Source organism: Stegostoma tigrinum, chromosome 25 (assembly GCF_030684315.1).
Source record: "Stegostoma tigrinum isolate sSteTig4 chromosome 25, sSteTig4.hap1, whole genome shotgun sequence".
In the NCBI taxonomy this organism is placed as follows: Eukaryota; Metazoa; Chordata; class Chondrichthyes; order Orectolobiformes; family Stegostomatidae; genus Stegostoma; species Stegostoma tigrinum.
The window spans coordinates 41036791-41180969 of NC_081378.1; the positions used below are offsets into that span (position 1 = coordinate 41036791).

The 144179-nt window shown below is 39.9% G+C and overlaps 1 protein-coding gene and 1 long non-coding RNA gene across 3 annotated transcripts in view; one reads left to right on the forward strand and one right to left on the reverse strand.

Annotated features, from left to right (window-relative positions):
* Nucleotides 1–410: 410 nt before the first annotated feature.
* On the reverse strand, nt 411–104745 carry vwf (von Willebrand factor). Of its 2 annotated transcripts, none has more exons than XM_059654662.1 (52): nt 104556–104745; nt 104238–104304; nt 103366–103539; nt 103154–103256; nt 101471–101679; nt 97789–97913; nt 96857–97070; nt 96104–96226; nt 95892–96003; nt 92050–92096; nt 90688–90824; nt 90460–90598; nt 87122–87222; nt 86846–87041; nt 77424–77639; nt 75806–76046; nt 72768–72862; nt 70795–70955; nt 70611–70714; nt 64121–64259; nt 61751–61885; nt 61415–61561; nt 59720–59860; nt 59511–59609; nt 56771–56927; nt 54701–54862; nt 52799–52931; nt 50274–51637; nt 49021–49140; nt 47842–47985; nt 46967–47110; nt 45865–46026; nt 45685–45731; nt 42842–43019; nt 40654–40874; nt 40237–40429; nt 37268–37618; nt 33398–33609; nt 31964–32066; nt 29305–29379; nt 28727–28831; nt 26395–26597; nt 25797–25946; nt 23583–23696; nt 19915–20098; nt 17315–17355; nt 15020–15139; nt 12924–13022; nt 11508–11636; nt 9792–9831; nt 8110–8213; nt 411–884 (listed from the first exon to the last, which is right to left on the reverse strand). In XM_059654662.1, exons 2-52 carry the CDS (start codon nt 104293–104295, stop codon nt 699–701), a joined length of 8457 nt encoding a protein of 2818 aa, XP_059510645.1. In that variant the 5' UTR covers nt 104296–104304; nt 104556–104745; the 3' UTR covers nt 411–698. The 2 variants fall into 2 exon arrangements, with proteins under 2 accessions (XP_059510645.1, XP_059510646.1); XM_059654663.1 differs by having other exon boundaries at nt 50862–51637; nt 104556–104743.
* A 36929-nt stretch (nt 104746–141674) lies between these two features.
* Nucleotides 141675–144179, forward strand: part of LOC125463179 (uncharacterized) — a 7072-nt gene continuing 4567 nt past the window's right edge. Inside the window, exons 1-2 of the long non-coding RNA XR_007249773.2 lie at nt 141675–141966; nt 142183–142264. This is a non-coding gene — a long non-coding RNA (uncharacterized LOC125463179). The remainder of the gene's footprint in view (nt 141967–142182; nt 142265–144179) is intronic.

Below are 144179 nucleotides of genomic sequence, written 5' to 3' on the forward strand. Positions count from 1 at the left end.
AATAATTTCTATCAGAACAACCCTGACCTGTTATGTTCAATTCTTTGAAGCATCTTTAAGCTGTATGGCCATGTTCTGGGATAAACCAAAGTCAAAGGAAAATTGAGTTTGGGTTTAGAGACTATTGCAAACCCAGTCAATCTGTCATTATTCAGAGAAACTGATGTTGGCCAATTCACTTACTGTTTCTCTCAGTAATACCTACATTTTAATCTGGAGTTGATTGCTTGACAGTATGCTGGAAGCAGATTCTATCTGAAAAGGAAATAAATGCATGAAGAGAATGGAACCTGCGCCAGTACATGCATGATGGGTCAAACAGATTCTTTCCTTGAAATATGATTCTAAGTTTGATTATGCTACAAAATTATCAGCAGTTTCCTTTACATCCAAATTGAACGATCACAAAGTTTATGGTTCAACTCAACTGATGAAAATTTTTATTTTCCTTTGAATAAATTCAAAACATTACATTTAATATGGTCAGTAAGACAGGTTCATAGTTGTTAATACAGCAATAAATTGAGATTTTGCAATTAATCACATTTACAAGGAGTGGGTTCATGATAAGAAATAACGCTAGGTCAGACATTATTATTTGTGAAATGACTGGTCCATTGAGAAATCAATAATGAACTTGAAGTAATGCCAGTTCTTGATAAAATGGTAAGTCCAGTTACCATCTTTCATATTTTTATTCATTCACATTTATGAGCAACACACGCACATTCTTGCATGTCAATTACTTTGTGTTGTAGCACGGTCCCATTCAGACATCGCAGTGGCACTAGCAGGGGTGTTGATGCTGTTGCTGAGCAGCAAGTACATTCATTCTGCACGCCATCCTTCTGCAAGGAGTAGGCTGATTTGCTTGGACAGCGTCCCTGAAAATTAAAATGAGTTTGTAATTGGATAATGTCAGGGCAAATGCTTTCATGTTGTGAAAACCGCATTCAGTTTCATGACTTGACATGACCTGTACTTGTGATTAAATAGTGTTTTTGTCTTCTTGAGGTGAAAAATTCAACTTATGTGCGTTATTGTAGAGGACATGGAAGATGCAGGTATGGGCAATAGAACTGAGAAACAGGTTGATTCATAGATTCCCTACAGTGTGGAAACAAGTCCATACTGACCCTCTAAAAAGCATACTACCCAGACCCATCCCCCTACCCCTTTACTCTGTAAACCATTTAACCTACTCATCACTGAACACCATGGACAATTTAGCATGGCCAAGCTCTGGACTATGAGAAGAAACCAGAGCACATGGCAGAAACCCACAAAGACATAGGGAGAATGTGCAAACTCCACACAGACAGTGGCCTAAGATGGGAATTGAAACCAGGTCCCTGGTGCTGTGATGCAGCAATACTAACCACTGAGCCACCGTGCTGCTCAGGAAGGGTAAGTCAACACCGCCCGACCTGACCAGCAGGCTTCTCTCTTGTTATGAAGAGATCAGGTGTAGTATAAGCTGAGGATCACCATGCCTCATGTGCTAATGGGAACTGCAGATGCTGGAGAATCTGAGATAACAAAGTGTGGAGCTGGATAAACACAGCAGGCCAAGCAGCATCTTAGGAGCACAAAAGCTGACGTTTCAACCCTAGGCCCTTCATCAGGAAAGTCTAAGCCCAAAACGTCAGCTTTTGCGCTCCCAGGATGCTGCTTGGCCTGCTGTGTTCACCCAGCTCCACATTTCGTTACCATGTCTCATGTGATGGGAGAGAATAACTTCATCCAGTGCAGGAAATGAACCCACACTGTTGGCAGTTCTATGCATTGCAAATCAGCTGTTCAGGCTAACTGATTCAATTCTTCAGGTGAAGTGCCCACTATAACCCATGGAGTATTATTAGGTCAGAACTACATTTAGAACAGATTGTATGAATTCTACCTCAAGAACCTGCCTTAACAACATCTTAAAAATGACTCATATAGATTTCAGCAAAGTACTTAATCTATATTTACAGCAAAATATCTTAATCTAGGTGATCTCAGAAGAAATCAACATGCAATTTCATACAAATTATATTTGTTCAGTTTCCACAAACCAACCACCCTCGTGACATTGCCTAAAGTACTTATGGACAGTGTAGTGCAGTAAGCCTAGTATTTGGGAACTACAACAAAAGGAAACCTAGCCTATTGAATACAAGTTGCAATCTTCTGTGCTGCACTTGAAACCAACTCTCAGGAGTAGAAGAGCAGTTTGAATCTTTGCTTTCTTATCCACATCCTGGGAACAAAATACATCAAAAAGTTATCAAGAATTCAGGTGCAGACATCTGCAGTCCATTTTACCACTGTCATGAATTTTCCTTCATTAAGTGCATCCACGCACAAATTTCCATATTCACTCTCATCACACACAGCTTGGCCTGTCAATGCTGCATCACTAGATTACTGGTATTTTGATTCAACGCATTGCTACAATTGTGAAAGCAGGGAGAAAGATAATATATTGTGTTTTGGATCTGTATGTTTAAATTTAAGATAAACAAAGACTGTCGTGTGCCTTGTTCTGAAATCTGACAGTAAACCTAGATGATTTGCTTGGCTCAGAATGAAGAAAACCTGAATTTGTTTTATCGGAAAGAAGGTGCCCATCATTACACTTGGGACAATAGCAGCAGCCTCGCAGTTCAGAATGGGTAGGCTGTGTCAGAGACCCAGATTGGTGCTGTAGACATCAAGTTATAAACTGCTGAGTTACAAACTATCCACTTATTTCTGCAATGAAAGAAAGGTTGGATCAAAGAGATCTAATTACCATTTCAATCCATATCCAAGTCTAATGTAAATCATGTTGCCCATGGGAAGAGGGTAGAGGAAGCCACCGTTGAAATCAGTCAATAGATCATTTTTTAGACATTCATTGTAGAAAATTTTTAAAACATCAAATTTTGTTCTGTCATTCTTTCAGTAATTAATTGCAAATTCAAACTTGTCAATAATTATTGTTCTCTACAGGGATCACAATAAGATACATTTGTACCAGATCCCTGCAAAGTATAAGCAACTATTTTAAGAAATTTTCTGTGTGCCAAGATGGTCTATCTCCCTTCTAATGTCACCGATAGTTAATTGCTTTTGAAATGGAGTCACTGTTGTAATGTATAGGACATTGCCATCAGATAAAAGACTATATAGTCCCTTTTCATAACTGTGGTTGTGGGGTAAATATGTAGAAAGGGACACAGCAGTGAACTATTCTGTTTTGCATTATGAAAAAAAATGGAAACCCGTATGTCCATCTGTAAAAGTAACAAATGCTCTTACATCTCACCTAAAATGTTGCCCGACAGCTAGTCAGAGCAATTTGCCTCACTGCTTTGGATTTCTGGCATGTGTTTGCCAGTGTGAAGTGAGTAGGAAGGTAAAGTCTTTCAAATAATTTAATCAAGCATTCAATAGATCCAACTTTATCATCTCATTGACCTTGTGCAGCGCCCCCTTGTGGCAAACCGAGTAATGCTGCAAACGTCACACTGGAATTGGATCTTGTCATCTTTACGGACCTGAATAATCATCTAGTGAAATATGCAGCACAGTCACAAGTCTGCTGAGAATAGCATGCTTGAGACTTTTCATTAAACTAAAGTCATAATACAAGGTTAAGCAGTGCTTATGATATGATTTTCAGGGACTTTTAAGAATCCAGGCCTCGATGCTGTGAAATAAGCCTTTCTACTGTGACTTTCACATACACATGTTCTGAATTGTATTAGTGGGACTGAAATAACTGCAGTATCTTTTACCCACCAAAGCTTTAATTCAAGTTAATTTCAGTAACTTGCAGGGAGTGGTGTTCCCATATATCTGCTGCTTTTGTCCTTCTAGCGCAGCTGTTTGGCTGCATGCTAATATTTATGAATTAAAGATCACCCCTGAAGTAAGAAAACAGTTGTGTATATTTAAATTACTGAAAATATTCACATACAGCACTAACATATGTAAATAAATACATTGTTTCCAGGATCTGTTTGAATGGAGCTCTGATACTTGGGTTGCCAAAATTCCAGTGTGACCCAGGAATTATCTGCTTGTATTGTTGTGATCAATCTTAGAGAAGATTCATGGGATCCATATCCCATAATACATGGGGCCCTCGGCAAATTTGCCCCTAAAACACCAAGGGCAATTCCATCACCATTGGAGCAAAGTTGCTTAGTTGCAAAGGGGATAAGGGAATGGGGAGGCTGAAAGGAAGCGTGTAGAGGGAAGTTGCAAGAGAGACAAGCTGAAAGAGGGTGGAGGAAGCTGGGAAAATTGCAAGTCAGAAAGGTAGAAGCCAAAAGGTTGGAGAGAGCGAAGCAGCATTGGCCGTAGACGAGAGGTCTGCTACTAAAGAAGGGGAGACAGGGAGGCTGCAAATTTACCAAACAGTCTTAATGCTATCAATATTGGAATATTCAGTCAGCTAGGACGTGGGAGATCACTGAGCTTACTGAGTTCCTTTAAAATTATTGTGGAATCACACCATGTCTTCAGGAGACACTGTAGGGGGAGAAATTGCAGTGAATGCTTTTATAATGATCACCATGCCAATTGTTAAGTTTTAATCTGAGATTGAGATCTGAGATATTTAAAAATGGGAGTAACAGCCTGGCTGTATTTGTTTTAAATTCATTTATGGAATGTGGGCTTCACTGGCAGGGTCAGCATGTATTGCCCATCCCTAACCAGCCTTGAGAGGGTGGTGATGAGCTGCTTTCTTAAAATACTGCAGCTTACCTGTTGCAGGTGTAACAATCGTGTTATTAGATGTAAATTCCAGGAATTGGACCCAGTGACATTGAAGAAATGGTGATCTACTTCCAAACCAGGATGATAAATGGCTTGGAGGGGAACTTGCAGGGGGTGGTGTTCCCATATATCTGCTGCTTTTGTCCTTCTAGATGGAAGTGGTCATGGGTTTGGAGGGTACTGTCTAAGGAACTTCTGCAGAGCGTCTTGCAGATTGAACACACTGCCGGAACTGCACATTGGTGATGGGGGGAGTGAATTTTTATGGCTTTGGTGCTAATCAAATGGCTTCATTGTCCTGGATGGTGCCTGGCTTCTTGATTGCTGGAGCTGCAATCATCCAGGCATGTGGAGGGTATTCGTTCACAATCGTGGCATATGCCTTATAGATGGGGCATGGGTGCCCTACAGAGAAGAACAGATGATCATTCACTCCGCACTTCTGATTGTTGCCAATGCTTCACCCTACCCTTAACATTGATATGCTGTGCTCCCCATCATTGAGGATGGGAATACTTGTGGAGACTTTCCTCCAATGAGTTTTTTATTTACAACTGAATGAGACAGGGCTGTGGAGGGACGTTGGATGCCTTCAAGGCAGAGATCGACAAATTCTTGATCTCAGAAGGAATCAAGGGCTACGGGGAGAGTGCAGGGAAGTGGTGTTGAAATGCCCATCAGCCATGATTTAAATGGCGGAGTGGACGTGATGGGCCGAATGGCCTTACTTCCACTCCTATGTCTTATGGTCTTATGGTCTTAAATGTCCATTAGTTATGGAATTGCTTAACCTGTCTCTTACTTGCTACTTATGCCATTTGGCAAGCAATTTATATTATGTTGTAGCAGCGCCAGGTTGGCATCTCATTTCTGGGTATGCATGCTGCTGCTCCTGGCATGCCCTCCACTCTCTCCATTGTACTTGGATTGACCCATGACTTGATGGTAATGACAGAGTGGGGGATACAGCAGGCCATGCTAAAGCACAATTCTGCTGCTTCTGATGGCTTATGGCACCTCACGGATACCCAGTCTTGAGCTGCTAGATCAGTTTGGGAACAATCACGTTTAGCATAAGATATTGAGATAACAAAGTGTAGAGCTGGATGAACACAGCAGGCCAAGCAGTATCAGAGGAGCAGGAAAGCTTGATGTTTCGGGCTTAGACCCTTCTGAAGAAGGGTCTAGGCCTGAAATGTCAGCCTTTCTGTTCATCTGATGCTGCTTGGCCTGCTGTGTTCATCCAGCTCTACACTTTGCTTTCTCAGATTCTCCAGCATTTGCAGTTTCTACTATCTCTAGCACAAGGTATTCTCAGTTGTTGTGTTTTTCAGCTACTCTTGATGACAGATATTAAAGTCGCCTGCCTATAGTACATGCTGAGCCCGTAACACCCTCATGACTCCCTCCTGCCTTGTGGCTTTAAGTTTAATGGAAACTGAAAATTATTCAGGAGACTGACAAATTCTTCTAATTGTTTTAACTGTTCTAGTTCTTCTTTATGAATCCAAATTCTGTGCATGTCAACATAAGTGGAAAAGGTATTGTTACTACTTGCAAGAATGTGCAGTGTGTGTGCAGGAATGAATGCTTAAAAGCCAAAAAGTAGTCCCTGAAAATCAAAAAGTAGTTCCTTGAGAAAATATCAAGCAGAGTCTTCGAAAAATGCATTTGGATCCTGCTCCATTATTGAAATTTATTTTTCCCATTCTTTGGAATGCTTTCATTTATTTGTTATTAAATGATTGGAGATGTTGGGAAAGCCATTGGAGTTGGTGAGATATCTGTAGGCAAGAGATCATGTAATAAAACTATAGGGTCTGCTTTCAGATTGCCAATCGCAGTTGATGCACACAATACTGGCTTGCAATTCTCTGACATTATCTTCTATCATGGATTTCTTCTGGGAGCTTGGGACGGATATAATTACTCTGTCATTCTAAAAACTATAATTCAAATGCAGATTCGATCTATAAGGTCCTGATCCCTAGTCCAAACCATAATGGTCAATGCAATGTCTCAACAGGTTAAGCAAAGCACAGCCACAGTGGATTAATGTTATGATAGGTCTTACTGTCTGGGTTGACATTACTGATGCTGATGTGTAAGAATTCCAAATCAGTAATCATGATTGGACAGCCATAATGACAAGTAAGACCTCCTTTGGTCAGGAGTGACATCCTGAATATCAATTCATTTTTTTCATTTGATGATGATTATAAAACCATTTATAATATATAGGTCATCTTCACAGTTGAGACTCTCATATTCAATAAATTTATGCTCAAAATGATAGAGTTCATTGAAGCAAAGACAAACCACATAAAGGATTAACAAAAACAATTGATTGGCTTGGGATGGAATTTGCAAAAGAAGTTGTTCACCTAGTCCTACAATTGTGAGAAAACTGAAAAGACTGGACACTAATGACATAAGAATATAGCACTAGGACTAACGGAACCTGTACGGGAAAATGCACATCTTTCAATTACATGTAATCATGGAAAATGATCAGAAAATGTTCACTCATTAGAAGCTATTTACTGAAGGAGGCATAACTGTTCAATTTATAACCAGAAAAGGTCAGTTATTACTAAAATGCTCGGCTTATTTATGATGTTGAACATACAGTTGTTTTAAATATGCTAAGAAAATTATTGCAGGGAAGCGAAAAATACTTCTGTATGCATGATACCAGATGCATTGTATACACTTTTATGCACTGCAGCTCACATATTGTGCGCACTTTATTTTATGCACGTTGTATGTAATTTGCCATAATACATGCTGCTTGCACTTTCATGCAACACGTAGCTGTGTACAGTGATCTTCTTTGGGGAATGTGATATGGAATAACAGTGTACCACAATTGGAATGATTTAGAAATTTGTAGATACAAAGAGACTGGGCATAAACATGAACATGAATTAATTTAAAAAGTCGAGAAAGTTGATAAGATGGTTGAGAAAGCATATAGATTATCTTTAGGCACAATAGAGCTTTGGAATATAAAAGCTAATGGAATGCGCGATAACTTTATAAAGCATTGGCTAGGCCTGGAATATTGTAGACATTTCAGGATATCTGGAAAGATGTAAAGACACTGGTAAAGGTATGGAGGAGGATTATCAGGTGAGTGAGTAACTTTAGTTACGAGGAAAACTTGGAAAACCAATACTTGGTTAACATAAAAGAAAAGACCTTATAAAAGCAGAATGTGAAGAGTGTCTAACATTAGTTAAGCACCCTCGCCACCCACCCCAGCATCTGATCTTCTACTGGGAAGTGCAAAGATGGAACATAGAAGGAAATAATTAATAAGAACACTCATAAATGATCTTGGATTGTAATTAGTACCTCACAGTAATGCATGTTAACTTCTCCTTCAATTACACAGTCATCAATCCTAATGTGTTTAATTATTCCTGTTATCTTTTTGCACTGCTGTGACTTGTACTTGCCTGAAAGTTAAAAAAAAAGCTCATGTTATAGTATATATTACATAGATAACATCATATAATAGTTTATTTATGTGGTGTGAAATTTGAGGAATCCTGCTATATCAATGGAAAACATCACTTAGCAGTACTGCAGTCTGCCCTTATGGGAAGTAATTGACCATGAATCAAGTATATGTTGCAGGGCCATAATTACACTTCATATCGTCCAATTGGGAGACAGTTGCTGCTGAAGGAAAGACTGGAGTTGCCCATAGGGATTATGCAAATTTCCCAATGCAGCTGACTCCACGAGCACTTCCTAAGAAATTGAAACCTGGATTTTGCAGCGCTGCAAAATAATCCTTGTCTCAAATGGTCCTGAGTTGCTTACTTGAATGGATGGCTGAGAAACATTGGACAAATTAAAAACTGCTCCACCTCTTAGTTAGCTATAAAACTGAGCTGCCTGATCACATCCATGATGCTACCCCATGGGCACTCAAATACACACTCTCAGCCTCCACAAACCCCTCACCGCACCTCCTAACCTGACAAACGACAAAAGGCCTGGAACCTCCTGGATGGCACCCCACCCAGACTCCTGCCACAGACCAGACAACACCCTGACCACCCCCCTCCTCAGCCTATCATGGAACCAAATCACAAGTGCCCACTGCAATAATGACGAGGAAGAATGGAGTACTCTCAAAACGTTGCCCCAGTGAATCACAGAACCAGGCTCTAGAGGTAGAACAACACAAATATTTTAAACTCATCTCAGGCAAGCATGTTTTCATTATGGAAAGGCAACCAATCCACTTGGGATTGAATCAGCTGGTCTATAAGGCTTTTGGCAGCATCAACAAAGCCTCTCAAGCATACTCAGACCAGCTTTTGGTTGATAAGAGTTTGAAAGGGACCTAATCTAAAATGCTTATGTAGAAAACTCGTGTAAGTCAGGAACACTCCTAGACACTTCCACTCAATACTGGAGGGTGGAGGATTTGCCCGCTGTCCATCACAGTGTGCACTGGGCAAAATGCCAGCAGAATTAATTCTGTCCCAAAGCCTCTACCAGTTAACCTGCACATGAAATTACATTGGTAGTCCTCTTGTTATGCCCAATCTCACTCTCTAGTTTGCTGTCCCACACTCTTCAATGAGATAACTTGATAATAAAAGCATTTATTGACCCTGCTTCAACAATAGTTTGGAGAAGATAATTTTATATTCTCTGGCACCGCCTCCATAAATTCTAATCTCCTCTTCAATTTACTTTATGATTATCTTTACTCCCATTGTTCCCAATGTGTGCTTTGAAGCAACATCTATCCAGCACCACTCGCTTTAATAGAGTTCTTCATAATGTTGAAAACAACAATAAGATCATCCTTGTACTCCCTCTATTTCAGGGTGTAAAGCTCTAACTTTATAATTCTCTTGTCATTACATTAATCATTCATTATGTCATATTAACCATTCATTACTTAGTCCACACACAAACTACATTGGCATTTTACTGCTGGCCTGCACTGACTGCTACATATTTTTAACAACTTTAAGTAACAGGGCAGCATGATGCATTGTGCAGTTACTCACAGGAGAAGCAACAGGAACTATCCACACGGACAATTTCACCCTGCATATCAAGAGAAGGGGGAAATAAGTGAATTAAGGTTCATGTTAAGACTTTAAAAGAGTTTTGCTCTTTTACAACTTCCAAAACGTGGTCAGGTTAACTTCATTTTGAGGGTGTTCCCACTGCTGTTCATTTGCAATATATTCAAAAATTCTCTCTGCACACAAAAACAGTAAACTGATATCATTAGGCACTGCACCCTACTTACGCTAATTGTAGATGACTTCTAACTGAAAATTTAAGGCTGAAAGATCCTGACATTAGAATTCACTGCTGGAAGATACTGAGGCTGAAAAACCTTCCGGCCAATATCCCTGTATATAGACTGGCATCGGCCTCTTGCTGATTTCACTGGCATTTATACGGGTCCCTGGAAGATCACCTTCACTGGAGGGAATCATTGGGCAAATAGTGGGTGATGTTGGGTGCCTGACTATCCAATGAGATTGGCAGTCCATGGGGATAATGTTCCTACTTGGACAGGGTGCTTAGCGCAATCATCCTGCAAGTCAAACATCCAAAACCAACGTGCCCCACACCCCCTAACCCTACCCACCCACCCCACAGGCACACACAGACACACAAACACACAGCCATAGTGGGAAAGGGGTGTGTGTGCCTGCATGTGCATGTATAAGTGTTTCTGAAGAAATGTTCCGGGGTCCAGTCTAAACTGCAAGGCTAGAGCCTATAGGTGGCACCAAGGAACAGGCATTTCAGCTAAGTATCCACAACATTGATATTGGAAGGATTCTCAACACCTACCTGCCTGGAAGGAGTGGGAATAAATTCTTTAATCAGCCCTGCAAGCACACTCAATGTAGACCTCAGCTGTTACATTCATCTCCTAAGCTATTTCCTGGTCCTTGTAACTGTTGTATAGAGTAATGGTTCTGAAAGGATTAGTGTTGCAAACTGTCTTAAGTTCCAGCCAATCAGATGATTTCATACAGTCTTCAGTGAAGAGGTAAGCATTAAGCTCCTGATCCCTATGGGGTCAGCATCTCATCCCTGACTCTTAAAGCCTCAGTCTAACAAACTAATGAAACTTGTAACTGTTGCTATCAAGAAATAAGCCACATCTTGTCATGAAGATTTGTTATTCACAATCACTTGTGGTATTTCAACTATGAGCAGTTACTGGCTGGTTCCACAGCATTTACAACAGCGTCAGCCCTCCTGCCAGGTAGTGTGGAGAGGGATGGGATGCTATGAATGTCATTCGTGCTTCCTAAGTCATCAACTGTAAACACTTCAGAGCAGATGCTGCACTCAGACTACCATATCGCCTTGGACACATTTCAGAAGTTTAACAATTTCATTTCAGTCAAAAGGAAGAAAAATATTTGTTTTGCTGGAGAGCCAATTCAATAAATATTGGAGCATTATAGCTAATGCCTGGAAACTTTTCTTCACACAAAGTGCTGACAAAGTAGAATCAACTTTCAGATAGGGTACTTCAGGTTAAATCCTTAGAGTCAAGGAATAAAAAGAGACTGTGGTTTTGTTCCTGGTGACTGATCATGATGGCAAAAGTGACCTTCTTCATTTATGCTTAGCTGGTGATCTTGTGAGCTACTAACAACACCACTGTGAAATAATTTTCAGCCTGAAAGATTGCTGTTCAATTTCACAGAAGTCTATCATTTAAAGTCAACGAGCACATTGACTCTTACCCCTCCAGCTTTACATTCTTCTTTGTCAAATGGAGTACACTGGACTGTTCGCTTCTCTGTGGAAATCTCTCCATTTTCATTTACTTTACATCTGAATGAGTCACAGTCATCTTGAATACTTTCATCTGCCTGTTAAAACAAAACATTCTTTTTACGTACATGCTTATTTCAAACCTACTATTAAAACTGCTAAGACTTCATTTTTGAAATAATCTTATTGAACATAAAACATTGGTTAGGCCACAGCTAGAGTATTGGGGCAGTTCTGGAAGCCACATTATTGAAGGGATGTGATTTCACAGGGGGTGGGAGTTGCAGAGGAGACTCACCAGAGTGTTACTACAGCTGGAGAGTTTTAGTTGTGAAGGGAGATTGGATAAACTCGGTTGCTTTCCTTGGAGCAGAGGAGAATGAGTGGGACATGCTTGAAATGTATAAAATTATGAAGGGGAGTGGACAGCATAGATGGGAAGAAAATGTTTCCTTTTACTGAGGGACCCATGATCAAATGCATAGGTTTAAGGTAAGGGGCAGAAAGGATGAGAGAAAAATATTTCAACAAGAGGGTGGTAGGAATCTGAAACTCATTGTCTGATGTGGTAGAGGCAGGATCCCTCATAACATTTAAGAACTTTTTAGATATACACTTCTGATGCCTAGACATACAAGGCTAGGGGCTAAGTTCTGGAGAATGGGGTTAGAATAATTAGGTGATTGTTTTGACCAGCACATACTTGATGGGCCAAAGGGCCTTTTTGCGCTATAAATCTCTATGAGTCTAATCAGTGAATGTTAATGCATTTTGTCCTCCTGTTTTCAACAACCTAAAGTCATTCTGGCAGAAAGATGGCAGAACAGAAAAAAAAAGGAGAGAAACTGAGGAAGAGTAAAGTGAAATTTTATAATTAGATAGCCTTTCAAGATGTCGCAAAGTGTTGACAAGTAAGTATTTTATGAAATATAGTCATAGTAGTTACTGAGGAAATGTAGCAACCAAAGCACAACACAAACCCACAACGAGCAATGAGATACATGATCAGAAAGTTTAGATTTAGTGACATTGGTTATGCAATAAGTACTAGCCAGGACATCAGATGAATATCCCACTCCTTAAATCGTATCACAGGATTCTTTTACATCCACATGAGAAGTGATCCAAGAGGGATGTTAACCTATGAGTGAAAAATTGGATTAACATTATGTCTGAAAGACAGTATCTCAGCCAGGCCATTATTCCCCAGGTATTGCACTTAATTATGAACTTGGATATGGGCTCAAATCTCCATCATTAGGCTTAAACTCACAATCTTCTGATTCTTCCTCAAATGCGCTATTAAAGAGCCAAAAAAACAGTGCTTGGGACTGAGTAAAGAGATGGCTGTATTCAGTATCTAAATAATTTCAACAGGTCCTGACCTTTAACATGACCACCGTCCCATTTGCCAGATGGATAATGCACCTTGTGGCCTGGCATATTCCACAACAAGAACCTTTTTCCTTCTTCATTGTGTATCCCTGCAACAAACAGCAAAGCAGGCTCTGAACAAATATCTCAGACAATTCTTTATTGGCAATGCCACTGTTTAACTCTGGCCATGTAGCATGTCCTATTTATCAATATTACTCAATGAAAGCAGTGGCATTTTTACATTACTTATCATGTTTAATATTATTCCTTCTGATTATTTTTATTCACACGTGGCTCACGGACATCGCAGACTGGGCCAGCATTTATTGCCCATCCCTATTTTGCCCTTGAGAAGGTGGTGGAGAGCCGCCTTCTTGAACCACTGCAGTCTGTGTGCTATACATAGACCCACAATGTTGTTAGGGAAGGAATTCCAGGATTTTGTCCCGGTTTAGATGAATCAACATGAAAGTAAAGTGAAGGGACAAATCTTTTAAAATAATGAAGTGCTGACATGAAAATGGAAAAGCACTTAATTTTTAAGGCAACATAGTCACTATATTTTTCTCTGTTCAAAAGTAACAAGTGAAATGTCCAAATTTCAGTGCTTATTAGGATATGTTAAACAGTTGGAGAGTTTTCAAAACTATCCTTGCTGAAAGTATGATTGTGTTGGTGTGAATCAAATTAAAACTGCTAATCATAAAACATCCATGCTAATGATCTTTTAACAATTCACCATTTTAATCAAGAAATAAACATAATTTGAGGTGAGAATTGAGCACTTTTTTTTCTGAATTCCCCATACATACTCCTTTTGCTCAATGCGCTGGGCATGGAGCGTTGTTACAATATGAATTCCTATAAACTTTTCTTTGTATTAACTCAGTTATATCAGCTCAGCTTCTGATATTATGATGTCCTCATCATGTTGTCATGAGTGAACTTGAAAGGAATTAAGTAAAACCTGTGAGAAAGATTTGTCAGGAGTTCTGCCATGTAACTATGGTGAAGAATTTAAACATTTTTCAGACTTTTGGAATTTGTTTCAGTGAAATCTAATCTTCTATAAAATTATGCAAACCTATTTGAAGTCACTCTTTCAACGAGGGCAAAGCTTCAGTTTTCTTTTAACACAACGGTTTGTCTCTCATTCAACTCGCTGTGCCTCAAGATCTAACTTAAAGAACATATGATTGTAGAGGACTGTATCAAACAGACCAGTTGCTTTTAATTTGTTTTCAAGAGGTTATCTATTAATAGATATCATACCCAAAGTGACAATTGAGCTTTTTTACTTCCTTATTGATAATGATCTAGCCAATTGTGAAAGTTAGAAAATTAATAAATATCCCAACAAGTGGGAATTAAGCTTGAAGGAAAATATTCACTCTATGGAGCAGCTTCTTCTTCAAAAGAAGGTGTTTTGCAAAATCAGGATTCATTAAACCATACTCAAGGATCAGCTGCATTCTCCTTGATACACAATTTAAATGTTTGTGCCATTAATTTGGATATTGCATTTTTTTTAAAATCAGCTGTCACAGAGATGTGAAAGTGAATGAAACAGACATCTATGTTCCTTGCATTGAGGAGGAAGGCTGACTTATCAATATCTGGCCCTCTTTTAAACAACCTAACACTTTGAACCATCATCAATTGTGTCAACTCTGCCCAGAAGGTGAATCCACCTTATAAATACACAAAATCATGTTTAGGTATGTACTCAGCAGATAGATTGATTCTATTTTCAGCCATACCATGCTTTGCCTGCATCAATAGTGAGACTTACTTTTCTCACCATAAATGCATGTTTAAATCTCCTTATAAGTGGCCATAATGGGTTAAGCAAGCAATATGGGCTGTGTTGTGAACATGTTCAGTAATTTAAGACCGGCCCACTCTTTGCAGTAAAAACAGATGACATTTCAGATGGCAATCACTCACACCCAAGTCAGGGTTTCACATCAACAGCCGATATCTTTGGAGTAATTTTGAGTGTGGGTTTTCCGCATCCTCACAACCATGGGTCTAGGCCACGCACACATGTGTCTGCAGTTGAGTACTATCATAACAATGAAAACTAACTGAAGAGGCATCTTACATCAGGACAATTTCTGCAACGTTTGGTGACACACTGAAGTGAGTGTGTATTTGTCAATCTATCTGCTTCTTTTGAGCAACGGCAGTCAGTGCAGTCATCTATCTTCAAAGTGTCTCCGGCCTAAGGAGAAATAAAACAGGAGTTAATTCACTTCCAATATTCAGTGAGTATCCCATAAACTATTGCGATGTAGGTGCACATTTCCCTGGCAGTTTAAGGCACATCACTGATTTTGTTTCCAATTCTAATTACTTAACAAATAGTTTTGTAAGTCAGCTGCAGGTTTCCACAATCTTTATAGTTGGTCTATTGTTGGTAACACCTTTTGTAACCAATTTGGCTGCTCAACGGTTGGGAGCCTGAATAGAAACTTACAGTAAAACATTGTAAAATGCCCAAGGAAAGTGGAACATGGTACGGATTTACCAGGTGGAAAATTATTTTTAAACTTGCAGTGATAAAATCAGAATAGTTAATTATTCGATATGAATGTTTCCCTGCCTTTCTAACCATAAATAATGTGCTGACTCAAAGTCGCTGTCAGCAGAAAAACTGATCAAAGACAAACCATCAATGATCACAATGTAAAATGAACACTCCTGGAGATTCCAAGGACACAGTTAACTTCTGATTATGATTGCTAATGGCAAAAAACTTTAATATTGTGGGGATTTTTGTTATTTTCTGAACACCTTGATTAAGTCAATTACTGCTACTTTAAATACTCCAAAGTATCTGTGATACTTAAGATAAGGAATGGGAAACTAGAAATTAATTGGATGATATTAGTAGATCTTTCTTTTCACTCAGAAAAAAACCCTTTGTTAATCAAGCAGATAGGTCAATGCCATTACAGCCAAAAGAGGATTTGTACTCTCATATTTCCAAGCAACACTATAAATGATGAAAGCTGTGGCAGATGTGAATGAAACATGTTCCCACAATAAAGAGAGAGAATTTGAAAAAAATAAACATTCCTATGTACTTCAAAAGATTCCAGACAATGGTGAATGCCCCAGTATATTCGGCTCTATTTGGGTTCGGAATGATTGCTTTATCCGTAGCTCCCACGAGATGGAGCTAGCAGCAATCAGGGAGTTACTCCAGAAAATTCACCTCTTTCGTATCCTGTCTTGTTAAGGTGTGGGTGGAATTTTTGACATTAATATGGTATCTACTGCACACTTTTCTGGTGCAATCTGTTCAGGATGTCATTTTCATGAGCGCATTATTGTGCACATGGGTAGCGTCCATTAAAACAGACAGACTGTGACATTAATTAATTTATATACCTGTTTTGATGCCAGTGTTATCAATTTGGAGCTCAGCATTGCAACTAATGCTGATCCTGCAGGACATGTTCAACAAAACAGAACAAAAAGTGCTTTTTAAATAGATTATCAACTTCTTCCATGTTATTGATTCCTGGCTGCTGCTGCAATTAGTGTTTTCCTGAGTTGTTTAAGATAATTGAAGTTTTATTTTAAACTGCTTGTCCATGGGATGTGGGAGTCCCTTGTTAAGCCACCATTTATTACTCATTTCTAATTGAGTGGATGGTGATAAGCCATTGTCTTAAACCACAGCAGACATTGGTGAGTAGGTATGTTCACAGTGCCATAGGATAGCTGAAGGACTATGTACCGAGATCAAGGATACCGCACAAACCACTTGCTGCCAGATATGAGTGACCTACTATCAGAACTCAGATCAGTCGTTAAGCCCATAAATACTGATTAACATAATTCATTAGAACATAAAGTCATCATCCTAAACTTCAATTCTGTTTCTCTCGTCAGAGATTATATCCAACTTGCAGATATTTTCTATATGTACAAATCTTGTATAAATTCCTCAGAGAAAAGGCTTATGGGGAAGGCAGTTTTGTTCTTTATGCTTTCTCTTTTTAAACTGATTTTACCATGGTCAGCGCTCCTTTCCAGTTTGCTCTCTTGTTCTTTCTGCAAACATGTCACCCTACTAAATGTTCTCCTTGCCATCTTTGCTGCTTTAAAATTCATTTACAGAATTTTCTATTTAAACTATCCTATTTTCAGTACGTCAAACCTGTCGACTTTTTAAAAAAATCTTCTTCCTTTACTCCTACAATGCTTTTAAAACCCAGGCATGATACCCAGATGTGATCCCAACAAATTTCTACTTCCGGAACTAAGCTTTCTTCTCCTAGACCGCTAGATGGCGCTCTGCACTACAGTGCGACCTCTAATAAAGTACTCGTTTCATAACATACTACTGTCAAATGTAATAAACCTTTCAAACCATCCATCATCTTACCCCAACGCTGGTTCCATTCAGGACGCAAACGTTTCCTGCAACTACAAAATATATGTTGATTAATATTATTTGTGCTATTAAAGGCTAAAATAAAATCTGAATGTCCCATTATGTTTATACACTTCTGTAAGTTATTAAGCATGATTTGGTGTTTGTTGTCCAATTCAAACATTAAAAACCTCCGTGAAACTAACAAATATTCACACAACCTGTTTCTATTTAGAACTTCATGCCTCTTGTGATTGTTCTTTTTTCTAAAATACTGATGTAGGAACACAGGACTTAGGATCAGAAATAGGCCAATTGGATCTTCAAACTGCTTCATCATTTGATAAGGTCATGTCTGATTGGATTTTGGTCTCAGCTCCACTCCACTTTTGAATTTCAGTTGTGTCTGTCCACAGTCCATCTTTGATTTGATTTGATTTGATTTATTATTGTCTCATGTACCTAGATACAATGGAAAGTTTTGTTTTGTGCGCAGTACTGGCAGATCATGCCATGCAAAGTGCATTAGGGTGATAGAACAGCGCGAGGAATATAATGTTACAGCCGCAGAGAAGGGGCACAAATAGCGAGGTCAACATTAAATTGAAATTTGAGAGGTCCATTCAGAAGTCTAATATCAGCAGAGAAGAAGCTGTTCTTGAATCTGTTAGTGGGTGTGTGTTTAAGTGTTTGTATCTCCTATTCAACAGAAGAGGTTGGAAGAGATCATCTATCTCAGCATTAAGTATCATATCACAAGCACAGGTCGCAAACCCAAGGGCAGAATTTCCAACTGGTGGAAGTAGTGATGCAGTGGTATGAATGAGAGCTTCATGGAGGTTCAGTTCATTTAACAGAGTAACTCGCTAATTGTCTTGCCAGAATACAATGTCCAGTTAGCCCATCATAACAGGATTGAATGTGCTAACCCTCAAATAAGTGAGCACTTACAGGTGACAGCTATATTTTTCATTGCCTCATTATAATTCACGAAACAGGCACTTATTGACAATTGGGCGTGAATGAAGGAGACAAACGGCATGTTTACTTGTACAGGAGCTGGCTGTCATTTTTGCCCATTCAAATCCAGGCACAGCTATTGGAAGTGATTTGAGAGTAACCAGCTTCACAGCCTTCACAATACTTCACGGTATTGCTATGTCCTGGACTCTGGATAACATTGACAATTGGCATGCTTTGTCACTGGCTGGGAAGGTAGCCAAAAAAAACACTTGTGACTTCAGTTCCTTCCATTGTTACCTCCTCAGAGACCAGAAACACAAGTCAAACTGCAGCTGAAACAAAACCAGTTAGAGATGAGCAAAAATAATGGGAACTGCAGATTGCTGGAGAATTTGAGATAACAAATTGTGGAGCTGGATAAACACAGCAGGCCAAGCAGCATCTCAGGAGCACAAAAGCTGACATTTCATGCCTAGACCCTTCATCAGAAATGGGAGAGGGGAAGGGGGTTCTGAAATAAATAAGGAGAGGGGGGAGGTGGATCGAAGATGGATAGAGGAGAAGATAGGTAGAGAGGAGACAGACAAGTTAGAGGGGCGGGGACGGAGCCAGTAGAGGTGAGTGAAGGAGGGGAGGTAGGGAGGGGATAGGTCAGTCTGGAGAGGACGGACAGGTGAAGGGGGCGGGATGAGGTTAGTAGGTTGGAAATAGAGGTGTGGCTTGAGGTGGGAGGAGGGGACAGGTGAGAGGGAGAACAGGTTAGGGAGGCGGGGCCTCTGAAATATATAGGGAGAGAGGGGGATGCGGATCGAAGATGGAGAGCAGTTTACCCATCAATCATCATCATTGCCCCTTTCCCTGTGGGGAAGACAAAAAATAATACAGAACTTTCTCCAAAGTCTAAGGCACGGATGGAAGCCAAATGGCTCAAGGCCACTAAATGTAATGACATGGTCTTTGTGAATCACAGGGGTTTATGTCATCATGAGCAATGACCAGCCAAAATGGGTCAAGCCCACTCGCAGGCAGGGATTGCTTATCTTCCAGACATCTTCTGTACGTAAGCTAGTTGAAGGAGGACCACATATTCTTCATATCATTTGTGGGAAACTGAAAACTGACCTTACCGATCATTAACCTATAACGTGTCAGCATCAACCGTTAATATAGATGCTGCATCCTCGGGTGATCCTTGATAAAGTAGCATAGTTAACTTCTTCAAAAGATTCTTGCAGCTTTCGTAATAACCAAAAGACATCTAATATAAAGGAGTTAGCACTAAGACTTATTCTTCATAACATTTGTGATTATGTAGAAAAGGTACTTGGTGTGACAACCATTCTGTTGCACATCAGGGCCCAAATTGAAGCCTGGAATTCTTAACTGGCCGTGGTTCAAAGAGGTGCAGCTTGTGATTTCCAATGATTTATTTTAATTGGCAGGAAAAATATAAATTGTGCTTTCATTACTTCTTGCAATAAGCATCTTGGACTGTTATACCATGTTAAAGGTGCTGTACAAATAGAAATTGCTGTTGTTATGGCTCACACTGGGAATGAAGCAACACACTGTATCATGTGTTTTTAAGAAGGCTGAGCATGCTTAAAATTCCAAGAAAGGATAATGAGCTTCTCTTTGTAAAAACTTACCACATTGGCACATTGGACAACAATTTATGACTCTGTTACACTTCAGCTCATAGCCAAGAGGGCATGTGGGTACATCAATGTGGGTACATGACTTGTTTTTTTCATGCACAATTACTTCCCCGTTGAGCTCTAAGCATTCCAGTGTGATACATGGATTGTCTGGGGATGGCCATTGTTCACCAGCCTACAAAATAACAACAATTAATTACACTTCAGCAACACATGATTCCAGCTGAAAGCAGATTTGTCTCTGAAGGTTAAGGTTTGAATTTTCACACTTGACCTTCCCATCCATTATCAATAATCAATTTGATCGTGTCATAATTGGCTAATTAATTTTGTTTCTGTTTTTTATTTTTCTCATGTATTTGGTCATTTGATCATTGTATGTGAAAAGTGGAACTTGGCTCAATTAATTAGAACTATCACACACAGGAGTAGAAGTAAGCCATTCAGCCCATTGAAATTCATCCACCATTCAGTGAGATCATGGCTAACCTGATAATCCTCAACTCCGCTTTCTTGACCTTTCCCCATAAACCTAGATTTCCTTACTGATTAAAAATCTGTCAACCTCAGCCTTGGATATGCTAAACAGTCTCAACAGCCCTCTGCAGCAATGAATTCCGCAGATTCACTACCTGTTGACAGAAGAAATTCCTAACTGGGAGATGTGAGATTATGCTCTGTGGTCCTAGAATCTCCCACAAGAGTGAGCAACTGCTCCACATCTACTCTGTAAAGTTCACTAAGCCCCTTACATGTTTCAATGACATCACCTCTGATTCTTGTAAACTCTAATGTGTACAGGCCCAACCTCCCCACATAAGACAATCCCTCTCTAAACGTCAGCCTTCCTGCTCCTCTGATGCTGCTTGGCTGCTGTGTTCATCCAGCTCTACACCTTGCACTCTCTAATCGGGATCAGTCGAGTGAACTTTCTCTGGACTGCCTCCAATGCCAGTATTTTTTTCCATAGATAAAGAGACCAAAACTGTTCACAGTATTTTCCAGGTGTGGTCTAACTAGTGTGTTATATCGTTTTAGAAAGATTTCTCTTTTTTTTATTCCATCCCATTTTGAAATAAAAGGCAACATTCCATTTGCTTTCACTATTACCCGCTGAAATTGGATGCTAGGTTCCTGTGATTTATGTACAAGGACTCCCAAGCTTCTTTGTACTGCAACTTTCTTCAGTCTTTCTACATTCAAATAATATTCAGCTCCTCGAAGCTCCTTGCTAAAGTGCATAACATCACATTTTCCCACATTACATGCCCCCCACACCATTTATCTTTCCATTTGTTTTTGAGTCATCTACAAACTTGTCTATAGTACGTCACTTCCCCCAGACAAGTTATTAATATATATTGTAAAAACCTGCAGCATTCATCCCTGTGGAACTCCCCTAGTTACAGTTTGTGATTCTGAAAATACCTCCTTTATCCCTACTCTCTGTCTTCTATTAGTTAGCCAATCCTGTTTCCATGCTCATATACTACTTCAGCACCCTGGGCTCTTGTCTTATTAAGTAGTCTAATATCTGATACTTTACCACAGACCTTCTGGAAATTGAAATATATTATTTTCACTTTTTTTTTATCTATCCTACTTGTAACCTCAAAGAATTCTAATAAATTTGTCTGACATAATTTCCCCTGAATGAAGGTATGCTGACTCAGATTGATTAATTATATATTTCTAAATGCTCTGCTATTACATATTTAAATTATTAAAATTTAGGATTAAAACATTTTAACAACAGATGTTAAGGTAATTAGCCTATTGTTAACTGTTATGTGCTTCGCTATGTTTTTGAAGAAGGGTGTTAATTGGCAGTTGTACAATCCTCTGGCACTTTTCCAGAATTTGAGGATTCTTGAAAGTTTACTATCATTGCATCCACTAACTTTGTAGCTATTTCCCTTAATATCCTAGCATATACCCTAACAGGCTCAAGTGACCTATTCGCTGTTAATTGCATTAGCTTCACCAGCAACTTTTCCTCTAGCTATAGTTACTTTATAAATTTGCTCTTCCAGTTTTCCTCTTAATTATTTAGAATCTTTACAAAGATATTAATGTCATTTACCCTGAAGCCTGATGTAAAGTCATTATTTTATTTCTCTCCCATTATTATTTCTCAGCCTCATTCTCAAAGATGTTTACATTCACTCTGGATTCTCTCTTCCTTTATAGTTTTAAATATGGTCTTGCTGACAATCTGGCTACTGTTTAGTGGTTTACCCTCAAAGTTTACTTCCTCTTTCTTTGTTGTTTTTTAGTCACCTTTTGTTCATTTTTATAATGTCCCCAGTCCTCTGGCTTTCCACAAATATTCACCACAGAATATTGCCTTTTCTTTCAAATTAATGCTATCCTTAACTTTCCTGGTGAACTACAGTTAGTTTAATATCTTCCTAGAAAAGTTCTTCCTGACGGGGATGCGTCTTTCCTTTGTGGCAGTTTCCATTTTCTTAAATATCTGGCTTTGTTCCTTACCTGGATTTTCTCGTAAATTCTTTTCTGATCACTCCAGCTAGCTGTGCCCTCATTCCTTTATAATTACCCTATTTACATTTAACACAGTAGTTTCCGGCTCATGTTCCTCTGTTCTCAAGTTGAATATAAATTCTACTATGGTATGCTCTCGTTTTTCCAGGAAATCTTTCACCCTGAGTTCATTTGTTAAATCTGCCTCATAACAGATCACCAGATTCAAAATAACCTGATCACTGGTTAGATCTACAGCATATTGTTCTCAGAAACTGCTTTTAATACATTCTATGAATTCTTCCTTGTGGCCACCTCTATCAATCTGACTACGCCAATTGAAGATTAAAGTGTCCCATGATGGTTTCTTTTATTTACCATTATTATCTCCTGAGTTATTCTCTGTCCAACTGTGTTGCTATTGTTAGAAGAGCTGTAGAGCACTCCCATCAGTGCCTTCTTCATGTTGTTATTTCATATCTATATCTATATGGATTCGACAGACTTATTTCATCCAATGCTAACAAAGCTACCCCAACCCTAATTAGTAGTGTTCTGACCTTTGAGTCAGATGTTGTAAAGAAGTTCCAAATCAATGATTTAAAGTGAGTTAATGTAGATTAATGCTGCAATGTTGTTGAATGTTCATTGGAGTGAAGTCTTAAGCCATTTAATCATTGATCAAATTGAAAATTTGTTAGAAGCGACACTAAAAGTTCAGTTCTCTATGTTGCATTAAAACAACTCAAGTAGCATTGTTATTGTCAACTTCCAAATCAACTGCATCTATGTACATCATCTCATTCGCATTTAAATTGGACTTAGTTTCAGTCAGAATTACATAATGATCCAGATTGCATGGTTACACTAAGTAAGGTATTCAATGCTTGCTAATATTACATTAAAATTGGTGGAAACAGAGAGTTCAATACAAACATTTAGAAATCTCTGTCAGTGATATCCTTCTCCTCCATACACTTAGCTGTTGCAGCCTTTAGAGATGGAATCAGTTTTGGATCACTTGCTTGTATTGCCAACATTTCCCCTTTTCTTTATTTCAGTTTTTAAGGATTAAATTCTCCTAAACATAACCCAATTAACTTCCCATGGAAAAAAAAATGATATGGTTGCAAAGTACCATGGTTTCTTCAGCTGAAAAGATTGTAGCTACTCACTTGATAGACAATTTTTTGTGGATTTGCATCACCTCTGCTGAAAACATCTACTTCACAGACCGTACGCTTGCATTTTCCACAGCACGATCCTTCCATATCTCTGTAGGTCTGCCCCTTTAGAAAGAAAGGAGACTTTTAGTGGTAAAATTCCAAGCTTTGAATCTGATTTGTGATAAGCAGTGGAAACACAATTGTTTTGGCTCAAATACATTACTGTATTTCCGTCTGTGTGTCAACCTACACGTTCATTACAAAACTAAATACTGCTGTTAGCTTTTGCCTTGTGGTAAGTTGAGTACAAGGAGTAACTAAAATCAGGATAGTTTGTTTTATTCATTCATGGTGTGTAAGATTTATAGGAAGGTGCAATATTTGATGCCCATCCCCCGTTGCCTTTGAGTACGGTGATGCAGGTTCTCCTGCAATGCAATTACAAAAAGCATTTTGACACAGTAAGTGAAGGAACAGCAATAATGAATTTGGTCAGGGTGATGTGTGGCTTGGAGGGGAACTGACAGGTCATGGCTTTCCCATGTATTTACCAAAGCTAGTCCTCCAAGTGAAAACTGCAGTGGGTTTGGAAGGTGTTAGAAAAGGAGTCTTGGGAATTTGCTGCAGTGCTTCTTGTATGTGGTGCGATACTGCTACCACTGTGCACCAGTGGTGAAGGGCGTTTAGATAATGATGGATGATGTAAATTATGTGAGCTGCTTTCTCCTGAAGGGGGATGACCTTCTTGACTGCTGTTATTCTGCACTCATCTTGTCAAGAGTGGGACGGAATACTCTCCACTTGACATATGCCACTGTAGTTGAATAGAATTTGGGAGATTCACAACTGCAACATTCACAATAAAATTCCACCATATTCTGCCTTGTTTTGTAGCCAGAAGGTTTACATGTCTCATCTCATGAGTTTTCAGCTCAGTAATAACTCCGAGGAAGTTGCTGTGCAAGAGGCCCAAATTAAAAGGAGTACAGAAGCTAGACAGGAGTAAGCTGGGGGAGGTTATACAAGGTGGGGAGAGGTAAGATACTGAAGGAACTTGAAGACAAGGATTGAACTTTAAAGTCAAGGTGCTGCCGGAAAATGGGATAAAGTAGGCCTGTGAGACCAGCAATGAGTCAGGTTTGGTGGTGACTTGAGGTTATTATAGAGTTTTGGATTAGCGTGTGTTTGGCAGAAATAATCAAATCTAGCAGTAACATTGGTCTGCATGATGGGCTCTGTCCTAGACGAGCTAAGACAAGGCTATGGATGGAGATATTAGAAATAGAATCATACAGATTTGGTGAGCAACATATGGCAGAAATCATTTCAGTGTGCGAGAGGATGTTTTATTCTTGTTGGCAATCTGGTTCAACTTGAAACAATGGCCAGGGAGACAGTGGAACCAGCGACTGGGGAACCAAGCTTGTGGCAGAGTTAAATGATAATGGCTATGGTTTTCCCAATAAGGGAAATGCCTCTATGTCAGAGCTGAAAATCAGACAAGCAGTTTGACAAGTAAAATGCAATGGAAGAAACAGGTGGTGAGAGAGAGCTGGACATTGCCAGAGCACATATAGAATCTGTTGTTGTTTTCTTCAGATTCTGTAGATGAAAACCAAAATTCAGGGACCAAAGAGATAATGGTAAGGGAGAGAGAAGAGAAGGCATTGCAGGTGATTCTCTGGCCACATGTACTGTATGTTTTTCATGGGAAACAGTTATTTAGACTTCATCACATGCTCAGGATGCCTCATAGTGCTTTAAGACCAATGACTTGCATTTTGAGCTGCAGTCTGTCATTTAGGCAAGGTAAAATAAAGTTAATAGGATGGTTTTTCAACCTGAGTCATACATGCGTGTTTTATATCTTATTCCTAAAACCTGTACTCTGTTCAATTGTATATATTAAGTTGGCTGGACAGTCAGTTTGCGATGCAGCGTGATACAAACAGTGTAGGTTTAATTCCTGCATTGGCTGAGGCTATCGTGAAGGACTCTCCTTCTCAAAATTTCCCCTTTGCTGAGGCATGGTGATCCTCAGGTTAAACCACCACCAGTTGTCCCTCTCAAATGTATTAAGCACTGAACTGTATCTTAGCTGATTATCACATTGCAATCCATAAATGTCTTACATAGTCCATAAAACTTTGATAGCAGCCTGAATGCAGTTTTCTTTCTGTTTCCAATTAAATAAAAAGTGTATCCAAATGTATTTTTACTTACAGTTGGACAATTTTTATTGCATGTTTTAGGAACACACTCCACTTCATGAAGTCCTGTGACAGTGTTCTTTCTGTCAGTGCAGGAACATTTTTGGCAGGACTCCTCCCAGATCTTTCCAGTCAAGTAGACAACACCGTTGTGAACACAAACCTTCACATGGCAGGTATTAAATGATGTGCACACAAAACATTTTAGCATATTAGTATACCACATAGCTCTTATATTAAGATAATACAGTAATATTCCTCATATTAACGTACTCACACACTAAGACACATAAAAGTAACCAAACAAACTTGATTCAAACCAACATCTCATCTATAACGTAAGTGACAGTCCATATTATGTGTAAGCCATATTGTCACCATTACAAATTCACACAGCCATGGAGACACAGTAATTTAACATCACAATAACGTGTAGACAGCAATATTTTCCCATATTAATTTGGTCTTCACAGTACCATACCCTCCCATTGACGCACCCTTGCACTGACATATCTTCACTCTCACATCCATACCATTTCCATGCAGTCCTTTACATTTCAATCACAAACAAAATGAGGTTTCAGGCAATAGCAAGCATAGATTTCAGTTACCTCATTAGGTTCACAATAGGATGTGGTGCAGTTGCAGTCATTTATCACTGATTTGACTGAATATCCAGCAGGACAGCTCACTATCTCATTGCTACAACTGCAAGCACATTCGTATTTGTCACAACATTGCGTCTTTACAACAGTCAGTGCTCGGTGAGATGGGCATGATATAGGCTTGTCTTCACATTGGCTCCTATCGCAGACTGAAAACAGGAGAATATTTGGATCAGTCTTTAGAAGGTGCTGTTTTAATCCTTTAGCATTAGTTTTCTTAACTGTATCTTGGAGACACTTAAACAGTACAGATTGAACTTTAAGGTGAAGGTTTCCCCTCAGACATGTAGTCATGCTGTGGGGCTATACTAGGCAGACGGCTTTTCATTATGAACCATCTGGTGCCGTAAGTCTTTCTTTTTACAACAATAACATTGAATTAATACTAATGAACACTTTCCCAGCTCGCCAGTCTACCATTAAAGTGTGTGATTCATTAGAGTTTATCCAGCAGTGGCATTCTTGTGCAAGGTTTGGTTCTCAGTCTAAGTTATCTAACCCTACTCTAGTGCAATGAAGCGTGCACTAGGATAGGTCATCCATAAGCTTGTTAATGGGTAGCTTGACGCCAAAAATGCCTGACAGTGCTTGTAAAGGATACATCACATCCTAGTGACTAATGCTTGTACACATCCTCCTTTTAACAGTGATAATCTCATTGGGAGTGAACAAGGCCATTTCAAGCACTGCCTCAGGGGAAATTCACTATCTTATATTCATTCATAGAATCCTTACAGTGTGGTAACGGGCTCTTCGGCCAAACAAGTCCACACCAATCCTCGGAGTGTTCCACCCAGACACATCCCTCTATAACCCACCTAATCTACACACCTCTGAATACTGTAGGCAATTTAGCATGGCCAATCAAACTAGCCTGCAGATCTTTGGTCTGTGTGAGGAAACCGAAGCACCTGGAGGAAGCCCACGCAGACACGGGAAGAGTGTGCAAACTCCACACAGACAATCGCTCGAGGATGGAATCGAACCCAGGTCCCTGGCAGTGTGAGGCTGCAGTGCTAACCACTGAGCTACCATGCTGACCATTGCTGCTGGAGCTGGAAAGAAAACCTCTAAAAACATGAGGTGGTGCTCCAGGATGCTTTATCAAATCTTCACCAACACTCAAATAATATTCCCTGAAGATTTTTCTTAAAATGATTTGAGAACTCCATAGGAATAAGCAGCAGAAAGGGAGGACTTGGTTGTGGGCATATTCCTAGGAGACATCTTGGTCTGACTGATAAATGGGAGGTTAACGTGAGGTCACACAGAGAAGGAAAGAGGAGCAGGAGGATGAATTGGAGTCCTTCCCTTCTCAGGTCCAGGACATCTCACATCCTCTAGACCTTCTCCATCAAAAGCTTCAGTACCACATTCACGCTGGTCTGTGTAACATCCCCCATACCACAGCCATCCCACACATTTCGTATCTTCTGTGGAACTGGGCATGAAGGCCTTCATGCACAACTCCACAGTAACTGACCAGCACTTGAGTGCTAAGCCTGAGGATTTCTGGTTTAACATTTATAGTCAAGTTAAATTATGGCCTTCAGTAATCAAGACCAAAATTGCTTACTATATCTAGACTGATAAACAAACATTAACACAACACCCAATTAGTGTTTGATTTTACCTTTACAGCAAAATAATCCCACTACTGTTTAATTACTCAGACATAGAACAGTTGTGAGGAGGACTAGGCTCACCACAAATGTTGTAACTGGTGTATTCCAACTACGCCATAAAAACCTGCAGGTAGCCACCTACCATGCAATGCTAGCAACTATCTGGTATGAATGTGTATTCATTGAAGCCTTACCTACCAACCGTTTGGTGTTTGCCCACAAATTTCTACCTATTCTATACTTCAGTTAGATCAGGCTCTATATTGTGGGCACACATGCTCTGACCCTCACTTTCATGTACAAGGACAGCAGATATAAGAAAAGTTACCCCTGCAGTCTATTTTAATCAAAATCCATGCCATGAACAGTGTCAATAGAGGAAGCTTGTATCAACACAAATATTAAATAATAAAACTAATATTTCAAACTGGCTTGAAATCATATAATTTCTCTTATCACTACATGGAATGACATCAACAAAGCATTTGTGAAGATTTGCTCTGTTGAAACACCGCTCAAATCAAAAAGTTGCATTAAACGTCGCAAAAGTGTCTACCATTTACCTCATGGAATGTTCAATGCAGCTATATTGCTGACATATCAAATGAGAAAGATGATTCATTCATGAATAATAAGTGTATACAAAAACTTACCACATTCATAAATTGGTTTGCATTCGCCTGGGTTTTTCAAAGATAGATAACTTCCATCTTCACATGTTGGGGTAATTGGCAGATCACAGCTAAGCAAGTCACAATCTACAGAGATGGGTACATCCATCACTAAATTATTCCCATAAACAAACACTCCATGAAGCATTGAACAAATAACACAACAGTTTCAGTTGCAAAGTTCTGCAAGAGTACTTTTCTGTAAAGTCACAAGAATACCAATGTGGAACATGAAAGAAACAACTGCAGAGAAGGCTGCAGAAACTCAACATGTAGAGGGAGAAACAGAGTTAATGATTGGACTCTGGTATGATTCTCCTTCAGAAATGAAAGATGAGAAGTTGCCAAGTGCAAACAATATATCTTGCTAATGCTGTTAATATTTAACCCAAAATACATCTCTATAAAACAAAAGCATTCTCTAAACTTATCTCAGTAACTGAAGAAGTAAAATAGTCCATTATATAGATATTGATCAGCTCTTTCTGGTGTAATATTCAGACACCAAATGCAGCGGTGACTCATTACTACAAAAGAGTATGGATAGTGCCCATACATACCACAAACATACTGTGGGCAGCACTCATCAATGTTCCGTCGTAATGCTGGTTTTTCACACGGTCCACACTTTGGAGCTGAAAGTAAAGAATAAACAGGTAACACAAATATTTGCAATCAACAATTGGTCAAAACTTGAGAAACTTGTTTTTATAAGACATACAGTTTGGATTTTGTGGACTACGACAACTGTAAAATGGAGAAACGTCTATCAATTTTTTGAAGTATATGTGTTGAGGTTAATGAACATGCCAGTTTCAACTCATTGGATTGCAGAATGATTCCATGCGCAGAAGAAGATCACTCAGCCTGTTGAATATATACTAGATCTTTGCAAGACTAACCTACTTAGTCCTATGCTCCTGCCTTATGCTTGGAGCTCTGCAACTTCTTCTTTGTCTCCAGATAATCATCTAATTTTTTTCAAAGGCTTGGGTTGAATCTTCCTCCACCCTCCTCTCTTTAGTGCATTCTAAGTTCTAACCATTCACTACATTATGAGGGCTTTTTTCCTACATGGCATCTTTGATACTTTCACTATTTTTATTTGTTGCTTATTCACTCATGGGACATTGGCTTCACTGGGTGGCCAGTATTTATTGGCCGTACCTAGTTGCTCTTGAGAAGATTGTGGCGATCTGACTTCTTGATCCTCTATAGTCCACATGTTGCTGCTAGCGAGGGAATCCCAGAATTTTGCCCAGTGACAGTGAAGGAACAGTGATATGTTTCCAAGTCAGGATGGTGAGTGGATTGTGGGGAAGTTGCAAGTGGTGGTATTCTCATTAATCTGCTGCCCTTGTCCTTCTAGATGGAAGTGTTCATGGGTTTGGAAGGTGCTGTCTGAGGATCTTTGGTGAATTTCTGCAGTGCGTCGATGGTGGAGGGAGTGAATGTTTGTGGATGTAGTGCCAATCAAGTAGGCTGCTTTGTTATGGATAGTGTCAAACTTCTTAAGTGTGGTTGAAGCTGCATTTATCCAGGCACGTGGGGAACAATCCATCATACTCCTAACTTAGCCTTGTAGATGATGGGCAGGCTGTGAGGTGTCAGGGGGAGAGTTACTTCCTTAAGTATTCCTAACCTCTGACTTGCAGTTAGAATCATAGAATCCCTACAGTGTGGAAACAGATCCTTCAGCCCACCAAGTCCACACTGATCCTCGGAATATTCCACCCAAACCCGTCCCCTTATAAACCTACCTAATCTACACATTCCTGAACACTACGGGCAATTTAGCATGGCCAATCCACCTAGCCTGCACATCTTTGGACTGTTGGAGGAAACCCATGCAGACACGGGGAGAATGTGCAAACTCCACGCAGACAGTGGCCCAAGGGTGGAATCAAACTCGGGTCCCTGGAGCTGTGAGGCAGCAGTGCTAACCACTGAGCCACCAGGCTGCTCCCAAACACTTGTAGCCACTGTGTTTGTGCAACAAGACCAGATGAGTTTCTGGTCAATGGTAACCTTAACTCAGGGTTCTCTGTTTCTTGATCTGTCTAAAAATGGGAACACTTTCTCTTTATCTATATCTCTATGTCAGACTCCTCAACTTTACACACCACCACAAAATGCTTTCTTAATCCTTTATTCTCAAAGGAAGACAACTCCATCTTCCCTCTTCTATCTCGATGATGAGTGTTGTGATTAGTGACAGTGTGGTTGCAGTGTTGAAGTTAATGACGCTGCAAGGTTGAGGTTAATGGTAGAGTTAAGGTTTTTGATACTGTGAGGCTGATGAGAGTGTGAGATTAGTGACAGTGTGAGATTAATTGCAAGTGATGCTAGAGTTTTGAGATGAATGGCAGCATCACTCCCAGCATTTCACTTAACAACATTTTCATAGAATCATGGAGTCATAGAGTTGTACAGCACGGAAACAGATTCATCAGTCCAATGCAATCATGCCGACCCAATACTCTAAATAAATCTATCTGCCAGCATTTGGCCCATATCCCTCTAAATCCTTCCAATTCACATACCCATCCAGATGCCTTTTAAATGTTATAATTGTACCAGCCTCCACCACTTCCTCTGGCAGCTCATTCCATTCACATACCACCCTCTTTATGAAAATATTGCCACTTAGGTGCCTTTTAAATCTTTCCCCTCTCACCTTAAATAATTTGTTGAGATAGCTGAGCATCTAATCATCAAAGAATCTATCCAAGAAAATGTCAAAAAATAAGGACACATATTGAATCATAGAACCCCTGCAGTGGATTTAGTGACCATTTGGCCCATCAAAAAGCCTGCACTGCCCCTCCAAAGCACATCCTGCCTGGACCCATCCCCACCTATCCCCATAACCTTGCATTGACTATGGCTAACCCACCTAGCCTAGCCTGCACACCCCTGGATGCTATGGACAATTTAGCACATACAATCCACCTAGCCTGCATGTCTTTGGGCTGTGGGAGGAAACCGGAGCACCCGGAGGAAACCCACGCACACACGGGGAGAACGTGCAAACTCCACACGGTCGGATAGTTGCCTGAGGGTGGCACTGAACCTAGATCCCCAGCAATGATGCTGCAGTGTAGCCACTCCACTGCCCCCCTTATTCGACCTCAATAAAACCATATCCAGAAAAAGACTGTACAATGGAGCTTACTCAAAGTGGATGAGGAGCTCCTGGTACTGTGAAGTGCCTTTTACCTGTGACAGTGGGACACGGCCTGTTTGTACAGTTGATCTGCCTGTTGTCTAAGCACATGCAGAGCTGGCAAGGTTGGTCATGTGGTATCCAAGTATCCAAATGCTGAAAAAGAAAAGGCAGACACTGAAACCCTGGCACTGTCCCAAATCATTACACTGGATTTTTGAAGGCATAGTTACACTGTCAAAAGAAACGGTCACATCATTTTACTTTGATGTTTGCACTTGTCCTCTGCATTCAAAATTATTTCAAATTAATATAAAAAAATCTTGTAATAAAAGTGATTTGGCTCATTAAGCTGGTTCCTTTTGCAGTGCAATGGCCTCAGAATCACTTTCTCTTCTCCTCTCTGAAGGTCTACCGTTAATTATTGATATTCTCCTGACAGATTTGTACATAACTCAACATTTTGTTTGGATACCTTGGCTTGTCTAATGCATCTTATATTTTAAGGTCTAATTAATTATGCAGCATCTGTTCTTTTTTTACTTTTAAAGCAGATTGAGGTGCTGCAATGCGTAATATCACTTTCTCTTCTCCTGGAGTGCCAGTCTCTTTCAGAGGCATTGGAAAAATACCAGAAGATAAACAACTCTCTTTTTTTCTCTCTCTGTGGTTGTTGCCAAGGATACACTGAGAACTGTGGTCAGTCTTCCCTTAACACCGAACTATCAAATCATCTTCACATTTGAGAGAATCAGTTGGAAATCGTAAGAACTCAGGATGCCAGAAGCAGGACTTGTATGTGAGCATAGTTTTATTACAAAAGAGTGTGCATCAAAGCTTCTGAAAATGTCATGCCTTAGATTAGATAAATTACACATCTGACTTGGGAAAATTTAATTTCCATTGTGGCACTGTTGCTTCACAATACACAGAACCATACTGTATTTTAACAGGGGCTAGAGATCTTAATCTTGACCTTTTAAGGATTTCTGGCATATTAATTACAAAATGAGCCATAACTTTTCTCCTGACTAACCTCTTTGTATTCGTTTATTAGCTCCAATCATGCATATAGGACATTTTAATGATGGGACTACATCCTTAAATTTTGCTCTGTAGCAAATTGGCGTTATCATATTTGTTTAAATCATTACAAAATTCAGAGATAACATTGATTTAATGATGATGAAAGGTTGTTACTTTAATATTTGTTCATCAACCTATTCAGATATGTTTTAAGAGTCCTGCAGCGCAGGAGAGACTTGAACCTGACATTTTGGCACACGGGTAAGGACGCAGGTTTACTAAGGGCCAAATTTAGGTTAAAATTTTCCCCTATTAACTGTTCCTCCACGGCTGCTGTATGAACTGCTGAGAACTTTTCTCTGCTTTTATTTCAGATTTCCAGAATCCGGACAAATCTGGTCCTACATACTTAAAAGGGGCAGGTTATAAATCTTCCAGTCTTACTTCTTGACTTTAAGTACCTGATGAGGAACTTGTTGATCATCAATACATTGACTGCAGATATCAGGGGTGACACATTTTCCTTCCAACAGCACCTTCCCTTCTGGACAGAAGCAGCCTTCAGTTGGAGAAGTTAGACAATGTGTAGAGTTCTTTCTCATAATGCTATCGCAATGCTGGATGCAATTTATCCCACACGGCTCATATGCAAGGGAGTTAGGGCACTGGATGGCTGAAGGCAAGGAAGAACATTTTAGGCAGGAAGCTATGAACAAATGAAAAATATAAAACGGTGCTCAAATTGTCAAAGACCTATGGGAAATGCCCTTTCGGTGGTGAGGAATTTCATGCAACATTCGTCTGTATTTCATTCCGCATATGCTGGGTGTCCCAAATTGCAAAATGCATTTGGTCAGTTCAATATGCATATCTCCAGTCAAATTTTACTGTCCTTACAAACTAAAGGAACATTCGTTTAATTCTGTCAGAAGTAACAATGGGCACATTGTCAGGTTGGCACATGATACTACATTCTGTGTTCAACATGATGGGTCTGGCCTCAGCACTGCAGAATGCTCCAAGTAGTGGATGGTTCCATATCACCTGTCCTTTGTGGAGAAATTTGCAAAGAAAAACACCTTTGACCACAACTCCAACGGGAAGTGGTCAGTACGTAGCGCCCTCAGGACCTTGCAGGAAAAGGAGAGGATGATTCCTGTCACATGATTTCCTGAGCAGGCTGTCAAAGCCATTTGTCAGAATGCCTCATCACCAAAGCTTTCCCACAAGCATGAAGACATTGCTTGGCTGGGGGTGAGAACAGCACTGCCTGTCGGCTCCTTCATAAATGCCCATTCTCTGTGTACCACCACGTGCTGCCTGGAAGCAGCTGCGGGGGTGGCAGGAAGAGACAGTCACACATATCCTGCTGGAATGTGCCTGTGCAAAGAAGGCCTGGAGAAGGAAGCAGTGCTTTTTGTCAAGCTCTGCCCTGAGCAGCTTGATGGCCCGGGACTCTGTGCTGTACAGGCAGTTCCCCAGGACCCATGGCGAGACAAATGTTGGCTGTGCTTGGAGAGCCATCAACTCAGTGAAAGACACTGTTTGGTCTGTCCAAAACTTGCTAGATCTCCAGTATAAAAAATTGGCATCGACTGACTGTTGCGGACTGGCATTTTCCAAGGTCCAGGACTATGTGCTGAGGAATGCATTAAAGCTTGGGAAAACTACTGTCAGGGCACTGTAGGAAAGGTCTCAGGTCTTTCTGCCAAAGTACAATGGGGCCCATTCAGTTATCAGACCCTCTGAGTGCCTCAAATGTATGTAAATATTATCTTGCAGAAGTAAGAAATGCCTTGTGTCTTTTGGAACAACAAGGGATGCCAAATTTCGATGTTTGTTTGTTCTTCAGTACAGACTGTACAGTACAGCTTCAGCAACTATGTAAATAAAGATATTTTTGTGAATTAGGTATATTTTTGCAATAAAAAATGTTCATCAGCCAACCTGCATAGGCTGAGGGATACTATCTACACTGGTAGAAATTTCAGAATCTGGGATAAAGTTCTGCACTTTATACAGTTAGGCCTCCTGATTACATGCAAAATGTCTCTGTGAGCAAATGAGAATTAGTCATTTGCTTTGTGCATTTTTGGGAACCCGAACTGACTGATTTACAATGCAAATTTGGTAATGACTTAGAGGCTTCAGACACTGTCAATATTTAACAAGCTACACCTTAGTGATCTTCACATCCTTTTAAGGAGTTAGCCCTGTTTACTAACTATCTGCAGTTCAGTAGCCAGCAATGATATTGATATAGCAGCAGGGGCTTCCTGCTTTTCTTTGATTTGCCCTGAAACACAATAGTAGATAGTGGCTCAAAATCGGAATAGTGTTCAATTACTAAGTCAGGGCAACCGTACCTTTACAAGAACTAATGATGCACAAAAGCTACATTGTCATCCAGTCCAATATGACTGAATGAAGTAGTGTACAGTAAAGATTTAAGGTAAAAACCTACACAGGAGAAAAGTTCAGATGCTAATTCCTTTGAGTCTATGTCACTATACAATTACCTAATGGCTGATTTCCATTTATCCACCATTCCAAATTACTTGATACCCTTGTCCCATAAAGTTTCAATCCCAGACAGTCCAATTGACAATGCCAGCCTTTTTGGAGAAGGGAATACCACATTACGATCAAACTTTCTCTCCAGAACTTCTTTCTGATTCTCGTACTGAATGGCCTATGTCATGAATATGTAATTGAATTGTTGCATACTTTGTAAAGAAGGATAAACTATCTTTATACTGGACTCATAATACTGCACAATAGCACCCAGAAGTCATATGACTTGAGCTGGTATTGGGATAGACCGTACTCATGTCAGAAGAAAACACAAAAGACCTTTATGAAATTCAATAAAGATTCATAAGGGCAAATAGAAACTCTGACAATGGGACAACTCTTCCTGGCTCTTTTCAACATGACTATTTGAATAATTAAAAATTAATTGTCCTGATAAAGGATGGGTCTATCACCTAGCACTGAATACTAATGCAACAGTTTCAGGATGGTAGCTATCTTAAATTTTGAACATAATAGGACAGATGATAAGTCACCTTTTGGAACAGAACTCCAAGAGAAACACTGAGACACTTTAACAGAGAGGCACTTCTCAACATGGAAGTGAAGGGAGGAAAACCAACTAAAGGCCTGCTCTACTGCGCCAGGATTCCAATGACCACAACTTTCAGTGCCGTACAAGTAAAACAAAGGAACTTTCAATCCTCCAAGACCCCATTCCTGCTCAGTCCATCAGTGGAAGCAAACTCTAACAGCTCACTCATACCAGGCATCATAGCTGCTGAATTCTGACTTCAATTTTCCAATCCCTTCACCTTGGAAAAATAAACCTTCAAGCAACCAATGTCTGTAATATTTATATACTGTGATTTACTTTCATCTTTCTATCTTTTATCTGTGCATTCTTATAACCTGTGTATATTTGTTTTAGTTAATAACTATCACGTTTTACTTAGAAAGTTGCAGCAATAGTCTGTAATAAACTAATACTTGTTTTTTTTAAGATTAAAACTTAAATGTTGGCTATTTTTAAATTGGAATTCACACAAAAGAATCTAAAAGCAGGCTAAACCAAAACTATACAAATTCACTGGACATAGACTACTCTTGACATGAGCAATCACTTGCTACCGTTTCTGATTGCCCACCTAGCAGAATCCGTATCACTAGTCAATATTTTTTTGGTTGACGCCTTGTGCAGGACATTTCTTAACATGGGAATATTGTTAAACATCAGCCAACACACTGTCGTTGATAGAAGGTAGATTCAGTTCCAGTGGCAAGGAAATCTAAATGACCAAGAATCTCCCTACTGGTGCAGCCTTCATCTGCCATGGTGGCCATTGATATCACACAAATATCTTCCACTTGGATCATCACTGAGGGCTTGTTTCAGATTGTGCTTTGCCCAGTTCCTCCCCTCCGATCTTACTGTCATAGGTGACCTTGCTAGATATTGAGAATTCCTGGACAGCATTGCTTTCAGCACTGAAGGGACACTCAAGCCTTGCACCACAGCAAAGTGGCAATCCACTGAAAGGACCACCATTCTATGCATATGCATAATGTGGTATTAAACTCTCAACTCTTATAACTGCTTATTCTTGTTTCCCCACCTTGGGAAATAGTTTCCCTCCATCTATCTATGGAATAATTTTCATACTTTGCTCACACATTTAACAGTTGGGTTTGTGAGAAATAAGTCAAAGTATAATGTGCATTGAGATAACTTTTTCATATCACCATTACCCATCCAAAAAGACACTTATAAGATCAATATGAAAAAAAAATCCACTTACAGCAAAAATCATTTGACCTCCACTTGACACAGACACCCATAAGTTTGCATTGGAAGCTGTATGCTGAAATGGAGTCACATGTATCACTTTTGTTACAGGCCTTCTGTTTACATAGTCTGAGATACGGTTGCACATCAACTACATTCCTGCATTCATCAAATATTGCCGAATGCAAAATACTGCACTCATCCCCAGTCAATTTACATTCCAAGGGTGCCTCTAGCACTTCTTCAATGCAACTCTTCGATAATGATTCTTTCAGAGTCCAATCCTTTATAAATGTAAGACTGTTGTTAACAATAGAACCATCCTGGAGTTCAAAATCATTGAAAGGATTGTTGTCACATTTTCCTTGGTGCAAACAAATAAAAAATATCTCCAATTAGAATGTTAACCAAAAACAAATGTACAGTCAGGCATTGGCTTTCACATTGTAATGCAACCCAAAGAACTTCACAAATAACTTAGCAGACATTTGATACATGTTGAGATATTGAAAATTGTTCACTAAAGATCTAAAAGATACTTTTCAAGATATGGACAGAGGTGAAGACATTTAGAGAGGAAACTGCAGAGTTTAGCATCTGGGCAGCTCAAAGCAATGGTGGGTCAATAAAAATTGCGGCCATGACATTACATTCTCTTTGTTTTCTCAATTAACTAAACAAAATTTCAACTTAATTTTAATCCAATAAGTAATTCAGCTCTGTTCAAAAAGATCATTTCAGTTGTGTGTCAAAATTGGAATCACAGCTTGGAAAACTTGTGGCTCAGTGGTTAGCACAGCTGCCTCATGCTGGCAGGGACCTGGGTTTGATTCCAGCATTGGGTGGCTGTGTGTGGAGTTTGCATGTTCTCCCCCAGTCTGCATGGGTTTCCTCTGGGTGCCTCAGTTTTCTCCCATAGTCCAAAGATGTGCAGGTTACGTGGAATGACTGTGTTAAATAGCCTGGGATGTGCAGGCTAGTTGGGTCGGCCATGGTAACATGGATATGGTGGGGTTCTGGATTGGGACGCTCTTCAGAGGGTTGGTGTGATCTTGGTGGTTTGATTGGCTGCTTTCCACATTGTAAGGGTTCTATTTAAGTCAGCTGCACTCTACAATTCACTCTGGGACCTCAGCATACAGTATGCATCTGATATCGGGCTTGAGCGCCTTCCTTAAGTTTACGCAAAAGGTTTCCCTGGGGAAAGGTGGGCTGATTTCAAATAGATCCTTTTAACTAGTTAACAAATGGTACTGAATTTTGGTACATATAATTTCTCCCAAGTTAAAACATAAACAGGGATAGAAGTTTAAGTTAACTTCAAAACAGAACACAAACATATTAAAGTAAGGACAAGAAAAATTCATTCAATTGAGGAAACTATATAACCATGTGAACAATTCCATCAGATTTCAGTAATATTATATCCTAGTAAAAATGAAAGTAGCAAGATAAAACTCTAAGATATATGCTCCTGACAGTCTGATAAGATCATTACTCAGTCTCATATATAGGCCCAGCATTTTGCACAGCTGAAGGGGATCTCTATCTCAGTGTGAAATGGCACTGCAAGTTGAATCTGGAAGTACCACCTCTGAATCCAATCCCCACAATCTTACAGGGGGCGAACAAGGTAGGACGATGTCATTTACACATCTGTGGATCACAGAAGCAACTGCACATGTTAAAAGGGCAGCTATATTTAAGTAAATATGATGTTTGCTATCAGGGTGTGCAAAATATAACTTGTACTCTTTATGTCTTCTGGAGAAAGTCTGAAATTACACGAATAATTTAGAAAAGTAAGTCTGCTTTTGGTTATGGTCTCAGGATATATTTGGCAGTGGCCAAATGACCCTTTAGAGAAGTGGGGTTCCCTCTATAAAAATTAAAGTACGCTTTGATATTGTTAAAAGTAGAGATGAATGCACATAAAACATGGACAAACTCATTGAAGTTGTCAGAGGAAGCTATCAAACTGTTGAGGCATTTAACTCTGCTACCTCTTAAACATTGCAACAAACAATCTGCAGTTTTTTTTTAAGTATTTTTTAATTCATTCTGTCTGTTGATATAAACCTGAGGGCTACCATGCTGTATGTTTGATTTCAAAACCTAACATTATCACAATGCAGTTTGTGAAATCTTAAAAGTGGGATTGACATGCAAATGCTTGTTTTTGTAAGGGATTAAATGTAGTTAAATTAGTTCACTTTTTAAAAAAATCAATGAGATTTGAAATGAATTCATCAATATACACTTGAGAACTTTATTTCATCTGGGTCCTGGATGGTGGATACAGGGCAATTTGCCATGGAGAATGTGAAGGCAAAGGGTCTCAGGGTAGGTGCTCATAGGTTGGTGTGAGTAAGTACTAAATTGGCATAAGGACTATAAAAAGAACAATAGGGGTTGGGAAGAAGGACATAAGTTGTCATAGGAGCTGAGGTGCCATTGAACGTGATGGGTGAGGAGCATAGGTTGACATGGGTAATGACATGAGGAATATATGGGAAGTGAATGAGGAATAGGGGATGGAAGGCTTTTATTTTTCATTTTAATCTTATTTTGATGAAGAGCAGGAAAAATAGGCCAACTTATTGTCCATCTTATGACCACTCTCCAATAGCTGCCTTTGGCCTCTTTCCAAGGAATACTCCCAGCTCCTGAAATGAAAATCCAAATTTCTGGGAGATTACCTCTCTGGTTGGGTTTGCAAAGCTGGGAATTGTATCAACTCTGCGTTTCTGACCTACAGGCCAAAATTCAGGCTATACTCCCAACAATCTGCCCTGTACCTGCGACAGGTACTCTGCAATACATGCTCTTACAACCAGGAGTCGTACCTTTAAAACAAAGGTCACCCTATATTTCCATACCTTGGAATTCAGGTTTTCTTGCAAAAATAGAACACTGCATAAATTAACAAAATCTACAAAGACCTTGGCAGACATTGTCTATCATAAATTTTTCACCACTCACCACAAAGTCCAGATACTCTGGCAAGGAACAGTGTGGGAGAAACCCAAAGGCTAAAAAGGTTGTTCAATGGACTATAAACAAGAACTATTCCCAAATCTGGGATATTTGCTACAAAACTGCTGGACCCATGGTCAATGACATCCATATTCACGACAGTTAAAGGCAGAGAGACAAATTTTCCATTAACTGAAACCTAGAGGAAAGAAAGAGTAGAGAATTGATTACAATTCTTATTTACAAATAAGAAGTGCAAATCCCATCCTGAACTTACGAATAAATAACTTAGCAGAGTAATGTTTTCCTCAATAGTTAAAAAATACATTTATATCACACCTTTTCACAATCTTCAAACCTCCAAAAACAGTGGCATATACAATGGCTGGTTTTGATCTGTTAGTCAGGTCAGAACACACTTACTGTCATATCATCATGTAGGAGGGTTGCAATGTTGTTCTGCTTTATTTCAATGGCTTTAATGCAGTTTTCATTGGAGTTTGAGTGACAGGGGCCCTTATGAATGATGATTTTTGTTTCTTGATTGTCAACTTCTAATAACAAGTAAGAGCATTTCCCAGTCAATGAGAACCAGTGTCCATCAAAAGTAGAGAACTGTGTTTTTGCAGTCACTGTACATACACCTGTTCATCGAAGAAGGAAAGAAATGTAATTTGTATCAGATTGTACATACGCCACAGAAATAGATCATTTGCCCAAATGGTTTACACCAATGCTTTGTACCGTTCCTCTCAAGCCTCTACTTTTGCTGATTCTATCAACATATCCTATGAATTCCACTTGATGAAGGGGTAGCACTTTGAAAGCTTGTGATCCAAATAAACCTATTGGACTGTAACCTGATGTCATGTGACTTCCGACTTTGTCCACCCTAGTCCAAAACCAGCTTTCCAATTCATTAGCCAATTTCAGGCTTTATGCATTCATAACACACCCTGAAAGACTGCTTCATATAATTTTTCGTATAAATATGTTACAAACCTTTTACTCCAGGATCTCCTTGTTCTCCTCTGACAATTAAATGGAGATCAATACTCAACTTTACCTGAACGTTACTGCTTAAAATCTAGCTGATATTTTTCTTGGATGGAATACATTGGATGTTAAACACTGGAAAGGACAGTGGGAATATTCCCTGCTCTTGTTCATAGATGAGTATCGGGCTACTTTTATACCTACACACACTGACGTACAGATCCTTAATTCAGAGCCTCAACCAAAATATTGGGTCTCAAATAACTCAATGTTGTAAAATCAACCAACATTATCTGCTCAGTATTTTGTTGCTGTCCACAAATCCACCATTTTTTGACTAAGAAATACCTTTGTACTTAAAAATAATCAACATATTTTAAGAGAATATTTCAAACCGATATTAAACAATAAAACCAGAAAAGCCTCAATCTTTTCCTTATTATGTCAATTTACATTCTGCTTTGCAATTCATTTATTTTTTGTTGTTTGAACTGGTGTACCATTCCTTTTGCAATTGACTGAATGAATCTCTCTCATTTTCATCACACTACTATAGTAGTTTTCCAAGCAGAACCATGGACCAGTATATGGTTACCAATGTCTTTTCAAGAGAGACAGAGAGAGAGAGAGAGAGAGAGAGAGAGAGAGAGAGAGAAAGCACTCGTAGAATCACTACAGTGTGGAAACGAGCCATTCGAACCATCAAACCCACACTAACTCTCCGAAGAGCATCCCACCCAGATCCACCCTATCCCCGTGCCTCTGCATTTCCCATGGCCAATCCACCTAGCCTGTACATCTTTGAACTTTGGAAGGAAACTGGAGCACCCGGAGGAAACCCATGCAGACACAGGGAGAATGTGCAAACTCCACACAGACTGTCACACGAGGGTGGAATCAAACCTGGCTCACTGTCGCTGTGAGACTGCAGTTCTAACCACTGAGCCACATACAACCCTCATAGTAATGCTCTGCAACACCTGCAGTCTATTTACCCCTTCTCCCCACCCTCAGAAGGCGTGACCTAAATTGGGTACACTTCCATCTTCACATCATAATTTTTATTCAATTAATACCAATGGCAGTGAAAATGAATTGATTGATTCTGACAGATTACTGTTCATATGGTGTAGTAAAGTATTCAGCCTTTGTGTCTCTTCCCCTGGTTTTGACTAATATTTTAATTAGGTATCCAGAAACTGATGCAGGAGTTCAAAATCTACTCCAGGAGTGTGAACTCCTGCATCAGTTGCCTGCAGTCGGAGGGCAGTTTTACCCCAGCATATTAAAACTTGTAACTAAATAGCAGAAAAATAGATCAGTTGCATGGTCGCTGGATGTCAGCACATAGCTCCTAAAATCCAAACCCAAAGATCAATGCACAAGTGAAATGAAAGAGAAAGAGCAACCGATAAACAAAACTGGTATCATGAACACTGTACCAGTGAATACGCCTTCAGGAAAATCATTAAGCTTAACAAAAAATTTCAATTGTACTGCCAAACACTAAAGTTGATCCTGAGACCAAAAAACATCCTTTAGCCAGCTCCAAGTCAGCCTCTGTCCCTCCTACCACAAAATACCTTATGGTAATAATTCTTATCGTGCTACTTACAGGGACATGCATACCGACAGCCACACTTTTCCTCAATTTTGACGCTGGGAAGATTGTTGCTGCAGGTGGGTTTGCGTAGCTTGTCACAGTTTATTTTATGATTCGTGGAAAGGACTTCTCCGTTTGCTTTACACTCGAAACTGTGACAATTATCAGCCAACATCCATTTGTCTCCTGCCTGGAAGGAAAGAATTTGAAGCAGTGTTGGTAATCGATAACTGCAACCAAAATCGGGCTGAATTTTAATAGACCAGTGGATCTGGCCTGGGATGAACAGTTCTTGAAAAATAGCAGCAGAAGAGATCAGAGGGTCCAGCTATCATGGGATATTGCTGTTGGGGTGCAAAAGACAGGCAAGAGCAAATCAAAGCATGAGGTAACTCTGAAGGATTAAACTTAATTTATTTCAATGGAAGGGGTCTTACAGAAAGGCTGGTGAATTCCAGGCATGTATTAGAACATGGACTGGGACATCATAGCTATTACAGAAACTTGGCTGAGGGAAGGACAGAACTGGCAGCTCCATGTTTTATATGCTATAGGGAGCACAGAAATGGGTGCAACAGTGCATGGTAAGTGGCATTTTTGATTAAGGAAGACATTGTTACAATAATTACAGAGAACATTTCTGAAGGATCATCCAGTGAAATCAGGGCTGAGATTAGAAATAAGTAAGGAATGATCACCTTGATGTGATTATACTACAGGTCCTCAATTGTTAGCAGGAAATTGGGGAAAAAGTATATAGGGAGATAACAGATATAGGGAAGAATAATAGAGTTGTAATAATAGGGGATTTTAATTTTCCCAACATTGACTGGGACTTCCATAGTGTTAGAGTTCTGGATTGTGAGGAATTTGTTAAATGTGTTCAAGAAAATTTTCTTATTCAATATGTAAATGTTCCTTCCAGAGAAGGAGCAAAACGTGACCTGCTTGTGGGAACTAAATCAGGACAAGTGACTGAAGTGTTAGTAGGGAATTACTTTGGGACTAATGATCATCGTTTTAACAGTTTTAAACTTGTTATGGTAGAGGAGAAATCTTCCATTAAAAGTAAAGTTTCTAATTAGAGTAAAGCCAATTTTAATGGTATGAGACGAGATTTTTCAAAAGTTGATTTAAGTAGACTTCGCTGGTAAAGGGATGACTGACAAGTGGGAAGTTTTCAAAAGTGTGATACTAAGAGTTCAGAGGCATTATGTTACTAGTAGAGTAAAAGATAATGCTGGTAGGATTAGGGAACAATGGACGAATAAAGTTATTGAAGTTCTAGTCAAGAATAAAAAAGAATCATATATTAGATATTGACAGCTGGGATCAAATGAATCTCTCAAAGAGTATAAACACTGTAGAGGCATTCTTAAAATGGAAATCTGGAAGGCAAAGAGGGAGCATGAAGTAGCCATCTGTACAATGCTGACTGGTTCTCTCTCGTCCTTATCACACTATGACAATAGTTTCCCAAGCAGCACCATGGACCAACATATTGTTACCAATGTCCTTTTAAGAGAGAGAGAGAGCAGTCATAGAATCTCTACAGTGTGGAAGCAAGCCATTCAATGAAAGGAGGAAACAGTTTAGTTTGGGAACTTGGTCAGCATGTACTAGTTGGACTGAAGGTTCTGTTCCCATGCTGTATGGCTCTGTCAACCATGCACAAACCCAAACCCTCTCTGATGAAGGGTCTAGGCCCGAAACATCAGCTTTTGTGCTCCCGAGATGCTGCTGGGCCTGCTGTGTTCATCCAGCTTCACACTTTATTATCTTGGATTTTCCAGCATCAGCAGTTCCCATTATCACAAACCCAAGGTAGATGGCCAATTACTGCAATTTTATTTTCCTTTTGAGTAGAAGTACTCTCTTTTCCCTGAATCCTCAGGAGCAGCCATCTCCATCAGGTCTTTAATTTGCCCAGAAGGTAAGAGAGGCAAGCACATCATCCTTCATTGAAGGGTCCAGAGCCAAAACGTCAGCTTTCCTTCTCTGATGCTGCTTGGTCTTCTGTGTTCATTCAGCTCCACACCTTGTTTATCTCTATCCTTCAGTGAGTGGTGCTTCCAGGGTATCTTCCTAACTAGCTGCTGGCAGCAAAACTCCCTGTCTGGATTTGCACCCTTTGCTCAAAATCAGATGGCACACTTTGCATACGTCTATAATTCCCATTTAAACCCCAACTGGATACTTTTCTCCAAATCAATGCTGTCATCATAAGTCACTACATAATTTCAAAAGGGAGCCTTAATAATTAAATTACATGTTAACTGATAATTCTATGCAAATGTTGAACTGTAAATTAATTGTGTGCTCGCAACTAATATCTAAATACTATTCAACATAAGGGAGTAGATAATTTGTGCTCAAATTTAATGTCATGGTTGCCATGTAAAAACTGGAGGTAGAAAGTAAAAGAAGGCTGGTGAACAATGTGCAGATTTGTCAACTGGCCAAGAGGATAAGGCAAGGCAAATATAACAGAAAATGATTCAAGGGAGAATTTGATAGATATATGAGGGGGCAGGCATCTTTATTTGGTGATAACCTACAGGAGCTCTAGATTGATTTTTAATCTGGTAAACTGATCCAGATCCAGACCTTCCTTGCACCTTCTCCCAATCCATAATTATAGCTTTACTAGAAGCCTACTAGAAAGGCTATTTCTGAACAGCTTCTACTGTACTTTTGGCCAAGAGATGGTAGTTTGGAAGCAATTCTAGGTCTTGTTTACATTTCAACAGTGCAAACTATAGGGCAAATGGGCCTTGTTAGATGTACTAAATGGGCCTGGAATTATGGGGCTGCAATACTAGTACCTATGAAAGCTTCTAAATGATAAATTATACCTGTCGCCGATTCCCCTCGTCATCAATGCATTCCTGAGGTGAAGTTGCTGTGGAAGAGAAATGGGAACTGGAATTATCCCTGTTTGTGTTCCAGTTAACAATTAATTAAGAACACTCATAATTTGCTTTAATCTTTTCTGGACTGAAGGTTACTTACTAGTATTGATTTATGAAACTCACCTGTACAGACTTTTTCTATAAACTCATCACTAAGTGTCATCATGATGGGAAGAGCATCCATCTTACCCAGGTGAAGGACATGATTTGGATTATGCCCAGCTACAGTTAAAAGCTCTCTCTCATCAAGTTTTTGACCTATTCCTATTGGAATCACTGTTACACCTAAAATGAAAGAGATAAAGAATAAAGCAGTGGTTTTAAAATGAATGTTCATATATTTTTAGATGAAATAAGTTCATAATGCTTGTCTGTTTTCTTTATAAATTTCTTGAATTGTTCCTGGATATGCCTACAATTTCACCACTTGAACTAAAAAGCTCTGCGGTAAATAATATGATGCGAAACATTAATTAAATTTTTCCCCAGTACTGATGCTTACTACACTTATCCGGACATTGAGTAGAAGTGTAGAAGCAAGTAGACAATAAATGAAATAAAAAAAGATAAACATTTGACATGACTTACAGAGCCAATATCCATTTTGACATTATTTTTGGTCATGTGGCAAATAGCTAAGATGAATCAAGTCAAATTGTAAAAGTATTGATAGCTGCAGATATTTCCAGCAGCTACTGGGGCTAGTTTAAATCATTGGTGAAAGTAGAGTTTACACAGCGCATTTCATGTTACAGTCAAAAAAAAAATTTTGACAAGCAGCCACAGTTGAAATGTACAAAATACCAACCTGAGTTCTGACAAGCAGGCATGTGATAATGCCCAGTTATTTTCTTCTTGTGGTATTGATAGAAGAATGCAAATGGCATGGGTTCAATTCCCACACTGGCTGGGGTTACTATAAAAGGATAAACCACCACCAGTCTTGTCCCTCTAAAGAGAGAACAGGCCTATGATCTGGCAAGTGTAAGCCACTTTACTGTTTCACATTTATTAGTTGAGGAGTAATCACTGGTTAGAACACTGAAGAAGTACTCCGTTGCTCCTCTATAAATTAGACAATGGGATGTTTGACATGTATCCAAGAGAGGTGCTGCCACAGTTTAGCTACAGATTGCATTCCCAACAGTGTGTTTCTTCCTACATACTGAACTTTTGAAAGGGGAACCTAGTTTCAGTACAATTAAAACTTGTGCCATGGACTTACCTGTTATCACTGCTTCCTGTGCTGCCCTACCAACATCGTCCTTAGAGGTGTCAGTTACTATCACCACAACAATCTTTGGCATACCAACTCTTGCCCCTTTTGCTTCCATTACCATATTCTGTATAGTGAAGGAGAGTGCTGATCCTGTAATAGATCACAGACAACTTGCAGGAATATGTCTTTTTCTTGCTGTGTGAAGAAATAAACTTAAACTTTATTCATTTTGTGGGATGTGGGTGTCACTGGCTGGTCAGCATTTATTGCCCATACCTAGTTGCCTTTGGGAAGGCAGTAATGAGCAGTGTTCTTGAACTATTATGGTCCACTAGGTGTAAGTTGGTCTATAATGTCATTTGGGTGGGGATTCCAGGAATTTGACCCAATGACAGTGAAGAAACAGCAATATATTTCCAAATCAGGATGGTGATTGGCTTTTGGGGAACTTGAAGTTGGTGCTGTTCCCATACACTATCTGCCCTTGTCCCTCTAAATAGAACAGGTCAGGGTTTGGAAGGTGCTATCTGAAGATCTTTGGTAAATTTCTGCAGTGCATCATATAAATAATAAACACGCTGCTACTGAGTGTCAGTGGTGGAGGGAGTGAATGCTTGTAAATGTAATGCCAATCAAACAGGCTGCTTTGTCCTGGATGGTATCAAGATTCTTGAGTGCTATTAGAGCTACACTCATCCAGGCAAGTGAGGAGTATTCCATCACACTCCTGACTTGTACCTCGTAGATGGTGGACAGGTTTTCAGCAGTCAGGAGGTGATTTACTCACTGCTGTATTCCTAGTCTCTGACCTGCTCTTCTAGCCACTGCATTTATGCATAATGCAATGAAAAGAATACGTTTTAATATCAGAGAAACTTTACCTAGTTGACTTGGTCCTGGTTCCCTTTGCTGAATTTGGTCAATCAAGTCTAAGAGATTTTCCTTTTCCTGGTTTTCGTCAAAAGAAATTTCCTGGGTGTTGGTCCTTCCATACTGTAGGACAGAGATATGGGTGGCATCTGTTCCTGGAGTAGAAGAAACTATTTAATGGAATAAAAACATACATGACATTTTCTCTTTTATTCATAAAGTAAAGCTTTATGGAGTAGGATAAAGCAGTGTGGCAGGAATGATTGAGGGTCTTCAATGTTCTAACTTAAATGGTGGAGGAATTTGTACCCCCACCAGAAAAACAAGCAGTTTTCAGTCAGGTGGGAAGTCAACATTTTAACATGTTAAAAATCTGACACAAACATTGAAACCACCCAACTTCCATGCAAAGTAAACTCGTCTTTTAACAGAGATGGTGATTATTCCTCTCTGAGAAATAAAGTTGGCCACTGAAATCTTTTCATTCTAATAGTTATTCTATTTTTAATCATTGTTGCCTGGGCATTCCAGCCTTCAGGAGACTGTCAGGTAAAACAAGGGGATGCAAGTTCGATCCAAAGCTTTTATAACATTATCTGTAGATCAGGATGCATAGGAGTTTTGGGTTGCACCAGCCCAATTAGTTGATCTAAAACCACATCTCTGCCTGTATGAGTTCCGAAGGATACTCAATAATCATAGCACTCGCTCTCTGCTTTCCAACAGCATCACCAACCCAGTTAATCTCTGACGCTGCATTTAATCCTCTTATTTCTCATTCCACTCTCTTATTCACAAAATAATCCCTTTCTGACTAAAGCCTATCATTTTTCATACCATTATGTCTGACTCCCAATTTGTGCCTCTGATCTGCCTCTAACCATGCATCTCTGTCTCCAATCACTCTCCAATCCTTTATAATCTCTACCTCTGAACTCACTCTTGTGTCCACCTTTGAGCGCTATGTCTCACTGACCGTCCCAAAGTGTACCTCTGAACTCCTTCCAAACCGCCCCCCATCTCTGCCTCTGAACACTTTCCAGACTGCATTCTCTACTTCCAATCTCTCTCCACCTCTACTGTCACTCTTGGTGTGATTTTGTTCCAATAAAGGGTATGTTTGACTCATTCCTGTATAGTTTGCTGAGTAGTTTGGTAGTATTCATAATGTTGACATTCCTCTCACTAACCTGTTTGGATTTTGCCAACAAAGGTTTTCACAAATGTTTTCATTTCTTCAAATTGTGTCTCTCCAACATTGTCACTGCCATCGAGGAGTATGGCAACATCCATTGGTTCAGTACACGGAACTACGGGAAAGAAATAGAATTATATCTTAGCACATGTGCCTTCATTGCTCAGAACTTTGAGTATAGGAGCAGAGATGTCATGGTGAGGTTGTACAGAATGTTGGTGAGGCCTCTTCTGGAGTACTGCATGTAGCTCTGGTCACCATGCTATAGGAATGGTATTATTAAACTAGAGAGGGCTCAGAAAAGATTTACCAGGATGATTCGAGGAATGGAGGGTTTGAGTTATAAAAATAGGCTGGATAGGCTGGACCTCTGTCACTGGAGCATAGGAGGTTGAGGGGTGACCTTATAGAGGTTCATAAAACCACAAGGGGCATAGATAAGGTGAATAGCAAGGGTCTTTTCACTAGGGTGGGTGAGTTCAAAACTAAGAGGGCATATTTTTACAGTGAGAAGAAAAAGTTTTAAAAAGAGCATGAGGCACAACTTTCTTTTACACAGAGAGTGGTTCGCGTGTGGAATGAGCAGCCAGAGGAAGTGATGGATGCAGATACAGTTACAACATTTAAAAGGCATTTGAATAGGAAAGTTTTGGACAGATACGGGCCAAATGCAGCCAAGTAGGATTAGTTTAGTTTGGGTAAATGGCCAGCATGGGCTAGTTGGGCTGTAGGGTCTCTTCCCATGCTGTATGACTCAGTGAGGCATGCACCAACCCAAGGTATGTGGCCAACTGCTGCAATTTTATTTTCCTTTTGAGTACAGGCCCTTTCTTCTCCCTTTAGCCTTAATGGTTTGCTTCCATGCGATTGGATGCTGCAATTCTGCAATTCTGCAAGCGATGTGTGGAAATTGAACAGTGATGGGGAAATTGAAGAAATGTTCAGTTGCAGAGTGCAGGTGAGCAGTTGGAAAGAGTAAATAGTTGCAATTCCAGCAGCAGAAATTTGTGAGATAGAAATTTCTCAAAATTTCTCAAGCAGTTGCGTAAGATGCTTAGGCAAATTGTAGCTGTTTAGAATTCTCACAAAATCATCAACCATTTAAACAAACAAATTGTTAACATGTGGAGAATAAAAGCATCAGCATGATTTAGTTGGGCTAAATGGCCTATCTCAAAACAACAAATATAATGTAACTCCATGTAAAAGTCCAAGTTATTCACACTTCAAATAACCAGTGATCCTCACCTGATGGCAGCAGTGTTGTGGCAGTGGTCAAAGTGGTAGGAACTGTTTTACCAATGGTTGGTTGGCAACAGGTTTCATAAACCGTATCAACTATATTAGTAATATTTTCATAGGTAGTTTGCACAACGGGCAGCGGGAACTCAGCTATATCAATGTCAGGGCCAATAACAATTGGTATTAAGTCTACATCCCTGTCTTTGACAGTTTTTATTGGATTTGTGATACTGTCTGATGGGGGGTTGCTAGTTATCATAAACACTAAGTCAGGTGCTTCCTCCCTTGCACCATTCTGCATGGTTAATGTTTCTTCAATGACATGCATTAGAGCATTGCCAGTATTGGTGTGCTCTCCTCCATGATACCGCATTTGTTTTATTCTTTCAATCACTTCCCAGTTTTTCTGAGAGCTAATGAAAGTAAACTCATCATTTATTTTATCAGAGTACTGGACGACAGATACATGTGTGGTTCCCTCTTTTACTTGGAACTTTTCAACAGTTTTTATCATAAATTCTTTGGTCCTGTTAAAATTATCTTCCCCAACCTTATCAGAGTCTTCCACAAGGAACACAACATCCCATTTTTCACCTTTGTTCTGGGACGTGGTGGTGATCACTACATGGGCAACTGAGGGTGACGTTGTGGCCGATGCTGTTGTTTTCGCTAGTGCTGTTCCCATGGTGGTAGGAGGTGGTGGAGTAGCACCACGACTGCACACATAATCTAAGATTGTTCTTCTGTATTCTTTAAGCTCGTTGACATTCTTCAAAATAAATGACTTGCCGTCACGTGATTTAGATGTTATTAAGCCTATTTCTTTTGGATTTATATGTGACCCAATTCCAACTGTAATCACAGTGACTTTCCTCTTGATGATGAAAGGTAAGACCCTTCCAACCCCATTAGATGAAGTGCTGGCTGTCACAAGTATGGCAATTCTGGGAACCTTTTTCCTTGCATCCTTTCCAAATACAAGAACTGCTGTGTGCTTCAGAGCTTCAACTAGGTTTGATTTAGAACCGCCAATGTATTGCATGGTTCTCACTAACGTCTTCAGTTCTCTGACACTCTTCTTTTCCCACAAGTCGAACAGTTTGTTGATGCGTGAATGAAACTGTAGGACAGAAACCCGTATGTTCGACTGGCCGATCTGCATCTGTTCCATCATTGCCAGCACAAATTTCTTTACTTCTTCAAATTCCTGCTTTGAAAATGACATACTGCCATCAATCAGGAAAGCCAGCTCCATTACCCTATGGCATCCACCAGGGATTATTTCAGGGGCTTCTGATGGCAGGATCAAAGTTGGCTCTGTTGTTACTGCAGGGCAATCTTGGCAATGCAAGGAAGTTCCAGTACATGAGCTGAGGGGACATAAATGAAAGAAAATGGAGTAAAAGAAAATTCCTATCATCTTTATATCATGCTTCACAATATCGACTGTAGTAAAATGTTATTAATATCCCATAACCTTGAACAAAAACCACCAGTGAACCATATCATTAGACAGAACCAGAAAAAGAACAGATTTGAAAGATGTACATATTGAGGATTACTGATTAGAATCACATGGCTTCTTTCCTGTGTCAGTGTTCTTCCTCCATCTTGCCTGATATCCCCACATTGAACTCAGCATTAAATACCTCCTTTCTGAGGTGTTCAGGTCATTTGCAGGTTAATGCATGCTTCGGTGATCAACACTAAACAGATGACCATAAAATCAGTTCTCCCGTTGCCTTGATTTTATTAGCATGGAGTAATCCTTATAATAAATCTTTGGCCAATTCCAAGAAGGCACCTATTTCAATTGTTCAATCATAGCAGCTGATTTCCTGCCTGAACTCAGAACTACACTGACCTACGATCAGACTGAGCTGGCCACAGGTTTGATTATAATAAATCGTTTAAAGGGTAAGGTTTGGTTGACCGCAGCTCAGAAATTTCCAACTGCACACCTTCCGACTTGTACACATACACAAAAATCAATATGCTGGCACACAAACAAAATGGGAGAAATGTAATGACGCTTTTGTTCTTCTTACTTATATCTTTTCTGTGAAGCACTTTTGCAAAACTGAAATGTGATGCAAAGAGGTTTTGGAAGTGATTAAACAATTTTTTAAAAATCATTGCGTGGAGCTGGGGGAACACAGCAGGCCAGGCAGTATCAGAGGAGCAGGAAAGCCGACAGTTCGGGTTGGGACACTTCTTCAGAAATTCTGAAGAAGGCTTCCGACCCAAAACGTCAGTTTTCCTGCTCCTTTGATGCTGCCTAGCCTGCTGTGTTCCTCCAGCTCCACATTGTTTTATCTCTGACTCCAGCATCAGCAGTTCTTATTATCTTCTTAAAATTTTTCTTGTGCAACTTTTTGGATGTAGTTAATAACTACTCCACACTTGCAAGATCCAAAGCATGAATTTAACAGAATTAAAATTCAACCTGAACCTGAACCATAACCCAAACTTAATTGCATATGGAGTTTGGAAGGAATATTGGAGCATAATGGAATATTTAAAAAGCATACCAGGTCTGACAGTGTTCTGTTCCTTTGTTGATGATGATTGTCTGTCCATCTAGAATACGTTGATTCTCATAGATACAGACTGGACAAAGTGCAGGATCGATGCATTTTTGTGAACTTTCATCCAGTATAGTTCCTAAATGTTATTGAAACAACAAGAAGGTGAGGAATTTTGCTGCCACTAGCTTGTCAAATCATCCCATTTAAAGGCTTAAAAAAGACCATCAAAGCCTGTACTATTTATCTCATAACTAAACAGATGCTCTTGAGTTCAGTGTCCTTTTATTTATTTCTGAATTTCAGTCGATTTTTAAAACTTCTTTCATGGGATGTAGGCAAGGCCAACGCATGTTGCTGTATCCTTGCTTTTGAACGGAAAGATTCACTAGGCCACTTCAAAGGACAGTTATGAGCCATTTACATTGCTGAGGGTTCTATTTTGGCCAGATCAAGTAAGGACAGCTGATTTCTTTCCTCATAAGGGCATTAATGAACCGAATGAATTTTTAACTATCATTGAAGATAGTTTTAAAGTCACCATTACTGCCACTAGTTTTCATTTCCAGAATAGTTAATGGCTTAAACTTAAATTGGGCTTTGAGCCCATGTCACCAGCACATGGATGCCATCGATTCATATGATCATTTTGCTGCTCTCTTGCCTTAATAAACAGACATACGGAATACCAAGCATGCTGCTGCAAGGAATCTGAACCAGCTTAGATTTTTAAGATGAAACAGGGCCTTCTCATGATTCCACCACATTATTGCAGTGATTGGAAAATGGGAACAAACGTGGCCCGGTCTACTCTCTGTGCCTATTAGTTCAGTCAAAAAAGGCTCTCAATTGTGAGAAAATCTCAAAATTTAATATCGCATCACACCACATCAGAATACGTTCACTTGTTGTAACAAGGATAGAAATATAGCCTTTTTTACTCATGAATTTATTGAGTCGCTGACAGAGAACAACTTGAAAATCCTGGAGGAATTGGGAACTTTTATCCCTATCTACCACTGCCATTTCTCATGACATTTTTACTAGTTGTGCTTGTTTGATGTCCAGTCTAGGGTGAACTATAATCACTAGCAACCTTTCTCACCCATTTTATTACCTCATCAGTTATCTCAAGCTGCTCCAAAGTTAATGCTTTAGGCTGAATCAAAATGTTTGTACCTTCATCGTTACATTTACCCCCAGTCTTAACACCATCACATATTCTATCAATTTTGAAAAGCATCTAGTCCCAACTGTTAAAAAAACTGCATATCCCTGTTCTATCTCAATCTGTCTTCATCTCTACCTTGAAACTCTCATTTATGCCTAGAATTCCCTCAACCTTAACCATTCCAATGCTTTGTTTGCTTCAGAGTGTCCAATTCAGGTTGTGATGAAACCACAGCCCCTGAAAATTATCAGTCAAAATCACTGGTTCCATTTGGATTGAAGTGGTTGTTTCACCATGTAGATGGCTCCATTCACAAAAGGTGAGATTTTATTCACAATGAGTGGATATGATCGTGCGTTTGGCTGTGAACTTCCAAACTGTTTATTGTATCCATCTCCAATAACAAGGAAATGCAGCTTGGCACATTCACCAGCCGATGAGTGAAGTCACCCACATGAACAGCCACCAAATCTATAAAATGAAGCCTAATTTAAAAAAAGGCACAAGAACAGAATAATTCCTGGAGGAAAAGTTTTTTGAATTGCCTACCATAGCCAGGACACTTAAAACAGCCAGCATGATTGGTAGTATTTTCCTGATGTGGGTAATTGACTGTGATAAGTATTGATTTTAAAAACGGTGGTAACAATATGGCAATATTTGAAACCATTCTGCGATAGTTAAGCTCTGGAATTATGAAATGTTCCACTTATTTTTTTTTCACTCTGCGAACTAACCTGAAGGACAATATGCATGGCATCCCTCCACACAATTCACAGGACAGTCTTCCTCTTCAAGTTGGTGTTGGCAAGTCCTTGGACAAGCAGGAGCACACACATTGTATCTCCACTCACACACATATTCTGCTTGTCCAGTGTTCAGTTCTTCACAGCTTATTGCTGCAGTAAACAGAAAAGGACCTTTTAGTCAACAGTTTTAAAGAAACTCAACAATGTAACAATATGTACGCTTATTTGCGGTGGTAAATATGATTGTTTTCTGCCATTAGAGTTCACAATCAACATAGGTTAAATTTGGCAAATCTTTGTTCCTAAAGCATTTAGAAACCATATTAGAACATCGTATGGCTTCCTATTCATGTGGTCTATAAATTCTGTGCGCACATTGCGGAGGAAGCTCGGCACCAAAAATGTAGATTCAGACAATTAACCTCATTTGTTTTAAAACATTTCTTTTTCTGAGGTGAGTGATTTTGTAAATTAGCAGTCCCAGTTTCAGTGGGAGAGATACAACTTAAGCAAAAGTACTTAAGGCTTTCAAGATGAATTGGGGCTAACACAATTTTAATTGAAACATTTGTCATAAGAACAGTCCACTCCATACCTGGATTAATAACTCCTTCAACATGTACATTAATTTGAATAGTCCACTAGTTTTGAATTATGGTATTGCTGCTGTAAATACCTCGTGATCTACTTAACATAACCAGCACGGTTGACCCATTGGCTTAACTTAAGTGGATAAGTACAATAACCGCTGAAACTAAAACTGGTGCAAACTCAATTTTTTTCATATCACTGCTAATAATGCCCATCAAGAACACATTTTACAACTGCTTTCACTCAACTTTACCGGAGTAAATTATTCACCTTTGCTTTTATATCAATCCAGAGCAGTCTAACAAAGTACATTTTTCAGTAATGAACAATCCTGACATAGAATCATAGAGTCACAGAGTTTTAGAACATGGAAAGTGGCACTTCAGCCCATCACGCCAGTCATAAAGTACCTATCTACTCTAGTCCTACTTTTCGGCATCAATACTTTTGAATGCTATGATGTTACAAGTGATCAACCAAACGTGATTGAAAAGTAATGATACTATGTACCACTACCATCCTTTCGGGCACCCATCACCCTTTGGGTGAAAAAAGAATTCTTCCTTAAATCCCCACCAAACCTTCTTCCCTTTACCTTAAATCCATGCCGCCAGTTTATTGAGCTTTTACGTAAAAGGAAAAAAGTCTCTTCCTCTCTATATCCTGTCTATGCCCCTTATAATTTTGTACACCTCAATCAGGTCCCCCTTCAGCCTCCTCTGCTCCCAAGAAAACAACCCCGAGCTATTTACTCTCTTTTCAGAGCTGAAACATTCCACCCAGGCAACAACCTGGTGAATCTCCTTTGCATCCTCCATAATGAAATCATATCCTTTCTTTGGTGTGGCAACCAGAACTGCACCGCAGTACTCCAGTTGTGGCATAATTGATGCCTTATATAACTCCATTGTAATCTCACTGCTCTCGTATTCAATGCCTTGACAAATAAAGGCAGTTATCTTATATGCCTTCTTAACCACTTTGTCCACCTGTCCCATTGCATTCAAAGACATGTGGACATGCACGTCAAGGTCCCTCTGATCTTCTTAGGGTCCTATCATGATTTGTGTACTTCCCGGCCACATTGGTTTCCCACATATACATCACCTCACACTTTTAAGGATTAAATTCCATTTGCCATTGTTCTGCCCATCGGCCCATCTGTATCGCTCTGTGGTCTAAGTCTTTTCTCCTCAAGGTTAAAAATCACACGGCGCCAGGCTACAGTCCAACAGGTTGATTTGAAGACAGACACCTGTTGGACTATAACCTGGTGTTGTGTCATTTTTGACTTTGTCCACCCCAGTCCAACACTGGCACCTCCACATCACGGCTCTTCTCCTTGCTATTTACCACACCACCAATTTTGGTGTCATCTGCAAACGCATGGACTCTTCCTCCTGCATTCATTTCAAGATCATTGAGTAACTTTCCGGCCCAAATCTAATTGTTATCTGGTTTACTTACGGCACAGATTAGCTGTTCTCCATTGGACAAATACGCCAAGGTTTGCACATTCGTGTGCATAGGCTGCTATAGCATTGCAAAGACACAGGCACTCTCCAGTGGAATCACAAGAGCAGGTATCATACACACAAATCTCCCAGAAAGGTTCAGGGTCAATCTAAAAAAAAATGACAGGTATTTATCCTTGCCTGGCTTCTCTTTGTTCATATTACATGCTTATTGCTTCCTATATGTTGTACAAGTACCTGCCTTTAAGAAAATTCACTGTGTATTATTTGTATACAATGCTGCAACCCTGCCTGACAGTTAGACTGCTGTCAGACTATAATGTGCGCACATAGAACTAAACCGGTTTGCTGTAATGTCTACCTCATAGACATTACAGCAAATGTCTATGCTTAGTTTACGATAAACTTTCACACAGAGTGAATCAATCCCCAAAGAGCAATTGACTGTTAGAGCATTCTTATTAACGTGACAATGACAGGTCTCAGTTTGAATGAACCTTATATTCCTTTGGAGCCCTGAGCGAGAGGAAAAACTTTAGTTACTGCAGATCAAGTGGAACACTTATTTCTAAATCTGTTATTGTTTTACCTTCGGATACACAGGAAAGACCTTTTAAACATTTTCTGAAACATGACATGTATGATTTACAGAGATTATTCATTGACCAATGGTCCCCCTGCAGACTGTCAATCAAGTTCTCAGCTGAATCAATTATGAATGCTAAGGCTTTGCTCAAACTGTTTCGTTTAAGATCAGACTCTTCCTACACTTTATACACTCCTTCTGTAGTATCTATATCTTTCAGTTTGTATGATGTGCTCATAAATGTTATGGGTGATGTAAGTGACATGCCACATTGTAAGCTGTTGCTTTATTCTGAGACATCGGCATGGTTAGGCCACTTTTGCATGAAATTCCCAAAAGCAGTAAAAGGGACAAAGCATTGCAATGAATGACATACACCGAACAGCACTGAGTTGCAAATTTCTACATGCTATTGCATTATACTTGAAAGCTTCAACATTAAATTGCATTTGTGCATATGAGCTGCAATTCTGCAGACCAGACTGTGTAAGTATTGAGAGTGGTCAGCTTTCACTTTATGTTTGTATGCTATGTTTAATATGCCGTTGTCGCCTAGGGTTTGACTGGCCACGTTGGAGGGTCATTAATGATTTTTCAGGCTCTGGGAAGCCCATTAGTACATTGAAATTAGGCATCTATTGCAATTTTGCCTTGATTAAAATAAACAGGAAAGATAAACATTGCACAGGAAGCAGTTAATGGCATTCCTCCCAGTGGTCTATGCCTTGGAAACAGATTTCACAGATTTACAACTGACCTTCCGATAATCCAGAGATTAAGGGAGATAATTTCTTTTTGGCCAAGTTTTTAGCCCCAAGTAATGCAGATATGGTCGGAGATATAATTGCGTGCGCGTGCACAGGTATATGTAAACAAGTAACATATTTAACCTTAGATTATCCTCATAATTCATTCTGACCCTTTAACACTTATCAGCTGTACATGTTGAAATGCTGCTTGTCTGATCTGCTTTCAATAGGCGTATTTAGTACTGGATAAGAAAAGAGAGCCTTCCACTGAAATTGTCATTATGAGGCCTACTACTGACACCTTAATCTGAATGTAAAGCAAAATAAAACAGTCACCTCATTTACTCAGGGAAAGCATGGATTGGCAACATATTATAAAGGGGGCATTTTCTGGATGGCACCTTGCAATGTGTAGAGTTCCACAGGGGTCAGTGTTGAGGCCACACATGTTTACAATATACATTAATGATTTGGATGAGAAAAGAGAATATACTGTAGCCAAGTTCATGGGTGACACAAAAATAAGTGGGAAGACAAGTGATGAGGATGCCAAAAGGCATCTACAGAGGGTCACAGACAGTTAAGTGTGTGTAAAATACTTGGAAGATGGAAGATAATACGTGAAGATGTGAGTTTGTGAACTTTTGCAGGAAGAAATGAGGGGCTGAATATTACCTAGATAGGGAAAGACTGAGAAAGCTGCAGAATAGAGGGATTTGGGTGTCCTCATCCATGAATAGTAGACATGAAAGAAGGTTAAAATCCAAATCGAGTCCCAAGGCTCTGGGTCTGTGTGCTGGCTTTTGGTATAGGATGTGCTGTGCTAAAATCTGCTACGAAAGGACACAGCTGAGAACCTCCATGAGATAGCTCTGCAGGTCTCCATAAAAAGAAAATGAAATCTCTCTGATTGCTGAAAACAAGCTATCAACAAAGTCACTGTTGAAGAAAACTTAAATAAACTCCCTACTGCAGAACTCAGAACCAACCACTTTGATAGCTATACTGTTTCACAATCTATTCATTTTGGACCAGCCAAAGAACAGTTGATTCTTTCTTACATTTACTTTTTGGACTTAGCTCTCATCTCTAATTTGTGTCTACATGTTTCACATTTCATTATCTTTTCTTACCTACACTAACTAATAAACACCCTGTTTCTTTATCTCAAGAAGGCCTGGTTAAACTGTCTCTTTATAAAATGTAAGTACATTTGGGCATTTTGCAGAAACCAACAGAGGGAAGAATGGAATAAAGAAGGGGTGCAATTCATCCCTCCTCACCAGGAAGTATAAGCATTTGGGGCATTCTATCAGAATTCGAATAACTCGGGGAGCCTCACCCAGGGACCAGTCAAAACAAGTACGTTAAACATTTTGGGATAAAAAATGTCTCACCAACTGAGCACATTCACTGAACAGGCCACTTTTTATGATGTCGCATGAATTTTCCACTAACGTTTGCTTCAAGCTGTTTCCACTGCATGGAGAAGGTGTCTGAGAAATTGAATAGAATCAGAATTAGCATGTAACTTGAGTAAAAAGTTTATTCTTTTGTGAAGATGATGTTAAAAAACTGCCATGCATAGCATAGTGTAAGAAGTTACCTGGTAGGCATCTGCACACAGATGTTTCACTGTCCATGAATTCCCAAAGTCAATGGGCTCAATCTCAAGTTGATTACCACTGCCGACTAAATCATTGTTTGCATTTCCATCAAAGTTACCACACAATCCACAAACTTTACCCTATTTCAGGGGTTGGGTGTGAGGTAGAATGAAGAAGACAAACTGTAATTAAATTTCTCCAAACAAAACTTTAGCATGAATTATTTCAGTTGAAACATCATAGTCAATAAATATTTCTTCCAACTCTCACATAAAATCCAAGAATCCCCATAGTGTGGAAGTAGGCTATTCAGTCAATCGAGTCCACACGGACCAACCAAAGACCATCCCACCCAGACCCCCTTCACCACATCCTATTACCCTGTATTTCTCCTGGCTAGCCCACTTAGTCTGCACACACCTGGATACTTTGGGCAATTTCGCATGGCGAATGCACATGGCCTACACATTTTTGGACAGTGAGAGGAAACTGGAGCACCCAAAAGAAACCCACACTGACACGAGGAGAAAGTACAAACTCCATACGGCCACCCAAGTGTGGAATTGAACCTAGGTTCCTGACACTGTGAGGCAGTACTATTAACGACTGAGCCATTGTGCCAGCTCAATGGCTGTCTGTCATAGTGCTATGATGATAAAACACCTTAAAATTAAATATTTATTGATAGGATTTACCGTGTGCAAAATAAGATCAAAATGCAAAGGCTGTCCCAATCCTAAAATTATTAGGGAGAAAAAGGTTAAAAATAAATAATGAATCATCAAAGATAGGAAAATAATTTATACAATTTAATGCTTTATTGTTTTTGTTGGTGGTCTCTTCAGAACCACTGAAATTAATGCACTGAAACTATTAGCTACAGAGCAGTTAAAGAATGAGTTATACTATTTCAATCTTATACATACCATCTTACCTTTGACATTATTACAACAAATTTGATATGATGTACAGTATAGAAACAGGTCACTTGGCCCAACTGGCCTATGCTACTGTTTATGTCATGCATATTCTTGCACATCCTACTTCATCTTACCCATCAAGACATCCTCTTATTCCATCTTGCCCTTGTATTCATCTAAACTTTGCCACAATATACTTCTATCCTAACCATCTCCAAAATTCTCATCCATAATGTGTTCCACATTATGATGACTCTCCAAATGTCTGATCTGATTACCTTGTGTTTAAACTTATATTTACACCTCCTTCACAATTGGAAACATTTTCTTCCCTATCAAATCTTTTAATGACCTTTAAGGTAGTTTACCTCGTTGCCTTCTATTTTCTGAGGAAACTAATATTATTTCTGCATCTGCATCCAGAAAAAAAGCAATCAGGAATGCCTGACTTTCTTCCATCCAACCTCCTGGCTTTCCGTATGATTGACAGTGGTATCTTTTTCCTTTCAGCACTTAACTACTTTCCTGTCTGTTATAGGATTGTAATCCCAACAATAAATCCATAGAAGGTAAAATGGAAGGGAGGGAAGGGAAAAGGGAAGGAAGGAAACATGGAAGAAATGAAGAGAAAAAGAAGCTGGAAAGGATGAAGCAAGTGTTACCCAAAGCCTGTTTTAATTCTGAAAAACAAGGAAGGAAAAGTAAGGGAGACAGTGATGAAGGAAAGGTGTTAGGAAGAAACAAGGAGGAAGTAAATCATTCAAATCCACTCACTTTGTATTGGCCCTGAAGTTGAACAGAGATTCGAGTGCCCTTGTCCCAGAGTACGGTAATCTTTTTGCCCAACATAATTATGTAGTAAAGACCAGATTTGAATATCTGCATATCTGCTTCATTCTTAATAGGGTTTTTGATAGTCACCTGATATAGGAAGCAAACAATTAAAACTCGATGTGAATAAAGTTACATCATTAAAAAGAAAGTCATCTTTAATAAATGCTCAGATTATGATTTACTACGCTGCACTGAAAGTTCCAAGAGGATTGAAACAAAAGGGCAAACATTCCACCACGCATTGGCATTGTTTTTATTGATATTGTTGTAACATACCTCTTTTCCATACAGCACAAGCTCCCCTCCCTCATAGAAAACGGTGATGTCCTTTGAACAGTCTTCTCCTGGCAAGCCACAGCCAGAGTGCTCTACTATTATACGGAATGTCCCTTCAGTCCCACCACAACTATCCTAAAAAAACATATTTAAGGGGTGATGGAGGATGCATATAAAATGGTTAAATGTGCAACTAAGTAGATTACTTTGAGTTTTCCACAGACATGGAGCAAGGTTTAACTCACATGGGAGCGAATTCCCATGTGAGTTAAACCCTGTTCCATACCTGCGACTTGAAACACACTCTGGAATTTGCATCTTAATCAGTTGAAACTAACACAGCTCCCTATATCCTAATTCTGCAATTTCTGGAATGATTAAAGATTCAACAGGAGGCAGTCAGCCAGCCAGATTAGGTTTGTTCACTCCACTCGCACCAGTTGTATGATTGTTTGATCCCTCTGTCCTTCATCTCGGTGCCTATAAACTCTGTGCTTGTGTGCTCTGCTTTCACTGCACCTGACGAAGGGGATACACTCTGAAGCTTGTGATTTTAAATAAGCCTGTTCGACTATAATCTGGTGTGGTGTGATTTTGGACTTTGTATATGAAAGAGAGCGGATTCATGAGCAGATACTCCTCCAATCAGACCTTTTGTCTCTGTTATGCTCCTCCAAACACAGGTTGCTTTTCATCCCCATTTGCCACTGATTGGATGACTAGTGACAGCATTAGTGACAAGTGTAGGAGAGAACCAGCCTGTGATTGGAGAAGCAGCTCGGAAAATAAGTGGCTGTGGTGAGTGGGCGACGGGGATTGCCTTGCCGAATCTAAATCTTGGTGAGAGAAGGTACCATAACCCGGAATCAGGGGTTGGGGGGGGGTGGTGGAAACAGTGCTATCTGTGATGGCAAGGATTTGGAATGGAGATGAAGAGGGGGGCTTGCATGGAAGAAATAAAGGAGTGTATGGGTGGGAGAAGGTCACAGCAGGGGTGGAATAAAAGGGGTATTTGGGCAGGGAAGGAGTTGCAAAGTTGGATGGCGGTGTCAAGAAAGAAGCTGCAGCGGGGGCGGAAGGAAAAAGGAGACTGCAAAAGTGAGAACAATTTTAAACCTGTGAAGAAAGGAATATTTAGACAAAGGGGAGGTAAAAGAATTTTGAAATCTCTGAGGTAATGAAATCCTTCAGGATGAACGTGGAATCCTGTTCTTAAGGCTGCATATGTTCTGGAGCTTTTATACAAGGGAAAATGTTGTAGATGCTATTATAGACACCAATGGAGTTCTATGTCAATTGTTAAGTTTAAACATGGAAGTGAGATTAGATGTACAGTATGCTACCCGGTTAAAATGTGCATTTTGTGCATTTGAGATACAAATATATCAGTTATTACCTGACCAGTCTGGTATGTTTAGAATTAGGTTTTTCTTCGTACAGAAATGTTTGTCAGTTATTTTACGTGAAAAAAACTTTAATTATTAATTTAGTCTGTTGCCTTGTGTTAATTTAAACAGACTGATGTCTCACTAATTGATGTCTTCCTTGTGTGTTGTGGTTTTAAGTTGTGCAGCGATAATTGCTGAGGATATTGGTGAATTTTTCTAACTCTGTTTCCATGTCAGTCCACACATTCCACATGCCAAAGCAAATACAGAAGGTAAAGGTACTTTGTACTGTATCACTTAATAAATGAATTAGTGAGAATGAAAAGGGAGACTTGTGAACCAAAATGTAGCTTTTGTAAATCAAAAAGTAGCCCTTGAGAAAATCTCAAGAAAAGCTCTGAAAAATAATAATATCTTGAACTCTGTTGTAGAGGTTTAGGTCCAAAAAGTTTCTTTAGTCAAGCACAGTTTCTCGGAATAGGTGGTAGAATTAAGTGTATTGTGAGAAGCATGAAATTAAGCAATTTTTTCGTTACGTAAGAAAGATTTCATTAAGAAGTTGCCGTAGGATTATAGAATAAAGCAGATGGAAAGATTTAGCTCCTGTTAGGGAAAATGATACCAAGTATTAGCTGTAGAATCACAGCAAAATATTGATTGGGTAGTTTGGGCTCAGCGACAAATCATAGGTCTGGAATATTATCTCAGTTTTTCTCACCACAGACGCTTGTTTCCTGATCTGCCAATACTTCCAGCACTTTTTCTTCTTATAGCCAATGGTTTCTTCTATGCATAACATTCCTACACTACTTTGTTATTTGAAAACTTAGATATTTCCTTTGCACAAATAAGGACTCCCAGTAAATTGTGTGAAGATGTGGGGCCAGTGTGGGGCTTTGCCTGCCAAGAACATGTTTTGGAAAATCCACATTTTTTCATCCATTTTGAAATTATGCAAAAAGCCACAACGGGAAATTCTTACCTGAACCAGGACATATTGACATTTTCCAGGGAATGTATACTTCAGCCCATCAAAAGTGATATAGTGGGACTCACCCACCCCAATGCAGGTTCCAGCACAGACCTTGTTCGTGCAGTGCCACTTGCGATTGAGGCATTTACTTCAAAAACAAACAGCAACAACAGTTAGCTCCTACGTTTACTGAATAATGTCAGCCATTCAGTCCAAAATAAACAGTTTGCGCTTGATTTTGAGGCTGGAACAAAAGCTTGCTGAGTATATGCCTTCCCATCTCCCAATAGGCATCATTGGCAACAGCTGATACGTCCCATCATTGCTTCAAGTTGCATCCAGTAAGTCTTGAATTCCCCAACAGGATTAGATCTGATTACCTTTTCTACTGCTGCAAGAGGGCTTGCCCAACAACTGTAGACCCCCCACACGTTGACTTAGATGTAATTTGCACATGCAATTCTCAATTGAACCATGTGTACCCCTTTAAGAAAATAATGACTTAACATCTAAAATGTATGTGGTTGTAACATTCCAGCCTGAGCCAGAAGTAGTTATTTGCCTTCAATATCAGCACAAGCCACAACATCCAATGTAAAATGTCTGATTCCTACCCGGTCTGAATTTAAGTCATTAAAGCTCAAATGTTTCTGCTGACACATTTATCCTTATGCCATGAGAAATTGCTTCTGCTTAGACCTCCACTTGCTTTTTGCAAACCTAGCTCTGTGTATAAAAATCTAAGTCCTGCTTTCTTGTCAGTGGGGATTTGTAGTGTGCAAGACCTTGAAAATCACAGAATCAGTAAAAAGTAATGCTGGTGCCTATAATATCCTTCTGTTTGTGCAAACAGAGACCAAGAACAGATCTCTCAGACTCTTGATCTCTTTTCACTGCCAAACATTTATTTTCAGTTCTTGGCTCTCACTAAGTTTAATGGAAGAGAATGAGCAGGACACTTTCTCCAAATTATGTTAATTACATTGCTGTGGGTAAGTTAATGTGCCATGTGAATAGAAAAAGATTCCACTCTACCACTCTGCTGTTTGGAAATGATTTGTAGTAAACCAAGTTTTACATCCAATTTTTGTCAGATGTCATGATATCGGTATCATTTTACCTTAATCCTTGTGCATAGGCTCTCCTGCTCTGTATGTTCCTTTCCAGTACACTAAGACTCACCTGACACAGACAGCTCAAACTCACTCTGCATGTGATTCCTGAAATGGTGCTAATTGCCTTCAAATAATAGAAAAAAGATCGTAGAATGTTTATTGCACAGAAAGAGACTACTTGATTCCTTTGTATCTGCTGTGGCTGAAAACAGGACATCTAGCTCAATCCCTTAGCCAGGATGACAGGAATTTTCCAACGTACTTTTTTAGCATTTATTGGCTGGGAGATTTATTCTACTTTTCCCAGGAGATTACAGGGCTATGGAGAATAGTGGAGGATGAAATATTCAGACATGAAAGTGCAATGGTCTCAATGGACCAGGTGGGCTTCTCTAGTCCAACAATTTTGTATCAGATCTAAATCTGATAACAGCATGCATTTGTGTTAGTCAGTACAATAGTTGGTGAAACATTTTCAGGGGGCTGAGAGGTTTTGGCTACTTGTACTGCGTCAATATTGATACTGGTAAGTTAACAGAAGCTCAAGAAGAAACTATCCTGTAGATGAAGGATCTAGGCCCGAAACGTCAGCTTTTGTGCTCCTAAGATGCTGCTTGGTCTGCTGTGTTCATCCAGTTCCACACTTTGTTAGCTCAGATTCTCCAGCATCTGTAGTTCCCATTATCTCTGATCACAATATTATCACCTGAAGTCTATATTGGCTCAATTCCCCCTCAGAACAACTTAGCCAGTGGCCCAAAGGTCCTGAAGTTGGAGTGGTATTGGGGGATGAGGTTCAGCCCTCAAAAATAAATCATTACCATAAAGTTCACTATTTTGCAGGTAGAAAATGAGAGCCCACCATCTGGAGGAAAATCTAAATCTAGCAGAAGTCAAATATTTGGAGAGTGACAGGAACCCGGAGAACAGAAAAGCCAACTTTGTCTCTCCAAGCATTGGGAAGGGCTCCTGCACCTCTTGCCCCAGTTTTCAAATGGCATATACAATTCAATAAAGGGAGAGGTAAGCGAGGAGAATATTGGTAAAAATAATGAAAGTAGAATGGTGAGGAATGAAGTGATGTGCAAGTGTATATAGGTTTACTTTTAGTGCAGATTAACTAGATATTAAAAGCATTATTTCAAAACGATAACACCATCAAAAAGGCTAGTAAACCTGGGAAAAGGTATACAATGTGAAAATCTAAATGTAACGTAGAATTAGTAAATAAAACCTTCATGGGAACAGTGGAATTCACTATTATGGTAATGACAAGAGGATATGATACATAATCATTAAATATGACCTAAAACAAGGAAAACTAAAGGGGAAACTTGAAAAAAACCCTCCGTTTTAATTAGAGCAGATGAGGTTATTAATCAATTTGATTGAAATGTTACAATTATAAAATGATGGAGCAGAGCACACGGGTTTGATCCAGTAGATAAGAGGCTCAACAAAAAGTGACTCAGACCTTAGAAGTTAGCATAAAAGATTCAGCACAGAACAAGGGAGAATGATGTTTACACATAGATTAAGGAGGCAGAGGAATGCATGATTGGGGTTAATGTTTAAATTAAATATGATGAGTTCAATTTGAAACTTGTGGTGGTGAGTATATTTTGCGGGTCAACATTGGGCCCAAAAATCAACATTTAAGAATAAATTGCAGCTAATAGAAATAAGGATTAGGGAACACAGGAACAGGACGAATACATTGGATTAGTTTCTGTGATGGATAAACACCAGCATGGACTTGATCGGCATAATGACTTATTTCTTTATGTTGAAAGTTCTACATAATTTCATTGTGACCAGAATTTCAGATACAAGTTGGAACTTGCTTATAGTTATCGTTAGTTATAGTTGTATGACTGGATTAGATGTGGTAATTGTCATAGAGTTACAAGTTATGAGGGAAACATTGTGGCACTCAAATTTGTGGCAATTATATTTAATATAGAAAGTAAATCCAGAACAGACTTTGCCATATTCTTCTATGATAGTAAATTAAAGTCCCCTGCATGTTAACAGCAGAGTTCACATTACCACATAACTCTTACTTTGGTGACAGGGTTTTGATCAAGTTTCAATGAGTCCTTTGGTGCACAGGATCTTTCTATCCAATATCCAGAAGTGTTTTAATTGAGACCTTGACCTCAATGTCCACCTCATGCAGATATTCCACCAGCCAGCCTAACATTCATGCTCATATTGAACAATCAAAATATGGTGGGAAGATATGAACGTGTGCTCTCGGTCTGGGAAAGCAGAAAGACTGTACCATATGCACCACATTTGTGTGTTAGCATGACGATTCTCACCGTTCATAGAAAATAGCTACAGGGCAATTGCCCTGTAACTATTTTCTATATTGCGCATCTTGCTGGGAATCTCATCCTCAGGGAACATAGTTTAAGAGTCTGGCAAATAATCATTGCTATTTCCCAGCTGTAAGCACAATAAATTACAGGAAGTACATTTCCCAGGAGTGGTTCTATGAAGTCTGCTGCATAGATATTTTCTTTTCCTGGCAAAGGAATCATGACTTCAAATGAAGTACTTTTCCGATACGTCATTTCTTATCATTTTTAAATCTCTCAAGGACTACATTTTAGAAGTAAGCTAACAACTCATCCCCCCATATTCACTATTTTGGAGAGAATCACTTGGTTTGAGATAATTTTCTTCTTCCTGTCAGCTAAAAAGGACAAATGTGAAATCATGAGCAAATTTTCATATTTTACAAAATCTTATATTAAAAAGAATTTCCTTTGGAATTGGCTTAGATAATGACATATTTAATTCCAAGTATGTATTGCTCTGTGCCTGCATGTTCATCGAATTATATTGTTATATGAGGTAATGGCATTGAAGTGCTTAATGTTGAACATGACATAAGGACTTGCATGGGGAAAGCCTTTGGATCTCGACCCGTTATCCTGTGTATCCCAAAAGACTTAGCAACAATGTTTAACTTATTAATGTAACTTATACAGATTACTATCACACAATAGACCATCTCTTGTTTCAGATAAGAGCTATTACTCATTAAGGACTCAGTGGTTTTCACTGGCCATTACCACAGGCAAGGAAAAAATGATGGTGGCAGAAAAGTACACCAGTTACAAGATTGCAGCACACGTAACACACATAGATTAATATCATATGTTGCATCATTTAAGGTCTGTATTAAAATAGCGAAGGCAAGATCTGAAAACAAACCTATCAAATATTCACACTATGGCAACAGTAGAAAGTGATTTTTAAATCCACTAGATATAGGGCAGTGTCATTTAATAGCCATAACTAACCGCTAGGTAGTGAGGTCAAAGCAGCCAGCAACTGTTCTCAGTCAATTAGAAGGATGTACATAGAGACTAATATTTACAGTGCAAATTAAACAAAAGAAAGGAATTTGTATCTGGGCAGAGAAGCAGAAAGAATCCTTTGTTTATTGAACAGATGACACGTAGAGAAAGGAACTGATGAAGCTGACAGCTCCCTGCAAGGATGTAACATTTTAGAAGTTCAGCCAATATACATTTACATCATGGTTTTGTTCAGATGTTTGCACATCAACTATGCTTTGATTTTTAGTTATTTTGAGGCCATCTAAGCATCTTATGAAAATTGGATACTGCCTAACAGCCAGCTTCAGTCTGTACATGGCATTTATGCCAAATAAAGTTCAGTACAACAGTCTGCTTCCTTCAATATTGAAATTCAATAAACAGTACACTGAAAATATCAATGTTTTGAAATGTCACAAAACAGTTTCACAGATTTAGTGGGAAGATAATGGCATGTCTTTTCCTTTGTTATTTTGTGCTTGCTCTCTATGATATATAATGTGGTCTTCTTCTGTTGCTGGTGGTGTTTTTGGAGATAGGAATGGCATTTAATTAGATGGAGTGGTGTTTTGACTGAACTCTTGCTGCCTTCCTGTCCCCATCAGGATTAAGGTCGAGGTGAGAATGCACATCACTGACGTTCCCATTCCTCTGCCAAAGGAAGCCCTTAAGTGACCACCTTCTTTGGTGTTATCAATCCAAGAGTAGGTCAGGGTGTAGCAACGTTGCATGAAAGCAAGTTCAAGACATGCAGGGCACTTGTCACACTGGAGTGGGACAAAGGGGCATCTCGATCAAATGCAATCACTGCCTGATCAAAGGGCTGGACCTCAGGAAAAAGGGTCCAATAAGACCCACTCCCCATGAAGCCCACCCCACAAACTCCCATATTACTTCTCTTTGCCCCTGGGCCTTCCACAATTCTGGGACTCCAGCAGGCGCTGTTCTAACAGCAGCCAAAGGCTCCCAATGCAAAAGCTGTGAACCTATGGTCGGATGGCAGCTCTTATCAGGGATTTCCAGGCCTGTGGTCATGATTCTGTAGGAATATCTACTGGTACCTGCTCCACTGCCTAATTGGTGCATGGCAGATGAGCCTTCCCAAAAAAAGAGACAACATAATTTTCTTGCCAGCTCTGCAACTGACCCCTGGCAACACATTAAGGTTCTGTCCATCGTTTCTGATCATTAATGATGCACTTTTTCCTATTTGTTGTCCACTGGTTTCAAACACAGCTCAACTTAAAAGCCTCACATCTTCAACTGTATGCTCCTGAAGTAGAGTCTTATAAGGCTTTGGGGGAGCATGGTGACTCAGTGGTTAGCACCACTGCCTCATAATACCAGAGACCCAGGTTCAATTCCATCCTTGGGTCACTGCCTGTGTGGAGTTTGCACATTCTCCCCATGTCTACGTGGGTTTCCTCCAGGTGCTCCAGTTTCCTCCCGCAGTCCAAAGATGTGCAGGCAAAGTGGATTGGCCATGCAAAATTGCCCATAGTGTCCAGGGGTCTGTAGGTTATTCGTGGGAAATACAGGGTTGCAATGATGTGATATTGGGGTGGGTCTGGGTGGAATATTCTTCAGAGGGTCAATGGCCTGCTTCCACACTGTAGAGATTTTATGCTCCATGAGTAAGTCTTCAATTTTAACTCAATTCTCCTGCTGAGTATGAGGCAGAAGAACAACTTAACAAAGGTAAAAGCGAACTTGAGAGCTTCCTGCTCTATCTGACTTTGCTCCTTGCTGCATAAACTGGATGGCAGAAGTAGTATTGTGACAGGTGCCTGCTTAAGATTCCTACCTGATGTAACTAGATAATGGAGAGTCATGCGAGCATTGCTCAAAATTGTTCATGATGCAGTGATCAGCTGACAATTTAATGTCCTATGTGTTGTGTATGGGTGAAGTCTCAAATCAGGTGTGCTAATTCTAACAAAAATATGCCCATGAGATATGTGCATAAATTTACAATGAATTCCCTCTAGCTCAAACATGTGTACATTAATTTTAGTGAAAGAATAGCATTACCAGGTATTGCAGTCCTGCTTGATAGTCTCTCCAGGGACATATGACTTGCCATTGTGTAGACATGGACACATTTCTGGTGAAATACATGTGTTCACTTCTTGTACCTGAAGCATAGATGATATGTAAACAATACAGTAAGAGGCAAATACAGGTCACTGTTTTGTTGCACGTTCAGACTGCTCACCTGTCCATGAGGACACATGCAACCTGATGTGCATTTTGAGCTCACACAATCCAAGTCGTAGTTTTGACATGTCTTGAGACACTCTGTGCCTTGGGCTGTAGGGTCATCTTCTGGGCAAGAAAATTTAGTCATTGGTGGGTCACAGCTTGTCTCTCGTTTAGCTGGAAGAATAGAGTTTGGAATTCAGTATCAATTGGCTGCATTTGATATTCAAAACTGAGATAATAGATTTACAAATGCAAATTGGACACAATTTATGGTATGTGCATCTTTATTGGCTGAAAACCATAATTGATGATTACGTAGATGATTTCAAAACATATGTTTTGAAGGAATATTACTTAGGATTGAGGACACAATGAGTTCACTAACACTTTGGTATTTCTGCTCAGCAACCTTGGTGTGAAGATATCAAGTAGTTCACAGAAAACATTTTAGAATTGACAGTAAGTTCAAAAGAATTCATTTGTAAGGGTGTGGTTATTTCTGACAACTCCAGCAAATATTACCCGTACCATACAATTTAATGTTAATGTTTCTAGACAGTGATGATCAGGGATCAAATATTCATTACCCAAAGTTTGGTATAATCTGCTCGCACAGAGAAAAGCACCAGCTATTGATTCTATGTGCTCTGATTTGAGAGAACCATTGTTCAAGGCATATCCAGTGGGCAGGTTATTGGCAATGCAGTCACACATTTACAGTGAGTTGTGTTACTCATAATGTTCAGGAGAAAAATGAGGACTGAAATCTGTGTTCATCTGCTTTCAAAAGACACGCTACTGTCTCGTCTTTTGGATGGATTTTATTTGGATCAGAGAAGAGGATTTCAGTGATGAGCAATACCATAACTGCTCATGAGTTGGTGACATTGAGTGAAAGCTGGAATATGGTACTGAGATAGAGGATCAGCCATGATCATATTGAAAGTCGGAGCAGGCTCGAAGGGCCAAATGGCCTACTACTGCTCCTGGCCTCTATGTTTCTATGCATCTATTTCCCTTACCTGAATAGGCAGCTCTACAATATCTGAGGGTACTAATGTTCAAAAACCAGCAAATGTCTCGCTCACAAATGGAATCTGAAGGTGTAACCAATCAAAGAACCCTGCATATTTTCCTACGTATTCTGTTGGTGCCAATTCCATTGCAAGCCAAAGTGTTGTTTGGAAGCTTATCAATGTATTGTGCACACTCTCAGCAAAAAAGTTCCTGCACACATTTGGATGATCCTAGTGAACAAAGTGTGGAGCTGGATGAAAACAGCAGGCCAAGCAGCATCTTAGGAGCACAAAAGCTGATGTTTCAGGCTTAGACCCTTCTGTCAAAGCTCTTTGGGCTTACAGTGAACAATGTCTACATGATGGAGCATGCATACTTTGTATTGTGCAACTGAAATGGCCCTTAAAAGCATTTATCAGTAGTTTATTTTGGAGACTATTAATCACACCATTGGGTTTCCAAGCTTGCCAGACAACCGACTGATAAAAGAAAACCTTTGAAAACCTTGTAGAGTTAAAACGTCAATGGCAATTGGGAAAGGTGACTTTTGGGTTGCAAAACAAAGATTCTCTTTGGACCCATCCACTACCACCTTAACCTTCCTCGCACCATCCACCCATCTACCTACCCACAACAATCCAATAAATATTCTGAGATAATAAAATGTGAGGCTGGATGAACACAGCAGGCCAAGCAGCATCTCAGGAGCACAAAAGCTGACGTTTCGGGCCTAGACCCTTCGTCAGAGAGGGGGATGGGGTGAGGGTTCTGGAATAAATATTCCAGAACCCTCACCCCATCCCCCTCTCTGACGAAGGGTCAAGACCCGAAACGTCAGCTTTTGTGCTCCTGAGATGCTGCTTGGCCTGCTGTGTTCATCCAGCCTCACATTTTATTATCTTGGATTCTCCAGCATCTGCAGTTCCCATTATCTCCAACAAATATTCTGTTTGTGTTTCAGACTCTCACCTCTGCCAACTTCTCCTGTGTCCAAGAAAATACTTGGTGGATAATGATGGGCCAAACCGTTTGCACTGCAATGCATCACACCATTTTCACAGTAACTGCAAAACAAAAAACAAACAGGTTGTTTGAAATTTGGAAACTTACCAGAAGCCAGCTTGAGTGCACCTTCAACTCAGTTGGCCACCTTGAAAGAAAATACTAGAAAGAGGCAGAACTTCACAATTTAAACAATGAATTTAATTTTCTGTAGTTTAATACACAACCAAATCCTTATCCCCTCCCTACCTCCCCACCTATACTCTCCTCTCCACCTATCTTCTTTTCTCTCCATCTTCGGTCCGCCTCCCCCTCTCTCCCTATTTATTCCAGAACCCTCACCCCATCCCCTTCTCTGATGAAGGGGCTAGGCCCAAAATGTCAGCTTTTGTGCTCCTGAGAGGCTGCTGGGCCTGCTGTGTTCATCCAGCCTCACATTTTATTACCTTATTCACTTGAACTGGTTCCATCTACAAATGGAATAATCTTACTTGCACTTAACAATAAACTCCAAACACTGAACAGCTGTAAGTTTTTGATTTACATAAGCAAATGCAGTAGCATTCATGTGTAATCTGATTCTCTGGTTATGTCAGATTGGATCGAATTGGATTGACTTTTTATTGGAAGATTCACATTAGAAGAGTAAGCTTGAAAATGTTACTCAGGAAGTTACCAGTGTACTGGGGTTGCCAGTGTAGATTAGATTACCTACAGTATGGAAACAGGTCCTTTGGCCCAATGAGTCCACACCACCCCTTGAAGAATCCCACCCAGACCCATCCCCCTATAACCCACACACCCTTGAACACTACGGGCAATTTAGCATGGCTGATCCACCTAGCCTGCACATCTTGGTACTGTGGGAGGAAACCGGAGCAAACCCTCGCAGACATGGGGAGAACGTGCAAACTCCACATAGACAGTTGCCCAAGGCTGGGATTGAACCTGGGTCCCTGGTGCTGTGAGGCTGCAATGCTAACCACTGAGCCACCGTGCCACCAGGATTGATTTAAAATAGCGAGAATATTCTGAATGCAGATGATTGGGACAGTTTAGGGGCCTCAACGTAGTGAAGATATAGTAGAAGGCAATGTTGGAGCATTTGGATATATGTAAAGGTATATACTGTACATTTACAGTGTAGATGTACATAGGGCCAGAAAAGTCTTTGTGCTGCATCAGGCTATATCAAACATTAATATTTCTCAACATTCCACTCCCTTAGATATCTATCCAATTCTTGTTTACATTTTCCACACCTTTGGTTCCACTGCCTCCCTGTGAACAAATATATACGATTTACATTTGTATACATATACATAAAAATTCTAGGGTTTACTTTCCAAAGTAGTGTTGTGTGGATGTTGATTACTTTTGCAAAGTTATTTTTTAAAAGAAGCTAAGTCAGACAGTCCTCCAGACTGACATCACCCCATATGTACCAGAGAACAGGTGATTGCAAATTCCTGGTGTGGTAATAGAAAATTGTTTTTACTGGTTTGGTTTAAAGCAAGTGGAATAATTATTTAAGGTTATTAGCTTGTTTTAGATTCAGGATAATAAAGGATTGCTTTTAGCTTTGGAAACCAAGAGTGTTTTTTTTAGGGCAATTTCAAGGAGCCCTGATTGGAATGAATTGTAAATATTGTCCTCCTCCTAAAAAAAAGGGACTTTTCAGAGAAGTTAAGGGAATGAATTACCTCACTAGCATGGGTTAATTTGTACAGATTTAAGGTCAAAAGTGTTTTTGGTTAGAGTCTACAGGTTATTAGCAGCTGAGAAAATCTAAGCTGTCAGCTTTGAAGGTATTTATGCTAAAATTCACAGGACAGAAATTGAGAAGAATCAGTTAAGTCACACCTAAAGATTTGATATGAATATATAATTTGTTTAGATCTGAATCACATTAAAATGCTGAGATTGAGAAATAGATTGAAAGTTCCCTTTGCTGAGTGTTTTAAGATTGTTCTATATTGTCTATCAAAATGATTTTTTTTACTTTTGTTTTTTATGTAATGAACACCAATTTTATTGTTACAGAAACTCTTCAGCCTTATGTGACTATGTTTGAGTGAATGACCGCTATGTCATCTCCAACAAAAACAGATCTATCAAGCCAGGTTTTATTCTGACTTAACCAGTACTAACATCAGCTAGGATTATAACACCTGATTTGTTCATAGTCATCAACCTGCACATCTGGCCTCTTCTGTCTCAGCCCAAGTTCTATTCTAGGGTTTAAAATAATTTTGGACATGTTGTAAGGGACAGTTTATCCATTCCCTTCAAAATATTACATATTGCACATGGACATGATGATCTTGAATATTCTGTTCTCCAGCACAACCACCCCAGGTTCTTCAATCTCTCTTCAGTACTTTAAACCAGCGAACAGTTTAGTTGACCTTCTCTGCATTACTTACAAAGGCTGAATATCTTAAGTGTTGATGTTGACCACTATTTAGGTCACTGAGTTGGATGATCAGCCACATTGAATTGTGGAGCAGGCTTAAAGGGCCAAATGATCTACTCCTGCTTTTATTTTCTATGCTCCTAAGTCAACAGACCTCATCGATGCGCTAAACAGATATATTTAGAGACTCTCAATTGCTAGCCATGCATTTCTGAAAAAAAAATGGATCAGGCAAGCCTGTTTCTTTCCCTGTAAAAGGATCACATTTACAAAAAGAGATGATAAAAGGTACAGTGTGGTGTATGTTAAATCCATTCATAGGGTACCACACTTGGTAATGAAGGTTACATCAAACATGGTTCAAACTCTTCGATGCCCATTCCCATTCTGTGCCCAACCTGATACTCTCCCTTAATATCACTGCCAGCAATGTATCCACCCAAAAGTATATTTGCAATATAAGTTGCACACGTCTCAAAGCTTTGTCAGGCACAGGGGTGGAAGAATTATGTTTGAAATTCCAGGAAATAGTGCTAACACTATGAATTTTTTAAAATAGCCCAACAGGCATTCATTCCATTTAAATTACCAGATGGTGTAGTCAAATGTAATGTCTTCGTGAGGTTTGTAGATTTCGTCATTGAAGTAGCAGAAGCATTCAGATTTCGGCACGCAATTGCCATCTTCATTGGCATACTGATCAGGTGGGCAGTAGCATCCTTCAAGGCAGAATTCAGTGCAATCCAAGTCTGGATTGGAGAGTGATCTGCAGGTCTGGTTACATGGCGTGCCACACTGTTTATATATCTGACCATCAGGACAAGTCATTTCTGTCATAATAAAGTTTTCATAAAGAAATAGAAAGCAAGGATATTAGTATAGAATACTATCACAAAATGTGTTCACAAATTATTGAACAATGGATGCTGTCACATCGGCAAATGCAGCAACCAAAATATCATTGAACACAATTAGCTAAGTGTTGAAAAGTCCACCAATTTACCTTTAGGGCTCATACAAAAGTAAAGTACTGAAGTTGCTGGAGATTTGAAATAAAAGCAGAAAATGCTGAGAATACTCATAGGCTTTCATTAGGACCTAAGAGGCAACATTCTCACGCTGAGAATGGTGCCAGTATGGAAATGAGCTGCCAGAGAAAGTGGTGGAGACTGGTACAATTATAATATTTAAAATGCATCAGCTTGGTTACATGAATAGGAAGGGTTTAAATGTTTTATGGGCCAAATGCTGGCCAATGGGACCAGATTAATTTAGGATACCCGGTCAGCATGGACAAGTTGGACCAAAGGGTCTGTTTCCGTGCTATACAGATCAATGACTCTAGATCTTGTACTTTCTGTGGAGAGAGAAAAACAGGCCTTGTATGTGATGAAACAAAGAGATGCTGCCACACTTGCTGAGTACTGCCTTCCCTGCTTTTTTTAATTCTTGTTTGCAATGTGCTGGTTAGGAGAAAAATTTTCACCATGATACCTGGAGAATCCTCCCTACAGGGTGTAAGTTCCGCTGAACAGACAAGGCACCTTGTCTTTGGGAACAGTACCTCTGACAATGTAGCTTTCCAAGTTTTAAAAGGGGTAAATTAGAAACAGTGCATAATTTGAAGTACTTTCTGCTTCAATGACAGCCTTTTGGTGATTGTAAACTCCTTCTATGATCTCCCTTGTCAATGTCTCAATGTTATTTGTACAAGATTAAGTGATGTGAGGTTTCTGATGATTGACTTTTACAGTTGACACCTTTATGGACTTGTAGGAACAACAGTAGGTGAGACAGTAACTCAAGATTAGCACTGCTGCCTCACAGGGACCTGGGTTCAATTCCACTCTCTAGTGACTGTCTGTGTGGAATTTGTACATTCTTCACATGTCTGCCAGGATTTCCTCCCACAGTCTGCAGACATGCAGGTTATGTGGTTTGGACATGCTAAACTGCTCATAACATCCAGTGGTGTGCAGGCTAGGTGGATTAGCCATGGGAAATTCAGGGTTACAGAGCTAAGGTGGGGTGGGGGTCAGGGGGTCTGGGTGGGACACTTTTTGGATAGGCAGCATGGACTCAATAGGCTGAATGGTCTGCTTCAACACAGTAGCGATTCTGTGATTCTAATTGCACTGAATAGTGAGTTAACAGTTGACTCTTTACTTATAAACTAAAAGGCAAAAGATTGAACAGAAACTACTTACCACAGAACTCTGGGGTTCTCCAGTTAATAAGCACCCCTTTCTTGGCACACATTTCAGCATAACTGGAAACAGCGGAGCACAGGCATTCGTTGCCATTGGAGCAGGCGCACACATCATACTGACAGATCTTGAGGAATGGCATAGGATTTACTTCATGGTGACATGGCTCAAACTCGGTTAGCAACAGGACAGAGCAAACCTCTTCAGCATACGTCACTGAAACACAAATATTATACTGCGATGACAACTCCCAGTAAGATTTGTTTCTAAAGCAGCAATTCCAAAACAAGACTGGGGTCAATTTTAAAGTAACTCCCAGTGGGACCATGTGGGGGACTGGTTGGACAACTGTCCAAATATCGCACCTTTATTAAACGATGCGTAAAGTCATCAGTTTCCTATCTGAAGTGGTAGATTTTTAAAAATCATCATTATACATGGTCAAATGAAAGGAGAGAGAGATCTAAACCATACAAATTATTCCTCCCAACTTCACCAAAGTGCATAAAGATTAGATAACTGTCTTTGCCTACTTTACATGAAGTGTGTTTCTGCCCATGTTTTAAGAACTGGACTTCATGCATTAACTGATGTCGCATACTGTAACATTACTCCCTTGTATACTTGCCCTGTTAAAATATTGTGGGAGGATTCAAGGGTTAAAGACTGAGGATGTCCCTCAGTTATTATGCAATACGAAATAATCCACTGAGACTGCAGGAAGCCAAAGTTTATTCGGATGTTGTTAGATTTGCTTACGAGCATTGCCTTGATTGATGAGCTGCTTGCTCAAAGCCTTCCTTCAATGTCCCATAAGCAGGAAATATAATTGTGGTTACTTATAATTGAATATCAAGAAAATGGCCTGGATTACAGGAAACACTAACAGTAAAGGAACAGTATATTTATTTATCCTGACATGAAATCTCCATAACTTATCTGCTTAAAAAATGATGCGGAATTTATATCTTTCATTTCTCTAATTGGTCACTCAGGAGTAGGTATACCCCAGTCAGATACGTATGGTACAGTCAATTACATAAAAAGGCTCCTTTTACTATGTTCCATATTGGTATCCCCTTTACTATGTTCCATATTGGTATCTTAGCTTAAGTTAATGCCCTAGTGTGAATTTCCTTTCATCCATTTTCACCAGAAATTCTTGCAGCTCTTAACAGTATGGTTCATTAGTGTTAGATCAAGTCCAATGAAAACGAGGTTAAGATTGCAGAAATTCATTTCATAAGGAATGTTTACCATCTCATCATTCTGGGTCAGATGTGAATATAAAACTCAGAAATAAGGCGGCACCCTATCACCTGACCTCCCTTCCATTTTGAGTAATAATTAGAACAAATGCTTTAGCCAACATGAAGTGGTCAAAAGCCTTTGTAAAGATAAGTATAGATCCTCCAGGGTAGTTTTAGTGGCTGAGGCACAAAGAAAATTGAAGTTTAGCAATGCTGGTTCTAACATGTGAACTAAAAGATGCAGGTTTCCTATAGTAGTTTTACTAAAATGATGATAGATAAACTTGCTGTCACCACATGGACAGCAAATTGGGAAAACAGGTAATCCATTCATTCTCGAACAGGTAAGATTACCATTTTGTAGATTTCAATTCAGAAGGTTCTATGACCACCAATAAGATAACATTGTTCTCAATCTATCTGGACCTGCATTCAATACTGTGCCTGCAACAGCAGTGTAGGTTCTAATTGATATGCATCACAGTGTATATAGGAACAGTAGAATGTGAACAGGCCATTTTATGGCTGGATTGTATGTCATCATTCAATTGGATCATGGATAGTTAATTTAATTGCATTCATCACAGTGTTTGGATATTCTATGTAGTACATAGAATGGAATTTGAATGCAAGGAAATAGCAATGTATTAAATATTAATAGAACATTCCTTCACACTGCTGATTCATAATAATCCTTTGATAAGGAAATGCACAGTTAAATATGGTGCTGTGAGGTTGTGACAATTTTCCAGTCTGTGCTATCTTTGTGTGGTCCTGCATTTATTTGGTGTTTTCAGCTGTTTTCCTTTGACAGTGGCAATGTAATAACAAGATAGCATGACAGAGAAACTTATGCAATTTTTTTCAAAAGCTCAACTCATTCCGGTACTACAACAAACCGATATGATGGCTGTCCAACGAACTGAGTCATTAAAATCCCTCACCTCTTCATTAATTATGATTCAATCAGGCAGCAGCAGTTGTGAATACTTTAGACCTGCTATCCAACTTCTGTTAGTGTGACTCACATTGAGCAGATTGTGACTAAAACTGTGTTCTCCACTGAAATTCCTGCATCATTCTTAGAGTCTTTTGTAGGACTTCCAATATTTAGCATCAGCACACTGTCAGTATCAGACATATTTCCAAAAATAAAGACAGCCCTAAAATATGCACATACATACAGAATCAGCAAGCCACACGCTGCAGCCAGAGTGAAGGCAATTGTAGGTGATAACCCACGGTTAATGCTTGAGAGATTTTACAAGCACAGGAATGGAATTTGGCAATGGGATCGAGGAAAAGCTTAATTAAAAATTGCACCATGAATTCAGAAAGTCAATTTCTGACTATCAGCTTGCTCCAGCAAATCATTAAAAGGCTGAGAGAATATAAAGAGAAATAGGTTTTGGCAAATGCTTAGCTCAGGGATACTGGTACAAAGAAACTTGATGTTTAAACTTTCTTGCATGTAAGATGCCCCAAGGCCAAAGTGCCATACCTTGTGCTTTCAAGTCCCTGTACCTCAGAAAAAATGAGGATTCTAGTTTCCATTTCTCTGTAGAGAACAAAATGAGACACTAAACTATTTGGTGAGAGAGGATATTTAAGACCTACTTCATACTCAGTACAGTCATGAAGATATAATATTTTTAATTTTTTAACAAATAACTATTATTTTAAACGATATCAAAATTCATTTAAAATATGAATATCACAGCCATTTAAGCAATTCACAAGTCCCTTTGTTAAAGTGTCAACTTTCTATATGAGCAACCTTCTTCTCTGTTTCACCCTGGGCCATTGAGATGTCAAAATGCTTTTCTGAAAGGCAATTGGAAGTTTAATTTAAATTGAAGAAGGTCCATCCATTAAAAACCCTGGCTATTCTCAAACACTCTTGAAATGGGAACAACTATAACAGAGTATGCATGGTCGCAAACTACAACCAGTTTTTTTTTAGATAAAGGACTTTTGGACACATCATATGCTGCATGGCTAAGGGAGCCCGTTTTGACCTAAAACGTAGACAGAAATTGCTGGAAAATCTAAGCAGGTCTGGCAGCATCTGTGGAGAGAAAGCAGAATTGAGGCTTCCAGTCAAGTGACCCTTCTCCAGGAGTGTTAACTCTGCTTTCTCTCCACAAATGCTGTCAGACCTGTTGACTTTTTCCAGCAATTTCTGATTTCCAGCATCTGCAGATATTTTGGTTTTCACTTTGTGACCTACCTTTTGAAAATAAAAGCAAAAGCTATTCTGTTCAGAGAACCTGCTGAGCAATATGACCTGAAACACCATCCAACCAGACCATGGATTTGCTGCCAGCCAACTACACTGCCAAAGAAAACCAACCTTACCTCAAAGGTAAGAGGCTCCCTCAATCACCACCTTCAAGTTCACCTAAGAGCTATCTTCTGGCAACTACAAGAAGCATCACAAGTTACTGAGATTCCTTTGATTTACAATGTTTCCACCCCAGTTAAAATATAAATTCATCCTAGAAAGACATAGGTCAGCTACAAAAAAATGCTGAAATCATATAAGATCACAACCATGCTTTTTTTTTCTTGTGCCTAATCTTTTTTGCACATGATATTGTGTGAGAAGCATCACACTTAAAATCTATAAGTGGCTGTTAATAAATTAACATTTTTGTTTTAAATTCATAAATGACTTGCCGCTGAAAAACTAATTTGAGACATGAGGTTAACTAACTTCACACAGGAAAACATATCTTGATGCCAGACCGTAAAAAAAGACTGATTGTGTCCATAACATTTGAGAACTATCAACTTGGGTCAACTTCAATTAAGCCAAGTTAATTAATGGTAAAATCACTCAGTGAAATTGAGGGTGCAAAGCTTTAATTAAAAGCTTATTTCTGATTTTGTCTCCAAAATTATTGTGTATTCTGTGAAACGTTTCTCCCAACTCTATATCCAGTTCCGTGTGCTAATGGGAACGATTTTCTGGGGATTCAATTGGGATTCATCTTGTCCTGATTCAAAGCTCAGATTGCTGAAAAGTAGCTTATCTGGTTTGAGTCCTCCAATTCTTTGTAGATGTTTGATGTGACTCAGTGGCAGTCCACCAAACGCTAGTTTGACTCCAACACAATGCTGTAGAACTGTTGTCAAATATAGGCAAAATTAGGTAAGAAACATAGTTTTTCTTCACCAATTGAGTTGTCAAGTCAGTCACCAGTAGTACCCAAACATAGAATGCCACTGTTAGCAAAATCAAGGTAGTTTGAGATAATAAAGTGTGAAGCTAGATGAGCACAGCAGGCCAAGCAGCATCTCAGGAGCACAAAAGCTGATGTTTCAGGCCTAGACCCTTCATCAGAGAGCTTCATCTAATAGCTCTGTGATGAAGGGTCTAAGGCCGAAACGTCAGCTTTTGTGCTCCTGAGATGCTGCTTGGCTTGCTGTGTTCATCCAGCTTCACACTTTATTATCTTGGATTCTCCAGCATTTGCAGTTCCCATTATCTCAAGGTAGTTTGAATTGTCCAGGTCTGTTGATTACTTGTCCAGTGTTGCAGCCGCTACATTACTGTACCTTTGATGTATCACAGCACTACGTATAGTTATGAAAGATCATTTTTAACCAATGGGGTCGATGGTAAACGGTGGTAATTGTTAATCCTAACTAATGAAGCAGCTGTAAATACTGGAAATAAGGCATAAGAGCAGAATTAGGCTGTTTGGCGATTTAAGCCTGGTCTGGCATTCAATCATGGCTGATATGTTTCTCAATTCTATTCTCCTGACTTCTCACCATAATCCCAAGCCCCTTACTAATCAAGAATCTATCTAAGTTTGTCTTAAATATACTGAAGGACATATCCTCTACTGTGACAATGGGTTCACTACCCTCTGGCTGAAGAAATTTCTCCTCATCTCAGTTCTAAAGGGTTGTCCCTTCACTCTGAGGCTGTGCCTTTGGTTCTTAGTCTCTTCTAATAGTGAAAACATCTTCTCCATGTCCGCTCTATCCAGGTATCTCAGTATTCGGTAAGTTTCAGTAAGACCACCCTCATCCCTTTAAACTCCATTGAGTACAGACCCAGAGTTCTCAAATGTTCCCTATAATACAAGCCCTTCATCCCCAGGATCATTCTTGTAAGCCTCCTCTGGTCACCTTCCAACACCAGCATGTCCTGGATTAGATATGGAACCCAAATCTGAAAAACAACAGAGAAGTCTGGAAGTACAAAGCATATCAGTGAGCATTTGTGGAAGAAACAAGCATCAGACCATCAGCTAATTGTTGTTTCCACAGGCACTGACTGAGCAGCTGTGCATTGCCAACTCTTTCCATTTTATCCTTATTTAATCACTTTGTGAACAGCTCTGGTATGCAAAGTGGGGGAAAAGAAAGGGTAGCACAGTGGCTCAGTGTTTAACACTGCTGCCTCACAGTTCCAGGGACCTAGGTTCAATCCCAGCCTTGGGTGACTGTCTGTGTAGAGTTTGCTGATTCTACCTGTGTCTGTTTAGGCTTTCTCCAGGAGCGCCCGCAGCCCAAAGATTTGCAGTTAGTTGGATTGGCCATGCTAAATTGCCCGAAGCATCCAGGGATGAGCAGGCTAAGTGAATTAGCTATGGGAAATGCAGGGTTATAAGGATAGAGTAAGGAGGTGAGTCTGGGAGGAATGCTCTTCAGGCAGTTAGTGTGGGCTTGTTGGCTGAATGGCCAGTTTCCACATTTTAGATATCTATGAAAGGAACTCAGTTAGTGAGAAATGGTGTAATTATGTTGGATCCCATGTTTAATCTGGAGTGAATGGTTAGGGTTATCTGTTTGAAGGTGGTGTTGTTGATAATTTACAGATGCTTGTGTTGCAGAGAATTAGAACAGTTTTACCAAGATCTCATGAGGAAGGAACCTGATTTTGGTTATTTAAGAATCACACTTGAAAGCTTTGTTTTTCATTGAAATGCAGAAATTGCAAGGATTAATGAACAATCTGCAGAATGGAGAGTTGCAGTACTGGGAAATGTCCTGGACTGGGTTGTTTCTTGTTCTTTGTCTTCCATCTCCATTGGTAAGGACTTGCTTGCCTGAAGTGCAGATTTATACCCTGATGAAATAGCTGTACATGCTGGAAATAAGACACTGGAGCATAATTAGGCAATTTGGCTCATTGAATCTGCTTTGTCATTCGATCATGGTTGATATGTTTCTCAACCGCATTCAGCTGCCTTCTCCCCAAAATCCCTAATCCCCTTCCCACTCAAGGAGCTATCTACATCTGTCTTAAATACATTCAATGACTTGCTCTCCTCAGCTATCTGTGGCAATGAGTTCCACAGATTCACTACTGTTTGATTGAAGAAATTCCTCCTCATCTCAGTTCTAAAGGGTCATCCCTTCACTACCAGCTAGACATGTGGAAGAATATTGCTTGGGTGAATCAGGCTATTGGTGCACACAGTAGGAGAGTGAAACTTTGAGTGACTTTCCAGTAGATGTGACTTTCATTCTTCAGTTTTTTTTATCGATCTGTAAAGGCTTCCAATACACCACTGTCTGGCAATGAGAGCAGAGAGTCTCTTGATCTGCCAGAACTGTGAGGTAATGCGGTATAGCAGACTTCCCATGATAAATAGATGCCACAAGGAGGCTCCGGCAACATGGCAAGTATCCTCCGTGCTCCAAATGACCATCAGAAAAAGAAGATAAAAATTCTCATGGAGTACACTAACAGGAAGAACTTGCCGATCTGCACTCAGTTGGTGAAGCCTAGGAGGTAGGAGATGAACAGACCAACCTTTGAATGCCTAATCAATTCTGATTGGTCTTACTAACTTCTCCCCAATATCTTTTGGATGAGAAGAAAATTCTTCACTCTCTTTTGGCTCAAAAGGTTAGAGACTTTGACACTGTAGCCGTCAGTTTTCCAGATAATGTAACAACAGGCATGTTACCAGAACGAGAGGCACATGCCTCTCCTACCGACAAGTGCAGGTAGTGTTTACTTAGCGGAATAATTTTTCCAGTGAACATGGGGAGTTATATTAAAGAGATGGGACTATAAATGGAGAAAATATATAACTTAAAATTATGACCTCAAATATAGGATGCTTAATTTATGCAATTCACTGATATTTAGTGTAAATCTGCTGTTTAGTTACATCACTCAGAAATGGAAAGAAATTTCCAGTTACGGGTTTGTGTGAGTGCTGTTGGATATGAGCACCATGGTGCTGTGTCCCAGAATGGTAACAAGGGTAACACAGTGCAGCTAGGTAATAGTGAGTAATCTAGTGTGTGATAATTTTGTGTGCCAGGTGACCAAATTCAACTACGTTGCAGCACTTAAGCACACTATTGAGGCTAAGGTGTGTGTGCGTGTGCGTGTGCGTATTAGTGGTTGCTGATGGTGTTGAGATAAGGAATTGGAAAGGCAATAACTTCAAGGTGCCTCGTACATTTTGACCGAGTGGAGACTTAGGTGCATGTGACATTGCTTGCCCTTAGTTTCAGGACTGACCACAGCAAGAAAAGTAGTTCAAGAAAGGCATATTTTAAAAAGATGCTGTGCTTCCCAAAATGTGATGTTCAAAGTTTGATTCTTGGTCATTCAAATCAAGTCCCTGTTTACTGATTCTTTTTTACCATCCTTTTGACTCTGCTCTCTGTCCAGTAGACCGGGTGTTATGGCTATGGAGTAGTCCCTTCTATGAGCTCCATTTACCCATGTTGAAACACACTCATTCTGAAGTTGTCTGTGAAATTTTAATGCAAGTCCCATTCTGCTGCATTTCAATAATACTGGAAATAAAATAAACAGTGTGAGTCAATGCCTTGCTTGGGTGGCCAAGGCATGCAGCTATCTCTAACACCAGAGGCTACAGTTTGATGGTTGCTGGCATTCTAGCGTTCTGTCTAAATGGGTCAAACATTACATCACTGTCTTGTTGGGGAAGTGCAATGAAAGCATTACTGCGACCTATGTGGACAAACTGCACAATGATTTTAGAAAGAAACTTGTTTTTGTTCAATAAAATGTTTGGATACTTAACCTCTAAATAATATGTTTAGAGAAAATGTATTATGTTATAGACATAGAATTTGTAACTCCTCCTTCCTTCCCTTAGTTATGGTGACAGCACAGTCATTGCTTCTACACAGCATTTGTTTCAGTAAGCCCTGTGCCTGTGTTTATATATGTCATCATAGATCAGAGATGGCGGCATGCTTCCATCTGGCAGCATATCAAGGGCTGTACTACGTAACAGAATGCTTCCTTTAAAATGTACTTTTCTGACTGTTTTAATTCTCAGAGGAAAAGGATAATTTAATGCAATAACATGTTAGAGCATATACTCTTGGGCATCTTACCTTATATTGAGTTTCCTTCGTTATTCTTTGAACAATTCTGCCTTGCGTGAAAATACCTCCACAGGATGTGAAGTAACATGCAAACAAAAAAATTAGAAGCAAGAGTAGGCCATATGGCCTCTTAAAGTCTGCTCTGCCATTTGATAACATCATGGCTGATCTAATTGTGGCCTTCATTCCACTTTTCTCTTTGCCTCCATTCCCTTTAACTCTTTTTGCCAATAAAGAACCTATACAACTCAGCCATAAGAATACTCAATAGCCTACCTCCACTGCTCTCTTGGGAAGAGAATTTGACAGATCAAAGACCACCACTGAGTTAAAAAAAAATTCTCTTCATCTCAATATAAAGTGGGATACCTTTTAATTTAAAACTATAAACCATAATTCCAGTGTCTCCCAAAAAGTGTAACAACTCTCAGCACCCACCCTTCAGATTTCCCCTTAGGATCTTTAGGTTTCAATACAAACACCTTTTATTCTTCTCATCTCTAAAAACATCTGAATGGATGCCAAGAGTTAACAACGTTAGAAACACTGCAAAAATGTTTGGGCATGCTTCAACTTATGTTATTATAGTTTTGTGCCAAAATGAAGGCTTGTTGACATTCTTCTTGGCGTGGTATGTACTGAATAATATGTTTTCCATACCAGGCTAAAGGTCTAATCTGATGATAGATCCAGAACTCTAAGCAAGCAGGCAGACTTTAAAGTTTGTCATTCTGCACAAAGCCTAAACGGTACAGAGGATACCTAAATAATGATGTTGGATGCGACAAGGTGTGTTGAAGACATTTCCAAGATACATTGAAACTCAGTTACCTCTCTTTGGATTTAAATTGCATGGGTCAGCATATATCTGTTCCAGGTCAGCACAGCCACCATTCACCTTCCAGGAATTTCCAAAATTGACCATCTCTGTCTCAACAAGCCCAGATGGTGTGAGGAAGTCATCACCTTGATTTCCATTGAAATTTCCACACAGACCACAAGTTGTCCCCGTGTATATGGCACTCAGCTGAAGAAAGAAGATTCAAAGTTAACTAAGTGTCTGAGAAACGCAGATTCAAAAACACATCTGCAAATTTCAGGGAATACCTTCAGATAAACCTTTCCATATCCATCCCAATCAAACTGAAAATCATCATCATAAATCACCCGAACTGATGAGAGAACAGTGTGCTGAATACGAAGGGGACCTACAAGAAATGTGTGCCAAACAGAATAGATGTAAATAATCAAGCAACAATGCAATTTTAAACAAAGTACTGTTGTGAAAAACAATCATTCTTCCTCACATTCTTTAAGTGAGATTTACATTAACACAAATTACACATAGTTATTCAGCTGTTTGTTCCTGAACTTGAATTAACTGGGGTTAATTTGTTTGAAGGAGGAAGTTTACAAAAACATTGAAATAATCACACATTGAAGACTTTCAACACACTGGAATGAAAATCAGGCAGGATCTACAAAGGGTGTATAATTTACTCCATCTCCTGTTTTCCAGGAGAAAACGTATCCCAGGAAAAATTGAAAGAGCAATTATAAGAAATCATGTGTACTGTATGTGTGGTAGGTAACACTTCAAAAAGGGTACTGCAATGAAGTGACTTGAAGATGTTCATAGACAAGTTTCTGAAAATGGACAGTCAAGTAGTGGCAGCTATCACAATCATATTAAGTGGAACTTGCTGTTTTGGGACAAGTTTTTTTCTACAAATTCTGTGAGTTAAGTATTGTGATTTTTTTTTCAGAAATATTTAAGAATAAAGTAATTTGTTTTTGAGACAAATGAGTTGGAAGAATCTTATACCAAACCGGCACAATCAAATTTCCAGGATGGCATGCTAAGAAATGTATTAAACCCGGGAACAGACCGGAGACATAATAAGGGGAGGTCACTGTCTAAGACTGAGGGGCACTGTACATTTTAAAAAGCATGCAGTTTGTAAATTGAGGGTACCAAAATTGCACTGATTTGACCTTACAGTGGAACAGTTGTATATTTTTTTTTCTGTATACTATTTATATTTTGTCATTGCCAATTTGAAATATTTTGCTTTCAGGCTGTTTACCTGCTGCAGAGTGAATTTTGCAAACATTAAGACTATTACAACTGAATCAAGTAGAGCAAGCTATATAGGGGCAAGTTAGATTTTCTTGCAACAGATTTAAGGAAATTGGGGAAATTAATCAAATGTACCATGAGGGGACCTAAAAAAAAGGTGTCGATACAAAATCGTTGAATTAGCCAAAAGATTGGTGGCCACACATTCTATAATAATTTTCCAAAGGGATTTGAAGAAATACTTGAAGCAATAAATTTTCAGGGCTAAATGGAAAGAATGGCTTGGTGACTAAATGGTTATACCTTCCTGAGAGCCAGCACAGGTTCAAATGGACTGTATGGCTTTCCTCTGTTTGGTGTCATTTTGTGAATTTAAATACGTGTAGTTTAAATATGCATAGTTTTGTCAATATTTTCAATACACTGTGAATGTATGAAAATGTACTCTACCAATTGAGTGCAACCGTTAAAGAAACAAATCTGCTTGTCTATATATATTATGCCATTAACTACCTTCACAGGGCAAAGAAAATTCAATAAGACACTGAGCGAATTGAAAGAATCTGGGCACCAACTCTGATGTTGAAGTGGGAATGAATGCACATACTCAGTGATTTGTGGTGTTGATGGCAAAGTACAAGGTTTAAGCATTGAGCATGGGTGGGAAATGGGTAGCAGTGACATATTGAAGAGGAGGTCTCACTTAGAATGGCCATGAGATACAGATCAGAGTCCTGCTTGTCAGTTGCTTTTGAAATAGGGTTAATATAGGAACATTATATTAAGTAATGAATTTCTCTTCTACAGATAATATGGAAGATGATCTGAGAAGCCCAGAAGAGTCCAGAATTCAACTGTGTACATGAGATCATTGGGAAGTACTCATTTGTACATTAGCCAGACAAAGAGCATATGACAAGTGCAAAAGGTAGCCTGTGTGCGAGCTTAGATAACTTCAAAGCATAAAACATTTTTCTTGAATGGTCCCACTGCTTCTTTGGAAGGTTTAATATCAGGTGGAGAATGAAATATTTCTGTCACCATGATAATTAATGTACCAATGTAACCATTCTGCAGCTGCCCACTATCTGAAACCCACTCCAATCATTGGACATGGTGCCATATAAAAAGCAATATAAAAGCAGGAGGGTGGCAAACAGATTGGAATACTTCTGTCTAGTTGCTAATCAGTGCCATCTTGGAAAATCACTGAGGCCATAGTGACTGCAGCAACAGCCTGGGTCTAATGCAGAGTCCAGAATGTGTGTCAAGTATATAAATAGAATTTCTTCGTAACCGCTATCATTCAGCAATTGGCAACCAGCACCAGTACAGTTAATTAACTAGTTACAGCTTGGCATTCAGATGTCACAATGACTTGACAGTTTCTATTACTTGTTACATCCATTAGCAATCTCATATGTTAATCTCTAAAAGAAACTGTTCAAGAGGAAACATTTACAGGGTCCTCAAGGCAGTATCAGTAACGCTTCCTCAATGCAAATTTCCTAACCCAGAAATCACAAAATGGAGCTGATTCTAACATTCCTCAATTAAAAGGAACAAATTTGAAGTGACTCTACCAATTTCCGACCCCTCAACCCACTGCCTTTCTGCAAGTTACAAGTTGCACCAGCTTTTCTGAGCAGGTAAGTCAGAATCCAGCCAATATATAAATGAGACTTCAATGGTATCAGTGGGACCTAACTGCACTTTTAACCTCCAGGTCTACAAAGAGAAACAGTTGCAACTTCCTGCCAGGGAAAAGGGCCTTTCATTAAGTGAAACAAATTTTTGTTTTAGTTTTACAATGTGTTAGGAAAAATGGAAGTGCTCTGTTGAATATCAAAAGGAGACTGAAGGCTGGTATGCCATCACTAAGTCGCCCTTTATTCATACGTGGAAAGTCCTTGACACAGATCCATTCTTTATTCATTCACAGGATATAGGCATCCCTAATTGTCAAAGGGCAGTTGAGAGTCAACTGCATTTCTGTGGGTCTGGAGTTACATGTAGGCCAGACCAGGTAAGGAAAACAGTTTCCCTGAAGGACATTAGTGAACCAGGTGAGCTTTCTCTGACACTTTGATTGTTAGGCTCTTAATTCCAGATTTCTATTGAATTCAAATCCCACCACCTGATTGGTGGGATTCAAACATAGGTCCCTGGAACATTATCTTGGCCTTTAACTTAACAGTCTAGTGATTACACCACAAGGGCATCGCATCTCTACCAATTTGCGGCATTATCTACTTTACTTTTTTAACCAATTAATGAAACTATAAGAATAACTGAAAATGTTCCTTCCTTCAGAGCCTATAATAGCTTAATGCACTGTTACTATAGATAATAAATAAATCTGCACCTTGAATTAGTGGTGGCTGTATGTCCATGCCGTTCACTGAAACTCTACCGCCATGTTTAAGTTTAATTGTCATGTTGCCCAGCTCTTGGAATTTCAGTGTCACTGATCTTATACAAACAGCATCTGGGTCGTCTGCACACTGGGGAAAGAGTTTAAAGTATTGAACATTGCTGCCAGCCACAGACATTGTTTCATATTCAATAGAGTACAATTGTTCATATTGTGTACCTGTACTTTCTCAATGAAAGCTGCAAATGTGTTTTCTTCACAGTCCTTTGCTAGTAAGTACTGGCACATTCCAATGAAGGTGAAATACTTATCATCGAAACTCTTAAAGTGGGACTGCCCAATGACAAAACATTCCCCTAAATGGAAAAAAAAGTTAAGATGTTGTCCAATGTTGGCCTGGTACCAGCTTGTTGTGTTTCATTAGAAATCCAGCATGTTTTACTTAATTTACCTCAATAGCACTGACTTGAAAATGGTGAAGTTCTTTCTTTACAGCTCTCAGTTACTGCATTTACTATAAACCAAAACTGGATACTTGACAATGGCTTCTTGATTTCTCTCTTCTCAGACATTTTTATCTATCAACCATTTTCACTCATATGATAGTGCCCTTGCACTGGGGCAGAGATTGTGACTTCACAGTAAGGCTGTGATTTCAGACTACACAATAGACATGCTAATGCAATGTTGCATTACCAGAAGATTGTTCTTTCAGATGAGATATTAAACCTGTGTTTTATTTGTGTAAAAGATCCCAGAAAACAATGTGAATAGCAGTAGAGTGTGTGAATGAGAGAGAAAGTGAAAACAAAGGCAGATTTGCATTTATGTAGTGTTATCACAATCTCAGGAAAAGCCAAAAGCCCGTTAGAGTCATTTTGAAGTGAAGTCACTGTAGCAAAATACCAAGTCCCACAACTTTGCTGCACTGATGATGGCTGCAGTGATCTGGGCTGTGATTAAGATATTTCTTGGTTAAGCTTATCTCTTCAGCTAAATGTTCCAGATTACGATTGGTTTCTTGTTTTTGTCAATTCACAGATATTAGTATATTCATGCAAAGTATGTATTTTTTGACAATCTATTTTTGCATCACCATTGTGAAGAAATCAGTCAGATGGATTTAGAACCGTCTAACCATGGAATCAGCTTTTGGCTTTTGTGGTGCAATGGTAGTACCTCTACTTTTGAGCCAGAAGGCCCAGGCTCAATTTCCACCTGTTCCAGAGGTTTATAATAAAGTTTCTGAACCGGTTGATTAGAAAACAGACTTCTTGTTTAGTTCAGGACAGCATGTGTATTGCTGCTTATCTACACTGGAGATATCAGCAGGTAGATAAGATGCAGGATGGGTAAGCGGCAGGAGAAAGTCATCCAAACAGATTAACCAACTTTGTTCAAACATCAAATTATCAATGAGGTACTTGGTTACTGCGTATCTTCAAAAGAAATTCTAAACGCTTGTAAACAGATCTATTGTTATTTTGGAGATAACAAGGTCTGCAGATACTGGAGTCAGAGCCAATAGTGTGTGGAGTTGGAGGACCACAGGTTACGGTTTCAATTTTATAGAGTACATACCTGGACACTCCTCATTGGTACACTCCCATTTTCCATGGCTGCAAATGCTGTAAAATAAAAGTATGAATATAGAAAAATACAAGTTTGCTACAGGAGTAAAAAGGCGAAGACAGCTGTACTAAATTTGGATTTCCATATAAGTTGAATTGAATGATCTGGCTCTGGTATGGCAATTCTCTACAATCTCTAGATGGATTACATGTTGCTGCACCCATTTCATTTCTATTCCTATGAAACAACATACATAAAAAATGAATTAAAACCAAAAGAACTGCAGATGCTGTGAATCACGAACAAAAACAGATGTTGCTGAAAAAGCTCAGCAGCTCTGGCAGCATCTGTGAAGAAAAACAGAGTTAACGTTTCAGGTCCGGTGACCCTTCCTCAGAACTGATGGTAGCTGGGAAAACATTGGTTTTGTTCACATAAAAATTGAGCCTTTTTTTTGCATCCAACATCACAGCTCTTACAAAAGACTAAAGGAAAGGAGGTGTCTGTTAGCGAAATATGCCTGTCAGAAGTATTCTTGTCATTTTACCCAAAGAGATGTGAATATCAGTTGTTACTTATTAAGATACCATAATCAAGTTGTAGCTGTTGTTTTCTTTTTAGAATTGTCAGAATGCCATTTAAAACAAAACTAAGTACAGATATTTCTTTATTTTGCAAATTTCCTACCACCCTTACTTTCCATCTGGAATGGAAAAACTTTGATTTTTTTTTCAATTCTTGAGACCATCAAATTTAATTCTATTGTCCTAGTGTGCCACTCTGAAATAAGCTATCTTTTCACAGGCCAGTTTAATGCCTGGTTTGATTCATTGTCTCATATACTGAAATACAGTAAAAAGCTTTGTTTTACTGAATCCCTATGGTATGGAAACAGGCCATTTGGTCTATCAGGTCCACACCCATTCTCTGGGGAGCATCCCACCCAGAACAACCCCCTACCCCATCCCTGAATTTTCCTTCCTAGACACTATGAGCAATTTGGCACGGCCAATTCATCTAACATGCGCACCTTTGGACTGTGGGAGGAAACTGGAGCACCCAGAGGACACTCACACAGACCCGGGGTGAATGTTCAAACTCCACACAGACAGTGACCCGAGGCTGGAATTGAACCCAGACCCTTAGTGCTGTGAGGCGGCAGTGCTAACCACTGAGCCACCACATCACCCCACTGTTTATGTGCAGTGCAGGCAGATCATAGTAAGCAAAGGATGTACAGATCAAAAAAAGACTTAGAGGTATACAGGGTACGTTGCACAGGGCATGTGCTAAGCAAGTTCAATGTTAGCGAGATCAATCATGATTTGAAGCTACAGAGTTCAGTCGTCAGTCTGATAGCAGCCAAGAAGGAGCTGCTCCTGAACCTGCTGTTGTGTGTGTTCAGGCTTCTTCCTACATAATCTCAGTTATCTAACAGATTTGTCAGAGATGGTAGGTACCTAAGCAGAGACAACATCGCCTTTAGCCTAAAGTCATTAATTTGGAAAGATAGGCCAAACATGTTGACATGTTTTAATATCATGTTGACACATAGCTAATCCGGCACAAGATAATTCTAGGGCAGAGACTGGGGCAGTAGAAGGCAGAATGAATGGGCTGATCCATTGAGTTGGGCTCTTGCCTTACATATTAGCTTTCAGCATTTAGGTTCAAACCAGACTAAGGAGGAAAAGAAAAAGCTTATTTTCCTTCTGTAAATGGTCTTGTTGAAATTGATTCATATAGCTTCAATCCAGCCCATGCTGAACAAGGCCCTAAAATACAAAGCTGTTGTTACAAACATATGTTTATTATAAGCTAGCCAACATCTGCTTATTCGACTGACTAACTTCACAGACCTAACAATATCTCCTTTGACTTTCAATCTATTGAATGTATTCTTAGAGTTATAGAATCATAGAGATGCACAGCATGGAAACAGACCCTTCAGTCCAATATGTCCATGCCAACCAAATGTGCTAAATAAATCTAGTCCCATTTGGCAGCATGCAGCACATATCCCTTTAAAACCTTCCTGTTAATGTACCCATACAGATGCCTTTTAAATGTTGTAGTTGTATCAGCCTCCACCACTTCCTCTGGCAGCTCATCCCATACATGCACCACCCTCTGTGTGAAAAAGTTTGCCCTTAGATCCATTTTAAATCTTTCCCTTCTCACCTTAAACTTTACATGTTAATTTTGGATTCCCAGCCCCTGGGAAAAGACATTGTCGATTTACCATATTCATGCCCCTCATGATTTTATAAACCTTTATAAGTTCACCCCTCAGCCTCTGACACTCCAGAGAAAGTAGTCCCAATCTATTCAGGTGCTCCCTGTAGTTCAAACCCTCCAAGCCTGGCAACATACTTGTAAATACTTTCTGAACTCTTTCAAGCTTCACAACATCTTTACTATACCAGGGAGACCAGAATTGAACACAGTACTCCAATAGTGGCCTAATCAATATCCTGTACAGCTGCAGCATGACCTCCCAACTCCTGCACTCAATGCAGTAACCAATAGAGGCAAGCATACCAAATGTCTTCTTCACTATCTTATCTAACTGTGACTCCACTTCCAAGGAACTATGAACCTGCAGTCCAAGGTCTCTTTGTTCAGCAACACTCCCCAGGACCTTACCATTGAGGGTATAAGTCTTGCTTTGGTACACCTTTCCAAAATGCAGCACCTCATATTTATCTAAATTAACCTCTATCTACCGCTTCTCAGCCCATTGGCCCATCTGATGAAGATCCTGTTGTACTCTGAGTTAATATTCTTCGCTGTCCACTACACTTCCAATTTTGGTACCATCTTTTTGGTTATCTAAACTTTCTGTGGCTAAACTGTTCACCCATTGGCAAAGTGCACGAGATTGTATATAGATATTCAATTGGTATAACTTGTCTGTATATAATTGCACAAAACAATGAACAAACTAATCTTCACCACTTTATGGGTTTACCTTACTTAACAAAACAAAGAAAATCTTCCAAATTATTTCCTTGCATCCTAGTCATTTAGGCCTCGGCCAAATCTGGTCTCAACAGCTTTCAGTTTTAATAAACTTGCCAATAAATGTGGATTCCTGTCCTTACTTTGCTGTGTTCACAATCAGCAGAAATACTAACAATACTGAACACTTGGGACCAGAGATATTGCAACATAGTAGATGTGAGAAACATGCAATTCCTACAGTGTGGAAACAGGTCATTTAGCCCATCCACACCTTCCAAAGAACATCCTACCCAGATCCATCTCATCCCTGAAATTCTGCATTTCCTATGGCCAATCCACTTAATCTGAAAATCTTTGGACTGTGGGAGGGAACAGGAACTTTCAGAAGAAACCCATGTAGACAAAACGAGAATGTGCACACTCCATACAGACAGTCACCTGAGGATGGAATCGAAACTGGGTCCTGGGTGCTTTGAGGCAACAGTGCTAACCACTGAGTCAACGTGCTGCCCTTCACTAGTTTGACCAAAGCAACATAATTACTATAACTGTTTATTCTCTCAGTTTTGGTAAAATATCCTTAATGCCTAATTTAATAAGATATTTCTCATTTTTAAAATTTTCAATCCCTTTTAAAAACACATTTTAAACACAATTATTTTCCAAATCTTTTAAATAGATGTAATCCCTAATCCGTGCCTGAATCCAAAAGGGCTTAGGATGGATATGTTAGCAAAAAGAAAACTATACTGAACATGGGAGAGATTTGACAGGTATTTCCAAGCTTTACCCAGTGAATACTTGGTGGCACTCCTAATAGTTAGCTCAGTGTACCCCATAATGAGCTTTCCATTCCTGATCATTGCAAGTTTAGTTCCAATACTAACCAGGTGTGGCAGTCCTGGGAGATACTTGAACCTGGAGGGTACTGTTTACCCATGTGCATGCAAGAACACTCTGAAGAAGCAACGCAAGTGTCCCCATCCAACAGCCTCCCATCTGAAACCCAAACAAACATGACACCATTATGTTTAGCATCATAATGAAATACTGTGCTCGATAAACTTCTGGGAGAGTGAGCGAAAAATGTAACAATCACCTCCACAAGTGCAGCCATCCATGCATTGCTCATGACATAACTGATTGATATTTAAACTCCTGCATGTTTGTTCACAAGCTGGCACACACACGCCATACTCCATTCCAGATGGACATTTCAGCTCTGGTTAAAACAAGATTTATATTTACATCATGAGAAAAGGCACATTTTTAAAAGCTTCAAAGTCATCACTCCTAACCATTACATACTAAATAACTTTAAGGATATGGAGTTTTGATATGTTATTGGAAATCGAATAAAATATGGCATTAATCCCAATAATTAATGTCTGAGATCAAATGCATGTTAGAATAAAAACTAAAGATCTAATTTTCATTTAGATGATATTTACTTGTAAAACCTACGATTTGGAATTAGCTAAACTTTACCAACCCCTTCTGTTTTGCTGGATATAGATATATTCATTAGCAGAGATACCATCAACATACAGAAATGATCAAAGACCAACAATCTAATCTTTAATTAGTTTAAGTGCTGAATCAGAATGAATCAGTCTTCAAATCGATTTCATTTAGTGGTTTTGTTTATGTCACTGTTATTAATAACCTCAATGAGTGTGTGTTTATCGACCTTTTAAAGTTACATTATTGTATAAGAAGTCAAGGTAAACAGGAACATCAAAAAAAAATTAATAGCATATCAGATGTCAGAAGTGGTAGTTAATAATTGCAGCACAGTTGTCTGATAAAAGCCAAAGAGGTTTACAAGAAAAACCATTTCTTTTAAACTTACTGCAATCATTTGCTGTAAACCAGTCATTGAGAAGTACACCTTTCAGAGCACAGGACCTTGCATATTCCATAAATGCTTGACAGTGACAATTTCTTCCTGCACAATGGCATGTATCATCCTCACAAATTGCAATGAATGGTTCAGGATCTAGATGGTCATGACATTTTTGGAATACCTTGCTTGTTTTGAGCGTTTTGCACTTTTGCATGATGTTCTATGTCCAAATAAAAGTTGAAGATATTAGAAAAGTAAACTTTTTCTCTCTTTTTCACACACACACACACACGCACACACACACACACACACACACACACACACACACGCACGCACACACATACACCCCTTCCTTTTCATCTCAAGCCTTTATGATTATCAATCATAGCATTATGACAAAATACATCACTAAGTTAAAAACTTTATCACCATTAAGTATCTTTCAAAAATAATGCGGACCTTGAACATATTGGACACCAAATTTTAGGAACAATAAAGGACCATGTAACAAAGAATGCTCTTTCAATATTTGTACATTTATGGGTTTATGTAAAATTAGCATTTCTAAATAACAGACCAACAAGTTTATTGGAGATAATTCCAAAGATCGTAAATGCCATTTTCAGTAAAATAATAATAGATTTCCATAGAATCAACCGGTATATTTAACTTGGAAACGAGTGAACTTGAATAAAATTTCCACGACATATTAAACTGCATACTTTTTGTTTATATGTTCAAGACAATATATTCCTTGACTAGCAATTAGTAATCAAACTTGACTCTTGTTATTGTATAATTTTCCTGTCGCAGGCAACAAAGTAAGTACAGGAAAGTGCAGTGGAATTGCGTATAATCAGATCACCCTTTTAATGGCACAAAGGATCAAATGTTTTGGTAATGAGGATTCTTTATCTTTATTGAAATGGTGAACTCACATTTTGTACTGCCTCAGAAGACATGTTGCAGGTTTTGCTTGGAGCAGACACTCTGTTGCACAGCTCCCCAACATCGTGCATTGCCCAAGAGTTGGCAAAATCGTAACTGTTCACCACCAGGAATCCTGTGAGAAAATTCAGTGGTTTTAATCACCATAAGAAGTTTAACTTCCCAAGGTTGGGTGCTTCAGTCTAGTTCTGTTAAGATAAACCAATAAAATCTCTATTAAAAAATACTAAATGTAACTATCTACTTTCTTTTTTTCTGTAAAATGTGTTTTATGACTTGTTCAATGTTTCGCGACTCCAAAAATGCATTGGACGGCCAAATTTATTCTGGGTGATCCACATAAATAATAAAGTTTAGTAGAAATGGAATGATCAGAACTTTTTCAGTGATTCATTTCCATCTTTTTGAATTTCTTTTTTGTTAGTGCAATTCCTAATTATGAAATTGCCAACTTGCACAAACTAATGCAATGTTAAATTACATTGTATCACCTTTAGCTCTTTTGGGGTATTCTTGCTTCAAGACCGGAAGATTGTGTTATGGGCCAGGCCAGGCACCTTCAAAATACATTTAGAAAGTAGCCTAGATCCTAGCATTTTCTTATTTTAAAGGTAAATCTGAGGTGCTATATTCCAGATGCAATTTGATTAGTCAAAATACTCGACATTAAGCAAAACACAATTTAATCAAACACTATAGTTAAAATACAACAAAAGAAAGAGGAAAGAGGAATAATTTAACTCTGTCAGAAAACTTAACAGAACAATAGATTATTTTATTACTAAAAAGTAACTGATCCAATATAGTAACTTTGCACAAACACACCCTTAGCAAAAGGCAAATTCAGAAAATAAAATTGTCTCACACGCAGCTCTAGCAGCCCAAGAGGGAGACAAATCCAGACAGAACTCAGACAGAGAGTGTAGCAGCTGGGAGAATTCACTGTTGTCCAATCCTGCTGAGACCCCAGCAGCAACTACTGAAAGCTAAAACCAAAAGTTCTCATTCCGTGGGAGGGACCTTGACCACACCCACTCAGCTGTTGCTATTGTCCCAACTTTTAAAATAAAACCTACAGCTTCACAACTTGTTTATCTTCTCATAGACTGCTTGTACCTGTCTCCCAATTTCTCTCTAAAAGAAACTGGGACAAAACCTACAGCCACAGTATTGTCACAATAGAGAGTTTAAACTTCAATTCAAACTTCGTAATAGAATATAGATTTACACATCAGTGGAGTATCAAAGTAATGCAATCCCATTACTGTTGCCATCATCCAAATGTGCTAAAGACCCATTTGACATTTTATATGATACAAGTGATCCTATGATTAATTCTCAGAGGTGGGAGCCTCTTTAAGTTTGGCCAACATTTTTCTTTTAATGTACATCACCAAAAAAACTGATCATTTTCTGAATTATTAGTTGTCAAATTTTGAGTTTAATTACTCAAGGTGTTCTCAGGTGTGATAAGGTGCTATCTAAAATTTTGTCCCTTTCACAGTATCATTAAAGCTGGCTCCAAGTGGCCTAGCATGTTTTATTAATGCTAATTGTCCAAATCTTAACACCATCATTGAAAATATTGCGTTACCTGCCAAGAAATTGATTTTGAAACACTCTGCACACAGTACCAAATCTCAGTCTTATTGTTGGAATCTGTGTTCACTGTTGGTCATAGTTACAATCTCAGTTGACTTGATAATTACCTTGTGTTTTTTTTGTTTAATGAACGCTAGTTATGGAAAGAAAAAGTAGAAAACATATGAAATAACTCCACAGAGGTAGGTATCTCTTTACCAAGTCACCCTTTATTCATACATGCATAGCGCTTGATACTGGTCCAACCTCCTCGGAGCCAGCTCTCAGAATGAGCAGAACCTCTGACTCTCCTGTCTTTATCTGTCAGCCAAGGCTTCCTGACTGGACCAGGTTAACAATTCCCATCGGGGAATTCATATTCTATGAGGTCCACCTGCCTGACCTCATTCCAATTGCTACAACATGCATTTTAATGCAGATTTTATGAAATCTATATGAAAAGTTACAGAAAAAAATTAAAAACAATTGAAAACATATTGTTTTATTACAGCAATATTACAAGAAAGTGTGAGCATTTTTAGAGATGTGCATCATTGTAGTAACAATGTAGAAAGAATAGAAAGGAAACAGGAAGCAGATGAGTTTTATTAAGAATTAAATTGTTGATGATTTGTTCTTTAATTAGGAAAGTGTAGAACAGTGGCATCTATTGACTGGACTTTCATCCACATCACTTATTTCAAACCAGTTTTGGAGACCGAATGAACTTAAGCTTCGTTGTTATTTCATCATAGCATATCGTATAATCCCAATATATCTTATCATTGAATCTCATTCAGCCCAACATGTACACACTGACCCTCCGAAGAGCATCCCACTCAGACCCATCCCCCTACCCTTTCTCTGTAACCCTATTTCCCCATAGCTAACACACCTAATCTACTCATCCCTCAACACTATGGGCAATTTAGCATAGCCAGTCCACCGAGCCAACAATCTTTGGACTGTGGGAGGAAACCGGACCACCTGGCAGAGACGCACACAGACACAAGGAGAACATGCAAACTCCACACAGATGCTTGCCCAAAGGTGGAATCAAACCCAGGTTACTGATGGTGTGAGGCAGCAGTGCTAACCACTGAGCCACTGTGCTGCTCTCATATGTAGACGCCCATAGACTTTCCAGGGGTTTCCTCTGGCTCTTCAACATTTATCAGAATAGTCACTGCATGTTTTATGCTTGACTGACTAATATTGTTTTCTATGACTGCCCTTGTCACTGGGCACCTCCAGGAAAATCAAATAAAAGTATTTATTATGAAAACAGTACCTTACTTTGTGTAATTGACTTCTTTTGGAAAATCAATTATGACCTGCCAATAAGTTTCCAATACTGTCATTGGAGTGGACCTTCAGAAGCATCTTATTATTTTCAGAGAAACCGAAGACAGCGTCAATATTTTCAAGGGATCCCAAGCAGCATACGAATGACTGCAATTATCCATCTGTCCTTAAGAATGCATCAATTTTTGCCAAGTCACCTTGGAAGTATTCATGAGTGTCTCATTACTTTCGGTGGATACTTCAGAGCCTGTTTGTTAATACTGTGAATTTCAGAGGGTATGCCAATATTTGCAAAAATTTCTGTGTTGACTCTTTTTACAGTGGCTCCCAGGACAATGTCAATATTTGTAGAAGGTTCCCAGGAACATCAATTATTGCAGGGAGATTGCTGGAAATCTAATCAATATTTGGAAAGATCTCCAGACGTATTTTAATTTTCATAAATGCAAGTGAAAAACCAAGTCAGCTCTGTTCGGGGTTACTGAGAAGTCTAGGTTTAGGTTTCATTGTCATGCATACTCAAGTACAGGGCTACAAGAGTACAGTGAGAAGTGTACAATGTCACCCGCACACAATGCTATCTTGGATACAAAGTACCTAGGTACATAAACTTAGTTACAGAAGTAGAAAAATAAAGAAATAATATAGTATGTCAATATTTATGAGGCAAATCTAGGAAAACATCATTTACTGGAGTTTCCTAGGAGCATGTAATTACTTCCAGTGGATTTTTACACTCAAATTTTTGAAAATCAAGTGATTCATCACTAACGATTAGTATATTACCTTCTTGACTTATGTAATCATCTTGAGGAAAATTATTGTAGTCACCACAGAGTCCGCACGTCCGACTAGCATATTTTTTCGACAGCATAATGGCCACACTTCCACTTGTATCGATCCTGACTGTGAACCCATGTTCATCACTGGATATGATATAGAAACCTGATTCTGTTCCTATAAACACTCCGTGGGATGCAAATGGCAGCAAGACCCTAGCAAAACAGAACAAACAGGTATAAAAGTATGATATTGCGTGAATGGCACAGTTATACGTAAAATGGCCTCTGGAGTGCATTTCCACACTTATAATGCTATGCATTCAACATGTACTCAAGGGGAAGAATTTTAGCCCAAGCCACCCAGTTTGGGAAATAAAGTATAATGGATAAAATGCAATGTTACAGTCAATAAATAAAACACTTGCATTTATGTAGCACCTTTCATGTCTACCAGATGTCTCAAAGTACTTTACAGCCAATGAAGTTCTTTTTTTAAAAGTTTAGTCACTGTTGTAACGTCAAAATATTGCAGACAAGTTGTGCTCCATAAGCTTTCCTAAACAGAAGTGTGGTAATAGCCAGGTAATCTACTTAAGTAATATTAATAGAGGCATAATTATTGGCAGGACACAGGAGATAACTCCTTGTAAATAGTGCAATGGAATCTGTTACATCTACAGAAATAAAAATTTCTCAGTTTAATATCTTGTCCAGAAGATGACCTTTCTGAGAGTTTATCATTTGCACTGCAGATGGGTATCAACTTCAATTTTTGCGCTTAAGCCCTGGAGTAGAATGAAAGACCAAAATCTGTGAGTCGCAGCTGAGATTGCGACTAGCTAAGCCACAGCTGACAATGACAGTAATCATCAACATGAAATGTTAACTGTTTCTCGCTGCGGATGCTGCCAGACCTGCTGAGTATCCCGGATGTTTTCTATTTTTATTCAACCGGGCACAACGTATATTGCTTTGCTCTGACTGATGGGAATCTTCCTTTTTTTGGACAGGCTGATGCACCTACAGTAATGGACAGAGCATTATCTTCTAAAGGTCAGAACTATAGTTGTTTGGCCAGCAGAGAGTGAAGACCCCCAGTTCTTTTAAGTTCAAGTAATTTTTCTTTAAATCAATGCTCCGAGACCATGTTGCAAATGAGGTTCAAGAGTCTATTGATTTCATTGAGCCATACAAATTAAAATTTTGGACACATTCTGTAAATGTTTTCATACTGAGTGATTTGAGACTGTATCCTTCAGAGAATTATGTTACAGCTTCTTTCTGGTTCTTAAGTGTCACTTTATGGGGGACACAGATCAATCCTGAAACAAATACAAAATATGATGTAGAAACTCAGCAAGTCAGACATCATCTGGGGAGGGAGAAACAGAGTTAGTGTTTCGAGTCTGGTCTGACTTCTTCAGACACAGTGGTAAGTTGGCTGAGGGATTCAAAAAATAGTTAAGGGAATTGATTGTCCTATCACCTATTAGTGTCACTGTGACCACAGAAAGGGCAAAATATCAAGATCAAGGGCTCTGCACCGTAGGGCAGATCATAGGATTAGAGAACCATGGAAACAGACACTTCATACCAAGCTCATCGATGCTGACTCGGTTTCCTAAACTGAGCTCTGAACATAGAAGGTGCACCTTTGAACTAATTTTCAGTTATCTGCCGCTGTTACCTTTTCTTTCTCACAGACGCTTCTCCTTTTAAAGAGAGAGTGACCTCAAAGTATTCTCCCAGATACAAAGAAATGCTTGTCCGTTTTCCATCCTGGAAGTTACCTGAAAGGTACAGGGACTTTGTTACTTCTCCAAACTTACCACACACACAGTGATCAATTGCATATGAAACTGAAAAGAAACTGGTAATATCCCTAAGGGATGGAAATACCTAGAAGACTGAATGAGCGCTTCAAGCAGTCGCCAGCCAATTTGTAGCTGCAGTGTCCTGGAAACTCGTAGAAGTTCCCATCGAAAGTCTGGATGTGGTACTCCCCGAAAAGACTGCAGCGAGCATCTCTGTTTGGTTTGTTCTTGCCCTCAGCGAGTGACGGTTTCCTCTGCCCTGCATAACGGACACACAGTCATACAGCTCGGAAAAAGATTCCTCAGTCCAGCTGGTCCATGCTGACCATAATCCCAAAGTAAACTAGTCCCACCTAGCTGCTGCTGGCCCATATCCTTCCATGTACTTTTCTAAGTGTTTTTAAACTTTGTAACTGTACCCGTAAGCTCAGGAAGTTCATTCCACACACGAAGCACACTCTGTGTAAAAATATTGTCCCTCGTGTCTTTTTTAAAGCTCTATCATCTCACCTTAAAAATATATCCCCGAATCTTGAAATCCCAGGGAAAAGACATCATTAACCCTATCTGTACCCTTCATGATTTTATGAATCTCTATAAGGCCACCTCTCAACCTCCTACGCTCCAATGTAAAATATTGCAGCCAATCCAGCCTTTCATTGAAACTTAAACCTAAAGAGCAATTTGTTTCACCTTCAAACAAGGGCGAGAGCCCATCGATTCAGAGTTTTTACACACTAAACTCTCCAGAAACTTTTAAAAGTACTTTATCTATTTGAAATACGTATTTTAAAAAACCTTAGCCCAGTTCACCCAAGGAACAAGGAATAGACTGGAATCAGTTAAGTCAATAGCCTCAGTGATGGAGCCCAATGATTGATTGACAGTGCCAAAGTAATGTTTACATTGCTGCAGATTATTTGTCTCACGAATTCAAAGTTGAAAGGCTTACAATACCTTGAGAAGAGGACATCAAAGTGAAGAGGAAAAGCAAGGACAGACAATTGCTTGCCATCTGTGAAAACTAGAAAGGAAGACAATCAACAAAACCGTGCAGAATGACTGACGTTTGCACTTCTCTCCCATTCTGCAAAATTATGCACAAAAATATAGAAGACATAATTAGAACAAGTAATCATGCATATTTCCCTTTTGACTTGCTCATCTGTCCAACTGCTTCAATGTCGCAGCTTTCAATAACGTTTGAGTATTCCGCACAATCCCCAAAACAGCCTTTGCGGCCATGGACAGGGCCGAGAAACAAGGAACGCTTACCTTGGCTCCAGCTTTTGGAGAGACAGATCAGCTTTAGAACCAAACTGACTAAAAAACAGTATTAAACCAACATGCTCTGAACTTCAGCAGGGTGACCTCTAAGGCCTGATAAATGCCTTCTTGGGAAAACAGTCTCATTTATACAGGACAGGAACTGTAAAATAATCAACATTTTCAAGGGGGGGCGGGGCCAACTTGGCACGAATCCTTTAGTGGATTCATGGTATCAGATTCAATAGAATCAGTACCCAAAAGGAAACAATGGAAGGAAACTGGATAAAACACACTGACAGATTTACCAGAAGCAAGAGAATCAACGAACTCGAAAGGGTAGGTTTCTTTTTAATCACTCCAATAAGATTGTAAAATAATTAACAATCCAAATAATCCCTGTCAGGAACTGAGCTTAATTGGCAAATGCTTCCTTTGACAGAAGCAAAACATTCAGCTCATACATAACATTAACAGAATCATCATCTAATCTTTAAATTGGGTTTCAGTACTGATGGCAAGAATTGTCATTCTTTATAAATTTGATCATATCCACAAAAATATTGAAAGTAACCCTCACCATACCACCCATAAAAAAAAGTATCTCATACTTTGGCCTTGCATGTCTGGCAGCGGTGTTCTGAAAAAGGGTCACTAGGCCGGAAACATTAACTCTGCTTTCCCTCAGATGTTGCCAGACCTGCCGAGTTTCTCCAGTAACTGTTGCTTGTTTCCGATTTCCAGCAGCCACAGTTATTTGTTTCTTTTCTGTTGTTTTCCTTTGGCTTACAATGAGCTTGGAAACAAGGACACACTTCCCCAAAGGGACGGCACTCAGCTGAACCAGATCTTGTTACTGTCCTTGCAGAAACGGGAACAAGATAATTTCTGGAGGATTTAGAAAGTAGGCACAGGACAGGGCTGTTTAAGCCTATTCCACCAGTCAATATGATCGTTACTGAACAAACAACTCAGTACCTTTTCTCACTTTCTCCCCATAACCTTTGATTGCTTCAGTCCTAAGAATTATATCCAACTCCTTTTTGAAACCATTCAATGTTTTGACCACAACTGATTTCTGTGGCAGGCAATTCATACCACACTTTTGATAAAGAAATTTCTCTTCATCTCTGTCCTAAGTAGTTTATCTAACCCATATTTTCAAAATGTGACTCCTGGTTCTGGACTTCCGAGCAATTGGGAACATCTCTCCGTGTTTACCTTATCTACACCTTTTAGAATTATACAGTTTTCTTTGATGTCATCCATACCGCACACCCACCCCCCATCACAATTCTTTTGCACTCCAGTGAATATAGTCCTAACCTAATCCAGTATCTCTTCATACACTAGTCCCACCATCCCAGGAATCAGTTTGGCAAATCTTGGTTGCACTGCCTTCACAGTCAGAACATCCTTTCTTGGGCAAGGAGACCAACATTGCACATAATACATCAGGTATGGTCTCACCAGGGGCTTGGTATAATTACAGCAGGGCCTGTCTGTTCCTGTACTCCAACCCTCTCACTGAAGGCCAGCATTCCATTCACCTTCTTCACCACAGGTTGGACCTGTATACCTACTTTCAGGAATTGGTAAACAAAGACATCCAGGTCTCATCACACCTTCCCCTTTCCCAATCTTTGACTATTCAAATAATAATCTGCCTCTTGTTTTTGCTGCCAAAGTGGATAACCTCACATATTTCCTCATTATACTTCATCAACTGTCCATTTACCCTTTCACTCAACTTGTCCAAATTACACTGAATTATCTCTGCATCTTCCTCACAGTTCACTATCTGATCCAATTTCCTGTCTGCATCCACATCAACACACTACCCCAACCTCATGTGCTTTAACTTTACATGCTAATCTCTTATGTGGGACCTTATGGTAGTTCAGGTAAACCACATTCAGTGACTCCCCCCTCATCAACTCTACTAGTTACATTGAATCAAAATTCCAATAGATTTGTTCAGCATAATTTCCCTTTTGTACATCCATGCTGACTGTCTGATCGTGTCATTGTTTTCCAAGCGCTCTGCTATTAAATCTTTTATAATGAACTTCAGCATTTTCTCCACAGCTTATGTCAGGCCAACCAGTCTATAATTCATGGTACCATCTCTATATCCTTTTTTTAAAATAGATGTCTTACATTAGCCACCCTCTAATCTGTAGGAACCGTTCTGGAGTGTATAGAAACTTGGAAGTTGACTACCAATACATCCATTATTTCTAGGGCCACTCCCTTCTTGCATGTAGATTAGTGGGCACAGGGGATGTTTTAGCCTCTAATTTAATCAATTTCCCAAACATCAATTCTCCACTCATACCGATTTCTTTCAGTTACTCCCTCCCACTAGACCCTGTGCTCTTTAACATTTTTAAGGACATTATCTCCGTCCTTTGAAACCTGGGTTACCAGGAGCAGCAGCTGGAGATACTTTCTGTTTCTGTTCTAGTTCTGGGCACAGAAGGAACGTACCACTGCAATGAGCTCTCCTTCCAAGACTTATATCTTTAGGCACTTCCATGATTTTGAGTGAAATCCAATATGGAATACACTAGAGTACTTCTTCTCTGGACATCTGTGCTATTGTCCATGCAGACTGTAAAAACATTACAAAAAATAAGCAATAAATATAGTATAAACACTCACCCAACCTTACTCACCCAGACAGGTAATTGCTCTTGGCCTGTGGCATTTTTTGAAACCTGACATCACCACAGGAGCTCCACCTGTAAATTAGAGAAGCTTCCCGTCCATTCCATTGCTGCACGGACTGAGTTCAATCTGGGCCTCACCCTCAGGCTTTTAGCGGGAAGCTCTGTGATCACCATTCACCTTCACGTTTACTCCTCTCTGCTCCACTCTACTCGACTCCCATTGCTGCTCCAACTGCATCCACTGTGATGCTGACTGCAGGACAATCTTCCCAGACTCAATGTCATAAGGAATGGTGCAAGGTTTGAGCCCAAGGAGCTGGACTGGTTGGTTACTAAAGTTATTGGAGTGGAAGTCACTGGCTTGGTTCAGAATACTAATGAGGAAACCTCTGCAGAGGAGAAAGAAGCTAAGAGATATTGAGAAATAGGTGCACTCCTGTAGAAAAGGCAAGGACATTAAAACATACAGGAGAAAACCAGGAAAAGGAAATATACAAAACAAAATGTGCACCAACATCGAGCAATATGTATGTGAATGCACAATGTATGTGAAAGCAACATTAAAAGCTTTGCTGCATTAGTAACTATGGGGGCACATGATATAATCGCCACAGAGAAGTGGCTTAGGCATGCATTTAATAAATTAAAACTTTCATAGGGAAGATAAGGGCAGTGGAAAGCAAACATAGGAGATTATTTTGGAGAAGTGTATGGTATGATATATGATATGAAATAGATAGAGATATAAACTAGGGAGGGAAATGGCATATGAATACCTGGGTAATAGTTTTGGGTGATTTTCACCATCACAACAGACTGAAATAAACATAAATATGTCTCAGGGTGCTTGCAAGATCATTATATTCTAGGAGAAGAAGTTAATGCATGAAAACAACAGAAATAATGCATAAACTGAAACCTCAAAATTGAATTTAGTTTAATGCAAAAATAGAAGTGAACAAGTTTCAAGGATCAAGTTGCTGAGCTAATAAAAGACCATGTTCTCTCATTTAATAAGGGGTCTGGCCCTAATGAATTGACCATTGACTAATCTAAGATAGTCAATGTGGCTTTGTTAAATAGCGGTTTGTTTGACAACTCGTGAAGAAGTTTTGAAGAATTAACTGTGAATTGATAGAAAGTATTCAGTGGATGGAGCATTCATGCATTCGGTGTTCGATAAGGCACCTTACAGAAGGGACACTGAAATAAATCACTGTTTGGTGCAAAAAGCAATGTAGCAACAATATTGATCCGAACAAAAGGATAGGATATGTGCATATGCCCAGATTGGAGAAAAGCGAGACATGGCATACCTCAATAACCTGTGATTCTTGGAATTTAGAGATGATTTGCTGTCAATTCTAGAAAATATTTGAAATTTGCTGATGACATTACAATGGAAAATGTTTCGAACAGGGAGAAGAATTATAAAAGGCTTCTGGAATATATGGGTTTACAGACTTGTCATTCGGCTGGAAGAAAACTATTTAACACAGATAAGAGTGAGTTAATATATAAATATTAGCAAAGATTAAGAGGTTGCATTTTAAGCAAAAAAAAATCTGATGGAAGTGAAAGGCAGGAAAAGGGATAGAAAAGGAAAAAAGGTGCTGGAAGGTTACATTATACTTTCCTAAAGTATGCACATGTCGTGAGTGCTGATAGATAAAGCTGTTCCAAAGGCATTTTCATTTTTAATAAGAAAGAATGTGGTATCTAAGGATAAGGAAAAAATGATATATCTGTACAAAATATTGGTTAGTTACAATACTCTATGTAGTTTTAGTCATACCATTATGGAGAGGATATTGAAATATTGATCATTTAGAATGTAAATAAATCAGGATATAGTCTAGGATGGGAAGTTATGATCATGACAAGAGATTTTAGAAAAAGCCTAGGAGGACATCCAAATTGGGGATTTAATATTGTCATAAAATTTTATGGGTTGACTAGAGAAAGACAATTTTGATTTGGTAGTCAATGATGATCACTAATTGAAGACAATGTAAAGAATGACTAGGGGAGTATATCTCACTCAGAGAAATGTTGAAATGTGAAATGTTTTCTCAGAACTTGGGCTGAGACCATAACATCTCTTCAGGAAAAGCTAGACAATTATTTGTAGAAAAGGAAGATTGAAAGGTGGGATTAGTTTTGATTGTTAACAAAGGGACACTCTGAGCTGAATAAATTTGCATGCATTGTACATTTCTTCTGTTTATAGAAAGATAGTTGGAAAGATTGTTAGGGAGGAAGAGATCATCAAGTGTCCCAAATACTACTACTTATTTTCATTTCAACTTTGACTTCACTTGGTTTCATTTAAAGGCGTAATAAAGACTCCAACCACAAAGTTAGCTTGGACAGAATGAACAAGTTGTAAACCTCTAGATCAAAATAATCTACCTTCTATGCGAGAATGTGTATATGAAAATCATCTATTTGATCTTTAATGTGATATGAAAGAGTGGAACACACAAACAGGAACAGACCCAGAAGCCTCTCCAGCTAGCTGTACCTTATGATAAATTTGGTTAAACAGAATATACCAATTATGATAGATTACCGCATAAATAATGTCTTTATTTGCTGCAAAGATATCTTACCAGATAGTGTACCAGGAGAACTGCCATCAAGACTTTGTGAGGTTGAACGTTTGTCATTCTGAATTGGTTAGAACTGTATTTTGAAATATCCTGTCAAAAGTATAGATTGGCATAAATAGCAAGTGCTGAACATCATTGTTAGGACATCATTCAAGGTCTATAAATAAAAATACTCATGCAGCAACATCACCAACACTGATTCTTTTTTTCCATGGACCACCCATAACTATCATGATGTTTTGAGTGCCATGTGTAAAATTACTGAAATTAATCGATCATAATATTTTAGTTTCAGTTTTATCCACTATTTCGATAACAACATGCTGATGATTTTTTCCAAACTATCAAGGTTGCAAAAACCCAAATGCATAAAATTAACAAGTAAGATGTACAAGAAAAATGGGTATTGGAAGAACTGGGCTTTGAAAGCTAGATTGTGAGATTGTATTGATTACTCTGAATTTCTTGTATGCTATAACAACATTAACACTTGCATGAAGAAAGGTACGATTCTGCAGAGCTGCAGCAGATAATATTGGAAAGGCTGAACAAATTTCCATGCCTGATTGATACAACTGAGACATGTTTCAATGAAACATATGTATTTATTGAACATCAAAGTCCAGTTACTGATTCCATAGGTTATTAAATGTTGTTTTCTGCAGTATGAAATGAAACTACTTTTACCTTCCTTAGCTGGTCAATAAAACTAAATTGCAAAGTAAAGAGGAAATTAAACAGTGGAAAATTAGATAAACCCTGAAAATAGGCTTTGTCATGTACAGCTTTATCAAGCAGTAAACCCAGCAAAGCAGGCCAATAAAAACTATGGTAACAAGGTGTAGAGTTGGATGAACACAGCAGGCCAAGCAGCAGCAGAGGAACAGGAAAGCTGACGTTTTGGGCCTAGCCCCTTCTCCAGAAATGGGAGAGGGGAAAGGGGTTCTGAAATTAAGAGGGAGAGAGAGGAAGGCGGAGAGAAGATAGATAAAGGAGAAGATAGCTGGGGAGGAGACAGACAGGTCAAAGAGGTGGGGATGGAGTCTGTAAAGATGAGTGTAGATGTGGATTTAGGGAGGGGATAGGTCAGTTCAGGAGGATGGACAGGTCAAGGGGGTTGAGGCTAGTAGAAAGGAGATGGGGATGGGCTTGAGGTGGGAGGAGGGGATGGGTGGGAGGAGGGACAGGTTAGGGAGGTAGAGACAAGCTGGGCTGGTTTTGGGATGCGGTCAGTGGAGGGGAGATTTTGAAGGTTGTGAATTGATACCACATTGATACCATTTGGCTGCAGGGTTCCCAAGCAGAATATAAGGTGCTGTTCCTGCAACCTTCGGGTGGCATCATTATGGCACTGCAGGAGGCCCAGGATGGACATGTTGTCTGAGGAATGGGAGGGGGAGCTGAAATGGCTCATGACTGAGAGGTGCAGTTGTTTATTGCGAACTGAGCGTAGATGTTCCACAAAGTGATCCCCAAGCCTCCGTTTGGTTTCCCCGATGTAGAGGAGGCCACATCTGGAACTGCAGATACAGTATGCCACATTAACAGATGTGCAGATGAACATCTGCTTGATGTGGAATGTGTTCTTGAGGCCTGGGATGGGGGTGGGGAGGAAGTGTAGGGGCAGCTGTAACACTTACTGGGGTTGCAGGGAAAAGTGCCAGGTGTGGTAGGCCGGGAGGGGGTTATGGAGCAGCCACGGGAGTCCCGGAGAGAGTGGTCCCTCTGGAAAGCAGATAAGGGAGGGGAGGGAAAAATGTTTTTGATGGTGGGGCTGGATTGCAGATGGCAGGAGTGTCGGACGTTGATGCATTGGATCCTGGGGTTGGTGGGGTGGTACGTGAGGGCGAGGGGCATTCTGTTTTGGTCGTTATTGCGGGGAGGGGGTGTGAGGGATGAGTTGCGGGAAATGCGGGTGACACGGTCAAGAGTGTTCTCGACCACTGTGGGGTGGGATGGAAGTTGTGGTCCTTGAAGAATGGGGACATCTGAGATGTTTGGGAGTGGAATGCTGCATTCAGGGAGCAGATGCAGAGGAGGCGAAGAAATTGGGAATAGGGGATGGCATTTTTGCAGGAAGGTGGGTGGGAGGAGGTTTATTCTCGGTAGCTGTGGGAGTCAGTGGGCTTGAAATGGATATCGGTTTCCAAGTGGTTTGCCGAGATTGAATCTCAGAGGCCCAGGAAGGAGAGAGAGGTATCAGAGATGGTCCAGGTGAACTTAAGGTTGGGGTGGAAGGTGTTGGTGAAGTGGATGAACTGTTTGAGCTCCTCATGGGAGCACGGGTGGCGCCGATACAGTCATCAATGTAACGGAGGAAGAATTGGGGTTTAGGGCCAGTGTGGCTACGGAAGAGGGATTGTTCAATGTATCCTACAAAGAGACAGGCATAGCTAGGGCCCATGCGCATACCCATGGCCACCCCCTTTGTCTGTAGGAAGTAGGTGGAATCGAAGGAGAAGCTGTTGAGGGTGAGGACGAGTTTGGCTAGGTGGATGAGGGTGTCAGTGGAGGGGGACTGGTCAGGCCTGTGAGACAAGAAGAACCAGAAGGCCTTTAGGCTATCTGTATGGGGAATACAGGTGTATAGGGAATGGACATCCATAGTGAAGATGAGGTGTTGGGGATCAGGGAATTGAAAGTTTTGGAGGAGGTGGAGGGCATGGGTACCGTCACAGATGGAGGTAGGCAGTTCCTAGACTAAGGGAGAGAAAATGGAGTTCAGATAGGTGGAGATAAGTTTGGTTGGGCAGGAGCAGGGGGAGACAATGGCTCGACCGGGGCAGTTGGGTTTGTGGATTTTGGGAAGGAGATGGAAGCAGGCAGTGAGGGAGTTGGGGAATGATGAGGTTGGAGGCTGTGGGTGGGAGGTCATCTGAGGTGATGATGTTGTGGATGGTTTGGGAGATGATGGTTTGGTGGTCAGGAGTGGGGTCATGATCAAGGGGGCAGTAGGAGGTGGTGTCAAAGAGTTGGTGCCTGACCTCAGCGATCTAGAGGTCATTGCGCTATACAACAACTGCACCTCCCTTGTCCGTGGGTTTTATGGTGAGATTGGGATGGGAGCAGAGGGCTGCACATTCAGTGGGGGAGAGGTTGGAGTGGGTAAGAGGGGTGGTCTAGGCCCAAAACGTCAGCTTTCCTGCTCCTCTGATGCTATTTGTCTGCTGTGTTCATCCAGCTCTACACCTTATTATCTCAGATTCTCCAGCATCTGCAGTTCCTACTATCAATAAAAACTATGTGCTGAATGCTAATTGAATCAATAATCACATGTATCAAAATGCTAAAGTCCAAGTGTTAAATTTACAGTCAAAGGCAGACCACTCCTTGCAAGGGGGACCAACTCTATGTGAGTCTAGAACCACGTAGAGCTGCAACCTGCAATGACATAAAGGGAAGCTAGTAGCAGCGATCAGAAATGGCTGGGGAAGAGAGCCTGACCTGCAAGAAAAGTGATTAATAGCACAACAGTGCAGAGGGCAGACGGGAGGCTCCAAATTCTCTGGTGCTGTAGTTCAGGAAATGGTATGAGAAAAGAGCTCTATGCACTTCGAGTTTGGGACAAAAATGCAGAAGGGAGTAAAGCTGATATTTATCACACTCGAGGAATGGAAGTGTGTGTGTGTACACGTGTGTGTGTACACGTGTGTGTGTACGCGTGTGTGTGTGTGCGTGTGTGTGTGTGTGTGTACGTGTGTGTGTGTGTGTGTACGTGTGTGTGTGTGTGTGTGTGTGTGTGTGTGAGAGAGAGAGAGAGGGCGAGTGCATTTATGCGTGTCTGTCGGTGTGTGAGGAGAGAGAGAGTGTGGGTGTCTTTGTGTGCGTGAGGGAGAGAGAGTGTGTGTATGTCTGAGTGTGCATAAGGGAGAGAGAGAGAGTGTGTGTGTCTGTGTGTGCATGAGGGAGAGAGAGTGTGCGTGTGTATATGAGGGACAGAGAAAGTAAGTGTGTGCGTGCGTGTGTGTGTGTGTGTTTGTGTGTGTGAGAGAGAGAGAGAGAGGGAAAATGTGTGTGTGTAGGTGTGTGTGAGGGAGAGAGAGAGAAAGTGTGAATGTGAATGTCAGTGTGAGTATGTATATACCAAACAGGAAGCCAGGGGTCGATAAAGGATAATATCGCAACCATTAACTTCAAGCACATTAGATATTCTGTTCCTCCAGATTCCTTACTATTCTAGTAGCTCTATCGTTTTCTTTATTCCAATGTATTGGAGCTTGATTTTATGGCCCTCCATTGATGTATTTTAATCCTCAAAGCACATAAAATGCAGCGATTGGCCTATCTCAAGCATGACCATTGTCTGACCACTGATTGGAAGTAATGGAGACATCAGATGTCCCATCTTCCAGCCATTAGATCAGTAGGCATCCTCAGGTGACCAATTAATAAATGTTTAAATACCTCATCCAACCGTCACCACTATCATGTATAAGTGAGTGGAGACCTGTGCCCTGGCAGCCTGGCAGGTATTATTGGGCTAGATAATGTCAGGGAAGTGGGGTGGACGTTCTTGCTTGAGAGACCATAGGAAACATTCATCCTCAACCCCTAAGCCAGCAAGATCATTCCCAACCTGATGTTGGGAATTGAGCAATGTTTAAGTTCTATGTTTGCTGGTAGAAACAATGTTTCTCTCTGAGACTGTACTTGAAACATGGTCTGAAATGTCCAGCCAAACTCCCCAGTTGAGTTTTGGGGAAGATTTTGACACAGTGTTGTTAAATCTTCAACAGTTCCATTCATTTGTTCTCTTCAGAGGTTATCCTGGGGGTTTTCATTGGCCCGTCACATTTCCTCAATTCCATGAGATTTCCACCTGGAGGCAGGTCATTAGCTTGTTGTTTGCTGACACTTCATCCTGAGCTGTTTTATTTGGCAGGATTTTTATCAGTGGGCAGTTGTCATTGCTCCCCACACTTGGAGAGAAGGGAAAGGATGCAAGTGTCAAGTCAACCTCAGGTGGAACACGAAATTGAACCCACACTGTAAGGATTATTCTGAACCTAACCATCTAACCAACTGAACTAACTGACTGCCTCTTTCTTTTTCATATCTTATGCAAAATTCGAACTTTCTGTAGCAACAGGCCAATTTTTTCCCAAAACTCTATTTGTGATGTAGGCAAAATAGGAAGAGGATAAATATTAAGTTTCAGTGTAAAATCTCGGAATAAAAGTTTAAATGCTTTTTGTGTGGATGTTAATGTAACTTTGAAACTGCATGATATGTGTACGCACTTACCAAAATTTTGAGCTTGTGATGGTGGCCTAGGTTGGAATTTGATGGAAGACTCGAAGTAGTCTTGTTGACTAAATTTCTAATTGATTGATTTTTTTTCTGCCTATCAATCTGCTCATGTATTCTAAAGAAAAAAGAATAGTAATTATTTCTATTAATCAATAAGTTAGGATTTACTCCCAAGATGCAATTGAGAATGGCAAAAGAGGAAGATGCTTAGGTGGATTGATGTTGGGTAGAGCCCAAGTTTTACCTTGCTAGCCTGCTGCCAGCTGAGGTCCTCATGGCCACTAGCATAAGCTTGATTCTGATCTTATTCGGGGAGACCAGCGGCTGCTGCCCTGCCTGGGCTCTCAACCATCCCCAGTCTGGAGTTGATCAGAGACAGGATCTGACTATTGAAATCCAGCCTATCTTTGAACAACTACCTCCCATTTCTCATCATCCGTCTCCAAAAAAGAAACTTGAGTTGCCTGCTGCTTCTTGGCTTTGGCATTACTGTCTGAGAGCAGCCTCCTTCTCAATGGCAATGCCTTGGTTACTCAGCGGTTAGCACTGCTGTCTCACAGCACCTGGAATCTGGGTTTGATTCCAGCCTCCGGAACTGTCTGTGTGGGATTAGCACATTCTCCCTGTGTCTGCATGGATTTCCTCTGGGTGCTCTGGTTTCATTCCACCGTTCAAAGATGAGCAGGCTAGGAGGATTAGCCATGCTAAATTGCCAGGTTCTGTTGCTTCATTCCCCCACTAGGTAGCAAGAGAGAGCAAGATCTTGCAGCATTGCATCAATTCTTGTATGTTACAAACCTTAACTTTGGTTTGATGCCTGCAAGTATCATACCAAGTGGAGAATAATAAATTGCAAAATTTATCTTTTGGTAACCTTCGGTAATCTGTAAATCTCATTTATAAAGCAATGAATGACTTTACAGTGTGACATTTGATTTTAAGGTTACGTATTCATTGTAGAAATTAGAAAAATGATTGCAGTATCCCATACTGACAGGCCTTACAGATAGGTTCAATGACAACAGATTTCCACAGTTTGTGCTTTGACTAATACTAGGCTTGCAGGAACTAAAACAAAGTTGCTGGAAAAGCCCAACAGGTGTGGCAGCATCTGTGAAGGAAAGAAACAGAGTTAACGTTTTGGGTCTGGTGATCCTTCCTCAGTAGAATTGCAGCATGGTTAATATTCTACATTAATTCCTAAAAGACATTTGGTGAGTATGAGGTGAATGGTGATGTTTTGTAGAACAGCAGAAGAAAATCCACTCATCGCTTGACAATGGTCATTTGAGTCTGTTGAAGAAAAATTTGATTCGTGGCACAAGTTATAGATTGCAGAGATAATGGGAACTGCAGATGCTGGAGAATCCAAGATAACAAAGTTTGGAGCTGGATGAACACAGCAGGCCAAGCAGCATCTCAGAGCACAAAAGCTGACGTTTCGGGCCCAGACCCTTCATCAGAGAGCTCTCTGATGAAGGGTCTGGGCCTGAAATGTCAGCTTTTGGCTCTGAGATGCTGCTTGGCCTGCTGTGTTCATCCAGCTCCAAACTTTGCCACTACAGATTGCAGAATATGGTTGTGTTACATGAAGGAAGGTACTATCATGAATTAAATGAATACAAAATGTGATTATCATCTGTTTTTAATGTAATTCTTCAGGTGGAGAACATACTAATATCAAGTACTCTGAAATGAATAGTGCTATGAGCCTGGAAGAGGTTTCCTAAGTTCATACTATTCCAGAAAGGATATCCCAAGTTGTCATGCTCCAGGATAACGAGGGATGAACTAGTTTACCTTCTTTATTCACCTAACTGCAACAAAACATGGTTAATTTACTAAGTGACCCCGTCCCTTGAGGGTGCCTTCCTCACAAAAGGTGAATATGTGTTTTAAAAGATACAATTTAATCAGATTTTCTTTAGTTAATAAAAGAGTCAGTTTATTAGTTACTCAATGCAAAGAAAAGTAATAACACACATACACAGATTGGAAATGAGAGGAGATTCCCAGAAAAAGTGGAATAACCATATAAGTCACAATGTGGAGCTGGACAAAGACAGCAGGTCAGGTAGCATCAGATTAGTAGGAAAGCTGATGTTTCAGGTCAGGGCCTGAGTTCTGAAGAAGGGTCCCGACCTGAAACATTGACTTTCCTGCCCCTCTGATGCTGCCTGACATGCTGTATTCCTCCAGTTTCACACTGTGACTTTGACTCCAGTATCTGCAGTTCTTGCCATCTCTAAACAGATATATGAGGTTAGTTTTTAAGTGAGACTCGTGAAGAATAGTCAGTGGGAATGTTAATAATTGAACTGTCGATCTTGGAGTCCATGGCTTTGCAGGTTCATTTAAATCCTTTTGGCCTGTTTCCTTTTGACAGTGATTCACTGGCAACGCTTAGGGTTCAAGAGTCCTTCTGTTGCCCTGTTTCCTCTGACTGACTGGCAGGCTTCTAGCACTCAAAGCAAGAGAATCATTTACCTCCAGTGTAAGGGTGACCAGTGGCTGGTTCTTTAACTGTCACTTTCACAGTATATTGGGGTTTGAAAACAGTCTAGTTTACAAAAGTATGTGTGCCTGCCTCCACTAGCACTCCTTTTCCCACTAGCTCATGTAGACCAAGGCTGGACTGGCATTTAACCCCTGTCTCTGTGCATTCTTAAAAGGGGAAGACATAAAACATGTCTCTTGCTCAAGCTTCTGTCCTTGCTCCCATCTTGTTCACAGTCCAAGATAACTCCCAAGCATTTACTGCTCAGTTCGTTGTGCATTTCCCATCTTTAAATTCTATCACCTAAAGCTCTCATAAACCTCAGTTGTGACATTCCAGGGCCTCTCACTTTCCAGACAACCACCAAAATTTACCTATGTGATCAACCTTTGGCTGTATGTCCTTTTGAAAACAAAAGCTCAAGTTGCGATTGAAGTTCGATACATCCTCAAAGTCCTGGCCATGGCTGAGTGTTGTTATTGTGAGGAAAATATGAGGCAGTTTGTTGTGTTTGTCTAATTATTGCATGGGTTTTCAATTCCAAAAGGGTTTGGCCTTGTACTTACGCGGTCTTCATAAAGAGGCCGGAAGCCCTGGAAGTTCATAGCATACACTTTCATTTCATCTGAACTGTGTATGCATTCTGCATAAATTAATAAAAGAACACTTAATTTACTGCATGGCAAAGAATTCCTCAGTTGCAACACTAAACTTAAAACAGGACAAAGGGACAGTGGTAAACACAACTGCATTCATAGCTGGCACGAAGCCAAATGTGAATGATTCAACAATGTTTTGTTATTTGGTGTGCAACAACATCTTGGTTCGCATGTACACAATTTAACAAATACTGCCCCAATGGATGTGATTCCCACTCATGTTCAGCCAGGTTATACCTCACTACCTAAATGTAGGTTTAAGTCGATGCACCTGTTTTGATAATTCAGCAATAACAATTGACATTTTCACTTGCAGGAAGACCTATTACAGAGCTTCAGGTTAAAGAGGAAAATGTTCCCAACTGTGTTTAAAAGGGCACAAAAAGAAAACAGAAAAATCTCCATCTGAAAACAGAAGTGCTAAGAGTGAAACACCCAAAACAAAAGTAAAAAAACACAGGAATGCTGCAAATTTGCGATAAACAGGGAAAATTTTAAAAATAACAGAGTTAAGTTTTCAGATCAATGACCTTTCATCAGAACTAGAAGTAGTTAGAGATCTAATAGTTTGTCAGTATTTGCAGAGTCAGTGAAGCGACCAGATTTGGAGACAAAATTACAAATGGGAAGGTCTGTGATGAAGGGCAGCAGTAATTAAATTGTTGATGGTGCAAGGGGAAAGAAGGGAATAAGGTGATGATTAAAGAACCAGAGGTGTAAATGGCCATAACAGAACTATTAGCAGCATGCCTCAAAGGAAATGATCCCAGCATTAGGATCTTTCCCCTGTAGTTGCTTCTAAATTGTTAAATCCTTAGCTTCTTCCACCCATTGAACTCAGTTCTTCTGTCCACAGATGTTGCCTGGCTTGAGGGAGCTTCCAATATTTTCTGATTTTAAAACATAAGTCTGACATCCATCTGATCAATTCATTTGTGGCTCATTTCTCTGCCTTTGGAACAGTAACTATAGCTGATAGGCGTTCCTTGCTGCGACTATATAATGATTCTTAATTTTCATGGTATTTTCTTAATCTCCTGCCTTAACATGTTGGTGAAAGCCTCATCAAGATATCATAATTAACATTTTTTAACCAAAATTACCACTTCTTTAATCATTCTGTCAATATCCCACATGAGGACCCTCAGAGAAAATCCACAAAAATGCATTTACCATCTAATATTTGACTATTTTAGGTGTTGGATTTATAATCTTGTTGGGTGGACCATAAGACCAGATGATACAGGATCAGAATTAGGCCATTTGGTCCATAAAACCTGCTCCAGCTTTCAATCATAGCCGATATGCTTCTCAATCCCATTTTTCTGTCTTCTCCCTGTAATCTTGATCTCCTTATTAATCAAGAAACTGTCAATCTCTGTCATAAATACACTCAGTGACTTGGCGTCCACAGCCTTCTGCGGCAATAAATTCCACAGAGTCACCGTACTCAGGCTGAAGAAAGTCCTCCTCATCTCAGTTTTAAAAGGACATCCATTCACTCTGATGCCATGCCTTTAGGTCCTAATCTCTGCTACAAGGGGAAGCAACTTCTCCATGTCTATTCCAAACAGGCCTCTCAGTTGCCTGTAAGTTTTCAATGAGATGGGACTGAACAGTGAGATGAAGGGAAATAATGCTCTTTCTCTTGCCAAATTTTGCTGAAGAATCACTTCAAAATATTTGAGGCATTTTCTCAGAGGTTGAGGAATATTTCAGATTTTAGCTGAGTGACAGAACCTTTGGAATATAGGGACGTAGAGGGATGACGGAAATGACTGTTTTGAGTAAATGGTTATTATAGCGCAGAAGAAAGTCATTCTATCCACAAAGCCAGACTGTCATACTGCAAGGCCAATTTAGTAAGTCTCACTCCCTGCTCCTGCCTGAGGCCTTGAAATTTCTTTCCATACTTTGGGTGTTTTTCCAATCTCCTTTTGAAAGCCACAATTGAATTTATCCCCATCTCCCTTTCAGACAGTGCACTCCGGATTATAATCATCCATTGCAGACAACAACTATCCTGAAGTCACATTTGATTTTTTTTCCAATTACTTTAAATTTATGCCTTTTGGTTCTTTATCCCACTGCCTATGGGAACTAGTTCTTTCCATGTACTCTGTTCTGACTCTTCCTGATTTTGAATACTATAGCACAAGAATCTTGATGCGAATAACATGGCATTCAAAGATCCAACAGATGTATGTTGCAGTTTACTCGTAAATGAAATATTGCATTCATAAACACTTCAGTGTTAGAGTTAATGTTTGATCAAAAAGAGCAACAAGCTTCCATCAGGATGCTTCAAGTGTCTTAAGTCAAGAAGGAGTCTGAGACCTTTATACTGTCAGGTCATGATCATACAATGATGATCACATGAGCATGACTCTTCAGGGTATTCTCACAAAATTTTACATTATGGTGATCCATAAGAGCTGCAAATGTAATAGTAAAAGAAGGATAATGGTAAAAGAATAATAGGGATATTGTGGAGAACAAAAATATAATTTGGCAGTACTCAAGGGAGGAAAGCTTTATGGTAAGGTGGGCAGAGTATCTTTGACCCAGAAACTCTGAGTTCAAGTCCCATCTCAGGACTTGATAACCTCAAATGATATATCATGACGCGATGTAGGACTAGTAAGGATATTGCAGTTTCACAATTAGTTTAGTCTACTTATAAACGTTCATAAACCACTCATTGGTTAATCCAATAATCTCATGTTCTGCCAAATTATAACCTTTAATATCACATGGCTCTGCTTAGCCCATTGAAAGAAAAGTACCATGAGATTTTGAACTGAGTGACTGTAACACATGAATGAGTTAATTAAAAGGCAAGTACCAAGAGGCTTGTTTTCCATTCACAGATCTATAATATGAGAACTTGTGACCTTCAAGGTTCAATAAACTCACATACTCATGACACATTAAGCCCTTATCAAAAAATCAGATGTTATCAATAAAGGAATGCTAGAAGGCATCTTACTGCAAGAACAAAGGACTAAGCGAAAATAGCAGCTATGTTCTACATAAGAACAGAAGAACTAGGAGTAGGCAATACAGCCCCTCGACCTGCTCCATCATTGAATACAATCATGGCTGATCCCATCTCAGCCTCAACTCTACTTTCAACTCCTGCTCTCCGTAACTCTTCAACTCATTATTTCTTAAAAATTTGTCCATCTCCTCCTTAAATTTATTTAATGTCCTAGCATCCACCGCAATCTCGGGTAGTGAATTCCCCTTATCCTAAAATGATTAACTCACACTCTACATTGTCCCATGTGAGGAAACATCCTTCATATGTGGACTTTGTCAATTTCCTTTAACATCTTTTATATCTCAGATTTCCTTTCATTCTTCTAAACTCCAGAGAATGGACCTAAACTGCACAATTACCCTTGATAAGACAAACCCCTCATCTCAGGAATCAATCTGGTGAACCTCCTCTGAACTGCAGCCAATTAAAACTGCATTCCTCCTGAAATAAAGGGACCAAAATTGTATGTAATACTCCAGGTGCTATCTCATTAATGCCTCATAAAGTTAAAGTAAACTTTCCCCAAGATTATGTTCTATTCCTTTTGCATTAAATGTAAAATTCTACTTGCCTTCCTTATTACCCGCTGTACCTGTATTTTAGTTTTCTGCAATGCATGCATGAGGACACGCAGGTCTGTCTGCACTGAAGCACTCGGAAGTTTCTCTCCATTTAAATAATAAGCTGTCTTTCTATTCCTCTGACCAAAATTGATAGCCTCATATTTACCCATGCTAAACTTCATCTGTCAAATTTGGCTCATTCAACTAACCTCACTACATCTATTTGTAAATTTCTTATTTCTTCAGTGAAGAAAGCAACTCACTTTCCCACCTATTTTACTGCCTTCTGCAAATTTGGCTGTTGTGCTTTCTATCCTCACATTGCAGTCATTAATATAGATGACAGAACCCAGTGGCATACCACTGGTAACATTTGGACAACCAGAAAAAACCCACTTATACTGATTCAGTTATCTATAGGTTAGGCAATCCTCTATCCCAAGCCAATAAATTACCCTTAACACGATGTGATCTCAGCTTGTGTACCAACCTTTTGATGCTACATTATTGAATGTCTTCCAGAAGATTTGATACACTACACCTACAGGATCCCCATTATCCATATTGTTTGTTACATTTTCAAAGAACTCAGCAAATTAGTCAAACATGATTTACTCTTCATGGAACCATGCTGACTCTGATGCTTTGTAATTTGACTTTCTAAATGTTCTGATATACTTCTTTAAGAATGGACCCTAAAAACTTCCTGAAGCCAAATATTAACCTACCGGGTCAATCATTTTCTTCTTTCTGCATCCCCAAACTCTTTTTGAATTAATATGTTATATTAGTATTTTTTTCACTCCACTGAAGCTTTTTCCACATCCCGGGAAATTTGAAATATTATATTCAATGGATTCATTATTTCTACTTCCAATGCCTTTAAGGCAGTAGGACGTAAGCCATCTGGCCCTGGGGACTTCTCTGCTCTCAATCGTAAAGTTTGTTCTGTATTTTTTCCCTAGGGTTGATAATTATTCTAACTTCCTCCCATGCTGCATTACCTGTTACTATCAAGATGGTACTAGTGTCCACCACCATGAAAACGAAAGCAAAATTTTAACGCAGTAACTCTGCCATTTCTATATTCTCCACTATTAACTCTCCAATGTCATTCTCCAAGGGGTCAACTTCATTAACTTCTCTCTTCCCTTTTACACACTTGTAGATGCTTTTGCTGTCCATTTTTGTATTTTGTTGTAATTTTCTTTCAAAATTTGCCTTTTCTCTTATGATATTTTTAATAATTCTCTGTTGATCTTCAGACGTTTCCCAGTCTTCCACTCACCTTTGCAATATGATATGCCTTAGCTTCTGTCTGTATATTATCATTAACTTCCTTGCTGAGCCATGCATGTTTCTGTTTCCCCTCTTACACTCTTTCTTCCTTTCTGCAATATGATTTTGTTGGGGGAAATTGATCTGATTACATTTAATTTATTATGGTCACATGAGTTACAGTGAAAAATGTTGTTTTACCTGCTCTGCAGACAGATCGTGCCATACAAAGTGCATCAGGGTAGCAGAACAGAGAAGAGAAGACAGTGTTACTGTCACAAAGAAGGTGCAGAGAGAGAGAGAGAGAGAGATCAACATTAACATTTGAGAAACAAAAACAGAAATTGCTGAAAAATCTCAGTAGGTCTGGCAGCATCAGTGGAGAGAAATCAGAGTTAACATTTCATGCCCAGTGACCTTCTTCAGAATCCTTTTTTAACATTTGCATTTTGAGTCTGATAATAGTGGGGAAGAAGCTACTTTTGAACCTGTTTGTACCTGTATTCAAACTCTTATGTCTTTTCCCCAATCGAAGAGGGTAGAAGACAGTATAACTTGAGTGGGATGGGTCTTTGATAATGTTCGTTCCTTTCCCAAGGCAGTAAGAAGTATAGATGGAGTCATTGGGTGGAAGGCTGGTTCATGTGATGGACTGGGCTGTGTTCACAACTCTGTAGTTTCTTGCGTTCTTGGTCTGAGTAGTTACCATACCAGGCTGTGATGCATCTATGTAGAATACTTCCTATGATGAATCTATAAAAATTGGTAAGAGTCCTTATGGACATGCTGAATTTCCTTAGCACCCTGAGGAAGTAGAGGCATTGTGTGTGTTCCTGACTGTTGCATCAATGTGGGTGAACCAGGACAGATTGTCAGTGACCATGACTCCCAGAAACTTGACCCTTTTGATCATCTCCACCTCAGCATAATTGATGCAGACAGGGGTGTGCTCTCACACCACTTCCCGAAGTCAATGACCAGATTTTTCGTTTTGCTGACGTTGATGGAGAAATTGTTCTCTTTATACCATGCCCCTGAGCACTCAGTCTCTCTGTCTTATTGTTGCTTGTGATCCACTACAATAGCGGTGTTATCGCAAACCTGTAAGTAGAGTTGGGCGAAATGTGGCCATACCGTCGTGGGTGTCCATGGAGAATAGTATGGGGCTGAGTACGCAGCCTTGCAGTGCACTGGTGTTGAGGAGCTGTTCTCACCTATTCTTACTGATTGCAGTCTATGGGTCAGGAAGTCAAGAATCTAGGCACAGAGTGGGGAGGCAAGACCTGGGTCTCAGAGTCAGGAGGTAACTAGATTCTCAACGTGCTGACCCATAGACTGCAAACAATCAGAGTAGGTGACAACACCTCCTCCATGATAATCCTCAACACTGGTGCCCTGCAATGCTGCACACTCAGCCCCACACTCTATCCCTCATACATTCATGAATATGTGGCCAAATTCCGCCCCAAATCCATTTACGAGTTTGTTGACAACTCCACTGTTGTAAGTTGGACTTCAAACAAGGATAAGACAGAGTACAGGAAAGAGATTGAGTGCTTAGATAACAGCCTCTGCATCAATGTCAGCAAAATGAAGGAGCTGGTCATTGACTTCAGGGAGTGGAGTGGAGGCCATGTCCCTGTCTTCATCAATGGTGCTGAAGTGAAGATGGTCGAAAGTGTCATGTTCCTGGGAGTGATGATCACTCACAACCTGTCTTGGTTTGAACTCAGAATTTGGAATTATGGTGTTGAACAAGGAGCTGTAGTCAATTGGTGGTCAGAGTCTGGCATATGTATCCTTGTTACCCAGATGTTTCAGGGATGAGTGTAGAGCCAGGGAGATGGTGTCTGCCCTGGACCTGTTGCACCAACAGGCAAATCGCAATTTGTTATTCTGGAGTTAATGTGGCCCATCGCTAAGCTCTCCAAGCACTTCATATTTATGGAGGACAGAGCAATCAGGCAGTAGTCATTGAGGCACGCTGCATGAGTAGCTCCTTAAATATCTGTCATCATTCATCAACTGTCCTAGCTTTTAGTCTTCCTCCCCAGTCCACTAGAGCCAGATCAGTCCTAATGCCTATGTATTTACTTTTGTTTAACTCCAACTTAGCTTTGAATTTACTTAGCTTTATATTAATCCATTATGATTTACCAGATAAGCAATTAGATTTGACTAAATGTAAATTTGTTCTAGAGTTAATTTTGCAGCAATGTGTGTTTAGGTTTATAAGTGCTTTATCACTTAACAATATGTAACAACAATGTCAAAATATCTTGCTTTCTCACCTTCTGCACACTTTATTATACAATGTTTGTACAATCACACTTTATACACACTCTACTCTATTGACTTTGTAATTTGCATCAGTACATTATCTTCTATATAGTTTTATATAGGTTTACAAGCAACTTTTCCACTATGTTCTCTCTGTTTTAAGTATAAAAGCAGCTTATTCTATGCACCAACAACAGTGAAAAGAAACACATAACAAATGGACTTTAAAAACAAATGGTCATTATCAGATATATGATTTCAGGAACTGACACCAGTAAAGCAATGGCTGAGATGGTGAGTTAAGAATCTCAATTGTGGAAGCCTAGCAACATGCATCTCTCTACCCTAAAGACAAGGGCGATGTCATAAAATGGCCTCTTGTCTTAAAAAGGAATCACAAAGTACCAGGCACTAACTCAAAATGACAAATATGGTTTCATGAGTGATTAGCACTGAGGGGAACTGATCAGGATATAGTAGGAGACAACATCAATAAATGTCCATCATTCTAAAAAGCCAGTTAGAGATTGATTAAATCAATTAGAAATGAGCTTCTCCTCTTCCTAATTGTAACCTAATTGATTATGCTGAGAGTAGCATCTTGGAAAGATTTAGTAAACAGCAGCTTTAATAAGCACTACTGCTGTACAGGGAAGGGAGTTAAAAGAAAAAGATTAAACAGGAGATGCAGAAGCTCTTCAGTTCAGGGACTGATTCGGAGCTGCCTGCCTACAGCCAGTATACTCTGTACAAGTAAACAAAGGGTGGCTTGGTGATGGGATGCCAATCTCTGTGAAGTTATTTCATTTACAATTGCTTATTTTCTTTCTGTACAAAAAAAGAAAAAAATAAATAACGGCTTTCACTGACCAAGGTGTGCACCAAATTTGAAGACAAAGTGTGTTGCACATTCGAAAGCAGAAAACCTCAGATGTGCTGGAAAGACCAAATGTTGACTGTGTCTCAAACCAAATGAGAATAAAAGGGCCAAAATACACACAAAGTTATTGTCCTGCTTTGCTAAGTATTACTTTATAACAGCAGAAAAGATTCCTAAGTTTCCTCACTGGATTGTCTCCTGTTGTCTGAATGCTTAAAGTCTGGAGCAAATAAATTAAAATTGGGCTTTAAGTTTAAAATGTTACTAAATTTTACAATGGCCAAGCAAATGATCAATATGTAGATCCCTTTGATATGCCTATGGCAGGTGGAAAGAGTGGGAGTGTTTCCTGGTCAGCCAGATGTGTGGTAGCTGGAGTGCAACAGCCTCCCCACTTTAAAGAAAAAAAACAACTATGAACTCCCTACCTACGTCCGTGACACCACCCACGCCCTCCACCTCCTCCAGGGCTTCCAATTCCCTGGCCCCCAACTCCTCATTTTCACCATGGACGTCCAGTCTCTATACACCTGTATTCCGCATGCAGATGGCCTCAAGGCCCTCCGCTTCTTCCTGTCCTGCAGGCCCGACCAGTCCCTTTCCACCGACACCCTCATCCGCCTAGCCGAACTCGTCCTCACCCTCAACAACTTCTCTTTCGATTCCTCCCACTTCCTACAGACTAAGGGGGTGGCCATGGGCACCCGCATGGGCCCCATGCTATGCCTACCTCTTTGTAGGTTACGTGGAACAGTCCCTCTTCCGCACCTACACAGGCCCCAAACCCTACCTCTTCCTCCGTTACATTGATGACTGTATCGGCGCCGTCTCTTGCTCCCCAGAGGAGCTCGAACAGTTCATCCACTTCACCAACACCTTCCACCCCAACCTCAAGTTCACCTGGGCTATCTCCAGCACATCCCTCACCTTCCTGGAACTCGCAGTCTCCATCTCAGGCAACCAGCTTGTAACTGATGTCCATTTCAAGCCCACCGACTCCCACAGCTACCTAGAATACACCTCCTCCCACCCACCCTCCTGCAAAAATTCCATCCCCCATTCCCAATTCCTCCGCCTCCGCAGCATCTGCTCCCACGATGAGGCATTCCACTCCCGCACATCCCAGATGTCCAAGTTCTTCAAGGACCGCAACTTTCCCCCCACAGTGATCGAGAACGCCCTTGACCGCGTCTCCCGCATTTCCCGCAACACATCCCTCACACCCCGCCCCCGCCACAACTGCCCAAAGAGGATCCCCCTCATTCTCACACACCACCCCACCAACCTACGGATACAACGCATCATCCTCCGACACTTCCGCCATCTACAATCCGACCCCACCACCCAAGACATTTTTCCATCCCCACCCTTGTCTGCTTTCCGGAGAGACTACTCTCTCCATGACTCCCTTGTTCGCTCCACACTGCCCTCCAACCCCACCACACCCAGCACCTTCCCCTGCAACCGCAGGAAATGCCTCACTTGCCCCCACACCTCCTCCCTCATGCCTATCCCAGGCCCCAAGATGACTTTCCATATTAAGCAGAGGGTCACCTGCACATCTGCCAATGTGGTATACTGCATCCATTGTACCTGGTGTGGCTTCCTCTACATTGGGGAAACCAAGCGGAGGTTAGGGGACCGCTTTGCAGAACACCTCCACTCGGTTCGCAATAAACAACTGCACCTCCCAGTCGCAAACCATTTCCACTCCCCCTCCCATTCTTTAGATGACGTGTCCATCATGGGCCTCCTGCAGTGCCACAATGATACCACCCGAAGGTTGCAGGAACAGCAACTCATATTCCGCTTGGGAACCCTGCAGCCCAATGGTATCAATGTGGACTTCACCAGCTTCAAAATCGCCCCTTCCCCCACCGCATCCCAAAACCAGCCCAGTTTGTCCCCTCCCCCCACTGCACCACACAACCAGCCCAGCTCTTCCCTCCACCCACTGCATCCCAAAACCAGCCCAACCTGTCTCTGCCTCCCTAACCTGTTCTTCCTCTCACCCATTCCTTCCTCCCACCCCAAGCTGCACCTCCATCTCCTACCTACTAACCTCATCCCACCTCCTTGACCTGTCCGTCTTCCCTGGACTGACCTATCCCCTCCCTACCTCCCCACCTATTCTCTCCTCTCCACCTATCTTCTTTTCTCTCCATCTTTGGTCCGCCTCCCCTTCTCTCCCTATTTATTCCAGAACGCTCACCCCATCCCCCTCTCTGATGAAGGGTCTAGGCCCGAAACTCAGCTTCTGTGCACCTGAGATGCTGCTTGGCCTGCTGTGTTCATCTAGCCTCACATTTTATTATCTATGTACATGGTCTTGTCACATGCAAGCGTCACCCTCATTCTGATTGACACACAGACTCAATATTGAATAATCGCCTCATCCAATGGATTGCATCTGAGTTTTTGACGGAAGCAAAAGGAAATTCTGAAGTCCCTGCTCCTTAGATCTTTTCTTCTATATTGGAGTAGTGACAGAGAATTGGAGAAGTTCAAATATTTAAAATGGAGGCAGGATTAAATCTGATAACACTAGTCAGCTAATTGTGAGCCAGCATTAGAGAAAATCATCTCAAACAGAATTTTTGTGGTTCATTCACAGGCTGAGGGTGTCACTGGCCAGGCCAGCAAATATTGCCCATCCCAGAAGGCAGTTAAGAGTCAACCACATTGCTGGGGGTCTGGAGTCACATGTTGGCCAGACCAGGTAAAGATGGCAGTTTCCTTCCCTAAAGATATCAGCGAACTGGATTTTTTTTTACCCAAAACAATCAGCAATGGTTTTATGGTTATCATCAGACTCTTAATTGGATATTTTTTTTTAATTGAATCAAATTCCACCATCTGCTGTGGCATGATTTGAACCCAGATCCCCAAAACATTACCTGGTTTTCTAAGTTGACAGTCTGGCAATATTTGCACTAGGCTATCACCTCCCAGTACTTAAAACAACATACTGCAAAGTATGGGATAACTAACTAAAATTAAATTAAATTAACTCAGAATTGGTTTAACCCCGATGGTGCCCAGTGACAAGTAAATGGTTGACATTGTTGTGATAGTGTGCTTGACGCTGTACATACATTTTTTGTCAATCTTCTTTTGAAACAACGTTCCACATGATAGATGTGTAAGCAAAATAAAAGACTGTAGTAAAAAAGTGACAGTGGCAACATGGATACAGATTGCCTAAGGGACAGAAATCAGAGAGTAATGGCGAATGTTTTTTTCATTTGGAGGCAAATGGAATAGTGTTCCCTAGAGATCAGTGTGGGAAAAAAATAACATGAAATTCAGAAACTGAGCAACAGGAAGAATGCAGCAAATGAGAATAATGACAAAATCAGGTGGACAGAGGTATGAGTGAATGGGCATAACTGCAGGATTTCATACATACCAATGTAAAGTGTCACATTTTTAGTAGGAATAATGAGGTGAGGAACGATGGGTACAATTTTAAATGGATGCAGGTACAGAGCCAGCAAGATCATTGAAGATAGTTGGACAGGTAGAGAGGTTGTTAAAAAGAAATAGGGAGTAGTTGACTTCGATTGTAGAGCAATCAAGATCAAAGCAGTTAATCTTTAGATAAGACTGCTAAGTACAGCGTTGCTGGAGTACAGTGTTCAGTTCTGTGCTCTACAGTTTAGGAAACATGTCAATGCCCTTAAAAACTAAATCAGAAGAGACAGACAGATTCAGTTACATGGAGGTTATCTTATTTGGAACATAAAAGGATAACAGGAGATTCAATGGAGATGTTCAAAAGGAGAGATGTCAAAGGAGAGTGGTTTAATGGATTGGCAGAAGAACTAGGGGTGACACGAGTCATTTTATTTGCACAACCTGTTCTGATCTGAAATGCACTGCCTGATGATGGACTCAACAGCAACTTTAAAAAAAGGCATGGAACTGAATTGAAGAGAATAACGTTTCCTGTCTATGGAGACACTGCTGGAGTTTTAGACAAACAGAATGCCTCTTTTGAGAAACCAGCATAGATGTGAAGCAGAAATGACAATTTTGTGTAATATTCATTTACCTTGAACTGGACACTTTGAATTTAGGGTATTGCTAAATACATTAATAAGGAATCATAGAGTATGCTAATTTACTGCTACAGCTTTATGTTAAATGGGCTAGTATCTGTTAAAAATGAACACAAAGTAATTTCTTAGACATGTTTATTATTGATGTAGTCACCAGTAGATGGTGGTATGTGCAAAAAAAGTTCAGTGAAGAGTTCCTTCTGGGGTGAAATTTAGTCTGTCATGTGATGTTAATGTCACGTAGAATGGTTTCAGTATAATGCATTGTCAGCTTCGCTCAGTAGTAGGGCTCTTGACTCACTGATAGAAAATTGTAAATTTATCCCCAGTCCAGGGCATAAACAAACAACCTAGAATGACAAAACAACACAATACTGATTGTATCAGTGATAATGGGAACTGCAGATGCTGGAGAATCCAAGATAATAAAATGTGAGGCTGGATGAACACAGCAGGCCCAGCAGCATCTCAGGAGCACAAAAGCTGACGTTTCGGGCCTCGACTGATGAAGGGTCTAGGCCCAAAACATCAGCTTTTGTGCTCCTGAGATGCTGCTGGGCCTGCTGTGTTCATCCAGCCTCACATTTTATGAACACAATACTGATGGTGTGTTGCACTATCAGGTTGGTTGATCACTGCATCTTATATTAGTGTAAGAGCAATCTCTGCATGTTTTGTACATTGCTCTCATATCAGCTGTTTATTTCAGTGTGCAATGTGTGTAATTTACCACTTTATAACATGAACATTTCTTGATATCATATATAAATATAACTATTATTTCTTTCTGAGATGTATACATTTTAATATATTGATACCAATAATCTCACGTTTTGGAAATATTTCCTGAAATCAGGTTATATTTATAACTCTGATCATGTAAGTGAGTTAATTATTTTCTTCAACTCAGTGTCTTAGCTAATGAATTCCCAGGGCACTAATAGACAGATAAACAAGTATCATCTTCCCACAACAGAATGTTTTGCAATATCTTTTTATTGAATGAAACATACAGTCTGCTGTAATTTTTCATAACTCTGAAAGTCATAAAGGGCTTATAATGCTAGAACTGTAGCCTCTAGATAACATAGAAGTAGATATTTTAGTTAGTATTTTCTGTTGTGCAGAAACCTGTGGGAAGTCAAGACTTCAGAGCAACCAGAAGATGTCAATCATCATTATTTATTTGGACTGGCAATGCCTTTAATTTTTTATCATTCTGCATAGCTGATTTTCATAAGTTCATAGGAAGGGGCTGTTCTGAGGAAGAGTCACTGGACCTGAAATGTTAAATCTGATTTCTCTCCATAGATGCTGCCAGACCTGCTGAGCATTTCGACAATTTCCGGTTTTTTTTGTCAATTCTTAATCTGTTTAAACTTTTTTGTCTGACACTTTTCATGGAGAAAAGGTTATTTTACAAGTTACTGCAAGAATACACACTCACGTAGCTGAAGAACAACATTGCATTGAAATTCAATCAGCCTTCTACATCTCCACGAGTTTCATCATTCCTTCCAAAAACATATCCTTCCTTTACAAAAACAGAAATTGCTGAAAAAGCTAAGCAGGCCTGGCAGCATCTGTGCAGAGAAACCAGAGTTAATGTTTTGGGCTGAAACGGTCTGATGAAGAGTCACTCGGCCCGAAACGTTAACTCTGATTTCTCTGAATAAACTGCAGATGCTGTAAATCAAAAACAAAAAACAGAAATTGCTGGGAAATCTCAGCAGGTCTGGCAGCATCTGTAGAGGAAAATAAGAGTTAACATTTCGGGTCGAGTGACTCTTCCTCAGACCGTTTCAACCCAAAACAGTAACTCTGATTTCTCTGCACGGATGCTGCCAGACCTGCTAAATTTTTCCAGCAATTTCTGTGTTTTGTTTATGATTTACAGCATCTGCAGTTCATTCAGTCCTCTCCCTTTCCTTATCTTTTAAAACTGAATGAAGCCTCATTGCATTCAAGGTTTGATTCTACTTCCAGATTTGGGGAATTCACCTACCAACTCTCTCAGTCTCAAAGGCAAAATGCAAGACTATGTTTCTTGTCTGGTGAGCACTTACTCTTGAAACACAGACCTGCTTCAATTTCTTTTTCTAATTAAAATCAAAGAGCCCCTGAGGATTTTGTTTCTTCTTCCTTCTTTGAAGCTGCAAATGTTCACATCTCCATGCTTCACTATTAGCCATGGTTGAGTGGGTAATGTGCTCACCTTTTAAAAGTTAACAATTCAAAACAGACACACACAGCAAAGATAACAAAGTGTGGAGCAGGATGAACACAGCAGGCCCAGCAGCATCTCAGGAGCACAAAAGCTGACGTTTTGGGCCTAGACCCTTCATCAGAGAGGGGGATGGGGTGAGGGTTCTGGAGTAAATAGGGAGAGAGGGGGAGGCGGACCGAAGATGGAGAGAAAAGAAGGTAGGTGGAGAGGAGAGTATAGATGGGGAGGTAGGGAGGGGATAGGTCAGTCCAGGGAAGATGGACAAGTAAAGAAGTAAACGTGGAGGCGAAGGCGGCAGAAAAACTGCTCAATGTCCAAACGCTTCAGGACATGGTCGAGCAGTTTCAAGGCTGAAAAGTTTACAAGAGAGTTGCAGTGGGAGAGAGATTCCCTGAGGCTTGTCCAGAGGGAGGAGGGTAACTTCTTCAGGTTAGGCATCCCTGGAAGAGGCTTCGCAGTGAGGCTAAAATTGTGATCAGAGATAATGGGAACTGCAGATGCTGGAGAATCCAAGATAACAAAGTGTGAAGCTGGATGAACACAGCAGATGCTCCTGAGATGCTGCTTGGCCTGCTGTGTTCATCCAGCTTCACATTTTGTTATCTTGGATTCTCCAGCACACACAGCAAAGATGTGACCACATAAGCAAGACTGGCACTCTGATATAGTACTGAGGGAAGAGTGTACTGTTAGCCAGTAGTTGTGGCTCAGTCGGTAATGTTTATAGAGAAAAAGAATCTTTTACTCATGGTATAGCTTCTAAGCATGTGCAAAATAAGTCATGTCTTAATGAACTTACAACATGGAACTGGATCCTGTGTCCACAGGATTCCCAGTATAATGTCTTCTCTTACCATCCTCTGTACATAGCTGAGCATGTATGTATGAACGTACAAATTAGGAGCAGGAGTAGACTATCCATCTCATAGAACATACAACAGTACAGCAGAGTACAGGCCCTTCAGCCCACGATGTTGTGCCAACCTATTATCCTACTCTAAGATCAAACTACCCTACATTTTACTATCATCCATGTGCCTAGCCAAGAGTTGCTTAAATGTCCCTAATGTATCTGACTCCACTACCACCACGAGAAGCGCATTCTACGCAGCCACCAGTCTCTGTGTAAAGAAACTACCTCCAACAACTCCCCTATACTTTCTTTCAATTGCCTTAAAATTATGCCCCCTCATAATAGTCATTTCTGTCCTGGGAAAAAGCCTCTGGCTATCCACACTATCTATGCCTCTCATCATCTTGTACACCTCTACCAAGTCACCTCTCATCCTCCTTCGCTCCAATGAGAAAAGCCCTAGTTCCCTCAACCTTTCCTCATAAGATAAGCCCTCCAGTCCAGGCAGCATCCTGGTAAATCTCCTCCGCACCGTCTCTAAAGCTTCCACATCTTTCCTATAATGAGGCAACCAAACTGAACACAATACTTGGGGACCGCTTTGCAGAACACCTCCGCTCGGTTCGCAATAAACAACTGCACCTCCCAGTCGCAAACCATTTCCACTCCCCCTCCCATTCTTTAGATGACGTGTCCATCATGGGCCTCCTGCAGTGCCACAATGATGCCACCCAAAGGTTGCAGGAACAGCAACTCATATTCCGCTTGGGAACCCTGCAGCCCAATGGTATCAATGTGGATTTCACCAGCTTCAATATCTCCCCTTCCCCCACTGCACCACACAACCAGCCCAGCTCTTCTCCTCCACCCACTGCATCCCAAAACCAGACCAACCTGTCTCTGCATCCCTAACTTGTTCTTCCTCTCACCCATCCCATCCTCCCACCCCAAGCCTCAGTTCCATCTCCTACCTACTAACCTCATCCCACCTCCTTGACCTGTCCGTCTTCCCTTTACTGACCTATCCCCTCCCCACCTCCCCACCTATACTCTCCTCTCCACCTATCTTCTTTTCTCTCCATCTTCGGTCCGCCTCCCCCACTCTCCCTATTTATTCCAGAACCCTCACCCCATCCCCCTCTCTGATGAAGGGTCTAGGCCCGAAACATCAGCTTTTGTGCTCCTGAGATGCTGCTGGGCCTGCTGTGTTCATCTAGCTTCACACTTTATTATCTTGGATTCTCCAGCATCTGCAGTTCCCATTATCTCTGATACAATACTCGAAGTGTCGTCTAACCAGGGCTTTATTGAGCTGCAGCATAATCTCGTGACTCTTAAACTCAATTCCCCTGTCAATGAAAGTCAACACACTATATGCCTTCTTAACAACTCTATCAACTTGGGTGCCAACTTTGAGGGATCTACAGACATGGCCCCTAAGAACCCGCTGTTCCTCCACACTGACAAAAATCCTGCCATTAACCCTGTATTCCGCATTCAAATTTACCTTCCAAAATGTCCTTGAGTTAGTTCAGTCATTCAAGTAGGGACATGGTTGATCTGATGACTTCACATTCACACCTATTCCCAGTAAACTTTCATCAACTTGGTTATCAAGTTCCTCTGCCTTAAAAATATTCATATGCTCAGCTTTCATTGTCTTTTGAAGAAAATAGTTATAAAGCCTCACAACCACCTGTAAAAAAAAATTCTCACCTTTCTCTTAAATGGCTAACCCCTTAATTCAGCAATATTCAATGTTCAATAAAATCTGCTCCTGTTCAATTACATCAGACACATAATTCTTATGATCAGGAGTAGGCAATTCAGCTCTTTGAGACTGCTCCGCCATTCAATTAGATCACAATTGGTCTTATTCGATGGGCCGAATGGCCTTACTTCCACTCCCATGCCTTATGGTCTTCTGGTCTTCTACTTCACCACCATTTTGTTTTTACACTACTCTCAAATCCTCCAAGGATTTTAATATTTTCAAATCTCAGTCTCAGGCTTGCATGCAACCAAGAACTAAACTTCCATGGTTCACTGGGGCTGACAATCCCAAGGTTTTTCCACCCTCTGAATAAAGGAATTGCTCCTAACCTCACTCCAACATGACCTGCCCTTAATCCGAGACTGTTCCCTGATTTAAGACTTCACAGACAGAGGAAACTTCTTTTCTTCATTTACCACGTCAATCCCTGCCAGAATTTTGTGTTTTTGAATGAGATCACCTCTCATCCTTGTAAATGAATGGAGAAAATAGCCCAGAACAAACCACGCCAACACCTCCCCCAAACCCTTGATATGTTGAAGGAAAGTTCATTACACTCCCTCTCTGAAATGTTTCTCTTAGGGAGAACAAACGTGCACATAATATACCAAGTGTACATTAATCTCACCCAGGTTCTATATTATTGCAGTAGGACACCCTTATTTCAACTCTCAAATCTTCTTGTAAATGAAAGCCAAGTGAGCATTTGCTTTCTAAATTCCTTGCGTTGACTTTCAGCAACACGTGAACAAGGACACCCAAGTCCCATTGAATTTGAACACATCATGGCCTCTAGCCATGTAAAAACTACATTGTATCGGTTGTTTCTCATGCGAAAGTGGCTTACCTCAAATTGCTCCATATTGCACTTCACCTCCTAAATTTCTGCCTACTCACTTAAGTTTTTCCAAAACCTCTTGAAGTGTCTTTGCATACTCCTTTAACACTAACTTATCCACCTTGTTTTTTGTTCATCTCTAAATTTGGAATGTTAAATTTAATTTCCATATCCAAATCATTGATATAGATTGAGAATAGTGGGGTCCAGCACTGATCCTTTAGCTACCCCACTAGTCTCACCCATTTATTCCTATTCTCTGTTTTCTATTCATTAACCTATTCTCAATCCATGCCAATAAATTCCACCAAAAACCTATTTTTGTTTAGTGCCTCCTGTGTGGGACTTTGTTGAGTACCTTTTCAAAATCTGAACTGACTGCACCCATTAGTTCTTCCTTAAGTTTTCTGCTTGTTACATCTTAAAATATGATTTCTTTTTAAGAAATCCATGTTAACACTGCCCAATGCTACCATTAATTTCTGTGTCCTGTCGTTGTAACTTTATGATAGGTTCTAGGATTTCTCCCTGATTGATGTTAGACTAACAGATTTGTGGTTCCTTGCTTTCTCCGTTCTTCTTTTATTAAGTAGTGGGGTTACATTTTGCACCCTTCAATTTGCAGGGACCCTCCAGAGTCTATAGAACTTTGAATGATGACCATTATCTTATCTCCTATCTCTACACCTACCTCTTGTAATCCACTGATATGGATTATCTGGACAGGGGATTTAACTAGTTTAAGTTCATGAACAATTCTGGCATTTTTAGTAATATTAAATCTTGCAGTGCCACATTTATACTAGATTATTCAGTATTTTTGAGAGATTTTCATTATTTTCTTCTCTGAAGAGAGACACAAAGTTTCTCAGCTATTTTTCTTATTTCTCAACATACATTCTCCTGAATCTGCTTACATTGGAACAAGGATAGTAGGAACTGCCAATGCTGGAGAATCTGAGATAACACAGTGTGAAGCTGGATGAACACAGCAGGTCCAGCATCATCAAAGGAGCAGGAAAGCTTGACATTTTGGTTCAGGACCCTCCTTCAGAAAAAGAAGGGTCTTCTGAAGAAGGGTCCCAACCTGAAACATCAAGCTTTCCTGCTCCTCTGATGCTGCTTGCCCTGTTGTGTTCATTCAGCATCACACCGTGTTATCATACATTGGAACAAGATTTGTTTTTGCTAATGTCTTCTTTCTTACATATGTACAAAAACTTTACAGTTCATGTTTATGTTGAGATAGTTTCCCCTCATACTCTAATTTACCTCTCCTATTCATTTTCTTGCTTGTCCTTTGCAGAATTCAACTTGCCTCCATAGTGGGCTATCTGTTTCATTTGCAACTTTACAGACATCTTCCTTTAATCTAATGTAATCCTTGATTCATTCTTTTTTGGATTTGAGGATTTTATTTGCCAGGTTTTTGTGTATTGGAGGAATGTATTTTTGTTGCAAACTATTTTTTTTTAAAATGTTAGCTGATATCTGTCTCCTATCATCATTTTAACGTATTTTCCTAATTCTCCATTGTCTACTCATCCATCATAGCTTCTCATTTTCCTTTGTGCAGATTTAAGATGCATCTTTCAAATTTAATGTGAAATACTACCATTTTACGGTCACACTTTCCTAAGCATTCCGTTATAACAGAATCATTAAATATTCCTTTCTCACTACACATTGCTGGATCTAAAATAGCTTGATCTCTAGTTTATTCTCAAATGTACTTCTCTACAAAACCATCTCACACACATTCAAAGAAATTGTCTTACACAACTAGTCTGTGCAGCTGTGTAGCTGGTCAGATAGCCTGCTCACAACAGTAAGCATGAAGGCTTCCTAAGTCCACACAACAGAAAGCAAAATGACTCAGATTGTAATCCACAACATCAGTGCTCTTAAATTTACCCAACGTAAACATGGATTTAAACCCCTGATGATACTTTTATTATACACACATCCAATTTCCCTGATTTACATTATCACAGCTGTCGGTGCTTATAAACAACTCCCACCAACATTTCTTATCCCCTCCCCTTCACTGTGAATGTGCAATCCCTCAACCAGCCCACCCTCATCGGGATGGTCAGAAGACTTTCCATTTCTTTCTTGAAAGGAGCACTGAATAGTCACATCCATCACAACCCTTTTTTTCCTAGCTGAGCTCATTCTCATTTTCAACAATTTCCACTTCAATTCACTCACTCTCTCCAAGTTCAAGTTGTGGCTATGTGTAAGTGCATGATCATGGTTATGCTTCTCTTTTTGTGGGGTTTGTGAAATATTCCTGCCCTATTGTGCACCGACCCACAACTATTTCTCTGATATTATCAGCGATGTTAACAGCGTTTTCTTCTTGCTTTTGTCAGGATTGGAAACAATAATTAATTTTGCTTCCAATTTCCATCCTTTCCTCTGTGTTTCTCCTTTCCTCCTTGACTTCCCCAAATCTAATTCTGAGGATAGGGTGCCCAGCAATATCCATTACAAGCTCACCCACTCCCATCTACATCTTCACAACCTGCTGCCAGACAGGATTTCAATTAATTCTGACAGATTCTCCCATTCTCATGTATCTGTTTCTAAGATACCACATTCCACTAGCATCCTCCAACATCTCCTCCTTTATTTTCGCTGAAGGTTCCTTCATCTCCCCCAAGACTGTGGTTGATGGGGTCCTCACCCTTTCTCTTCCCACTCAGAACAACAATAGGGTTTCTCTTATCCTCATGTTCTACACCACCAACCTTCTCATTCAAAGGACCATCCTTGTCCATTAACACCACCTCCAGCAGGATGTCAACACCAAATACAGCCCTGTCTCACTGTCAGCATTTTGTAGGGAGTCTTCCATCCACAACAGTCTGGCCCACTCCTCCATCACTCACAACACTTCTTCACCCTCACTCCATGGCACCTTCCCATACAATCACAGAAGATGTAACATTTGCCCACTTGCTTCCTCCCTCATCATTGTTCAAGTCCCAAACACACCTTCCAGGTGAAGCAGTGACTTACTTGTCCATTTTTCAGTTGAGACTACGGTATTAACTGTTCAGAAAGTTATCTCTCCCATACAGGTGAGGCTAACCCATGGCTGAGTGATGTTTTACGTAACATTTCTGGTCTATACGTAACAATGACCCTGATATTACAATTCTTTTCTATTTCAGCAAACCATCTCTCTCTTGTACATTCATCCAAGGCCTGCTTTACCAGAAAAGACCAATGCAAGCTGGAAAAATAGCACCTCCTTTTCTGCTTAGGACCTTTATAGCCTTCGGAGCTGAACATTGAACAACTTCAGCGTTTGAACTTTGTTGAATATTTTGATTCCACCTAGTGTCTTGTTTGGTCTCAAAAAAGCCAACTTATTTTCAACTATTCACACCCATATTTAATGCATTTTTTGCATCCAATCCCTTTGCCTTTTACACTGGAAACCCTCAAAATCTCTTTTACTCACTCCTCCATCTTTGCCAACAGCATGAAAGCCATTACTTTCCTGTCCTATTCATTTCTGAAGAAAAACCTTGAAATATTAGCCCTGTTCCTCTCTCCACAGATGCGGCCAAACCCGTTGAGTTTCTCCAGCTCCCACTGTGTTATCTCTGACTCCAGCATCTACAGTTCTTGCTATCTCTGAATTTCTCAAACACTTTTTTGTTTTTATTTAAGGTTTTCTGCACCTTAGGATTTCCTAGTTTTACCCAAATTGATCTTGAACTTTAGAACTAAAGTCCTCCTTAATTACAGAATGAATGTATTCTCCAATTAAGAAAGCAACCCCACCATCTGTTCCCTACTTCCTGTACTTCCTACAAGTTCCAGTCATTGAATATTCATCTCCTCTCATACATGTGCTGATCTCACAATGCCACAATATTTTCATACCAGAATCCAATGATTCTGAATAAAATGGCTAGCATGAAAATCAGGGTTACACGGGGTTCAGAAGAAATGTACCAGGATGTTGTTGGGGATGGAATGATTAAGTTATTAAAAAAGAAAGGCTGGATTGGCTGAGACATTTTTCATTGGAGCAGAGGAGGTTGAGAGGCGACCTTATAGAAGTTTATGAAATAATAAGGAGTATAGGTAGATTTAATGGTAGTTTTTTTTCCCTCTAGGATGCAAGACTAGTGGGCACATTTTTGAGATGAGAGGAGAGAGATTTAAAAAAAGACAAGGGGGGCTTTTTTTTATGCAGAAGGTGTTTCGCATGTGGAATGAATTTCCTGAGGAAGTGGTGGATGTGGGTACAACTACAATATTTAAAAGAAATTTGAATAAGGAATGGTTTGGAGACATATGGGCCAGGAGCAGGCAGGTGACAGCAACATAATTTGGGATTATGTTCAGTATGGACTGGTTGGAGTGAAGGGTCATTGGTGCTGTAAGAGTCATGCAGTCAATGTGATGTAAAACCTCTCAGATGGATATACAGTATAGCATTGCTCTATCTTAAAGAAGAACTAGGAAGCTATCATTGCAGTCCTAATCCTTATTCTAGCATACTTATGAATAACATCATCCTGGCTTCCAGACTGCATTCGACTCCTGCTTTGTTTAGTGATAAATAATTTGAGCATCTGTGTGTTGCATTACTAATTCTGCTTGTCCATAGTAATCAACAAACGCTCGCTTTCTTAATTCAAGAAAGCCCAGTTAAGTTGGCTTATTTTAAACAACAAGTTTGTTTGGGTCTTGAAGAAAGGTATCCACAGGAGCAAAGATCCTTTCTATTGTCCAACCTGCCATAGGGCTGCTCCCTCATTAGAGACAGAGAGATATGACTGGTGGTGATTTAACTAGAGGACCACCATACCACAGGTGAGGGAAGAAGTCGAGAAGGAAAGTCCTTCACGGTAACCTCATCTGGTGATGGGAATCGAATCCACACTGTTGGCAGCACACTGCTTCACAAACCAATCCCCACTTATTAAATTAACCTTGTTGTAACCAAGCGTGGTGGTTTTGAACAGAGATATGGAGCAAATTCAAACCTCCTTACACAGGAGCTTAACACGTGGGGATATCCTTTCTGGAACCATAATGATTTGGGGAACTTCACCCTGGGGACTGAATGCCAATCATTTTTTCCATTATTTGCCTTACCTCTGAGTAAGGCAACCAAAAGGTAGGTTCATAGTTATGTTTGCCATCTGCTTTCCTTCATGAGTGCTCAATCATCACAATTCAGCCTCATTGTGATCAAAAATGGTTGTAAAATATTATCATTGTTGCTCTGTTGCATTTAACAACAGCATCCTTTATTTTGTGGTACAGTGCCTGTGCTACCTCTGAGCCAAAGATCTAGGTACGAGCCTCGCTGCAGGTCCTGATGGACAAGGAAGGCATGCACATGACACAAATACCTTGAGTATAAACTTTGAAATCCTTCTCAACAACACCAATGTCAGGAATTAATAGTCCTAGTCAGCCACATGATACAAACAAACTTGGAAAGCATCACTGTCTGTAGTTCCAGACTCCTATGTGCATCAGAAAATTATGTTGTCACCATAGTTCCTGAGTGAAATACAGCACCACATCACCACTTCCTGGTTTTGTAACATTCAACTCAGTATTACCAAACTGAATGACGCTACAAGTTTCATGTTATCTGTGTGCATTAATGTTTCATTCCTTTTTGGAACGGAAATTACATTAAATTCATTTGAACAAGGGTTTTGGAGTTTGCGATGTCCTGTTCAAACGTGCATCATGTGTATGTGAGATAAGAAAAGAAACAGTTTGTGAGAGGATTCTTGATCTGCCAAGAGTTAGGGAGCTGCCACCATTGCTTTCTGGCGATGTACACTTCACATGTGAGTAGCAGAGATAACAAAGTGTGGAGCTGGATGAACACAGCAGGCCAAGCAGCATCTTAGGAGCACAAAAGCAACCTGCATTCACTTCATGTGGTGAGAGGAATCGATATGTAATTGTTAAGCTTAATACCTATGGTCCTTTGGTTTTGTTTTAAGTATTCTAGAACACTTGACTATGGCCAGAAACTTTAATTTTTGATTTGTGCTATCAGGAATTCCCTGAATTCTCTGGCGAAATCTTAAATTAATAACTTTTTTATTAAAAAAAGGAATAAACATCTCATACATTGCTTTATCTTGTGCTTGAAGCTAACCCTACTACCTGCACATCGAGACGTTGGCTTGGAATATCTCTGGGATGTGGATGTTGATGCATACACTGTGCCTGAGGGTGAGTGTTCCTTCTCCATAAGTGAGGCTCTTAAACTGTTCATAGTAACACCCTTAGAATCATAGAATCTCTACAGTGCAGGTAGAGGCCATTTGGTCCTCAAGTCTACACTAACCTAACAAAAAGCATCCCATCCAGATCCCTGCCCTCAAATATTCCCATAACCCTGCATTTATCACAGTTAATCCACTGAGCCTACACATCTCTGGAAACTACAGAGTAATCTACACGACAGAATTTACAAGTCGCATTGGTGAAGGTCTTAATATGCTTGTGAGTTGAGAATTGAGAGGTCCTACACAGGTCCCCATTAGATTCTTGGAAGCAACCAGTTGCATAATGATTTAATACAGCTATCAACTTGATGGCTACAGGGATAGGATGACCATTCATTCTGTCATGTCAGGTCTCATTTCACCAGTTGGCATAGTTCTATTACAGGGTACAAGGACATCCTCAATCTGTGGCATCAATGTGCTCATCTGGAGGAAATGGCATCAAGAGCAGTACACTCTGAGCTTGCAATACATCTTCCCTGTCAAGGGGATCTTCAGGTGCAACATCTCCAAATGGAGGCTGTTCAGCAGGTCCTGACCTTGCTGCCTCATCTCATCCTCCTCTAGTTCTTTGCACTGAGCTCGCAGCAACAATGATACTGGCAGCAACTGGATTCATTGGCCATGCTTTGAATGAATGTATGTGGAGAGTATTAGGAGACAAAACGGTTTCTTAGTGATGTGTGCAGTCAACATTTGAATCACACACAAATGACAGTTTAGCCTAAGTCTAGTAGGACATGGAGGACTCTAACAAAGAGGTCCACATGATGTGCCTACATGGACGTTGACATTGGACTTTATCCCAATGTGTAAGCAAACACCGTGTCACGCATATACAGAAGGAAGTTGTAAATTCACTAGGATTATTGAAACTATGTCTTCTCACTTCCACTCCCCATATCAACCCAAAAAGGCAACATTGCAGATAAGAGCCTGTTCAGGGTGAAAGAAAATTAGGGTTATGCCCTGTGCATTCTACAAGACCTGGGGTTGACTTTGAAAAGTGTCTCTGTGGGGAGGTGGTGGTTTAATGGTAACAATGGCAGAACCCTGAGGAGTATTGGTACACAGAGGGATCTGGGTGTACAGGCCCACAGATCATTGAAGATGGCAGTGCAGGTAGATAAGGTAGTAAAAAAGGCTTATGGCATGCTCGCCATCATTGGAAGGAGCATTGAGTAGAAGGATAGGCAAGTTATGCTGCAGCTTTGTAGGACTTTAGTTAGGCCACAGTTGGAATATTGTCTACACTTCTGGCCACCACACTACCAGAAGGATGTGGATGTTTTAGAGAAGGTACAGAAACAGTTTACCAGGATGTTGCCTGGTATGGGGGGATTATAGTGATGAAGAAAAGTTGGATAAACTGTTTTCAATGGAATGCAGGAAGTTGAGGGGCAACCCAATAGAAGTTTATAAGATTGTGAATGACATGGATAGATTGGAATGTATGAGGCTTTTTCCTAGGGTGAGTGGGGGTGTCAATTACTAGGGAACACAGATTCAAGGTGTGAAAGGGGAGTTTAAAAGAGATATGTAGGGCAGGTTTTTCACGCAAAGGGTAGTGAGATTATGTAACATGATGCCAGAGGAGGTTGTGGAAGCAGACACAACAGCTTTCAAGAAGCAGGAACTGCAGATGCTGGAGAATATGAGGTAACAAGGTGTAGAGCTGGATGAACACAGCAGGCCAAGCAGCATCAGTGGAGCAGGAAGGCTCTGAGATTAGATTTCCTACGGTGTGGAGACAGGCCCTTCGGCCCAACTAGTCCACACTGCCCCTTGAAGCTTCCCCCCCAGACTCATTCCCCTGTAACCCACACACCCCTGAACACTAGGGGAAATTTAGCATGGCC

Excerpts from the sequence above, each read along its gene's own strand:
- vwf (XM_059654662.1), bottom strand. The coding sequence starts at position 104,295 with ATGGCAAGCAATTGTCTGTCCTTGCTTTTCCTCTTCACTTTGATGTCC. Across the intron at positions 70,715-70,794 it reads GCATGTGTCCTCATGGACAG|GTACAAGAAGTGAACACATG; the intron begins GTGAGCAGTCTG and ends TCTATGCTTCAG. Across the intron at positions 61,562-61,750 it reads TTGTGCTGTATGGAAAAGAG|GTGACTATCAAAAACCCTAT; the intron begins GTATGTTACAAC and ends TTCCTATATCAG.